The following is a 144179-nucleotide window of genomic DNA, read 5'->3' on the forward strand; positions in this document are numbered from 1 at the left end:
TGGCGTAGGGAAAGGAGCCGATTACCAGCCTCCTTACCCTGGACTGGGTGATCAAACACCTTCCGCATCTCTGTGACAAAGGAGTGATAAAATTGAATGACGGTGGAATTATTGGAGATGGCCAAAGCCCAAGAGGACGCCCGGTCAGACAACAAATTCATGACAAAGGCTATTTTAGACTTATCAGTAGCATAGGTCTGGAACTGCTGATCGAACACAAGAAAACACTGGTGCAGGAACCGGCTACATGTCCCTAGCTCACCCGAATATCTGACCGTAGTGGGGATGAAGGGTTCACGGGAAAAGCTGGGTGAAGGGGCTGAAGGAACTGCAGCGGCAGCTGAACAGGCTTGTGTATTCCCGTGAGGAGCCAGCTGGGTGACAATCGATCCAGAAGACTGCCGAGCTGGGACATATTGGCGGTGAGGTTCTGAACAGAGTCCATCACTTCGTGGATTTCCTTTTCTTGTTGGCCAACACGAGCACCTTGAAATGCCAGAGCCTGCCGAAAACGGTGTCTCTGTGGGGTCCATAGTTGGCCAGATTATTCTGTTACGCATCGGTTTTGTGTTTGGAACCCCAGAATGCAGAGACAGAGACAAAGTTAGTTTTAACGTGTTTATTGGTAAAACACAGTGTTTCCAAAAAATGGAGAACGACGCAGGTGAAGGTGGCGGAGGACAGGGCTGAGCACAGGCAGACGCTGAAGCACATGCAGAGAGTCACAGGAAATTAAAGCCACTGTCATACCAGTTGTGACGGAATAATCTGGCACAGGCTTGGTGTCTTGGCCAGGCTTTATAGATGTCTGGGATGAGAACCAGGTGTGCCTCGTTGAGCATGCCAGCCTGACCACGCCCTCTGCTGCTCATGCTGCCAGGAAGAGAGAAAGGGGTGGAGGGAAAAAGGAAAACAGAGCCTTCCAAAAACAAACAAAACATCAACAAAATGTAGCCATGACACCTTCTCCAAGTCCTCAAAGCATAAGTGAACTGGTGGGGTAAACGTCCAGGACGCCTCCAGGAACCCAGTGAGGGTATAGAGCTGGTCCAGTGTTGCCGAACAGGGAAGGAAACTAGGTCCTGGTCATCCAGGTCCTTCTTTCCTGATCTTCTGTCATGATTACTCCTCATTTGATTTTCTTAGTTGCACTTCAAATTAAAAGTATCCTGGATCTGTTTTGATAAGATAACCCTAACCCCTAAGCCTGAATCCTCCTTATCCAAATGTTCTTTAAGTGTTTTACCTTCTTTCCATCAAGGAATCGGTGCTTTTGATATTATATTGTTATAGTTTTTATTGTCATTTTTATTGGTCCAAATAGGTTCAGTTGGCAGTTAACACCGGGACCAGTAAAAGCCACTGACGATCAGCCGACTCACATTTCCGTTTTTATTTATTCAGAATATATGATTTTCTAAAATATGTCACCCTGTGAGTCAGTTTGCACTCTGTGGGCGTAACAAAGGCTCTGTCTGGCGTACTCCAGTTGTTGGCACAAAACAGGACTTGTAAGCGGTGTCGGCCGTGTTGTTTGTGGGTGCAGCTTTGTGGAGGTTCTGAGAAGTGTGGCGTCTGCTCTCTGCCCTCACTGTGAGACAGTGACTCTGTTTTGGGCTGTGTTGAAGCTCTCGTCTCTCGGTTGTCGGGGCCACAGTTTGTCCCTCCTCTCTTCCTCCTGCACTCTGTGTGAGGTTGCATGGTGTAGCCTGGTGACCTGAGCTGCCAGCTGGGCATCCTGAGAGACGGCTTTCCACGGCCTCCAGCCCCGGTGCAGTCGCTCCATCTTTTGCCGCTGCTCGTGACATTAATTGTACCCACGCTGATTAAAGTGCACACAGCAATTCTGCTGTGTGCCTACGCAGCTGGGAGTTCTTCACCCCACCACAATTTCTATTTTGATTAACTGGTTTAGTTGCTCTGGTTAATTATTTTTCTTTTGCTTATTTGGTTTAATATTCAGCTGCTGGGGTAAGTTACTGGTGTAACTACTACTCCTGGTCCCCGCCCACAGCTGAGTTTTGGGGTTAGGTTTGTTTTGTTCCATTATCCTTTTTGTTACTTTGTGTGTTCTTTGTTTGTATTGTAGTTGGTTTCAGTTATTTTAATTAGTTATTGGGCTTGTTTTCCTGTTTGTGTGTGAGTGCTGTGTGTTTTAGCATAGGCTTCCTATTTTAACTGTACAATCTATTGCATCTGCCTGAGTGCCCCGTCCAAACAAGCGGTATTATAATTTTGTTTCTTTCCTTTTTAGGATCGGAGCTGGCGAGGTGTGCGGCAGGCTTCCCCGGTGGTTGCTCCCCTCTCACTCCCTTTAATTTGGCGTGACACGAGGTGGTTTGGTTTGAGGTTTTCCCCCTCTCTTGGTTTTTGGTTGTTGTTGGATGTCTATTTCATATATCATCACGTGTTCTCATATGACTTATATAATTCTGCTGTCTTATAAAAACTTTGCAATAATCCCAGACTACAAGGACTATGATTCAGGAAAACAAAGGCAAGAACCAATGTTAAACAACGATGCATCTCAGTGACAGGAGTTAATCTGTGGAACAGTTTAGATACAGAAATGAAAATGTGTAGCACGTTATTACAATTCAAAAGCACCTATAAATACAAAATGATTAATACATATAAATCAAAGGTATAATACACATAGGCATGTACCTATGGACATGTGTATGTGTGTATATATACACACCAAAACATTATATATTTTTTGTATTACACTGACGATTTAAACCTGTACTTTGGGTTATTTGTGTTGTGGACATTGAAAGGACCAATAAACTAAACTAGAAAAACAAGGTGGCCTTGGAGAAGGAAGGGTCTGAACTGATAAGGTGCAGGTTTAAGTCTGTGGCCCCCATGCAGATCAGATCACTTTGGAGGCAGACAGAGTGCTCCAGGCTTGATCTCCCGAATGCATTCTGTATAACTATAACGCCGGGTGATTTTGCTTAAATAAAACTACTAAAACGTATATCTTGTCCTGGCTCTATTTAATCAAAAAACTTTATTTTTGTTGAATAAATAATAGTACGGTAAAAAAAAAAGATGAAACATGAAAGGCGTATTTATGTATCGGTGTGATTTATGTATCACACCGAGGAGGATAGAAAACAAGCTGAGAGAAAAGAAGAGGGTTGTTGAGATTAAACTGGCCTGCAGTCAGCGGAGCTGCAACGCCCCCCTGTGGCGACTCTGTGAACTGCAGACAGTTATCCTCCCAACAATTATAGCAGTTTCCGTCCGAGGCAGCTGTCCTCCTCCAGAGCTACACGTCACATGGACAGATGTGCTGACTCCCCGTCTTTCTGGTTCCTCTGTGCTCACCCAGCTCTCGTCGGAGGCCTGGAGCTGCTGTGACGGAGACCTGACCGTCTTCAGACCCCCCCCCCGGCCCCCCACAACTCATTCAGCATCCCCAGCCTCCAAGATGACGTCCAGCAGCAGCAGGTACCGGAGCCGCGCTGCTCGAGCAGGTGAGCTGCCGCAGGTGGACGGATGAAAACAGCTGGTTGACTACTAACCCTCTTCCTGCCATTTCTGCTTTTATTCCGGTTCTCCTCGCGCTGGAAACGGCCGGATGTGCCCCCCCACCCCAACCCCCTCCTGGTGAAACCTGAACTCTGCTTCATGGTGGATCAGAGGATGCGGAGGTAAGAAGCACGCGGCTGATGGAGCGTGTTTGGAGTTTGAAGCAGACAATAAAACCCTCCTGTTGGGACGGCCTCTCACAAAGACGGATGTAGCTTTTTTTTTTAGGTCCGGGCAGGATTCTGTCTGGATCCCTGATTTATCTATACTCCAGGGCATGGGTGCAGATCCCGGGGGGGACATGTCCCCTCCAATTTCTGAAAAACATGAATTGTCCCCCCATTATAAATACCCTAAATTATTCAAAATTGAACAAATGTATTTTCCGACTTAAAGGTTGAATATGTAGAATATTTATTAAAAATATATTTCTAAAAAAATAATACATCCACGGTGCGTTTTGAGGTATACAGACTGAAAGCAATGGGTCCTTTTTTTTTTAGAACTGTTTACCACCATAACTGTGTTAAAACATGATTTGGTTAGTTTAAACAACTTGTTTAGGGCTCCATATTTCATCCAAATATCAATTGATCGTGCATAAAGTAGTCCCATAGGATAAAAGGAAGATGGTGAGAAGAATTTGAGATGAGTAGACACTAAATGCCCAAAACCCTTAAAATTATGATTTACGAATATAACAGTTAAGTAAGCAGTGACACACACTGTTGGCTGTTTAGGACAAATAAACAAGAAAGGTAAGCACAATAAATGATTCCCTGTGCTGTGCAGTATTTTTTGGCGAGCCTCTACCAATAGATGGCATGGTATGAGTTGCATATTGGCAAACATTTTTTAATTAAAATCACGTTGGTGTCCCCCCCAATCCTGACATCGGATCTGCACCCCTGCTCCAGGGTGAGGAGCAGCAACAATGCTTAAAGATGATGTGGCTTTTATCTGTTCCACTTCAGATGAAAACACGATGGATGGATGGATGGATGGATGGATGGATGGATGGATGGATGGATGATGGTTTAATGGATGGATGGATCATAAAAGCAGCTGCAATTAGCTGAGCTAGCATGGGGAAGTTATTACGAGATTTCAGGGTTAAAAACACTGTGGCGGGGGTCGAATGCCTTACAATTACTTTATAAAGTTTGCATTTATGAGAAATATCAGGACGTTTCAGGAAGAAACTCCATATTTTAGTTTGAAGACCTGCATAGTTGCAAGAAAGAAAAACAGGAATTGTGACTTCACAAATGTATACATCTCAGAAGAATTATCAGATTTTCTGGATTTACAAACTGAAAATATCTGAATTGTTCAACTTGCAAATTTGCAACCCAAAAAAAGTAATTTCGTCCTCATTATTATTTCTATTATTATTTTTCTTTTCTAAATTTCTGACTTAAAGCAGCACTATGTAAATTTTCCACCTTAATATCATATTTCCAGAGTCATTGTGATGGTACATCAACTTACAACAGGTTTAATGACACCTCTGTCATGGTCTGAGAGGTCTGTATCACCTTCACTGGCACGACGTAACTTTGAGGTGCATGGTAGGAACCCTGCACCACTAAAAAACTACACATTTTTACGGCTTTGACTGCTTTACGGCATACGTTACTTCCCCCTCCTTCCCGATTCGTAGTCGAGACGAAAATGGACGGGGCGTGGAGCGCAGAGCTCAGGAGAAGCTGGTAACCCGTTGCTGTGTTGTAGCTGCAGCAGCTCCACACATAACAGACGTAGGGAAAAGATCGCTTATGGTTTAACTTTTCACCGCTTTCCTGCTTGGAGGCAGAACCACGGAGGCCGAGTATCTGAGATAAAGAGTCGTCGGCTCGGTTGGATCACGGCTGTAAGACGACCAAACATAACCTTCCACAGTAAACCAGAAACAAACACTCACACGGACCGTTTTCTTTTTTCTTCTTAAACTTCAAGCCTTCTATTTCATTTTGATATATAATTTACTGTCCTTAATTTGTAACTGCATTTTATAATAATAATAATAATACTACATTTTATTTGTCGGATCAAAACACAGGTTTTATTCCCCACTTCGCCAGCTAAACGCAGTTGCTGGCCAGCTCTCTGCGGTGCAATTAACCCCAATCTTCAGATAAAACTAGTTTGTTGAGGAAAAAATATTAACTCTATTTGTAGCTGCAGAGGAAAAAAATAATCTCACGAAGAAAATAAAAATATTGCTCACGCCTCGGAGCCTCTTCCGCATAATATAGCAGTCAAAAAAAAAGAAAAGAGAAGTAAGAGGGATACAAAACATGTACTGTATGTTGTACTATTATACAAATTTATTGAAACACATGGCGAGTAAAACATTTACCAAAGCAGCTGCCAAACACTCCTAAACAAGGTAGCCTAAGATGTGGGTTGTGCAGAACTGCGGCAGTAAGTCCTCGTCGGAGCTCCACTCTTTGATAGGGATTTCATATGAACCCAAACCGTTAATAATCATTATTTTCTCCATATACCGCTCCCTGGCTTCCTTGTTTAAGGTATCCCGGTAAATTCCATTTCCTTTCCAGCAGTTTAACATCTTTTTTTTTGCGTTTCACTTGGTGAAACAGAAACGTGCTTTTGAAAGTCCGTCCCGTCTTCATTCGCTATCAAAACAAATGCACGCAACGGGCACAGGATTTTTCCGGCAGTACGCGCTGGTGCTCATGGGAAACGTAGTGTTCTTTCTGGTAAAGCACTACCGCTTTTGTCCAAAGGAGCCGCCAAACTCAACAAAAGCTAAAAGTTACATTGTGCTGCTTTAACAGACCTGTGAATTTCAAAGAAAGACCATTCCAGAATTGTGACTTTACAAACTTGTAAATTTGTGAGAAAAAAAACCTCTGTAACATCACCAACAGGCTGCTGAGGGTTTTTGGAGCTTTTTCATCTCCTGACATAAGAACCATGCTGGTATAACTCACTCATGGTCCCCACCCCCTTATCCGGGTCGGGTTTTGGGGGCAGCAGTCTAAGCAGGGAAGCCCAGAATTCCGTCTCTCTGGGCACCTGGTCCAGCTCATCTGGGGGGGATCCAAGGCGTTCCCAAGCCAGCAGAGAGACATAGACCAATGTGTCTGGGTCTTCCCCGGGGTCTCCTCTCAGAGAATCAAAAAACACTGGACGAGATGTTAAATTGTCCCTTGTGCCAATAGGTGGTGAGCACTCATTAAAGATATGCCATGTTGTTGGGAGTGGTATGTAGTCAACAGGTCAGGGTTCTCCAAGTTGTGTGGGAGGTGAGTCTTGGCCAGGGTAGAATTTCATGACAGCCGGGCAAGAGACACATCTTCAGTAGTGTATGCCCTTGCATCATTGGGTGTTTCGGCCTTCCAACACTATACACCCTCCACAAGGGTGGCCCGCCGCAGGATGATCAGTCCTCAGCTTGTGTCCCATGCTCAGCCGCCACCGAAATCCATCCTGTTAATCTGATGTTGGGGCCCAGCACGAGTCCTTCCGCTTGAGCCAAATCCACTGGCTGCTTCTTTCAGCCGCCTCTGAGACTGCTCTGATGGTCCTCCGAAGAGCCTGGCCGTGGCTTCCAAGTTCCTTCAACAGTCTGATGGTAGACGATGCCACAAATCCTCTGCATCCCACTTCAACTGGATAGACTTTGGTTTTCCAGCCACGCTGCCTCGCATCTGCTGCTAGCTCTGAGTAGCGCAGCATCTTACGCTCATAGGCCTCCTCAACAGAGTTCTCCCACGGGACTGTGAGCTCTATGATGTACGCAGTCTTCAGTGAAGGGGACCAGAGCACCAGGTCTGGTCTGAGGTTGGTGGCGGCAATCTCAGGTGGGAAGATTAGTTTTTTGCCGATGTCTGCCAGCATCTTCCAGTCGCGGGCCATGTGTAGGTGTCCTGCTTCTGGCTTGGTGGAAGGATGTTTGGGTGTTTTCTGTCCCTCTCGGACAAACCTTGTTGTCTTCGGGGGATTGGTTGCTCTTGGTGGCAAGGCGTTGGTCACACTCCGCATGCTCTCCAGGGCTGATGCCAGGCTTTTGAGGACCTGATTGTGCCGCCAGGTGTATCTCCCTTGCGTGAGGCTAGTCTTGCAGCCTGTCATGATGTGTCTGAGGGTGGCTGGAGTTGGGCAGAGGGCGCAGGTTGGATCCTCGCCGTACCATTGATGGAGGTTCTTTGGTGATGGGAGCACGTCATAGGTTGCTCTGATGATAAAGCTGATCTTATTTGCTTCCATTTCCCAGAGGTCCCTCCAGCTGATCTTTCTCCTCTCCACACCTTCCCACTGCATCCATTGACCCTGTTTGGCAAGAGAGACAGCCTTCGCACTCCTCAAGACCTCCTCCTGTCGACGCACCTCCTCGACCACCAGTGCCCTCTGCTCTGATGTTGTAGCCTTTTTCCAGGTTGGTCCTCTTGTGGTCAGGCCTAAGCCTCCTCTCCCTTGCTGGACTTGTCCCACAATGTCTTTGTGCCTCAGGGCTGATGTAACCTGCTGCACTGCATCGGATGGTGTCCACTTCCGTCCAGTTGCTAGGGGCGGTGCAGCAGTACTGATGGTCTTGTCTCTGGAGTCCTTCAATGTCATCTGGAGTCTCACTTTAGAACACTTGTATTCCTCAGTTAGACTAGTGAGAGGTAGCTCCAGGATCCCTTTGCCATAGAGGCCGATGTTACTGAGACATCGTGGGACGCCAAGCCACTTTTTTGCATATGAAGTGATGGTTCGCTCCATCTTCTCCACAGTTGTTATTGGGACTTCATACATGGTGAGTGGCCACATTGTTCGGGGGAGGAGTCCAAACTGTAGGCACCAGAGCTTCAGTTTCCCGGGCAAAAGAGTCTTGTTGATGTTATCCAGGCCATTAGCGATCTCTTGCCTTAGTTGTTGCACCTGCTCTTTGTCCTTGAGGCTTGCGTTGTACCACCTGCCCAGGCTTTTGACAGGCTGTTCAGACACTGTTGGTATTGGGTCTTCATCAATGTAGAACCTTGTGTCTCTAAGCACCCCCTTGACTATGGAGATGCTTCGAGATTTGGTTGGTTTTATTTTCATTCGGGCCCACTTGATGTTCTCCTGAAGCTTTCCAAGTAGACGCTTGGTGCATGCTGCAGTAGTGGTCAATGTTGTCATGTCATCCATGTAAGCCCTGATAGGTGGAAGACGGAGCCCAGCCCTGGTTCGTTCACCGCCTACCACCCACTTTGAGGCCCTCATGATGACTTCCATGGCCATTGTGAAAACCAAGGGTGAGACTGTGCAGCCTGCCATGATCCCTACTTCCAAGCGCTGCCATGTTGTAGTGAAGTCGGCTGTTGTGAAGCACAGTTGCAGGTCTTGGAAGTAGTTCTTGACCAGTGTGGTGATGAGTTCTGGTACATGGAAGAAGCTGAAAGATTCCCAGAGAAGTTCATGGGGAACTGAGCCAAATGCATTGGCCAGGTCGAGGAAGATCACATGTAGGTCTCGCTTGTCCTTCTTGGCTGCTTGGATCTGATGCCAGATCATGCTTGTATGCTCCAAGCAACCAGAGAATCCTGGAATTCCAGCTTTCTGTACAGATGTATCGATGTACTTGTTTCTTTCCAGGTAGGTGGACAGCCTCTGTGCTACTATGCTAAAAAAGATTTTCCCCTCGACGTTGAGAAGGCAGATTGGCCGGAATTGGCTGATGTCTGATGCATCCTTTTCTTTTGGTATTAGCACGCCACCAGCCCTTCGCCAAGCCTTGGGTATTCCTTGCTTCTGCCACACTACCCTCATGAGTCTCCACAGAAAGCGTAGCACATCCGGTGCGTTTTTATAGAGCTTATATGGTACTCCGTTAGGTCCCGGAGCCGATGCTGCTCTTGCTCGCCGGACTGTGTTCTCCACTTCTTTCCATTTTGGAGGGCTAGTGTCCAGGTTGGATACAGGTGGATGAATTGGCGGGATGTCAGGCGGGATTGTTATCCGCTCATGCCTTTTTGAGTCATGGTGAACCTTTTCCAGGTGATCCTCCAGTTCCTGCTTTGATGTTTTCAAGGTTCCGCTTTTTTCCTTTGCAAAGAGATCTTTAACAAACTTGAAGGGATCTTTGTAGAAGCGTGTTCTAGTATGTTCTTTCTTCTTGCGAAGTTTCCTCAAGTTCTCTGCTCTTCGCAAAGTTGCCAGCCGACTCTTGATGTCTGCTTGGAGTAGCACGAGACCTTCCCTCTCAGTGTCGGAGGCTTTTTTCCATTGCTTTTTCAGCTGCCTCCTCTCTCTGATTAGTCTCTCGATCTCCTGCTGCCTCCTGGACTTGGCTGGTGTTGGTAGTTTCTTTCCACTTCTTCCTTTGCTCACTCCAAAACGTTCTTCTCCATAGTTGTAGATTATGTCACCCATCCTTTCAAGCTTTCCCTCTGCTGTGCCCGTTTGTTGCTCCAAGATTTGTGTCAGGTCACTGTTGATTGTTTCCCACTCTTTTTTGTCGACAGCTTTGGGCCACTTCACACAAGGTTTGTGCCCTTTGATCTTTCTCTCCATTGGAGGTCTCTGTGGTTGTGTGGGCTCCTCCACCGGCGTTTCTGTGTTTGTTTCACCCTCTTCAGTGACAGGGGTGCTGATGCTCTGCAAACTTTGGTTTGAGTCCTGTTGCTGTGCTTCACTCGACTGATTTGACTTGTTGCTTCGTAAAAAGTACTTGTCAATGCGAGGCCCTTGTCTCTGCTCTCTCAAACACCTTTTCCTCCCTTGGTGGATCCTCAAGCCCATTGCTGAGAGAGACATGTCCTGGAACACCTCCCCAGGGAGGCGTCCAGGAGGGACCCTCACCAGAAGCCAGAGCCACCTCATCTGGCTCCGCTGGATGTGGAGGAGTAGCATCTCTACTCTGAAATCCTGCCGGATGACTGATCTTAACACCCTGTCTCTGAGGGAGAACCCAGACGCCCTGCGGAGGAAACTCGTTTCCGCCGCTTGTATCCGTGCTCTCGTGTTTTCTGTCTTTACCCAAAGCTCATACCCCAGAGGTGAGGGTAGGAATATAGACTAACTATACCGGAGAGCGTTGCCCTTTGGTTCAGCTCCTTCTTCACCATGACAGATCAGATGCCATATCAATTCATATATCGATTTCCCGTTCCATTCTTCCCTCACTCATGAACAAGATCCCGAGATTCTTGAACTCCTCTGATTGGGGCAGGATCTGATTTCTGATTTCCCGAAGGTCAGCTACAATACCTTTAACAACCCAACTTCAGTTTAGCTACAGTTAGCCTCTTTATCTCGGTAGACTAAACTAATGCTAACATATGAAGCTAACTAATATTTTCTTTCACATTAATTCTGATCAAATCTGTCCAAACGTTCATTTCAAGTGTTTGAAACCAGGACTAGTAGAACTGAAATCAAGACTTATGGTGCTTTTATACTAGTACCTACTCAGCGCGACCCGACTCGTCTCGCCTCCACTCGCCTTGTCCTTGTTTGTTTCACTCAGATGAGAAGTAGGAGGGTTGGAGCAAAGCTGCGGTGACGTATTTGATTGTGTGATCTAAACGGGGAAGACACTAAAGATGTAGAACATGGAGGAGATGATATATGTGCTGCTGGGTCTGTGACTTGTGTTCGATATCAAGTTAAAAATGAGAGTGAAAGAAGTTTCAAGCGGCAACACTTTTTTTTTTTTGTTTGTTTGTGTCGGCGCTGATGAAAAGTCAGCTGGGAGACGCGAGCGGCTGAGAAGTGACGGAGCACCTGTTGATCTTGTCGTTCCTTATTGCCCGTCTAGATCCCTTTTTAATTCTCTCCTCAGCCACCAGGTTTATGAACATCTGCACCTCAGAGTTAGATCCCAAACAGACGTTTGCGCTGCCATTGTCTGTTGAATAAAATCGCCGCAAGCCGCTCTTGCGCTGATTGCCGCTTTCTAATTCAAACGTCTGACGACCCCGTTCCCCGACCAATCCGTGACGTGTAGTGTCATGACATCAGATGCAGGCCGACTCAGCACGCTTAGAACCTCGGCAGAATAGATACAGAAAAAGTATCTACTCGGCACGCCTCCACCCGCCTCCACCCGTAGTTTAAAAGCGCAAAACGGGGGCGTGGCGAGTCGAGTCGCGCTGAGTAGGTACTAGTGTAAAAGCGCCATTACAGAGCTCCACTGGGACCCTGGTCCTTGGGACTGGGTCAGTTCCAGTCTTCTTCCTCCTCACGTGTACAATTATATTCAAAAGTTACAACCACCTTTTTAATCCAATGTTTTTTTTTTTGTCCCTGATTGTATTAGTCTAAAATACCATGTGGGCAGCCCTAAGTACCTGGATAATCCAGTGTCTCTGGGATCTATTTTGGACTTTATCATTCTCTTGCATGGTTGTGGGAGAGTTCTTTAGGCTGCCTTGAATGAGTGATAATCTCTGTGTTTACATGGATAACAGCACTGCCACGTTAATCTGACAAAGATCTTACTGTGATCTAGGGACTACCTTGTCTTAACACATTTTCAGCATGGCGTTGCTGAGAGCTGAGCGTCTTCAGTCTGAGACTGGTACGGTCCATTCTGCCGTAACTATCTGTTGTCTGTGTCTGTTTCCAGGAGAAAGAGTATGTCGGTTTTGCGACATTGCCCAACCAGGTGCACAGGAAGTCCGTTAAAAAAGGCTTTGACTTCACGCTGATGGTGGCAGGTGAGACGAATACTTGTTTGTTTTAGTTCGGCAACGAAAAAGAAAACCAAAATGTTTTTTTTTTTCCAAAATTAGAGTTCTAAAAGTATTGTACATCCAATATTTGTTCTATTACTCAGCTTCTATGCATTTTGCACGTTTTCCTTGAAAAACAGTTAATATTTGTGGCTAAATAATCAGTTTATTAGCCCGTAGCTAATGAGCGCCCCAGTACCAATAATGATGACGCAGAGATTAATCACAATAATTTAATCACACAAAATCCAAAACAACACACGTGGGCAAAACACCAAACAAACAAGAGGAAGCTGACATTTGATCCGATGAAGTCTATTTTCTCTAAACAAAACACAAATCCAACAGCAAAGGAGAAGTCGACTGGTGGCTCAAACAGAGACCGCCGCGTCAACCGGCGGCTCCCAGCGGCTTAAAGCTCAGACTCCCCAACTACAACAAACTGCTTCAGGTTTTACAGCCCAACTCTGAGTTCAGTCTGATCTTTGGGGTTTCACCGGCAGAAACCAGATTCGAGAGGAAAGACTCCAGATTCATGGAATCACTGCTAGTCAAGATTGTGGAAAAGCTGGACCACAGACTGTCATCATGGGCCTGGACCTGTGTGTTCAGGTTCTGGGCCTGGACCTGAATGTTCAGGTTCTGGACATGGACCTACGTGTTCAGGATGATGAACCTGGACCTGCATGTTTGAGGGTCAGTGGCTCCTGAGGAACCACAAAACCCTTTTTGATCAGATTGTTCCATCCCCAGAGGGACATCGATTCATGAAGTGTCCATTGGTTCTATTGGCTGTGAAGATTCCAGAGATGCCAATCATCCAGATTCATCATCGTTCCTGAGATATGTCCTTGTACAAACCTCCACATGGAATCGTTTCATAAAATATTCTGCATTTAAATATTTACACATTTGTTCAAAGTTACAAAAACAGAAACTGGGCTGTAAAATCACAGAAATGTAAAAAAGAGAAAGAATGAAAAGTGTGTGTCTCACAGGTGAGTCCGGTCTTGGTAAATCCACCCTGGTCAACAGCCTCTTCCTTACAGACCTCTACAAGGAGAGGAAGCTGCTGAACGCTGAAGGTGAGCTACCTGTCGATCAATCACACATCAGATCCATCACCCTTCAGTCTGTAGACCTCTCTCTCTCACATCTGTCCAACATCTGTGTTGCTGTTTTTTCCCTGAAGAGCGCATCAGACAGACAGTGGAGATCACAAGGCGAACGGTGGACATCGAGGAGAAAGGGGTGAAGCTGAAGCTGACCATTGTGGACGCTCCAGGGTTTGGAGACGCTGTCAATAACACGGAGTGGTGAGACAGAGATCTGAGATTGGTTTCCACTAGGGCTGTTCGATTAATCGATTTTAAATCGTAATCGCGATTATGTAATTAGAACGATGTTAAAACGTGAAAATCGTAAAATCGATTTTTCACTTTTTTTTTTTTTTTTTTTACCTTGTCTGCACACATATTAATGATTGATACCATATTAATGATTGATGGAAATACCTCTCAATACCTGCGACAAGTGCCCCATCGGAGAGGCTCTTTAGTGTAGGAGAGGGCGTTGTAACATGCCACCGGGCATCCCTCAAGCCAGATGCGGTAGACCGGCTCGTGTTCCTTGCAAAAAACTTGCAAATGTGAATAGCAAATGTAATGACTGACATTACACACCTACCTCCTTCATGGGTTGCATTATTATTTAGCATGCAAAGACCCAGTTTAGTTTAATTAGAAAATGTCTTGTTTTATTTAATTGGAAATATAACTTACTGTATGTTTGCAAGTGCTGATTTGCTGATTTTTTTTTTCAGAGATAAAACTTTATATTTTATTATATTTTTTAAAACTTTTTTTCAACTTATTTTACAGAGTTTTGCACTTTATTCATTCATTTTTGGTTTAATAAGAGCAAAGTTTGCACTTAAAGCCCAATGGGGCAAATGTTCAATAAAAAACCGCATATTTGAAATCATTTCTTTGCCTTTTGTCAATTCACAAAATAATCGTAATCGAAATCGAAAATCGGATTTTGAGAGAAAAAAATCGAGATTTTATTTTTGGGCAAAATCGAACAGCCCTAGTTTCCACACTGAAGTATCAGAAGGAGAAAACCTTCTGTAGTATTCAGCTTCAGCCCCATGAAAGTATCCAACATGGGAGTTTGAGCAAGCTACGTATTCTTAACACTCATTCATGACAGCTGTACGTGGCTTCTTCCGTCTGTGTCCTGCCTGGCTTTCCGCCAACTTTTTGGACGTGGTCCAGGTGCTTACTAAGCGGTGACACTCTGACTCCAGGGTTGAAACCAACCAACCATTAGGGACTCTCATCAGAAAACCTTTTGTTGACGAGGAGGGTTGTCCAATAATTAAAGGGTCTTATGAATAAACAGACCAACACCAGCAGAAGTCATGGGGGCAGTATTGAGTCAGTCTTAAAACTAAATATGAGAAAACTACAAAGAAGCAAACTGGAAAAGATTCTAAAGTATTAAAAATTAACCCTCCCTCAACCCTGGTCTGGTTGAAGACTATCGGACGGCCTCACTGCCTCCCTTCCTCTCTGAGGTGATGGAACCAGCTGTTTCTAAGCAGGTCGTGGACTTCCTCACACAAAATAACCTTCTTGATATGAATTGGTCTGGTTTTCAAAAAGGTCCATCCCACTGAAACTTCTGTAGCCCTAAGAACAGCGAGAGCAGCGGGTCAGTCCTCTTGTTTATCCTTCTTCTGCTGCCGTCGATGCAGTTAACCACAACATGCTGCTATCTGTACTCTCAAACCTGGACCTCTCAAGATCAGTACATTCTTGGTTCTGTTTCGTTATAGTGTCACGGCAGGGGAAAACATCCTCATTACATCATCTCTTCACAGGAGTGCCCCAAGGCTCAGTACTTGGACCCATACTCTTTTCTATATACCTCACCTCTCTGGACCAGAGTATTCATTCACACGGCTTCTCACATCACTGCAGATGATACACAACTTGACCTTAATTCCCACCAGACGACCCCACAATCTCTGTACGGATTTCAGCTTGCTTCTCTGAGCCGTCTGGATGGAGGAAGGGTATTCACCTTTAACTTAACTCTTAAAGATTGAGGTCCTGGTTAAATCATTCATTCGATCATTCATTCAGCCTCCATATCAACATAAATATCGGCTCTACTACTGTCACTCATATGAAGGTCACAGAGAACCTGGGGGTCATGACCAATTATTGTCCTCTGACCACATTGCTTCTGTGTCCAGGTCGTGCCGCTTTTTCATGGTTATACCCCGCCTCCATTACTGCAACGTCTGTTCATTGAGCTTCTCTGGCTACCTGTAGCTGCTCCACTAAAGCACAAGTCTCTGTCACTCGTCTACAAGGAGGTCTCGGGGTCCACATAAAGGTTTACATGTCTCTATGAGCCCTGCGATCTTCACAAGAATGCAGACCGGCCTTGTCCTCTCCTCACACGAGATCTCAGTTCAGACTGTACTCCACGTGGTTCCTCAGTGAGGGAACAAGTTACCAATGGAGACGAGATCAGTTGTCTCTCTATGTACTAGAAGGTGTCCTCATCCAAGAACGACTTCTGTCGTGAAAACTTCTCGAGCACTTGAATATCGTCTTAGTTGCACTTATTGGAATAAAGTCTTGTCTGTAGCTACTTTGTGATCTGCTATGTCACTGTAGCCTGGGGGTATTCCTCTGTTGTAAGTCACTTTAAAGCCTCTGCTAAATAAAATGTAATGTAAAAGTCAACAAAAAAACAAAGGTATGTAAGTTGGTGAAGTAAAGAACATTCTGAAGGGACGGATGTGTTCTTGTATGAAAATGGAGCATAAACTAGACTTCGGACTAGATTTCTAGTGAGGTGTGGTTTTGTCTTTTATAGCTGGAGGCCGGTCACCGACTACATCGAGCAGCAGTTCGAGCACTATTTCAGGGACGAAAGCGGACTGAACCGGAAGAACATCCAGGACAACAGAGTCCACTGCTGCCTCTACTTCATCTCCCCATTTGGACAAGGGTACCACATTTACTACAACATGTATGCTTATATTTGTTCAAATACTCAGTGAGGTTAATGTCCCTCTACAGGCTTCGTCCGATCGATGTGGAGTTCATGAGGGCCCTGCAGGATAAAGTTAATGTGGTTCCTGTCATCGCTAAAGCCGACTGCCTCACTCTGCTGGAGATAAAAAAGCTCAAAGAGCGGGTAAGATAACTTACAAACACCAAGTGGAAATACAAGGTCTAAGTTCATGTTTCAGCTCTGTCCTGTACAAATGAACCTGTTAGTATCCAAGTCCTAGACCTGGACCTTTCCTGAGACCTGTAAGCATCCGAGTCCTAGACCTGGACCTTTCCTGGGACCTATTAGCATCCTAGTCATGGACCTGGGCCTGTCCTACGACCTTTTAGCTTTCTAGTCCTGGACCTATTATGGGCCTGTCAGCACCTGAGAAGACTGTTCATTCTTGTAGGAACCCCATCATCCTCTCAGGAGTGCACGTCCCATTAAATTAACTCCAAGGTCTGGCTGTGAAACCAAAACAAGACCAGCATCTCAGAGAGTAACCTCATGTAAAAGCTCGTCCTTGTGCTGACTTGTCTACCTGAAGACTACCTTGCTGTATCAACTCAGCTCAACTTGCTCAGACCTAAATTCTTCCACAAGCATAAGAGACTAAAAATGTTGTGCAGGAAATCTACAAACTGTTGAATGATGAAGGTGATTAAGGTGATTAAGGTGATGAAGATGATGAAGGCTCCCAGTAATGGCCACATATTTGCCTGATACGAGGACCCACTGTGATCAAGTAAAAGAAAGCAAAGACTGAGTGCTAACCTCCGGGTATGAGTGTATCTGGTGTACGTTGGCTTTTGCATTTTTTTACAATACCCATTCTTCCCACTAGGGGGTGTGGTTCACATATCTGCACTGAGAATGACTGATTCAGTAAAATTGGTAACACATGTGGTGGCAGTGAGGAAATCATTTCCAGCTCCTTGCAGATGACTCATTCATTCCTCCTCAGAGATCTCATCCGAGGTTGCTTTTTAAAGCTCTCAAACACCAAAGCAGTAAGCTGGTGCTGATGTTTATTTCTGTAAGAGGGTCTATGCAGCATATGTGAGGGTTTCAGCTGGCACCAGTCACATCTCAGATGTTCCTTGTCCTTCCAGCTCAGGGAAGAGACTGATAAGTATGGGATAAAGATCTATCAGTTCCCAGACTGCGACTCGGATGAAGACGAGGACTTCAAACAGCAAGATAGAGAGCTGAAGGTCAGCTTGGTCTAAAAGACGCGCCTGTTATTGGCCTCCCACTGAATCCCTCTGAATTCATTTTCTGCTACTTGTGTTGCAGGAGAGCATCCCCTTTGCCGTCATTGGCGGGAACACAGTGGTGGAGGCGCGAGGCCAGCGGGTGAGAGGGCGACTCTACCCGTGGGGCGTCGTGGAGGGTGAGACTCTAAACTGAAATCTGAAGCGGCTCAGAGTGTGTACTCATCTAGACCTGATCTGGATGTTTTCCTGTTCTCAGTGGAGAACCCGTCCCACTGTGACTTTGTGAAGCTCAGGAACATGCTAATAAGAACTCACATGCATGATCTGAAGGACACCACCAACGACTGTCACTATGAGAACTACAGGGCTCAGTGCATCCAGAGCATGACCAGGTAAGGGTGGAGACTTGCCGTTTTATGCCAGGAACAGAATAAAGGGTTCCTTTTGCTTTTTGATTGTGAGATCTTTGTCTACTTTCCAAGCTGCGGCCACTGCCAGTCAGGGTTTGCAATTGCATTCTGCATTTTAATATAATGAAATTTACACAGTAACATAGGCATATCTTCATCGGAAACACAGGTGCACGGATACACAGGTGTACTTGTGAGAGGAACCGCAGGTCTGCATCAGGACCCTGGTGGTCAGTAGAGGAACTCCTGTGGGGGGACTGTCATCTGTGGAGATGTTACCTGTTGACTGTAGTGGATTACTGCATCTATGACCTTAAAAAAGCTGAGCTGTCTTCGGTTCTCATCCTTCATTTGTTTCCTGCTGCAGCAAGATGAATGCAGATAAACGGGTGGAGAGTCCCATCCCTATCCTGTCGCTGCCCACACCAGACGTGGAGACGGAGAAGATCATCAAGATGAAGGATGAAGAAGTGAGTGAAAGCCTGAAACTGAATGATCCAGCTGCTGAGTAAACCAGATGTGGATTTATAACCCGTACATGTTCTGATGTCATCTCCCATCCTGCTCTCATTCCCTCTGATCCTGTCTTGATCTGGTTTTCATCTGCAGCTGAGAAGGATGCAGCAGATGCTTCAGAAAATGCAGCAGCAGATGCACGAGCAGGACCTGTGATGCCCAACCATCACCTAGAAATCCAAGTGAGGCAACAAGGAAGCGTTGCTCATGGATGAATGGGAGATAGAACGACAGCATGCTTTGTTTTTAACGCAGTCACTGGCCAAGTGAGTCTCTTAGATGACACAGAACAGCTAAACTTCAGACACAGTAGGTGAATGGCCGAGCTCTGAGCTTGAAGCACTGTTCCAGCTGCTGCATCGGTTATTTTAGCAGTCGAGGTTAAACCTGGTTGCACCAGTTACGATTAAGCACCAACAGTTAGTTTGACAGTGTTCACCGGTGTAATCAGTTTTGTTTCTCTGCACTAATAAAAAAGGTTATCTAGTCTTAGTGGGTTGTAATTTTAGACAAAGGAAGATGGACCACACATTTTCTTTTACTTATTGTGAAATTATCAATAATATAAGCAAACAGGGAAAACGTGGACAAGACCGAGTACCCCCAGGACTCTGCAGCTTTTAGATTCACCTCTAGCAGAAATAACTTGATGTAGATATTTCCTGCGTGACTTTACTTGTGGTTAAGGTATAGCCAACATTCTTAGCTACAACAAGCTAACCTTTTAACTTTAGCGCTCAAACTATAACATAATAGCCCATACGCAGGCAAGTTATAATATAGCTACCAGGGTTAGCTTTAAGCTACCCTCCTACTTACAGGTCAGAGTTAGCTCTAAAAGGTAATGCTATAGCTAGGTCATGCTATACATTAACCTTTATCTGGGTTAGCTACAGAAAAACTAACATGGTAACATTAGCTATAACAAGCTAAACATTCAGCTATTGATGAACTGATGAAGTTCTTACATGATGTTAGCTATAACAAGCTAACTTTTTATCGATGGATCAGCTAACAGCGTTAGTTATAACAAGCTAATATATAGCTAGGTTAATTGTAGTCTAGATAATATGTTTGCTATAATAAGCTAAACTTTTAGCTGTGGGTCAATTAGCAGGGTTAGCTATAACAGGAAAATATATATCAAGGTTAGCTAAAGGTTAGCTTGATAGGTGACCTATAGCTAATCTATTCATCTCCATGCTGTAGGCTAACATGTTCAAGATTGCATTGCAGAGGGGCCCTGGATAGCTCAGTGGGTTGAGCGGGTGCCATTTGGCTATAGTCCTTGTGCGGGCAGTGCAGGTTCGAGTCCCGACCTGTAAGATACTGCAATGTCTGTCCCCCTCTCTCTACCCGCTTCCTGTCTACCTACTTTCTAAATAAAGGCCATTACTGCCACAAAAACCTTTAAAAAAAGAAGATTGCATCATATGTCAAGCTTAAGGTAGTTAGTTGGTAGCTTTTCAAAATAAAAGGTTCAGCCTCCGCCCTAACCTCCACTAATGTTTTAGCTTGTTAGCCTAGTTACTGGTGCACTTTTACCTGGGTCAAACCGGATCACGTTGGTGTCAATTTTGTCTGAGATCAGTAAAAATCACAAAGTTTGATTTGTAAAGATGAAGTTGTGTCTGAAATGAGACAGTAAGACGTTCTTCCACCACGCAGGACTACGTGGCTTGTCTTTGGACACTTGTGTTATTTTTTTATTGGCACATTCATTAAAATGTGAATGACATATCATTTATTTCCGTGTATTTGTTTCATTTAACTGTTCATTTTGCTATGTGATGCATCTGCCGACACCTCAGTGTGTGTTTTTGTTTTTGTTTTTTCTTTTCGTGTTATTTTTCAGACTCAACACGGCCGCCAGTAAATCCAAGCGGTTAGCCTCTTAGCTCGTCTGCAAAACATCAGAACCACCTGGCCCGTGTGTTCACGTCAAGTGTCACCATTACAGATGTCTGTGGTGTAAAGAAGCAACATCTGTTTTTTTTATTTGAGTTTAAAACAGAATTAATAAAATGTGCAGTTCCTCTACTGACCACCAGGGTCTGGATCCAGACCTACAGGACTGTCTCAGAAAATTAGAATATTGTGATTTTCTGTAATGCAATTACAAAAACAAAAATGTCATACATTCTGGATTCATTACAAATCAACTGAAATATTGCAAGCCTTTTATTATTTTAATATTGCCGATCATGGCTTACAGTTTAAGAAAACTCAAATATCCTATCTCAAAAAATTTGACTCTTCTGGGAATCTTAATCTTAAACTGTAAACCGTAATCAGCAATATTAAAATAATAAAAGGCTTGCAATATTTCAGTTGATTTGTAATGATTCCATTTTTGTTTTTTTTAATTGCAGAAAATAAAGAACTTGGTCACAATATTCTAATTTTCTGAGACAGTCCTGTACATTTCCTCCAGTTGGGCGTGTAATCACCACCCCTGACAAAGTCCTGAGACTCCAAAGTCCGAGGTCAACTGGTGAAGACCCTGCTGGTGACTGATGGAGGCTCCCCCAGTCTTCATTTCAGACATTTCAGCAATGACACTTGATATGAGAGTTTTAGGACAGGTTTGATCAGGATGAATAAAACAGTGAAATATTATTGCATCATAGGTTAGCATAAGCTGAGTCACCCAAGCAAAAATGGCCAACTGTGATTGACATGGTAGATGTGTTTAGCTGGCACACAAGTCTGTTTGTTCTGCTGATCGTATTGGATTAATCCATGTTTGGCCCAGTTCTGCCAGAACGGTGACGTGCAATACAGTAAGATGATGAAGATGCTTCAAAAGAACTGTTAGGAAACCTGTGGATGACATTACAGGCCGTGTGTCCAGTTTGCTTTGTGCAGTCCATATGATGATCTCTGACCAGCCAGGTTTATCTTTAGTTCAACTTTAGACTAAACCTTAGATTCATAAATCTATCCTTTTTTCTTTTTTAATCATGGCAGATTAATGCATCACATAGCCTTTAAAGGCTATAGCTCCCAGTGCTTTACAAATATATTTTTGTATTAGCAGTGCGCCCTGTTATCACGTGTATTTTGCTGTATTTGTTGCAACCAGTGGTGGATTTAGCGAATTGGGGGCCCAAGGCGAAGGTATGTATGGGGCCCTCTTCATACGACTAAACAAATGAGGGAAGTAAACCTAAACCTTGTCGGAGAGGAGAAAAAACCTTGCCCTTTAAACCCAACATACACCCTTTACGCCAAAATGAAGATAGAAAACATAAAGTGTCTAGCACTAGACAAAGCATTGTGGAATCCAATACAGAATAAGAATTCAGATAACATTGTCTTTGCCAAAATGCAAAATGAAAACCAGCACTGTTTATTGAACTTTTTCCAAACTACAAACATACTGTGTGTACATGCCTGATGGTCCACAGACTCCGCAAAATAAGGTATTGCACAACAGACCCACCAGTAAGCCCTGCCCCTCAACAGGCTGCCCAGTGGCTGTTGAATATAATTTCCACTGGGACCAGAACTCAGACATCTGTAGTTGTCAGCTCCACAGAAAACCCCTGGAAGCCAGAAACAGCTGCTTTCGTCCTGTTACTGCGGGTTCTTTAAAGCTGCTAGGGGGTGGGGGTCGAGGGAACCCTCCCATATAGGGTTGCCAACCGTCCCTTGAAAAATGTAATCGTCCCATATAATCTAAAGTACGCGTCCCGTATTGAGCTGAAAAGGGACGCACTTTGTCCCGTATTACTGTGAGAGTCAAAAAATAGTCATAAAATGCCAATGGAAAATGGCATTGAGCTGTTCAGTTCATAAGTTATTTTTTTCTGTTTTACTACAACTGTAGCCTACAGTCAAGTTTTCTTCAGACTTTCTGTTTGCACTTTTGTTATTGTACTTGTCATGGTTAGGTTGTTTTAGGACCCAAGTGCAGGAGACAGAGGGAGGCTGGAGGCAGTAGTTCTCAAAAACAAGGGGTTTATTCCAAAAAGGCAAAACAAGGCGCTGCAAAGCAGGATGAACAAAAAACCAGGATCAAGGAAAAGGTACGAGGAGACATGGAGGAAGACACAGTACGGACCGACAGGGAACCAAGGAATGACAAGACAAGATATACTGAAGGGATAACGAGACATGACGAGACACAGGTGCAGACACAATCAGGGCAGATGGGACACAGGCGGGGCAAGACAGAAACTGAAAGTTACAAACACTGGGGGGAAGTGTCAAACCCTGACAGTACCCCCCCCTCAAGGGACAGATCCCAGATGTCCCCAGAGTCCTAACCCAGGGTGGGCGGAGGGGGCCTGGAGGAGGGCCCAGGCCACACACGGCCAAAGCTCCGGGGGCCGCCCTCGGGACCGAGCAGACCAGCGAGAGAGCTCGGGGGGGCGTCCCCGAGGCCTAGGCCTGGGTCTTGGCGGGGGGCGTGACGGGGATTCCTGGCGGGGCTCTGAGACTGGACGGGACTCGGGAACCTGACGGGGCTCGGGAACCTGACGGGGCTCGGGAACCTGACGGGGCTCGGGAACCTGACGGGGCTCGGGAACCTGACGGGGCTCGGGAACCTGACGGGGCTCTGGGACCGCCTCAGGAACAGAAGCTGCGGGACCGCCTCAGGAACAGAGGGCTGCGGGACCGCCTCAGGAACAGAGGGCTGCGGGACCGCCTCAGGAACAGAGGGCTGCGGGACCGCCTCAGGAACAGAGGGCTGCGGGACCGCCTCAGGAACAGAGGGCTGCGGGACCGCCTCAGGAACAGAGGGCTGCGGGACCGCCTCAGGAACAGAGGACTGCGGGACCGCCTCAGGAACAGAGGGCTGCGGGACCGCCTCAGGAACAGAGGGCTGCGGGACCGCCTCAGGAACAGAGGACTGCGACATCGCCTCAGGATCCGGAGTCGGGGCTGACAGGAGGTGGGGAGCCGGAACAGGGGCTGACAGGAGGCGGGGAGCCGGAACAGGGGCTGACAGGAGGCGGGGAGCCGGAACAGGAGCAGACAGCATGCGGGGAGCCGGAACAGGAGCAGACAGGATGCAGGGAGCCGGAACAGGAGCAGACAGGATGCGGGGAACCGGAACAGGAGCAGACAGGATGCGGGGCACCGGAACAGGAGCAGACAGGATGCGGGGCACCGGAACAGGAGCAGACAGGATGCGGGGCACCGGAACAGGAGCAGACAGGATGTGGGGCACCGGAACAGGAGCAGACAGGATGCGGGGAGCCGGAACAGGAGCAGACAGGATGCGGGGAGCCGGCGTCGGGGGGCACAGGATCCCCGGAGCTGCCCGAGTGGGAACCCGGGTCCGAGGCCCCGGCTGCGGGGGTACCCGGGTCCGAGGTGCCGGCTGCGGGGGTACCCGGGTCCGAGGTGCCGGCTGCGGGGGTACCCGGGTCCGGGGCGCTGGCCCCCCCTCAAGGGACAGATCCCAGATGTCCCCACAGTCCACATCCAGGGCGGGCTGGGGGGGAACACGGGTCCTCGGAGCTGGCTGAGGGGGGGCACGGGTCCTCAGAGCTGGCTTAGGGGGGGCACGGGTCCTCGGAGCTGGCTGAGGGGGGGCACGGGTCCTCGGAGCTGGCTGAGGGGGGTCCGGAACCATCACCGGAGGAGGAACTCCAGCAGGAGCTGAGGTGTCCAGAACCACCGCTGGAGCCAGAACAGGGGGCGATGCATCCAGGACCACCGCCGGAGCAGGAACAGGGAGCGATGCGTCCAGGACCACCGCCGGAGCAGGAACAGGGAGCGATGCGTCCAGGACCACCGCTGGAGCAGGAACAGGGAGCGATGCGTCCAGGACCACCGCTGGAGCAGGAACAGGGGGCGATGCGTCCAGGACCACCGCTGGAGCAGGAACAGGGGGCGATGCGTCCAGGACCACCGCTGGAGCAGGAACAGGGGGCGATGCGTCCAGGACCACCGCTGGAGCAGGAACAGGCTGGGGCTGGCGCTGGCGCCGGCGCCGTCGCTTCCCCTGGGGCTGAGAACCCCCGGGCCCGCCTCGAGCCAGGCGTGTTCCCCAGAAGGGGGGAACAGGCTGGGATGCGTCCAGGACCACCTCGGGAACAGGAAGAGGTGCGTCCAGGGCCCCCACCGGAACAGGCTGGGGCTGGCGCTGACGCCGTCGCTTCCCCTGGGGCTGAGAACCCCTGGGCCCGCCTCGAGCCTGGCAGGTTCCCAAAAAGGGGTCCCCATTTTTCTCTGCCTCTCGGCGGAAGAACTCAAAAAGAGTAATATACTCTCCCGCTGGGTCCATTTTGGTCGGTCCGTTCTGTCATGGTTAGGTTGTTTTAGGACCCAAGTGCAGGAGACAGAGGGAGGCTGGAGGCAGTAGTTCTCAAAAACAAGGGGTTTATTCCAAAAAGGCAAAACAAGGCGCTGCAAAGCAGGATGAACAAAAAACCAGGATCAAGGAAAAGGTACGAGGAGACATGGAGGAAGACACAGTACGGACCGACAGGGAACCAAGGAATGACAAGACAAGATATACTGAAGGGATAACGAGACATGACGAGACACAGGTGCAGACACAATCAGGGCAGATGGGACACAGGCGGGGCAAGACAGAAACTGAAAGTTACAAACACTGGGGGGAAGTGTCAAACCCTGACAGTACTAAAAATGTGCACTATTACAGAATGGATGTTCTGCTTTCTTTCTCTTGTTTTATATAAATGTATAGCCTACAATTTTAAGTTAAGCAGGACAGGTTTCTGTTTAAGAAAGATACTTATTTTATTCAGTTCATTTTGTTATTTTGTATCAAAGTGAATTGCTGGATAATAATTTGTTTTCCATGTGTTCATCGCATTCAAAAATATGCATCTAATTCAATTTAGGTTTGAGTCAAATAGTTAAAAAAAATCGTTTCACTCACAAAAAAGGGGCTACAAATTTTCACCATGCCAGGAAGGTAATCGGCAGAGGTGGACAGAGTACTTGACCCCAGTACTTGAGTAAGAGTACAAATACTACTGGTCAAAATTTACTCCGTTACAAGTAAAAGTAGCTCAGTCAAATATTACTCGAGTAAGAGTAGAAAAGTACTTGCTTTTAAAGGTACTTAAGTATCCAAAAGTAAATGCATTTAAATTTACTTTAAGTAAAAGTAAGAGTAAGAGTAAAAGTACATTTCAAAGCAGAGAGGTAGTTCTGCTTCGGCAGACAAAATAAACATTAGAAAATAAATGTCTGTGGTCTGTGGTTACTCGGTCGAACTCAAACATTGAGTTAAGATACGGCCAAGGATTTTGTGAAAGTCCCTGCTCCGAGTCCGGCTCATTATCAGACTCAGACGACTCAGCGGATTGTCTTTCTTCTCCTGACGCAGGCGTAGCCATTGTTGCGGCTCTGTCTTGACTTGTTGCGGCTCTGTCTTGCCAAACGCAGGCTACTTTGGCGGTATCGTTTTGAGGAGGCTTGACGTATTTCCGCTTTACGTACATCCCAGTGGAGAGCGTGCACTGTGATAGGTCTCCTCCTTTGACAAAAACAGCTTGTGTCCAATAAGATTTTAGGGAAGAAGAAAAAAGAGCAGACCTGAAAGTAACGAGTACTTTTCAGCCTTCCTAGAAATGTACTCGAGTAAAAGTAAAAATATTTGTCTTGGAAATGTATTCAAGTAAGAGTAATAAGTAGCCTACCAAAGAAATCTAATACTCAAGTAAAGTACAAATCCTCTGGATATGTACTTAAGTACAGTACTCAAGCAAATTTACTCCGTTACTGTCCACCACTGGTAATCGGGTGTGCCGGCCCTGCAGATGAGGTTTCCCTCATTTATTTTATCAGGGAGTTGGCAACCCTCCTCCCATATGAACCCATAGGAAGCTTCCCTCCTCCCTCTCTGGTGGTGGCTCCGGGTACTTCGCCTGTCAGAGGTCCAGGAGGAGCGGGATGGAGAACAGCGACAGCGGCGAGAGTGAGGGCGCCTCGTCCCAACAAAACTCGATGTGGAAGCAGTTTCAAGCCAAAACCAAGCCGCTTCTGAGCCCCAGGAAGGAGCGGGGCGGCGGGATGTTCAGGAAGATGAAGGGGAAGGACAACGCCGTGCTGGACAGGATCATCTCCTCGTCGCAGCCCGACCTGCTCTTCTCCGCTGCAGCGGAGCCGGAGCCGCGGGAGGCTGCGCTCTGCGACGCAGCGCCAGGGAGCGGCTCCGCCCTCGGCCGGCAGTCCTCCGGCGTGAAAAAGCCCACCGTGTTCCATCTGGTGCAGTCACATCACAAGAGCTCCTCCATGGGCTCTGCGTGCTTGGAGAGACTGGTCGAGTCAACGAGCGGCGAAGGCGAAGGCGAAGGCGACGCGGGGAGGAAACGCGATCAGCCGGTGAGTCGTTCCCATCAATCACGGGAGCCTGGTCCGCGTTTCAGGACCAGCTCAAGGCAAGTTTATTTATATAGCACAATTCAACACAAGGTAATTCAAAGTGCTTTACATCGACATTAAAAGCGGAAAGACATAATTAGACAGTAAATAACAAATAAAATGAAATAAAATTATGAGAAAAGGAGGTAAAATAATGAAAAGCACAAGTTGCTGAAAACTAATGTATACCGCAGGTATACATCTCATTCGCGGGTTTCAGAAAGTATTTAATTTAAGAGTACGCTTAAATAACAAATAAATGAAATAAATGATGAGAAAAGAGGTAAAATAATAAAAAGCACAAGTTGTTAAAAAGTAAGGGCAGTAGAGTACAGCAGGTAAGTATTTAATTTAAGAGTATAGGCTTCAGTAAACTTTTTTAACCCTGATTTTTTTTTTAATACTCTTTTTATTGGTTTTTCAAATTTATAGGTACAAACATTAGAACAGAACAAAATGAAATACAACAAAACATAAAAATAAAATTAAAAGAAAAAAAAAACCCCACCCCAAATCAACAGAAAGCGCTGCGCAGCACATATGCATAAAATTAATAAGTAAAATAGGAAAATTAAGAGACAGGTAAATGAAGAGCACATACATGGGATACGTGAAAGAAAGAATAGGCAGTCCTCATCCTTTAACCCTGATTTAAAGTAGCTGACAGTTGCAGCAGACCTCAGGTCTACAGGAAGTTTGTTCCACCGGTGAGGAGCAGAATAACTGAACGCTGCTTCACCTTGCTTGGTTCCCGTTCTTGGTAACTACAACAAACCAGATCCAGATGAACCTCAGGGGTCTGGGAGCTTCATAGGCAGAGGTGGAAAAAGTACTGAAAAATTGTAATTGAGTAAAAGTATCTTTACTTTGCTTAAATCCTACTCAAAGTAAAAGTAAAAGTACTCATCTAAAAATGTAATCAAGTAAAAGTACAAAAGTACTTCATTTAAAATGTAATTTGAGTAAAAGTTACTTTCAGTTATGTAATGCAAAAAAAGGATGAGTCACGAATCAAATCCAGCACAAGTTGTTTTAATCAACTTCGAGGCATTTTAAAGTACACATCCACACTTGTAAAAGCTCAGCTGAGCTCAGTAACATTATCCTTTTACTTCCGCAGAACAGGACAAAAAGGACAGTCACAACCTGTACTGTAAAGTGCAAACTATTTTCAGTCATATTGTCCAACCGGCAACACTAAAACCAGAATCAAAGTATTCAAACACAAAATAAAGTGCCCAATGCCCGCAGGATCCTGCTATTCACAATAAACCAAAATAAAATGCCCACAAGATTTTCACCATAAATGTTGTACTCAGTAACGTGAGGGGGTTCAAATGTAGCAAAGTAAAATACTTGGGTCAAAATGTACTCGAGTAAAAGTAAAAATTACATATTTCAAAAACTACTTAGAAAATTACAAATTACTCATAAAAAGTACTCAATTACAGTAACGTGAGTAAATGTAATTTGTTACTTTCCACCCCTGTTCATAGGGAACTAACAGATCAAGCATGTATTTTAGTCCAAGATCATTCAGGTCTTTGTAGACCAGCAGTAAGATTTTAAACTCTATCCTTTGACTCACTGGAAGCCAGTGTAGTGATTTCATGACTGTTGTAATATGGTCCAGTTTCCTGGTGTTTGTAAGGACTTTCAAGGTAGGTGCAGTTGTTAAGCGCATCATCTGTGAAAACTTTGGTTGAACAGAAAAGCCAATTAAACTACAACCAACCCAGCGAACCTTATGTGTTTCTTCAGAACCTCCAGGTACTTTTCATTGTGGTTTTTAACAATTATGTCTTATTTAAGTCAGACGTACTGTACATGAAGTACTGTCCACTCGGTGGTTTATTTGGTTGTTTTTGTGTTTTTTTTTTACTGATTTCTTATCGGATTTTCAGCAACAACATTTAGTTTTTACACTTTTCTTTATCCAGTTGTAGATGGCAACAATTATATCCAAATTAAGGTTACAAGCAAATGAGAAACAAACAAAAACAAAACAAATATCCACTCCCAATTTGTAGCTTACATTAAATATATTAAATCAAATATACACATTCAAACATTCATATAGCTGGTTCATCAGCTGGCCTCCGGCAGGAGGATCCCCCATATGATCCAGGTCCTACTCAAGGTTTCTTCTCTCCTAAAGGGGAGTTTTTCCTTGCCATTGTTTGGCTTAAGGTTTTTCTCCCACAGGGAGTTTTTACCTGCCATTGTTTATGTTATGTTTATGTAATAATTGCTCAGGGGTCATGTTCTGGGACTCTGGAAAGCACCTATAGACAACATCTGTTGTAATAGATGCTATATAAATAAAATTGAATTGAATTGAAAATTGACTATATACAAGCACACATACAAATAAGTTTGATTGATTGGTTGATTGATTGATTGATATGTTTATTTGGTCACGTTGTAGAAGTTAGCAGTCGATACAAAGTTTTTGCATGTAGTTCAAGCAAGGACCAAAAGGTGTAGACTGAAGCCAAAGCGTATTTTGTCTACCCTTTTAACATAATGTAACCACTACAGTGCAAGATTTAAAAAAAACGAAATAAAATAACATGGCCAGGATATACAGATATGATTAGCAGTATGTGCTCCACAATTCCTCCAGCAAGAGATGGAATGTGATTTTGGATACTATTTCTGGAGTCCAGAAAAATCTAACATTTATTTTCCACTTGAACTCCCTCCATGTATTTGAACTGTGACCAGGTGTGCCTCACTACATAGTTAGAGAAATAACAGGCAGAAAACAGGTGAATCGTTCAGTTGCGGCTACAAGCACCAAAATTGGCACACATACTCCTTAGAGGTTGCTCTTTTGATAAAACCATTGTGCCAAAAAAAAAAAAAGATGGCGGTCTTTTTTCAAGATGGCCACCATCGAATATACAGTAATATTGCATTTCGCAACAAAATCCAATAGACATATCCTATTTGAATGATCTTGGTGTCAAACCATAACCTTTCCACCATGTAGAATCTAAATTTGGACCCATGGACTTACACTTTGGCTTCCTTGTACCATCTATCAGTCCCAGAATCCTAATATTCTGCAAAATTTGAGTTTTTTTTGCTGTCAATGGAACTGGTGATCCTCTTGTTGATCCGATCTTTCAGAGAAGCCAACTTCTTCTTCTTCAGTCACTGGAAGAGCTGATACCGTACTTCTTTGCAAACAACAATGTTCACTATGCATGGTGGCTTCCGATCCATTACAGAGACATGGTGACCCTAGGACAGAAGCATCCTCAGCTGTCTCAGGAGTTCCAGAACGGAAACTTGTACATAAATCGAGCCGACGGTTCTCAGCAATGGCTATTGATCAAGCTCACGAGCAGGCCAATGCTGTCATCAAGGCAGATGGGGGTGCAATTGGCGTGACTGAAGATCCATCAGCACTGAGAAGATGGATGATAGCTGGTCCTGAAGTCAGCCAATTGGTTTCACAGTATGAGGCAGCATGTGGGGCCAAAGAGGGTACTAAACACACCAGCCATCATGAGGAGACAGAACGAGAACAAAGAAGGTTCCATGAGAATGTAGAAAAGCTCACACAAGCCATGACAAATATTGGAAATCCTTTCCAGGAGGAGAATCAGGATCTGCTTTTGCTTGATACAAAGGATATTGCTAACCCCACTGCCGCCAGGCTGATTGGCACACACCTTGAGAAAGGCAAGGTCCATTTCCAGAAGTTTGTGAAGGGACTGGAGGGGAAGGAAGAATCCAACTTCTATGAAACAATCAAGGAGATTAGGCTTGACTTCTTTCGACAGGTACCAGACACTGTTGATGTTTCAAAGCAAAAAGTGCTGAAGGCAGACTGTCAACTGTTCTCCAAGCTGTTCATATCATGCCAGAGCAGAGTGTGTGACTTGAATGAGTTCTTCAGTCATGAGAACCAGTCACATCCTGCTGCCCTCAGGGATGTTGGAAAGCTCCACACTTGTCAGAAATCCCACCTCACTACATTCTTGAGAGCCAAGTTACAATCCCGGAGGCAGAGCCATACGCCGACACCATCATCATTGATGGTGCAGCATTGGTGAACAGTCTGCCCCCTAGGAGTTCAAAGACGTTCGAAGAGTATGCAATGCTTGATGTTCTTCCTACAATAAAGGCATACTCTACCAAGTACAAGAGAACAGACATTGTGTTTGATGTTTACCGGCCATGTAGTCTGAAAGCTGAAACTAGATCAAAGCGAGGACATGGGGTGAGACGCAGGGTGACGGGTTTGGGCAAAACTTTCTGAGAGAAAATGACAACAAAGCCAAGCTATTCAACTTTCTAGCTGATAAGATAGCATGTGTGGCCACACCAAATGTGATAATTGTTACCAAGGAAGAAGATGCTATCAGTAACAGCTCTATCAATCTGGTTGGGGTGGCACCATGCAGTCACAAAGAAGCCGACACACGGATCTTTGTGCATGTCAGGCATGCCACAGAAGCAGGCAGCAAGGTCATCATGATCAAAGCCAACGACACAGATGTTGTCGTCATCCCAGTCAGTGTTCTGCAGGCACTTCAGGAGCTTGGTCTGCAGCAGTTGTGGGTTGCCTTTGGCCAAAGACAAGATCTGAAGTGGATTCCTGTTCATGACCTGTGTTGCACTCTTGCAGAAAAGAGCAAAGGGATGCTATTCTTCCATGCCTTCACTGGCTGCGATGTTGTTTCAGCATTCCGTGGCAAAGGGAAGAAGTCTGCTTGGCAAACCTGGAATGTTTGTGATGAGGCTTCCAGTGTCTTCAGTAAACTCAGCCATTACCCACTTGTAGTGGACGATGAAGATCTAAAAACTTTGGAGAAGTTCGTGGTCATGATGTATGACAGATCCAGCACAGCTGAAGGCTTCAATGATGCAAGGTTGGACATGTTTGCTCGGAAGCAGAGGCCGTACGAATCAGCACTGGAGCAACATGTGAAGCGTGCTTCCTACCAAGCGGCCTGCATCTGGAGTCAGTCAACATTATGTCAACCAGACACACAGACTCCTGAAAACCAAGAAAGGAGATCTGTGGCAGATTGTTTGGACAGAGCTTCCACCCATCGCAGAGAGTTGCCAGCAGCTGCCCAAATGTGGATGCAAGTTGGAATGCTGCAGTCGATGCAAATGCTACCGCTTTGGTCTGACCTGTACAGCATTGTGTAGCTGCAGGTGCGAGGTTTAAAAGAGGTTATCCTACTGCCTAAATGTATAAAAGACAAAAAAAAAAAATCCTGCCTCGAAGTGATCATCACCTTATCGTGGTGGGGCAGTTTGAGTGTCTCCATGACCCCTAGAGCTATGTCGGCACAAGTCTTGTACTCCTGGCAGGGTTACCCCAGTCGAACAGGTCAAAGGGTAGAGCCTAGACAAAGAGTGATCCCACGGCGCCATGAATCATGCATTTTAGTATGATACTTACATACTGAGTCATACGTACCGAGTCATACGTAATATGAACAATGAATGAATCTCTCCCCCCACCCCCCACCCCCCCCACACACGCAAACACGACCTCTAACAATACTAAGCTATACACTACCATCCATTTTACCGGGATCAAACATAACAAAAAACCTATATTTTGGCAGAATATTAGGATTCTGGGACTGATAGATGGTACAAGGAAGCCAATGAATAAGTCCATGGGTCCAAATTTAGATTCTACATAGTGAAAAGGTTATGATTTGACACCAAGATCATTCCAATAGGACAACTCTATTGGATTTTATTGCGAAATGCAATATTACTGTATATTCGATGGCGGCCATCTTGAAAAAAGGCCGCCATCTTTTTTTTTTTTTTGGCACAATGGTTTTATCAAAAGAGCAACCCCTAAGGAGTATGTGTGCCAATTTTGGTGCTTGTAACCGCAACTGAACGATTATTCCTGTTATTTCTCTAACTATTTCTCTAACACACCTCCCAGGCTTCCTGTGATATAACCACATTCATTTCTGCCTCCCATCTCTGCTTTATTTGTAGAGATTTTTGTGTATTCATGGATACAAATATATTGTAAAATCTACTTTCCATCTCTATTTCCTGTTTCTATTTCTATCAGGAACTGTTTGATACAGAACGTTTTTTTGAGTTTATCCCATTCCTTGTGCCCTATCAGAAATGTTCTAAGTTGTAGATACTGGTAGAAATCTGTTTTAGGAAGACCATAACCATTTCGCAACTGCTGAAAGGTTTTTAGATTACCAAAACTGAATAACTGTTGCAGATAAACCAGGCCGTACCTTGAACACCTTCTGAAGCCGATGTCCATACTATTATGTGCGAAGCTCCTCATAGATCCAATGCTGATTAATGACGATATTTGCGTTGGTAATCCAAAAGTTGACTGTACTTTAATCTAGATTTTAAGAGTGTTCTTAGTCCAAGTTATCTCCTTTATGGGAGCATCCAGAAGGGGCAGGTCCTGCAGAGATTTTAACGAGCATAAACTTTTTTCTATGTTAAGCCAACAGCGTGTTTATATTATTCTGAAGCCATGATATCATAGGCTTCATTTGTGCAGCTAATCAATACTTTTTTTTTTTTTACCTTGTCTGCATATATACTAATGGTTAATACCAAGTCTGGTAAAACCCGAAGCATATATATATATTTTAATCTTCTTAATCTCTTTAAAGTTTTATTTTAAACAGGCCTTGAATGTCTTAAAACCAATCAAAAGCTTGTTTTTTCTACATAAATGAAAAATTCAGCCTCTGGGCCATGTCTTTATTTTTACCGCTTCTAACCTCCTTCTCTATGAGGGATTCTGAGGGGAGGGGAGTTATGATAATGAGGCTCTGTGCTGATTGGCTGCCTGAATGACGTGTAGCAGGGGAGGGCACAAAGCCTCGCTCCGGGGAGAAGAACAGCCGGCTGCGTACACTATTAAACTGTGTTGCATGCGAGCGAGCGTCAGCGACAAAATCAATTCCATTGCTTTATTTTCTATTGGACTGTCCTAACTGGCCGCGAGTTTAACGGTTTCAGTGTGGACAGAGAGCGTCCGATGTCACGCAGCTCGACGCGATAGTTGGACGCTCGAATGCAGTTATGACACGGTGTAAACGACTCCCTGGGATCTTAAAGCCTGAGACCACTTTATATATGTTAAAGCAAGAAGAAACTTGTTTTTCATAATAGGTCCCCTTTAAACAAGGTTTACTAATTTTTACACATGCCTGTGGGTGGTGCAAATGGATGGTCCTCTTGTGGCCGGGTTGTCGGGTCCGGTCTTCCAGTATCAATAACCTCAGAACCGAAGTGCTGCTGAGTCAGCTGTTTCTCTGAATGGTGAGGAAATGTTTGACAGAGCCTAAAGTTGAGAAACGTTGCTTCAGAGAGTCTGAGCCTTGTTACCTCGGCCTGTTGTCGTGGTGATCAGTATCATCATCTGGCACAGTTGTTTTAAAACAAGCTCACCTCTGAAAGTTAGAATCCAAACATTTGAGTCTCTGTTTCTGACATGAACTCTGTGTTTGACCTGACAAGACACCTGGCTGTTCACCCTCTCAGTCAGGCTTAATCCACCAGGACGGGATTATGATCCAGCCAGCTCAGCTCCACCCATCCCTCCCCTCCCTCTGCTGCTTCATCCACCTCTCCTCGTTCCTCTCAGTTGCTGCGCCTGGACTTCGTTTCCTGAATCGTCCTCAATCTTCTGTGGAATGTCTCTCACAGAGTTGTCCTGGCTTTAAAGAGACAACCGGTCTCCTCTGTACACCTTTTACCACCTCGGCTGGTTCGTGGGTTCCCCTCGAACCCCTTCTGAACCTGGATCTTTTCCTGACTGTGGCGCCGGCGGCCCAGCCTCGTCTAGCGATCCGTGGGTTGTTTCGCTGCTCCTCCACAGATGAGTCCCACTCGCTGGCCTCCTCGTGTGGACGGCGGCTGTTGGTGAGCTCACTAATTCTGAGGTGCCGCCTCATTATGGGATATAGTTAGATCTGGAAGTCAGGACCCGCTTTGAATTGTGCTGTTTGGTGGAAAAATACAATATGAATGTAGTGTTTGTCAAATATCCTCATAGATGAACAATAATTGACTTTTTTGGTCATTAATTTTACTACAATTATGTAAACAAGACAACAAAATAATACGATGGGCAACTCTAAGTGCCCCCTCACAGCTGCCATAGGATTTAAGAGCTGCAGCCAGGGGCTGCCAATCACCATCATTGATGAACTGATCACTATCCTTGATGAACTGATCACCAGCAGGTGTAGAAGTCTTTGTTTGACATCTGCCCTGCAGCAAAATGCAACCTCAAACCCCAGACCAGTTTGTGCAGCAACACTTTCTTCTCTAAGCCCATTGCTGATGTCTGTCCCTCTTAGCATTGTGTTAGCATGCACAGGAATGCTGCAGCCAAACAAACAACATCTGCTTTTACTCAAGTCTGTACACCCACTGATGTTCATGGGTGGCACATTATATCTTGGTTTTATATATATAAATGTGTGTGTGTATATATATACTGTATATATATATATATATATATATGTATATATATACATACATATTTTTTTTTTTTTTTTTTATGCATCTGTCCATTTCCCCCAGTACAGAATGTACCGAGCTAGTCACAATGGGCCATGATGGTACCTCCACCATGTTTTTCTGTTGCTGTTACTTTTTCAAATAACCAATTTTGCAGTTAGGATTCACCAACGTGTTCCTTTTCTTGCCAGTCAAATGAGAGAGTGTGCTCCTTTACTCTGATCTTGTATACAAGAGTTGGACGCAGAAGAGTCAAAAAGGCTCTAACATGCCCTCCCTGGGATTAATGGATGAAATGATTAGTTAATTTAAATATCGGCAATGCTTGATGGTCAGGTATGGGTTTAACCGGAACCGCAGAGTTTTAAGATAGCCGTCCAGGGGTGTGTGTGACGGGATCTAAAGCTATTCTCAGCTCGCTGCTTCTGATTCCTGATTTACCTCCAAGCAACTGATCCTCTAATCAGCTTGTCAACGCTCGCGGCCCTGCCCACTCCTGACTCAGCCTCGTTGGTGGGTGTTTCACTCATCCTTCTTTCTCTTCATATCACCCCTCTTCACCCCTAAGGCGAGTAGACGTGGTGTGAGATGTAAACAGGTCTGGCTTCAGGGTCCCAAGTCCAGGTGAGGGACATTAAGCTCTAGATTGTTTTTAATGTCCAAATAAATGGAAGGAGTTAGTCCTGCTCTGATTCCAGTCCCAGACCAATCCGCCTGGGGAGAGCCTACCAGGGGCTGTTGTCCCTGACAACATAGCAGCTGGACACTTGGACACAAAAAAGAAAGGACCTTGTTCCCAAATAGGGATCCTGGAGGAGACGCAGACCATCAAACCTTTAGCTGAAGCTCAGTTAACACACGCTAGCTACACTTCCAGACCCTGGTGGTCACTAGAGGAACCACAGGTCCGGATCTAGGTCCTGATGGTTGGTAGAGTCCAATCATTATTGAGTTGTTATAGAAGTATTTTGTACTTCAAGTCCTAGGACGATTTAAAGTGTTCCGAACAATCCGAGCTGCTGAGGCGATAGCGGTCCAGATGGAGCGGTTGAAGGTGCGGTTCCTCCTCTGACTGGTGTTGAGAACACATCTGTTAATAGCTGCGGTGAAACGATCAGAAGTAACTGTAGCAGGGCGAGTGCTACGGGGGCCCGACCGACAGGATAGCGAGGACACAGAGTTTAGTGCAGAACCCTTTATTTGTCAAACTCCGCCACACGTGCACAAGCACCTTCTCCCAGTATCAGCAGCAGCTTCTCCGACCCTTTGCTGCTGTCCAGCCCTGCCTTATAAGGCAGGCAGGGTGGAGAGGTTGAAGGGTCACACCTGTGACCCACCACCTGAGTGGCTGCAGCTCCTCCACCCTGCCACAGTAACCTTCCTCTTTGTTGCATGATCACTGCTCTGTCCCTCGTTAGGGTTCATGTTTAGATGGAAGCTCTATGACTTTTGATCTGGAAACAGCAGTAGAGCTACATCTGATGACGGCTCCGAGTCATGTTCAGGAGTCTGGTTGTAGAAGTCATTATTTTCAGGACCTTTTTTCTGTGTGGAGGCCAAAGCTAAACGTTGACTAGCTGGGACTAGCTAGCTCCACAGAATTGCTCTTCAGGAAAGTTCTGGTGACGTCACAGAGTCAGTGATATCACCAGCTGTTTTTACACGTTCTCTTCATCAGTTCAATTCAATTCAGTTATATTTATAAAATGTCTATTACAAGTTGTCTCCAGGATCTTTCCAGAGACCAGAACATGACCCCCGATAATTTATTACATAAACATTAACAGGTTAAAACTCCCCTTCAGGAGGGAAGAAACCTGGATCAGGACCTGGACCATAAGGGGTGACCCTCCTGCTGAAGACCAGCCGGGTAGAGCAGGAAAAGAGAGATAGGAAAGAGAGGATGAAGAACAGAGAGGAGAGACAGATATATTGTCCAAGGTACAAAAGAGCAGATATATTAGTATTAATGATCCGTTAACTGGAGAACTAAGTTCTATGTACATATAACTGATACGTGGTTAGTTGGTGGACTACTGAGACCACTATATAAACAGGTGTAGACAGCAGACACTGAGATGGTCAGAGGGGGGGACTGCAGGGCAGGATGCAGCTTTGGAAGCTCTGGCCTGTAAACATGTATTGAAGAGAAAAGGAGGTGCCAGACCAGCACAGTGTGTCAAGTGTGGTCAAGGTTAACCCATCAGGGCGCTGCTACTGATCATCTCCTGCAGTTGAATCCTGTGGTCAGCTCCTTCAGACGTCCTCTCCTGACCCGACTTCTGCTCCTCCAGCTGAGAACCTACCCCAGAACAATCTGACTCGGTTCCCCTGGACGGGTTTCACCATTTGATCGCAGCGTTTTATTCTGCTGGAATTTTTGCAGCTTGTGAAACAACAGATCAGATCTTGGCACAGCTCTGAGGTTTCCAGCCTCAGGAAGTCGGGCTGCTTTCATAACGGTGTAACTGGTTCCCAGAACAGGAAGCAGAGAGGCTTGTCTATCCACATCTGTGACACTGTTTGTTGTAATAAGTATAAAACTATGAGAACCTCAGGGTTCTACAGTGAGAATGCTCATTAACAAGAGGGGAACTTTCAAGACCACTTTTAATCTTCCAGTCAACTTCCAGCTCTGGATCAGTGTCCTCTGGACACATGAGACCATGTTTGGTCTTTATGTCCAGAACCGTGTTTGGAGGAAATAAAACTCAGCACCCGGCCTTCTGTTGCTGTTTAAAGGAGCTTGAGGCCGGATTGAGGCAGGATTTATGAAAAAAATTCGTATATGTTTTAAGTTTTCTAGTAATAATGTCAGATGAGCCCTCTAGTATATCTCTCCGTTGCCTTGAACAGGCTGTGTGCTGCAACATGTGCTGCAATTCGGGCCCGAATTTCCCGCGCTGGGCTGCGGATGTGACGTCACATGACGCTGCATGCACGTTCTCCCCGTTCTCCCGTGCCGGCTTCACTGTTGGCTGCAGTACCCCCAACGGCCGTCGTGGTGAAGGGTGGCGCTAGAGAGTCTCATTTCTTAAAAGGAGCCTCATGCTCCTTTAAGTCTGCATGTGTACCTGCTAACCCACCGCCAGCGTGGTGGAGGAGATAAACGACCCTGATCGTGCAGATGTGAAGTCCGACCATCCAGACAGAAACATGATGCAGCATCAGTGCAGGACCACAAGTACTCACAGGCGGATGTTGCTGATGCTGGTGTGTTTAAAGAGCCGGTCGGCCTGGATGTAAGTAGCGGTGATAATCAAACGCTCTCCACACAGCTCTGTTGGGAGTACTGCATCCTGTCAACACGCCCACACTTAGAGACACTTGGATCAATACTCCACATAATGAACCAGGACTGTAGGGCTGCAGGTCCACTCTAGAGGAGGAGACCCGCAACAGGAGCCAAGTCTGCTCATATCTATCATTTAGTGGAGTCTTCAGGGACCAAAGGCTGAAAGCAAAGAGCATAAAAAGCTGCAGTTAACGGGGATCCCTAAGGGCCTGCTGGAGTCCAACCCCGCACCTTGTCCAGGTGTACCTGCCTTTGAGTGGCCTTACGGTCTGGTCAGTTCTGCTGGTCCTGGTGTCAGTTCTAGCTATTAAATCCTTTAGGCAGTAATGGGGTACTTAGTATTGACCACATCATTCCTTGTTTTTGCTCAATTTCTTTAAGTAGCTAGTTACCTGCTGAGGAAGTATCTTCATTTCATTTAATTTCATTTCAATTTTATTTATTCCGTATCATGGAAATGGTAGTTCACATACATGTTCCATTCCATGATCGAAAAGGGGCAAGAAGAAGAAAGCCTTATATTACAAGCCCCTTTCTAAAAAAAATAAAACAATACATATGAAGATGGTCTGTCCGTCTGTTCAATAGTCACTGCTTATATAATACCAACAAAATAATGAAAAAAAAAACAAAACAAAACCAAACAAAAAATAAGAAAACATACACAATAACTCACCAACAACACCAAAAACAAAAAAACAAAAGATATTTTACCCGTTAAATTCATATTGTCTGATTATGTTGTCTTTATACAATTTCTTGAACTGGTGAATATTTTTACAATCCTTAAATCAATTGTTAAGGAGTTCCATAATTTTACACCACATACTGAAATACACATTTGTTTTAAAGTAGTTTGTGTAAACGGATGTTTAAAATCAAATTTGCTCCTATGGTGCTTATTTTCTGAACTAAACACAAAAAAACGTATTTTCAGGCAATATTCTGCCTTTTGCCTTGAACATAACTAATAAAGTCTGTAACTCAACAATATCAACAATCTTCAGTGTCTTCACTACCTAGTTTGATGGTACGGACGAGGAAATGTGGTTGTACAAGAACTGTGGTGCAGTTGGTTGGAGAAAGCTTTTCTTGTGAAATTTCCTGTCGGTCGTCACAGTGCGAATATGTTGATACTGATGTTTTAGTCAGCGTTGGTGAGCAGGCGTGGATGCAGTGAGCTACAGATAAACCTGGATTTGTCTCACATGTTGCTGAGTTTGAAGGCTTGGCTGCTAGTGATCATTTGACGGGTTGGTATTAATGTCCGTCTCTGCCCTCAGGGAACAGGCTTCTCTGCTGAGCCGGCCGTCAGCAGCTCAGGGATGTACAAGCTGGAGATCGAGCTTAAGAGAGGACACAACCTGGCCATCCGGGACCGAGGAGGTGCGCACTCATCTGTCCGTCAGGGTCTCTTCTTCTTCTTCTGCATCTGTAACAAGTACATCTTCCTTTTCAGGCACCAGTGATCCATACGTCAAGTTCAAGCTGGGTGGTAAGGAGATGTTCAGGAGCAAAACCATCCACAAAAACCTTAACCCAGTGTGGGACGAGAAGACCACTTTAATCGTGGACAGTCTGAGCGAACCTCTCTACGTGAAGGTGAGTACTTTAACTGCCAATAATAAACCTTTCCATGTGGATTTTTAACGAGTGTATGTTAGTACGTGTCAGTTGAGATGTTTGTCGCTCTCCTGCAGGTGTTTGATTATGACTTTTGCCTTCAAGATGACTTCATGGGCTCAGCTTTTCTTTACCTGGAGTCTCTAGAGCAGCAGAGGTGTGTTAGATGTTCACACCATTGTTGAGTGTTGCTGCCATGTCTTTTTGATGGACCAAACTAACAAACCTGATGTGTGCTGATGTTTTCATGGTAATGCATCAGAATGCTCATGTTTATTTTTGTCTCCTATTTCTTTCTTCGTTTACGTTTTGTGTCGTCAAATATCTCTTAGAGAATTCGTTTTTTTTTCTTTTCACATCTTTGAAGTCTTTGCTGTGGGTCAATTGCACTGTTATTGGGTTAGCTGAAGCCATGTGACCTCTGAAATCCCATTGCTTCATCAATAGCCTTGTATTTAGCTTGTGGTTAGCCCAAGTTTCACAGTGACATCAACAGTAGTCATTTGTAACTCCAGGAGACATCTACGTCACCCTACATGCTGATGCGCTTCATATCAATCCCTCAGACTGTTTAAAAAGAGCTGGACACACCTCCTGTGATGTCACCCACAGGTCAGAAACTTTGTTGTTGTTATGTTTGTTTTTTAAAAGGACGTGAGTGCGTAAGTAAATCCAGCTGGGACCCCAATAATCTGGCAGGTTTAGCTTACCGTATTTTCACGACCATACGGTGCACCGTGTGAAAAGGCACACCCTCAGTTTTGTGTGTCATTTTTGGTTTTAAAACGCACATACGGCGCACCGACCCAAAAGGCGCAGTCTACAGACACGGAGCTGCACACACGCGCTGCAGAACACACACACAAGAGTGCTTATTTAAAAGTAGAGCAGGAGCAAAACTTAGTTTGATATTTTATTTCACTTTTCACATCAATCAAACCCTTCAAAGGTTCATATTCTGTTTCCGCATTAAAGAATTAAAAAAAAAACACTGGGTCGCCGCGCATAAACCTGTCTCAGCCACCAGTCCTTTTCATTTCACTCTGGCTGGAAAAGTCTGTTTAAGCAACGCTTTTCTTTTAAAAATCACCATAGCCGGCAGTTTCTGTCCATCAGCGTGGCAGGCAAGCACAAGAGTAAATAAACTTTTCATACACCGTCCCGGGTCCCGCTCCGCTCCCCCGCGCTGGTCCCGCGTCCCAGGTCCCGGGTCCCGGGTCCCGCGTCCCGCGTCCCGGGTCCCGGGTCCCGGGTCCCGCTCCGCTCCCCCGCGCTGGTCCCGCTCACACACACGCGCACCACGGGGATCTGGTACCGGGTTTGTATCCGACAGGAGCTCCGCTCCGCTAATTCAGCTGCGCCAGTCAGCGCGGCAGGCAAGCACCACATAAACGAGAATGTGTGTGTTTCGCGCCGCGAACACACACACGCGTCGGGGATCCGGTACCGGGTTTATAACCGACAGATTTGGCTGAAAATCTCGGACGGTGAAGCTGATCAGACCTGAGACGTACCCCAGAAATCCCTGCTCCCAAAGCGGCCGGGAACCAGGTCGATCGGACCCCGCTTGGGGAACCAGGAAGTCGGGCTGGAGCAGCGCGCATCACCGCGGCTTCAACCGGGGAAAGTGACCGGTTCCGACCGGCCGGGACCGGAGGAACCCACATGGACTGGTAGCAGGGGCTCCCGGGGAAAGAGCACCGGCATTTCAGCCGGATCTGCCCCGGGGATGCGGCAATCGGACCCCGCAACCCCACGGCAGGTGCATCCTCGGTTCCCGACATGCAAAACACATGCGCTGCAGAACACGCACACAAGTGTGCTTATTTAAAAATATAGCTGGAGCAAAACTTAGTTTGATTGTATTTTATTTCACTTTACACATCAAGCAAATCCTTAAAAGTCTTCATCTTCTGTTTCCTCATTAAAAAGCTCAGTGGATGGTCTCATTCAAACCGCAACTCAAGGCTTCACCCGCCCCCTTCTCTTTTTACCGTTCTCATGGTGGCCGGCCTTACATTACCGTAATTCAGGTAATAGACACGGCGCACTGTTTCATAAGGCGCCCGGCACATTAAAAAAAAAATAAATAAAATTTATGTGCGCCTTATGGTCGCGAAAATACGGTATGCTAACAGACGATGCAACCCGTTCCAGTCCAAACATCCTCATTTAAGTGTTGCTATCAAACATCTGAAACAAGGAATGGTGGGCCTAGACTATGCGTTGACTGACCCAGCAGCCCAAGTGACCGATCAACGGGTAGCTCTATGCTAGCTGTTGCATAGCAGTCCAGTTGGAAGGTCCTGAAATGGTCCAAGACGAAGGTCACCTGACCGGAGGATCGAGCTGCTACAAGAAGATGATGATCTAGACACAGTCCTGCTGGTGTTCTCTGGCTAGTCCTGACAGGCTGCTGTACAAAGCTCCTCTCCCAAACCCTTCAAAATTCCTTCACCTGGAAGGTCCTGTTGGGATTATATAATTTTACTTGATGTGGTACATAAAATATCAAATCTAACCATGAAGACCAAAACTATTATTTGTAAGACTGGAGACTTACTCACAATTTAATCCAGACCCTGATGGTCGGTAGAGGAACCCCAGCGCTCTCTGACGGTGCAGTTGGCCTGGTTTGTCTCACGGTGGTTGTTGTATGTATGTATGTTGTCTGTATTTGAACATTTTCTCTCTTTTGTCATTAAATGTTGTTTTCTTCTTTAGTAAATGTCATTTGGTAGTTCCGTCTTGGTGGTTCTTGTCTTTGTAGTTGGTGTTTGTCTCTAAGACGTCCTTTGTTGTGTCCCGCTGGCCTGGTGTGTGTATTGTGGACATGTCTTTATCATCATCTTTCTTAATGTTGTTTGTGTTTTTGTGGTGAACATCTGACTAACAACACATGTTCACTTGGTCACATGAGGCGTCCATTAGCTTCAGTTGTGCTGGCGCTGGCCGGTAGACATCACAGAGACAGCATTACAGTGCTGTTCATGAGCGAAAATAGGCTACTGACCCGTCCACCGTTCTCAGCGTTAGCTCGGCGTGTTAGCATGCTAACAACAGTGGGCACAACTGAAGCTAAGGTAAATGTCACGTGACCATGTAACAGTTTGGTCTGTTGGTCAACATTTTCAGCTTTCCTTCTTCGTTTAGTCTTAAAATGACAGCCTGAAGTCTGGATTCATGACAGTCGGAACACGCAGGAAATGTCCTCATAGGGAGCTGAAACTGTCGGTGTGTTACAGGACCATACCCGTGACTTTGGTTCTGAAGGACCCTCAGCTCCCAGATCACGACTTGGGTTCTCTGGAGCTGTCTGTCAACCTCACACCTAAAAGCAGTCCCATCGAGGAGCACCGAGACACAACGGTAGGTAATTCAAGATTACATTTTACGATTAAGGTGGAGTCACATCAATCTGGCCTGAAATAATCACAAATGATTATGAGAGACAGGACGTAACTAGACTTGATTAGATCAAGACCTTTGGTCACTCTACGGACCACTGCGGTCCTGCGGTTTCTTTATTGGTCTATGGACCAGTGAGGTCTGGGTCCAACAGTGAGTCAGTCTTGATTGATCTGGGTTCCAGATGTTCCATATACCCACATCCCCAGATGCAGCGTCACATATCGGCGGAGCAGCTAATGGCCTCGGTAGTATCGGTGGATCTTTGTCCGGGTCCAGCAGCCTCCTACGTTACTTCTTTCATCCCTAGTTGTTTTTATCACCTGAATTATCACCTCGCTCAGACAGGTGACATCTGGATCAAGCTTGACACCTGGATCATGTTTGACACCTGCTTAACACAAAAAAACGGGACATATTTCACTTTAATCCATTTGTACAAAACAAAGTCCCTGCACAGAGCAGCTACAGGAACCCGTCACCATAGCAACCTGTGCTCTATGCTACCTACACCAGCCTGTATATACTTGCAGGTAACCACGCCTATGTGTTCGCATCATGGCTGACATGCGTATTCTGCGCTTGTTTGGCATGTCCATCGTGCACGTCCCCAAAAAGTATGCCATGCGTACGTGACCTGCAATGTACCGCTGACCGCCGATGACCACTCGTTCGCGGCAAACAAGCTTTCATCTGCGGTCAGCAGCTCTATGATCTGCTGCTCCGGCATAGTCGGTCAGGTCGATCGATCCGATGCAATGGTCCTCAGAGTTAAGCATCTACTTATACAGACCTCACGGGTCGGTGTCTGTGTTTCACGTTGTTAGTTTTTCGGTAGAACAGACAACCGTCTCCAATGCGCCACTGGTTTCTCTGCCGCGACAAAACCAGTTCAATCAGTTGAATCCTTTATTCTCCGCCCGCTAAAGAAAAGCAATTGTTGCTAATTTCCTACTTTTTATTTCCTCAATTTTCAAAATAATTTCGTCTTCCAACAGTTTTGTTGTTGTATATTTTCCGGTTGTATTTTCTGAACTGAGGTTACACTCCGCCCCCTGGTGGAGGCAGCCGGTATTATGCACACAGGCAGCGTAGCGCTGAACCAAAAATGCTCACAACAGAGCTGGTTGAACACACACAAACGGACCGAACCAACGCGTGGCAGGCGAGCGCTCAGACATTCAAAGCTCAGACTATAAAGACTGTAACATTTAAAGTACAAGGTGTGGATCCAGCGTGTCACTTGTCCTTTTACATTGACCAACCCGGGGTGGCGTATCGAGCTGCCCCAGGAATAACTCACCTCCGAGGGAAGTCTTCACCGCGGGTCAGGTCAGAACTAATGCAGGGTGGCGGGTCGTGGGAGGGGTTTGTCACCTGAGTACAACCCACCAGGGGAGTTTTTTTATTTAGTATTATTATTATTTTACAAAACAAGGAAACAGCTGATGAGAATGACAACAGCAGCAGGACGTCACAGGTCGGTATAGCAGGTAAATCTGATTCCAGATGAAAACTCCTCTAATTCATAGAATCACATGACGGAGACACATTAGGATCAGGTTGTTTTTGTTCGTTTTTTTGCTACTAGATGTACTAGTACTGGTCCACTGGTCCTGATAGATGCTCACAAAGCAGGACCACCAAGTCCCCCACCTTGTTTCGTAGACTGATTGCGTTTGTGTCCTGCAGCATGGAGAAGTGAAGGCGTACCGCTGGAAGGGTTACGTGAACAAAGTGAGTGCAGAGCATAGAATTAGGTTAGTTGTGACTTCCTGTAGATGATTGGGCCGGACGTGCCCTACCTCTGACGCTGATGGAACGCTTTTCCCTTGTCAGTCATCTACTGTGTGTTTAGAAAGCCACTTTGTTCTGTGTTCTCTGGTTTCACTGAGCCATTATTTCTTCAACAAAAAAAACTACAGGGAAAAAAACCAAACCACACAGGCAATCCTAAGTACCCCCTTACTGCTTTCACAGGATTTAAGAGGGTAAGCTGCAGCCAGGTTGCTGTCTATTAGTCTTGTAGTTCTCGAGACCGGTCTTGGTCCCAAGACAGGTCTCAAGGCCACTTTTTTGTGGTCTTGGTCTTGTCTTGGTCTCGGGTCTCTCTGTCTCGCCATGTCTCGGACTCGGATCATTGCGGGGGCGGCAGTAGCTCAGGTGGCAGAGCGGGTCGTCCAATGATCGGAAGGTCGGCGGTTCGAATCCCGCTCTCTCCCAGTTTGTCCTTGGACAAGACACCTTACCCACCTTGCCCTGTGTGAATGTGTTTGAATGTGTATGAATGTTGGTGGTGGTCGGAGGGGCTGTTTGGCGCGATATGGCAGCCACGCTTCCGTCAGTCTGCCCCAGGGCAGCTGTGGCTACAAATTGTAGCTTACAGGAGGTGTATGAATGAATAACACATCAAGGTGACAGAATCCTGTGATCACCAGTTCTTCTTCTTGTTAATGTACAGTTTTGTAAACTATTTTTATTGTGCATTTGATTTTATGCATGCTTTGGTGCATCGGCATGTGTGTTTGTATTTAATTACAGTATTGTGTTTATAATGGCCTTGTTTGAATAACTATATGGCATCATTGGCTTTTGAATAATATTTGCATATCGTTGGGATTGATTAAGCATTAGGTCTATGCCATTTCAGTGATGCTGATATACAGTGTAATTTGGCTACTATAATGGTAAATAATGCAATTTAAAGTCAATAATTGTGTGTATCTTTATTATTCAAAATTCACGTTTCATCTTAAAATTAAGTACAGTTGAAATTAGTAACATTTTCTATTTGTTAGACTTTTCGGATGTGGATGGTGGTGTTGGAGGCTTGTTATTTTGTTAGATGACTTTGGGACTAGTTAATAGTCATGTCAATCCTTAAAAGCACTTGAGTCAACCCTCAAATAGTGTAGAAATAGCGGTAGTTCACATATTTGATCTCAGCTAATTGATTGATTATAGTGAGTTCATAACACATCCACTGTGTTATTGTGCTGCAGTTGAATACAACCTCATAAGCAGCTGAACCAGGATGGTGCTGATGCTCTACAACTCACGCAAGATGACTAAATAACTCGATTTCTTTTTTTGGTCTTGGTCTTGGTCTTGTCTTGGTCTTGATACTCTCCGGTCTTGGTAGTGTGTTGGTCTCGGTTTAGGCGGTCTTGACTACAAGTCTACTGTCTATCATCAGTCTTTGATGATCTGATCATTAATAGGTGTACACACCTCTATAAAAATGCACTGCCAAGAGGGAAAGACATCTGCAAGATCTTAGAACTGTTTCTATCAATGTGGAAAGGATTATAAAATCTTTTATAAAACCAATTTGAAGTTCAGACTTCTACAGTAAGAAATATTATTCACAAGTGGAAGACATTCAAGATGGTTGTCAGTGTTCATAAGAGTGAACGTCCGAGCAGATTTACCCCCACAGCAGAACAGCAGATTTCTGGGACAATGTCCTCTAGGCACGTGAGACCAACGTGGACATGTTTGGTCTTCATGTCCAGAACCATGTTTGTAGGAAACCAGCAGAACCACCTCCTACCCACTGTCAAACACGGTGGTGGAGGATGATGGTCTGGACCTGGACACCTGTCAGGCTCTGAGTGCACCATGAAGTCCTCTGTAGATCAGAGTCTAGTATAGGTGTGTGGGACGCGTGTGTGTGGGAGACATGTGGTAGACGTGCCTGCTGGAGTCCCTCAGATGTCCTCATGAATAAAATGCTTGTGAATATGAATTATAGAAACCCAACGGATGAAGATGGGTCAGAGCTGATGACATCATCACTCCAGCTGAAGATCCTGCAGAAATAAACCTGTGATTTCTCCAAGATCATTAACCTGATCCAAACACGGATTGCGTATGTAAACTACGCCGCTGCAGCGGCGCTCCAATGAGAATCGAGCTTCCTCGGTTCTGCAGGGATTTTTATCACTCGATTCACAGTGCATGATATCAGATTGAGCCACTTGCTTATTCCACATGTTGTTTAAGATCATAAAGAAAAGCAATAGAAACGCTGATCGTGAGATGCTGCTGACACCAGCACCACCGGAAGAACCCGAAGCAACCTCAGCCTTCGTTCATGATGTAAAACCCTGGAAACGTGCAGCGGCCAGTGCTCATACGGCCCAACAACACGCACAACCCACAAAAGTTCATGAGATGTGATGTACGTCCACCGGACGAGCTGAAACCATGATGAGGGTTTGTGTTGCTGTACTTGGTTCAGGTTCAGCTCCTGGTGCGGGTCAGAGGAGCAGCTGTTTCCTCGTTGGTGTTTTATTCAACACGTAAATGAATCGTAGCCCTTGTCACAGTGGACCCGCAACAACGCGGAGACAGATGGAGAACAGTTTCAGTGAACCTACTGAGGCTAAAATGATGGAAATTTCAGAGGTAGTGTTTCAGTGAAAGCAGGACACTAGAACTGTGTCTAGAAGTGTCTAGAAGTAAAGCTGTCCTCCAGCCCCCCCTAGTGGCTGCAAATAAAAGCTTTTCCTTTCAAATGGATGTTGAACGTGTGAAGCGGCAGCTCAGGTTTCAATTAATCTGTTTTCATGTGCGTTCAGACCGTGCTGCTCAGGAGGTCCTGGAAACGGTCCACCAAGGTAACCAGCATCATCATCGTCATAGTCATAGTCTGTGTTTGCAATCGCAGCTTTCCACCAACCTTCACCAGCTTCCTGTCCGTGTTTACTTCGTCTGTTTCGTGTCTGTTTTATTTTTTCAGTAACTTCCAGATAAGCCATGATTAGTTTGCAGGACTGGATCTAGCTGTTTAGGGCCTGTGCAAGATTCTTTTTGGGAACCCCTGTTTAGTAAAACTCTGGTGTGACAATGAGCTAAAACCCTTGAAGATGAGCTGTGGTGAAGAAAGAGGTGAGATTTGAGAATCTCACATTGAGGTAAACTCATCAGTTTAAAAAAATATAAATTTCTGTCTTTATAAAGTCTTCAAGGAAAAACTCTGAAATTAATTTCTCATTCTGAGAAAAGTCTGGAATTAAGTGGACTTAAAAAGTTATGATCTTCAGACTTTATAAAATAGCAAATTTCCAATAATAAAAGAAATCTCAATATCTGTAGCCTTAAACGTAAAAAAAAAAAAAAAACCCACACACAGATGCACCCAGTTAGGACTTTAGAAACTGTTTATTCTTTATAAATCTGCAAGAAAAAATAGAAAGGTTCCTGAAAATTAAAAAACGCAACCTGACTTTAAAAATGTCCAACATTTAAAGTAGCACTATGTAACTTTTCCACCTTAATATCATATTTCCAGAGTCATTGTGATGGTACATCAACTTCCAACAGGTTTAATGACACCTCTGTCATGGTCTGAGGGGTCTGTATCGCCTTCACTGGCACTATGTAACTTTGAGGAGCATGGTAGGAACCCTGCTACACTAAAAAACTACACATTTTTACGGCTTTGACTGCTTTACGGCATACGTCACTTACCCCTCCTTCCTGATTCGTAGTCGAGACGAAAATGGGCGGGGCGTGGAGCGCAGAGCTCAGCAGAAGCTGGTAACCCGTTGCTGCTGCAGCAGCTCCACACAACAGACGTGGGGAAAAGATCGCTAATGGTTTAACTTTTCACCGCTTTCCTGCTCGGAGGCAGAACCACGGAGGCCGGCCAAGTATCTGAGATAACAGAGTAAAAGAGTAAAAGAGTCGTCGGCTCGGTTGGATTTCGGCTGTAACGACCAAACATACATTCAGACGGGTTTTATTCCCCACTTCTCCAGCTAAACGCAGTTGCTGGCCAGCTCTCTGCGGTGCAATTAACCCCAATCTTCAGATAAAACTATTTTGTTGAGGAAAATATATTAACTCTATTTGTAGCTGCAGAGGAAAAAAATAATCTCACGAGGAAAACAAAAATATTGCTCACGCCTCGGAGTCTCTTCAGCATAATATAGGAGTCAAAAAAAAGAAAAGAGAAGTAATAGTGATACAAAACATGTACTGTATGTTGTACTATTATACAAATTTATGGAAACACATGGCGAGTCAAACATTTACCAAAGCAGCTGCCAAACACTCCTAAACAAGGTAACCTAAGACGTGGGTTGTGCAGAACTGCGGCAGTAAGTCCCTACTAAAGAGTGGAGCTCCGCTCTTTGATAGGGATTTCATATGAACCCAAATCGTTAATAATCATTATTTTCTCCATATACCGCTCCCTGGCTTCCTTGTTTAAGTCCAGTTCCTTTCCAGCAGTTTAACATCTTTTTTTTTTGCGTTCCATCTGTTCACTTGGTGAAACAGAAAAGTAGTTTTGAAAATCCGTCCCGTCTTCATTCGCTATCAAAACAAATGCACGCGACGGGGACAGGATCTTTCCGGCAGTACGCGCTTGTGCTCATGGGAAACATAGTGTTCTTTCTGGTAAAGCACTACCGCTTTTGTCCAAAGGAGCCGCCAAACTCAACAAAAGCTGAAAGTTACATTGTGCTGCTTTAAAGAACAAAAAGAAAAGATTAAACTTTAGAAGTTTTCAAGAAAAATAATCTGAGATTTTGATGTTTTTCCGATTCAGAAAAATGTCTGTAATTAATTAATAATAAACTCTCTAGTTACATGATTAACAACTTTATAAACTTGTACATTTGTAACAAAAACATTCAGAAATTCTGACTATATTTGCAAAACGTAAAATAATATTGAGCAAAAATGAAATTGTGACTTTAAATTCCACAACTTTTCAAAATTAAAGAATTCCAGCCTGGGAGGTGACGCTACGTGCCCTCCCGCCTGGGAGACATTGTGGCGCTCCCTCCCGCCTAGGAGGTGTCGTGGCACCCCCTTCCCACCTAGGAGGGGTTGCCATGCACCCTCCTGCCTGGGAGAAGTCGCTACGCCCCCTCCCACCTAGGAGATGTGTCTGTGGTTTCGTGGCGTCGCTGCTCTCATTTCCATCCCCGGCTCTGCTCTTCATCGTGTAAATATGCAGTTATAAATCCAGCTGATCCAGAGCAGTTTATGTGGCTGTTTTTTCATCTACAGTCTGATCAGAAGTGACTCATAAATATACTACAAGTTCTTCTATAAGTATGATCACCCTAGATTGTTCTGTGGACCTCTGAGGAACAGAGACCACCATCCGATGAAGATCAGAGTTCTTCCCGGTGTCCTTCGTCCTTCCTTCTAACAAACACATTTCAGCGTTTTGTCTGTGTGGACCAGCAGCAGCAGTCCATGCGTCTCTCTGACCTCCATCGGAAGTCTCAGCTGTGGCGAGGGATCGTCAGCATCGCTCTGATCGAAGGTCGGAACCTGACACCCATGGACCCCAACGGCCTGAGCGACCCGTACGTCAAGTTCAGACTGGGACCGCAGAAGTACAAGAGCAAGGTCGGTGAGACGAGTGTTGTGGACGGCATGAGAGATGAGCCTCGGTTGATCGATGGGTGTGTTTTTGTGCAGACGGTGCCGAAGACGCTGTGTCCTCAGTGGAGGGAGCAGTTCGACCTGCATGTGTACGAGGAGACGGGTGGCGTGTTGGAGATCACGGTGTGGGACAAAGACACCGGGCGGAGAGACGACTTCATTGGACGGTCAGTTTACGAGTGTGAGGTTCCTACAGTTTATCTGGTAAATGTTGGTAGCTCACTCGCTTCTCTAATCAAACTGTAAACGGTATCTTTTATTTTAAAGTTCAGCAGGAACCTACCAGGAGCTGGTGATAGAATGTTTCAGGACACTGTAGCCCATGATTCAACTTGAGCTTTACGTTTTAATACAACATCTTCAGTTCTGCAGGAGGATATTTATCACCTTTTTGTCGCTGATCTGTTTTTGGTGCTCCAGCTGCCAGTTGGATCTCTCCATTCTGATCAAGGAGCAGACCCACCACCTGGAGCTGCCGCTGGAGGAGTCCCGGGGCTTCGTGGTGCTACTAGTGACGCTCACTGCCTCGGCTGCTGTCTCAATCGCCGACCTGTCTATCACACCGCTGGACGACCCAGAGGAGCGCAGGGAGATCCTCGGGAGATATGTACGCTGCCCCTCTGAGGGAGACTCAGATGTGACATCCACTAGACTCAGAGATTTATATGTCAATCTGAATTTTTATGCCGCAGGCTGCTAGGAGGTCCTTCTCCAACCTCAAAGACGTGGGCGTGGTACAGGTGAAGGTGCTGAGAGCAGAGGGACTCATGGCTGCGGACGTAACCGGTAATAACATCGGCTGTAAAACGTCATGAATGAACTCAAGTTATACAAGTGTTAACGTGACTGATATTGCAGGTAAAAGTGATCCTTTCTGTGTTCTGGAGCTGAACAACGACCGACTGCAGACTCACACGGTCTACAAAAACCTCAGCCCTGAGTGGAACAAGGTCTTCACCTTGTAAGTTCACCATCATCTGCGTATTTGTGCATCTGTTCCTTTATTTTGGAGTTCATCATGTTGTCGTGGCACTGCTGCTGCTAGCACTGCCAGTGCTGCTACTGGCGCTGCTGCTAGCACTGCTGCTAGCGCTGCTGCTAGCGCTGCTGCTAGCGCTGCTGCTAGCGCTGCTGCTAGCGCTGCTGGCGTTGCTAGTTTTGCTAATGCTGTTAATGCTGCTGCAGGTGCTGCTACTAGCGCTGCTATTACCGCTGCCATAGACATATATACGTAGACGCCTCACGACATGCTGGAACGTAATCCAGCGTCGCCGCCATATTGGATGGGTCTCCTCACTCCAGGCTAAATTAACTACACTGGAGTTACAGAGTGCCAGTACACGCAAGAAGCTGCAAAACAGTTCTTTTTCAAGGGTTTTAGCTCTCCAGCCCCAGTTGCAAGCCTAACAGGGTAGTATAAGACCCTGGAATGACCTGGATTTATTTTTATTTTTAATTTTTTTATAGATATATTTATTGAGGGCAATAAGAGAGAAAAAAAAAGATTTATAATAACAATAGAAATATCAATATTTTCCCCTTTTTCAAATTTTCATAACAATAATTAAACAAAAAGAAATACATAATTTTAATAAGAAAGAAAGAAAAAAAATATAAATAAATAAATCCCTTCCCTCCCTCATATGGTCAGTAGACTACATCATTCAAAATCATTTAGCTTCTTTTCACATATGGATAACAATACTGGAGCAAATGCATAATAAAGTAAATAATCAAGTCCTGAAAAAACACATTCATTAATGCAGTAGATGATTCAGATCATTAGCTAGTCCAAATAAAGGCAAACAATTCAAAAAAGGGTCCCCAAAAAAGGTCAAAGTTTTTTTCTAACAGAATACAGTATTTTTTCTGGAGAGCTATATGATGCAAGTTCATTGATCCACTGTTTGGTTGCTGGGGTTTTTCTGATTTCCAGTTTTTTAAAATACAATTTTTTGCCGCAGTACGACCTGGATTTATAATGCTTACTTTTCCAGGCCTTTAAAAAAAATTACTGAGCTGGTATAGCTTGTATGTATGTGTTACTGAATGAAATGACATGTATAAAAACTTTCACTTAATGGCCTAATGACAGCTCATGACTCATAAATTCAAATGAACAATCAAACTTGTTTCTTTATTAAAATATCAAATTAATTAATTTATACATTTGTCAATATGCCATACCATATGTCTTTGTTAAAGAGCATAATACAAAGTATTTCAGCATAAAAGTACGTATTTTTAATGTGTGACAGCGACCTGTATCATAACTAAATCTCTGCCGTTTGTAACAAACCAAACCGTGTGAAAATCAGGTAAAAATTCTGGGAATTATGGATTATTGTAGTCGGTGATAAAACCTTCCTCAGTAGAAATAAATGCACTGGGGCCGCATTGGAGACCCATCCAAGATGGCGGCCGCGCTGAACGTCAGCTCCAATAGGCAGCGTCAGTCTATGAGGCGTCTATGTATTATGTCTATGACCGCTGCAGTACCACTGCTTTTACTGCTGCTAGTGCTACTGCTAGTACTGCTGCAGATGAGATCAGTTCTGTTAGCATGATTTAACAGCACGTTAAATCAGAGCAGCTAACTGACGCTTGTAAAAGCTAACTTAGCTGGCTGCTCACTGTTGTTAAAGCATTTAACAGAACAAAATGGAAAACTGCTCATGCAGCCGTTTAGCGATGGGAGCTTCAACTCCAGCAAAGGCGGGGGTTTACCCATATGTGTTGGGTGTGCCACACGCTACACCTGTACCTGGCTTTAAAGTTGTTAGCAGGATCTGACTCCTACTCCAAAACCACTTGCACTTGCTGGCATGCAGACCTTCAGACGCCGCCTCCCCGAGTGTTTTCTGTTCCTGAGTCGCTTTCATTGTGTTTGGACAAATAAAGTTGGATTGTTTTTGTCTTCTTGCGATAAACGTTTCTGTTCAGCTGAAAATCTTCCCACAAGCAGAAGAAGTCTTCGAGAAGCTGCTGTTTTAAAAAAAAAAAATTTGTATCCCAATTTTTTCCCCATTTTATCACCCAGTGCTCCTACCTAAGTGACAGTCCTGGGCAGAAGCTGCTGTTTTTAATCTGTTTGTTTCAGACTGTGTGTGTTGTCTGATTGTAAATTACATCTTTGGAAGCAAGTCTCTACAAAACAATGTAGAGGCTGCAGCTCCTCATCTCTTCTGTCTCCTCAGTAACGTGAAGGACGTCCACTCGGTTCTGGAGGTGACGGTGTTTGATGAAGACCGAGACAGGAGTGCAGACTTCCTGGGAAAAGTGGCCATTCCTCTGTTAAGCGTGAGTCTCAGACCATAGAAAGGATTCTTAATGGTGGTCCTGAGTCTGCTTCCTTTTCCTTCCTTTCCTTGAAGCTGTACCCCCTCTGACCATGTAGTGGTAGCAGAAAAGTTCACGTGTCAGCTCCTGATGTAAGACACAACAAAATCCATGTCAAGTGGGCAAAATGGAGACGTGCTGGACTGTTTTTCTTGCTTTAACATATATAAAATGGTCTCCCCTCACCCTGCCAACTCAGAGAAGGAGGAAAGCAACCACATTCTGCAGGGTCTGTTCACCCCGTTTTTAAGACATTCAAGGCCTGTTTAAAATATACATTAAATGCCATAATAGGTCTCCTTTAACACATCGTTGTTAGTGGCTCTTCAGTCAGCACAACAGATCTGCATGCCTCTTGTGGTCAGAGGAGGTACTGGTACGTTACAGAATGGAGGCTTGAGGGTTAGATATGAGGTTGCATCTCAAAAACAATGAACTTCTCTGAAACTTTGATTTGGACATGTTTTGATGTCTAATTGATCACATGTGACATCAGAAGGAAAGACTGCATTTCTATGTGTCAGGATCGTTCAGTTTTGCTTATTTGAATTGATTGGAGGCACCTGTGGAAATATTTTGGGATTCACTTTCAGATACAGGGGTCTTGTTGCATGGCATCATGGGAAAATTCACAGCAATAACACTCCATGATTGAATAACATCCAACAGGTACCAAATACACTGTAAGCAACCGAATCCTTGTAGAAGTAGACCCGATTTCAGGTTTTTATCTCAATCTGCTGTTTATGTACTTTTTATGGACAGCTGTACCAGAGAGTTCACATATCAAGGTCAGGAGCACCAATCGTCGAGTCATACGTCTAGGGCTGGGCGATATATCGAGTATATTCGATGTATCTCGGCTTCTCCTCTGTGCAATATACAAAATGACTATATCGTGAATATTCGAGTATACATTGTCATGCATTTGCTTTTAGCCGCGGGCATTAAATTACAGGCTTTTCTCACTCTCGTCTCTCCTTCACTTCAATTTTTATATTTGTGCCGCTCACTGCTTAGTAACTGTTTAATAAATACAGTTTTGGTAAATTTGACTTAGTTTTGATTTCCCCTTTTTTGCATGAAAGTTTAAAATGAGCATATATTAATGCAGTATGAACAAGAATGTTTTAATGTAGACATATAGAATTATCATACTGGTGTGATTGTATGCATCAAAGTGTTAATTCAAGGCTAAGGCAAAATATCGAGATATATATCGTGTATCGTGACATGGCCTAAAAATATCAAGATATTAATAAAAGACCGTATCGTCCATTTATAGCACTGACTTGTCAGCCTGAGACAAAGCTAAACACTTTCCAGCTGATGAACACCAGTCGAGATTATTTGAACCATCCAGAATTAACAGACTGGGCCCATTCGGAGCTATTTCTATGTATACACAATACTCAGGCTACACAGAGGCAGTTCCTCCTGCAGCCACCAGGAGGCTCTGGACTACAAGATCAACTTTGATATCCAGAATTAGTGGGGAAATAAAAACAGCTGTCTTCATCTGCAGACGCCTAAATCAGAATATTCATGATATTCACACATTTGTGAGTTCATGGAGTCGTAGATCATGAGATTTCTCTTTTTGCAAAGTTTTACATTTGATTACATATTTGACTGTAAGGATCTGACACATGAGCAAAGCCATTGATAAAAACTGACCTCAGACAGGAAACGTTTCCACGTTATGATCGAACACGGAGAGAGGTACGAACCTCTGACCACAACTGTAAACTAAAAAGTGACGTTCTCGTTGTTAGATCCGAAACGGTCAGCAGAGGGCGTACGTGCTGAAGAACAAGGAGCTGACGGGTCCATCCAAAGGAGTCATCTACTTGGAGGAGGAGATCATCTTCAACATGGTGATGAATCCATCATGGACTTGATAAATTTGGTCTCCCTGATGATGAAATGATGATGACAAAAATTATTTTTTGTTTGTCTGCTTTTTATCTTCAGGTTAAAGCTGCTATGAGGACCCTGGTCCCTGCAGAGCAGAAATACATTGAGGAAGAGCCAAAAGTCTCCAAACAGGTGCGTTATTGTTGTTTACAACATGTTAAACTCTTACGCTGGACGGCACACATCGTAACACAGATGTATGCAAAAGTTACTTGGGATCATCAGTTCAATTCAGTTTTATTTATATAGCGTCTATTCCAACACATGTTGTCTCGCGGATCTTTCCAGAGACCAGAACATGACCCCCGAGCATCATCAGTGATGATGATTAGAAGAGCCTGACATCTCAATCCTATGGAAGTAGTAAAGGGAGTATTTAAGTTTGCTCACAAGCCTTTTCTTTTTTCTTTTTGGCTCCTTTTTCTATGGATCAGTTATGTGGAAATAGTACAGTATTGTGTTTAGTCGGAGGTTTTATTTGGCTGATGTTGAAGCCCGTCTACTAGACGCCCTGCTGAGTCTGACGATGGAACGTGCAACCTTCTGACTGGGAGATAACAATCCCCTGTCCTAGATCAACTGTGGAACATACCTATTTCCCTTTCCCACTTACGATTTCTAGTCAACATTGATTGAAATCCCCAACTTTGTCTTCCAGCTGCTGCAGCAGAACTTTAACCGGGTAAAGAGGTGCATCATGGTCCTCATCAGCTACGGCACGTACATCAACAGCTGCTTCGAGTGGGAGTCTCCGCAGAGGAGCGTCATTTCTTTCGTGGTATGAAGACACCCGTGAGCGCTCGGTTCCGGTTTCCGTTTCTAGCCTGTGGTGACTCTTGTCTTCCTACCAGCTGTTCGTGGTGGCGGTGTGGAACTTTGAGCTCTACATGCTTCCACTGGCCTTGTTGCTGCTGCTGGTCTGGAACTACGTCTTCTCCTGCAGCAGAGAAACGGCTGACGTGGTGAGGAAGCAGGACTTTTCTTCTGTGTCAGTGTCTCTCTGTCGTACAGTTTGATGGACGCTGCTTTCTTCTGTGCTGCAGTCCATGGAGGCCGTGTTTGAGTGGGAGGATGAAGAGGACGACAAAGAAGACAAGGTATTCCCCTTGTTGTTTTTTGCCTGCAAGATGTTCAGAGTGGAGAGATGTTTATCTGGGTCATAAGGACAACAGCCGGAGCAGAGATCTCCAGATCCGTCTCTGTTCACACAGAACTCTGAGCTCTCTGTGGGAACCTCAACATGGCTTTACTGGACGAGGTGGATCAGGAACAGCAGATCCAACCGGACTCGGGTTCTTCTTGGTCTCATCCAGAACTGGCCAGTGTGCCAGTGTCTGACTGATTTATCACTGTATTCTGTTTTGTAATGTTCTAACATTCTGAATTAAGTTGTTTTATCACATTTAATTATTATTTCATCCAGAAATGTATCATCCGGGACTTGCGTCCTGCTCTAACTTTAGCACATGTCACAGCCCGGCTCAAAAGCCATGACAAAACAAAGTGAGCTATGCAGGTTGTTGGCCAACACTTAGATGTTTCATCTAACCAAAACAAACGCCAGAACTATGTGTGATAATCAGTAGGATCAGTAGTGAAGATGTCCATGTGTGCGTGATTGGACATTAACATGTTGGGTGGCATGAAATAAACCAAAGATACATGGGAGAAGAGCCCCACTCCACCCTGGGAAGGATGGAGATGAATAGAGGAAGCAACACAAGGGCCAGATGTTCCTAATCAGTCCTCAGGGTTGATAATGATGCTGCAGCACTGGAGGAGAGCATGTTAACACCAGCAGACCATCATAGCCCCGCCCACAATTTCAGTTTAGTTTTATTTATAAAGGTTACAGAGTTAAAGGGTTACAAGGTTAAAGGTTTGATGGGACATATTTCGCCACCTCTTGACCGACATAGGTCACAGTCGCTCTGGCAAACTTGCATAATTGCAAAATTAACAATTACTTTATACGGACCAAATGAGACTCCCAGAAGTCAGAATAGGTGACCACATGATCCCAGGGATTAAAGTTCTCCGTCTCTAGACGGATTTCCGTCAATTCGAAAATTAGGAAAAAAAAAAGAAAAGAACAAAAAAACATTTGCACGTGCGTTATCATGTTAAGCCTGAATTATGGTTCTGCGTTAAATCGACGCAACGTACGGTGCGCCACTCCGCGTAACCTACGCCGTAAGCTCTGCGTTGGAGTAACGCTGAACCATAAATCAGCTTTTAGGCATTAAACTGGCGCTATTGTAAACCAATTAAGCGAGCCAGAGCCTTGGTATTAGCCAATCAGGAACAGAGGGGGGCGTGTTGGATCAAGGGGGGAGTCTGGGGGAGCAGTCGCCCCGTCGCCCTCCTCTCCCCGCCGCCGGAGGTGCGGCGTTCAGCCCGCCTCGCGGGGCCTTCGTCCAGCCGCGGTCGCGTTTCGTCGGGCGGGGGTTTTCGCGGGGCGGTGTCCGGCAACGCGCAGAAGGCGGACCGGCGGGGGGGATCGGGTACGGCGGTCGGCGGCGGCGACTCTGGACGCGCGCCGGGCCCTTCTCGCGGATCTCCCCAGCTGCGACGCCCGGCGGGTCTCCTCTAGGGTTACCACCTTTTAGAAATAGAAATAAGGAACGCCTGATTTCAGCAGCGCAGGCGCCAAAAAAGGGACATTCGACAACTGCATAGAAATGTATTTATTTTATATAAAAAAAACTAAATGCTTTGATTTAAAGTGCTTTAATAGCATTGAACTTGCGTGACTGTACAGACAGCCATACATACCAGTAACTGAAATAGCCTATTCTCCTATGCTACTGTACGTCCACATCAGCCCAGATGTATAATATAGCCACAGGCAGTACTGGAGTTGAGGGGTGATGAGGGGTTGTGGCATCCCCCCTGTAAAACTGCCATCCCCCCTTTCCATCACTTATGTCATTTCATCAATTAATGTGGTTTTACTGCTATTTCAACATTTAGAGTTATCACCAGAAAAATAACACCAGAAAAATAACTTATTTGACCATTTTCACCTGTTTCAAGTAAATTTTCACTTGAAATAAGTAGAAAAATCTGCCAGTGGAACAAGATTTATCTTCTTATTACAAGCAGAAAAATCTTGTTTTTTCTACTTATTTCAAGTGAAAATCTACTTGAAAAAGGTGAAAATTGTTGTTTTTTCCAGTGTTGAGTCTTGTTTTAAGTGTAATGACATTTTTTTTACTAAAATGAGACATTTTAACTAGAAATAAGACAAATATTCTTGTTAAGATTTTGAGTTTTTGCAGTGATCCATTTTACTTATCCTGTGAAGGACAGAGTCATATTGATAAGTTCAGAAAACTGCAGAATTTGGTTGCTTTCCTCCTTCTCTGGAGTTGGCAGGCTGAGGGGAGACCACTTTATATATGTTAAAGACAGAAAAAACCTGGTTTTCACAATAGGTGCAGTGCATAGATGAAGGGGGAATATGAACTGGCCTGAAAAAAAAAATTTCAGTCAAAAATATTTTTTTTGCTTTAATCCCTGCATGATCCAAATACACCGCACAGCCCCCCATGTCACCAATAACCCGGTTCATAAGGCGCTGAAAGGTGGTGTGTTACGCATCCCAAAGGGCATCACAGCGGAGGAATATAAGCCTTGCGGTGACCTGTTAGTACCCCTCACTGACTAACAAACTTAGCAGAACCCACCTGATCGATACAGTCTTCCATCCGAGGACATCTACGAAAGTCCCTATAAAAAGGAAAGAGCCCTTGGTCTTGGCTTTAGAGGTTTGCCGTAATAACTGTAGCCTTGTCATGCTAACTGCTGACAATGTACTATTAGCTTTAGCATGCTAAAAATCCTGTCGTAAAATTTTCATTTTGAAATATTTTTTTTGGTTGCTCACGTTTTTAAGGTGTTATGGTTCCTTCTGCTTCTGTCTCTCTCTGAGGACTCGGAGCACAAGGGCTTCATGGACAAGCTGTACGCCATCCAGGACGTGTTCATCAGCGTACAGAGCGCTCTGGATGAGGCGGCTTCGTTTGGAGAGAGGATGAAGAAGTAGGTGTCACGTCACAGACCAGTTTCTAGGTTTTTCTTCTTTTTCTTCTTTCAAACAACCACCTTACCCGCGTCAAGACGCGGTTAGATGTTCACGTCCTCGTATTATGGTATTAGAAGTTCCACATACTTTCATACGGTTCAGCAGCTGCAGCTCATGTCCTAACTTTCATTCATTTCCATGCTAAGATTAATAAGGCTGCAGGATTGCAGGTGGGGGGAGGAGCCTATTGCACCCATTGTCAGGTGAAAGGCAGAGTAGCAAGCTTCACATGTTCCTATTTTCATGCACATTTAAAGAAAAGGGTTAAAGAAACCATTACTGATATATAAATCAAATCAAATCCAACTTTATTTATGTAGCACTTTTCATATACCAGTAACGCAAAGTGCTTTACATAAAAAAAAATCAACATTTAACAAAGAAAAACTGACACACTCATGGTTAAAAATACACATCTGGTCATTTTCACACACATCCTCATATTGATACCCACACAGCACACATACCACAAAAAAAAAGTTAATATGAAAGAGTACATTTAAAAAAAGAATTGAAAAATAACTAGTTAAAATAACAAGAAATAACTACATAACAATAAATTAAACCACACTATTAAAATAAATAAAATTCAGTTATAAGCTAAACTAAAAAGGAAGGTCATAAAAATGTCAACAGTCTCTCTGTGGCCCTGAGGTTCTCTGGTAGGCTGTTCCACAGATGAGGACCGTAGTGGTCGTGTTGGAGACAGCAGCCTCTGCAGCATCCTGATGAACTTCCCTTTTGTTCTTCTTCCATGTTTCCAGCACATTCAACTGGACTGTGCCTTTTCTCAGCTGGTTGGCAATCGCTGCCTTGCTTCTGGCCATGCTCCTTCTCTACCTCATACCACTACGGTACCTGGTCCTCGCCTGGGGTGAGTCCGGATGTCCAGATGATGGCTTGGACGCCGCCGATTTATTGATTGCACGAAGAATACCAGATTTATTGATGACAGATGAGTCATGAATCTGTGTTGGACAGAGAGACGATGCTGGAGAATTGAGGTCCAGTTATCCACTTTCGTACGTCTGTACATCCGTCCGTTCTAAACATTGTTTCCGTCTCTGTCCTTCATACTTCTGTAAGTCATTCACATTCGTATGGTTGTTTAGCAGCATCTCCCAAAGGGAGCAGTGAGGAGTCAATCACTAATTAACAAACAGCGATTGTGTGCTGTTAATTTCAGCAAAAACCTTTTCAATAAACAAATTATCTCTCTCTCACTTATTAGACTTCTGTGCTAGTTACAGTTTGTCCATAACGAACACCATGTTTACTCGGGTAAAGAGAAGGGCTGAGCTGTCAACTGATCACCACCTGGTGGTGAGTTGGATAGGCTGGCGGAGGAGGAAGTTGGACAGACCGGGCAGGCCCAAACGTATTGTGGGGGTCTGTTGGGAACGTCTGGCTGAGCCCTCTGTCAGGGACATCTTCAACTCTCATCTCCGAGAGAAGTTTTCACAGATTCCGAGGGAGGCGGGGGACATTGAGTCCGAGTGGACCATGTTCTCTGCCTCCATTGTCAACGCGGCGGCTCGAAGGTGTGGACGCAAAGTTTCTGGTGCCTATCGTGGCAGGCACCTGAGACTGTGGACTGGGATTTGCTCGTCCATCTCCCAAGCCGAGGTCACTGAGGTGGTTCGTAAACTCCTCAGTGGCAGGGCACCGGGGGTGGATGAGATTCGCCCTGAGTACCTCAAGTCTCTGGATGTCGTAGGGCTGTCTTGGTTGACACGCCTTTGCGACATTGCATGGAGGAAGGGGACAGTACCGCTGGAGTGGCAAACCGGGGTGGTGGTCCCTCTTTTTAAAAAAGGGCACCGGAGAGTGTGTTCCAACTACAGGGGGATCACACTTCTCAGCCTCCCCGGGAAAGTCTACGCCAAGGTACTGGAGAGGAGAATACGGCCGATAGTTGAACCGAAATTCAAGACGAACAATGCGGTTTTCGTCCCGGTCGTGGAACACTGGACCAGCTCTACACCCTCCGCAGGGTGCTCGAGGGTTCATGGGAATTTGCCCAACCAGTCTACATGTGTTTTGTGGATCTGGAGAAGGCATTTGACCGTGTCCCTCGTGCCATTCTGTGGGGGGTCAGTGAGTATGGAGTCCGGGGCCCCCTACTAAGGGCTGTCCGGTCTCTGTATGATCGGAGCAGGAGTCTGGTTCGCATTGCCAGCAGTAGGTCAGACTTGTTCCCAGTGCATGTTGGACTCCGGCAGGGCTGCCCTTTGTCACCAGTTCTGTTCATAATTTTTATGGACAGGATTTCTAGGCGTAGCCAGGGGCCGGAGGGGATCCTGTTTGGGAACCACAAGATTTCATCTCTGCTTTTTGCAGATGATGTTGTGCTCTTGGCTTCATCAAGCCGGGACCTTCAGCATATGCTGGGGCGGTTTGAAGCCGTGGGCAACGCGGCGGGGATGAGAATCAGCACTTCCAAAACCAGGCCATGGTTCTCCACCGGGGAAAGGGTGGCGTGCCTTCTCCGGGTGGGTGAAGAAGTCCTGCCTCAGGTGGAGGAGTTCAAGTATCTCGGGGTCTTGTTCACAAGTGAGGGAACGATGGAGCGTGAGATTGACAGACGGATCGGTGCAGCATCCGCAGTTATGCGGTCGGTGTATCGGACCGTCCTGGTGAAGAAGGAGCTGAGTCGAAAGGCGAAGCTCTCAATTTACCGGTCAATCTACGCACCTACCCTCACCTATGGTCATGAACTTTGGGTAATGACCGAAAGGATAAGATCGCGGATACAAGCGGCCGAGATGAGTTTCCTCCGCAGGGTGGCTGGACGCTCCCTTAGAGATAGGGTGAGGAGTTCGGTCACTTGGAAGGCTGCTCGGAGTATATATATATATATATATATATATATATATATATATATATATATATATATATATATATATATATATATATATATATATATATATATATATATAGATGAGTTGAGTGCAGAGGCCATTGAAGAACTATGAACTCGTTCATGTTCAATGTTTTGTTTGTGTGACGTTAGAAGACAAAAAAACAGCGGTGTGAATGGCAGTGTTGTATGAGACAACTGAACCAAAGAACAGAAATGTTGAATTATTTTATTTATTTTTACCCAAATTGATGATGAAACGTCATGACTAGGAAACCAGATGGTACCCCTGAATACAACCTTTTTATCTAAACAAGCACATTTACTGACGCGTTCAGGTTCAGGTCCAGGTCCAGGTCCATGTTCATGTTGGGTATAGTGCAGTAGCTAAAACCATGAATGTTTCTGAACGCTGGTGTTTTGCTCTGCAGGTGTGAATAAATTCACCAAGAAGCTGCGTGACCCGTACATGATCGACAACAACGAGCTTCTTGACTTCTTGTCCAGAGTTCCATCTGACGTTCAAGTGGTAAGTAACAAGGTCTTGCAAAGACCTAAATAAATTTGCCTTGCAGAGAGGAACGCGGTCCGGAAACTTTCTGAACATAGATGAAAACAAAACATCCTCCGACGAGTACTGAGTCCTAAAAATAAAGAAACATTACTTCTAAATTTAGACTCACACACAGTTCATTTAGGCACTTCAGCTGTTAAATAATGTGCTTAGATGGAGTAATGGATGTCCAGGAGGATGGGTGGAGCATGAAGGTCCAGGACAGTGAAGAACGGGAGCAAACAGAAACTGTTGCAGAGTTCAGACAGGGCTGGTCTGGTTGTTAAAACTCCAGCGTGAAGGCGGAGCTCAGCCTTCAGATGACCTGCTGAGACGCGTTAACCAGGTTCTCTTCAGAAACAAACAGGCTAGATTAATAAAGGCTGGACTTAATAAAGCAAGCTAACACACTTTCTGCTGTGGCTAACTGAGCTAGCATGACGATGCTAAACATTTCTGACTCAACGTGAATTCGTAAACTTGCGAGAAAAAAAATAAGTCAGAAATGATGAATTCATGAAACATTTTTAGATTTGAGACTCTGAACTTCAAATTCAGGTTTAGCTAGTGTAGTTAGCCTAGCATGCTAACACTGGTTTAGCTGCAGTAGCAGGGCGTGATGGGTCCTCCAGGTCCACCCATCACCTGTACCTGGAGGTTCATCTTGACCGCTCAGCAGGACTTCACGTAGACATACATCCGTCATCCAGACATGTTTCTGGTCCTGATGGCTTCATGGGTCAGAACTTCTGCCAGTATCTGCTGATGGTCAGCTGATGCACGGCAGAACTACATGGATGCCCGTGGAGGTAATTATCCACAACAGATAAGTCAAGAACCAAAATAATGGTGTCTCTGGTGATGGCAGACGTAGAGGTGGAAAAGCACAGAACCCTGAAGAAAACCAGGAAACGTGGGTCAGCATCTCTGAACAAGTCGGTTCTGTTTAAAGAGTTAAGAGTAGAAGAAGTGATGAGGCGACAGCGGGAACGGGGGACTGACGTCAGTGCTGGGGTTTTGCGTGACCAACTGTGTTTGTCTTGACGTACAGATGCAGTATCGGGAGCTGAAGGTGGACCCCGGACAAAGCCCAAACAAGCGCCGGAGGACCATCCCCAGCTAGCTGGACCCATTCAACTGTCAGCTTTGTACATTTTGTCATTTCTGTACCAAACTTGTACATTTTCATTATTGTAAAGAGTTGTAACTGTTGAGTTTTTTTACTGTGAGTTATTTTCTAAATCTTTTAAAGGAGAAAACAAAGCTGTAATGATTTGTTTTATTTTTCATACATTCGTGTGCAGATGTCCGCGTCCTTCTGTAAACAGAACTCCTCTGATGGAGTTATGACATAAACTCCTCTAGAATACTACACACCAGTTCACTGTGAACTCAGACTGCGAGGAGTCCAGAACATGACTCCTTCACCCCCCATCCGGACCCTGGCGCTGAGTGGAGGACCTGCGGGTCCGCACTTGGGAGCCTGGTGGAGGACCTGTGTGTCTGGTCTTCATGGCTCCCCACGGTGCTGGACGGAGGGTACAAGTCTTATGTTCATCTGAGCTCGTGGCTCTGTTGGGTCGACTCATATCAGATGCTTTTTATTGCATTTTTACAAAAAGCAGCAGTCAGGAACTCTGAGGTTGAGTTTTCTCTGAAAATTTCCCGTCATGACTAAGCTACTGAATCACAGCGTCTGTTGTTGATCAGGAGGATTTCAGAAGCCAGCAGTGATGTTCTGGTCCTGCCCGTCAAAGTTCTGACCTGCTTTGCTCCTCCAGCTGTGAGCGTTATCCCAACGAAGCTGGTGCTCTGCTGTTAAAGACGCTGTTGCTCTTACAGAGATGCGGTTCTTTAACAGGATCTGCTTGTGTTCTGGGTTTCAGCTGTTTTAAGGGTTTCAGATTCTGCACGGACCATCATGTGTGAAACGATCCCAAACAAAAACGTCATATAATTTTGGTATATTTCTGTTGACTTTGACGTGTTGAACTTCCAGAAGATGTTCTGCAACCCCAGCACCAGAAGTGTTGGGCCGCTGTATAAAAGCCAGATAAAAAATAATGAATGACCCACCAGTGTTGACCCTGCCTCAGGGTTCTACTTTAATCTAGCGTTAAGTAGTAACGTTCTACTTTAGTCTAACGTTAGGGAGTAAAGTTTCCCTTTAGTCCAGCGTAGGGCTGTTCGATTTTGCCCAAAAATAAAATCTCGATTTTTTTCTCTCAAAATATGATTTTCGATTACGATTATTTTGTGAATTGACAAAAGGCAAAGAAAATGATTTCAAATATGCTGTTTTTTTATTGAACATTTGCCCCATTGGACTTTAAGTGCAAACTTTGCTCTTATTAAACCAAAAAGGAATGAATAAAGTGCAAAACTCTGTAAAATATGTTGAAAAAAAGTTTTAAAAAATATAATAAAATATAAAGTTTTATCTCTGAAAAAAAAAATCAAGGAACACGAGCCGGTCTACCCGGTGGCATGTTCCAACGCCCCCTCCTACACTAAAGAGCCTCTCCCATGGGGCACTTGTCGCAGGTATCAAGAGGTATTTCCATCAATCATTAATATGGTATCAATCATTAATATGTGTGCAGACAAGGTAAAAAAAAAAAGTAAAAAATCGATTTTACGATTTTCACGTTTTAACATCGTTCTAATTACATAATCGCGATTACGATTTAAAATCGATTAATCGAACAGCCCTCGTCCAGCGTTGATAGATTGAGTTAGAAACAGTAACTAAGGGGTGGGTCTTACTGATAGGTCAACTGGTGGGGATCTGTTATTGGGCTGAATCTGGTCTGTGGGGGCTGGGCCTGACTCCAGGTGGACAATTGATTTCAACTTTTGTGGGTCTGGGGTTGTATTCAACTATTTTTCTGAAGTTTTTCTGTTTTTTGTTGGGTTTTGTCCTGAATGTGTCCTCGTGTCTCAGACGTCTCTGCATGTCTCTGGAACAATTTTGCATGTCTGAACATAAACTACAACCTGAAGCTGATCTGTTGTCCTGATGATGTGGGATCTGGTTCTGTCCGGATCAGGACTGTGCAGATAAATACGTGTCACAAGACCATCGTCTCCATGTGACTAAATCATGTCTGTTTGGATTCAGGTGTTTAAAACCTAAACACGGGGGCACAGGGGCACGGTGGCACAGCTGGTAGTGCAGCCGCCTCACAGCAAGAAGGTCCTGGGTTCAATTCTCGCTGGAGACGCTGTGGGTGCTGAGGGCGTGTTAAGTTCCCCCATGACTTCAGCACCCACACCCTGGATGAAGTTGGCGGAAGGGTCTTTCTGTGTGGAGTTTGCATGTTCTCCCCGTGTTCCCTTGGGTAGCTAATGTGAGCTACTCTCACAAATACATGCAGCAGTCCTGGGCTCTACATGCCCCCTCTGGCCAGCCGGGGCACCAGATGGGGTGGGAGGATCTGGCCGGAATAACGTGATCCTTCCACACACTACATCCAGCCAGAGAAGTAGTGTTGCCACCCATCCTGTAAAACATGGGATCGTCCTTTAATTGACAATGAAATGTTGAGGCCTGTATTGAATACAGGATGCCATTTGTTCCATATTTTTATTAATATCCAAATACAGATGTCTATTACACCCATATAAACTAAACCAACCAATGCCACGACTGAGTCTGACTGATGATATAAATATATATATTTATTTATCCATATATCAACTCTCTGTGAAGACATCGTCATCTTTCCAGAACAACGTCTTGAAAGAACTCTACAAGAAGAAAAAACCTTCAATTATTGAAGTCAGAACAAAAACAACTGAAAGTCCAGATCAGATGCAACAAGGAGGAAGATGTTTTCTCATGTTCAGGAGGAAGATGAAGAACAAGGTCCAGCAGAACAAGCAAGAGCAGATAGGTCAGGGATGAAGATCACAGGCTTCAAGAAAAAGGAGGACCAGATACATGGAGAAGATTGAGAGCAGGGAGGAGGGAAAACCCAGACCAACATGACCAACACAAGAACGCCCCCCCATTTTTGTTAATAAATGACATCACACTGAAACTAGTTCTATGTTTGTACTCATTTCAGGTTGTATTTGTCTAAAAGAGACAACCTATTACATCTGATGGTATCTATTATTCCTAGTTTTACACTTGACTGTACTTTCAGAAGTATTGGCAGAATCCACTGTTCTAGAAATGTTCTTGTGCTCAGAAAAGACCAGCTCACTTTCTGTATTTTATGTTCTCACACTGATAGAGATGGACACGCCTCATCCTGTGTCTGCTCACAAAAATAGCATCTGCCTCTTGTCCTGAACTTTTCAGAAAGTCTCTGAAACAAGTCCCGTGTTAGACGTTACAGTTCCATGTGTTACTGGACATTGTAGAGCTTCTACTTTCTTATGTTAAAAGACATTTTGCGCTCATGAAGAGGTTTCAATTACACTTCAGTTTCAACTTCAATTATGTCTTTTTCTCAGGAATGATAGGATGAAGCTGACATCCTCCAAACCTCCAGACACAGAGACAGTATCTTCCCCCAAGTTGTTGCTCTGATGAACTCTCATCACTCATAGAGTCTCAGAGAAATCAACCACTGTGCAATAATAATAATAACCACAATCATATGCTGTAACACTGCACCTTTCAATAACCATGTCTACCTCATACTGCTGCACCTTTCACTTTAAAAAAAAAGTATATATGTTAATAACAGCTGTCATTTGCCTATTTACTGTACAGTGAGTGGAAATAACCAAGTCAAATTCTCTGTCTTGTTTGAACTGACTTGGCCAATAAACATGATTCTGATTCTAATTCTAACATCCGGCCTCACCAAAAATCACTTTATGTAGCAATACCAGGTCTGACAACATGAGGGCAGAACAAGACCTCTCCACATGTAAGAACTTCAACTGTGAAAAAACAATTGGATACTCGCCCTGTGGTGTCATCCACAGGTTTCTGAACAACCAGCAGGTGGAGGGCTGGTTGCATTTCCTCGGCTGGCGACCAGAGGCTCTGGGTCACAATGTCCAACTTAAGAGCAGAAATAAACATATTTACAGTCCGGTCTCAATCGTTCGATTTCACACCCATGACGACTCTGAGGGGTGAATGTTTCTGTGGGGGCCTGTGAGGATCTGTTGGGGCCTATGGGAAACTGTGCAGGCTTGCGATGACCTGGGGGGCATGTGAGGGTCTGTGGGGGCCAGTTGAGACATGGTGTGTGCAGCCTCATGTATGTCAAGCCACCAGGGTCACAAAATCTCATCTTGATAACGTGTTTAGCAATAAAACTGACAGAAAACAAAACATTTAAAATTTCATGATGTAGAAAATCCAAATTTTTTTCTTTGCTATTAGAGTTCAGCTGGAGAGGATGGGATCATTGAGAAGTTTAATTGATTGAGAAGTTTATAGTATTGCTTTTCTTTTGTATTCATGCAAATATACATATTTATAAAGTTGTAAATTCTGGGGTTTATGTCACAAATAAGTTAATATATTATTGCAATTCTATATTTTTCTTGCAGTTACTTGTTAATGCAACACAGTCTCACTCCCAGCTCGTCAAAAACCGACGCTTGGTCAGGGCCCTTCGGCGTCAGTTTCTGACGCACAAGGTCGCCCTCAGCGTCAAGCACCGACGCAGCGGGCTCTCAACAGATTCTAATGTAACCCGGCTGCGTCGTTTTTAGCTGCTGAGAGCATCAGTCCCATTGGATAACGGAGGATCGGACACACGGAAGTATTCTAATTACTGTCCGTTTTGACCTTAACGGCGATTTTCACAATGATATCTGCAACATTTCTTAAGGCAGAAAAACCACTGTATCCTTGTTAATTACACAACATTAGTGGGTTAATTTCCTGCACATCAATTTTCATGTTTTTCCCTTCGATTCTGAGAAAGAATGAGTTGTTTTATCAGCATAACTGTAGGCAATACACTACCCATAATCCTCAGCTACTGTTGCTATAGAGACGATGCCCCGTTTACACATAGCCGGGTATTTACAAAAACGGATATTTCCCCCTCTACGTTTTGAAAAATTCCCTCGTTTACACGAGATCGTTTTCAAAATCTCTTCGTTTACACGAATCTGCATAAATAGGCTGTTAACGTCATGCCAGCCAATCAGAATCCTGGAAAAAACATCAACAAATGACACGTGTAACTTCCAGTTAAGGCTGATTTATGGTTCCGCGTTACACCAACGCAGAGCCTATGGCGTAGGGTACGCGGCGACGCACACCGTACGGCACGCATCGCCGCGTACCCTACGCCGTAGGCTCTGCGTCGATTTAACGCAGGGCCGTAATTCAGGCTTTACTTCCAAGACGGAACGAGTCTTTCGTGTGGAGTGACAGAGAAGTGGAGTTACTTTTAAGTGTGACTTTAGAATATTAAACAGGTAAAATACAAGAAAATATTGACAGTGGCCAAACTAATTGTAAACACAGGTCGCACACATGACGCTGGTGACGTTTCTGTTGCATAATGTGACGTTCTGAAGCCTAAATCTCTGTTTTCCTCTGTTTAGACGCAAACGTGAAAACTGAGTTTTTGAAAATCTCCACTTTGGCCGGAGTTTTCAGAAATTATTGTTTTTGGTGACTTTGAGCTCCGTTTTCGTGTAAACGAACGGCCAAAACGCATGAAAACGCCTCCGTTTTTGCTCCGTGTAAACGGGGCTGGATAACGGAGGATCGGACACACGGAAGTATTCTAATTACTGTCCGTTTTGACGTTAACGGCGATTTTCACAATGATATCTGCAACATTTCTTAAGGCAGAAACACCACTGTATCCTTATTAATTACACAACATTAGTAATCCTAATCCCCATAATCCTCAGCTACCGTTGCTATAGAGACGACGCCAGTCCCCTTTGCTTGACAAAATCGTTTTAACTATTTATATTTATTATTTATTATTATTATTATTATTATTATTATTATTATTATTATTATTATTATTATTATTATTATTATTATTATTTATTATTATTTATATTTATATTTATATATAACTATTTTAACATTTCTAAACACAAAAACACGAAAGTGTCCTTGATAATTCAATAATACAATAGGTTCATGTTAAAGACATCCGTTTTAATTAGTTCTCCTTCGATTATGACATGTTATTAATGCTCAGTAGGTACAGGAGGTTTGTTATGTATTGTTATGAGGCCTATTTCGTGTCTATTTTTTAATAGTTCACTAACGCTTTGGGCTAGGAGGCTGAAATTCTAGACTCTGTATCAGGAGGTGACTTTTCATCCACTGTGCGGATTTTCAGATCTGTGTGACCTTCGGAAGTGCCAAAGGTCACCGTGTGTGGTGCCTTTTTCGGGCCTTTTTTGTGTGTTTTTTGAATAATTCAACGCTTTGAGCTGGGAGGCTGATTTTTGACTATGTTGAAATGCAGAAGGCCCTTTGCTAGGATCCTTTGGTCCCGTGGCTGTACGACTTCCACAGAGCTAGTTGGCATTGCAGAGTTGAGACTTGGCAAGCCCAATCTAGGCCCTATATGGAGGCCACAGGTCAAGTTTTACTTGGTTTGGTCAAATATTGTGGCAACGGTGTCCTTTCGGATGTTGGAAAAGCTGCACCAAACTAACGTCTGTCTGATCAGGGGATGCCCCCAAACAACATATAAAAAATTCAGATTTCTATGACTTCTGCAACAGTGTTTCCTCCAAAACGTTCTGGCTGGTTAGGAGGGTGTAGAAACCTCTAGCTCTGAGAGCCTCCTGACTAATGGAACAGGGCCTATTTTGTGACTTTTTTTGCATAGTCCACTAACGCCTTTAGCTAGGAGTCTGAATTTTTTATATGTTGTTTATATGTTGCTAAAGGCGTTAGTGAACTATGCCATTTTCTACAGTTTCTACAGTAGGAGCTCCTCACGCTGCTGCTTTTCCATAAAGTCTATTCTTGGTAGGTTTTGGACCATTTGACGGGAACAAATGCACCATGTTCTGTTATTTTCTGCATCATTAGATAGCTGTTTCCTCTTGATTTTAATGGCGCTTCTGAACTTTAAAGAACCTGGTCCCATCAGACGTCAACACAGGAAACCAGCCTCCACCAGTCCTAAAAATGGAAGTAGTTCCATGGAATTGGTTTTGTTTTTGTCAGGTTATTGATATAAATAAATATTTCACCTTTAATACATGAGAGTTGATCAATAGTTTATGTTGTAGTACTGACATCCACTGCTAGTCCAAGATGCGAAAAAACACATGGAAGTGCACAACGAGCACTGGAAATCTGCAAGAGAAAAAACAAACAGACACCGGAACAGGCAGAGACACGAGCAGCTACTATCCCAGGTCCCCGGGACCCAATCACAGCTAGGCTACTGCCCAAAACTGCAGAGCGAGCATGCAGATGAACGAGCAGATGTGTATGCCTGTGTGTGTGTGTGTGTGTGTGTGTGTGTGTGTGTGTGTGTGTGTGTGTGTGTGCGTGCGTGTGTGTGTGTGTGTGTGTGTGTGTGTGTGTGTGTGTGTGTGTGTGTGTGTGTGTGTAACAGTCCAATGCTCCACATGAACTGTATCTATAGTGGGGGAGGGGGGGCGCAACCCCGCCATCCGAGAGACCAGAGGCCGACAAGAAGAACCCGGAACCCAGGCCACTAGCAACCCCACAGAGGGCGAGAAAAGGGCGGGAGGAAACCCCCCGCCAGCGGGGCCCGCCCCCTCCCAGCGGCAGCCGAGGGGGCCCCCGGGCGGGGCCCCCACGACCACGGGAAGAGGCAGTCAGGGAACCCACGATGATGGACCGGGACCCAGGCGAACCCCGACCACCCAGCATGGGCCGGACATGCGGCCAGGAGGCCCTCACCCCCCAGGCCAACGACCCCCACCCGGTGAGAGGCCAGCCTGCCCGGAGAGACAGGGCCACCCCGACCGCCAACGCGGGCAGGTGCACCCGCCCCTACGAAAGCGACCCTCCAGGACCAAAGGAGCGCCCCGCCGCACGGGCAGCGGGGGGGACCGGAGACGGGCCCGGGGACGGGCCCGGAGAGAGGGAAACCCCCAACAGGGCGACACCCGCGCGGGTCCGGACAACGGAGGGCCCCAGACCCAGGCATCCCATTCATCCATCCATATTCTATAATAATAATAACATAGTATAATAATAATAACCATCCTTGTTATAATAATAATAATAATAATAATAATAATAATAATAATAATAATAACAATAATAATAATAATAATAATAATAAGAATAATAATAATAATAAGAATAATAAGAATAATAAATTATTAAAAAAAATTGTGCATCTTCCATCGCAGGACCCTTTCATACCACACACTCACCGACAAAGACAAGGACACTCATTCACTCACCATTTCCCCTTCCCCGGGGGGTCCAGCACCGCCAGGTAGCCCCCCCAGGCAGCATGGCGAGCCCCGCCAGGACCCGGGCACCGACGAGAGAATGCGGGTGAAGTAGGCCCCACTCCCGCCCCTGGTGTTGAGAGAGGGGGAGGTCAGGGTATCATATTTGACAATGACCTCCCCCTCCAAGACGCTAAGTATTCTTGTTAAGTGTATCTATTAAATGTTGAGTGTGCAGTGTCTAAAATGTTATTAAAATCGTGGGGCGGGGAGCACCGGGGCACGTGGGACGGTGTCCCCCGCGCCCCGGACCCCCCGACCCCTCGGACCTATGTATGTTTGAGTCGTGTAGGGGGGGCAGGAGGGGGAGCGGAGGCCAAAGCCAGTAGGCAGGGCCAGTGGTACTGGTCCCGGTAGGCGCCCACGCTACGCCCACCGAGCCGGGTCAGGGCCGCACCGCACCTTCAGGAGCGCACCCCCCGGTCGGGGGAGGCCCGCACCCCAGACCAGTTCGGCTGAATTATGTTTAGTGGAGGCAGACATTATCTCATTATTAATATAATCTGACAGAAGATTCCTAAATTGATTAACACATAGATGGGACTTTTGTTTCCAATTCATTAGGTTTTCTTTGCGATATATAAGGCAGTGAGGACCAAGTGAACCAGGTTAGATTCCATGTGGATGTCTCCCACGTGACCTAGTATACACAGTGTGGGGCACACTGGAATTCTGGAATTGAGCCATGTGGATAAATATTTACATATCTCCATCCAGAACTTCCGTACCGGTGCACAAAACCATAAAACATGCATATAATTATCGGGGGTGTTCTCTGTGCACTGTTAGAATATATTAGAGCATGGCAAACCCCATCTGGAACATCCTTTGTCCTGTATAATGTATTCTATGAAGAAAATTTGTACTGTATAAATTGTAAGTTTGGGTTCTTGGTCACAGTGAAAGTATTTACACATATTTGTGACCAAGAGATCTGGTCGGTGTTGAGAGAGAGGTCCGCCTCCCATTTTGAGATCGGAAGAGAGGCTGAGTTATCTATTTTGGACATTAACCTGTAGAGTTTCGATAGCAATTTTGAGGTGTTTAGATTAAATAACTCTATTATCTTAGCGGGAAGTTGCAGATCCAGTTGGTTGAATTTAAATTTTGTATTTATTATGGACTTAAGTTGTTGGTATTTTAAAAATTTGTGATTGCTAATTCCATACTGAACAGTGAGTGTATTGAAAGGTACAAAATGTCCACTTATGATTACATGTTGTAGATACCGTATTCCTTGGTCTCTCCATTGAGTAAAATTCACCATCTTTTTATAATTTTTCAGGATGTCTGGGTTGTTCCAGATGGGTGTGCGGTCACATGGAAAAAGTGAGACTTTGGCTATTTTAAGGAATTCCCACCAGGGGATTGAGCTAATATTAATGCTTTTTAAACATTTATGATGTTTAATGTTTTGACTAATAAATGGTAAATCTGAGATTTCCAGATCATTGCAAAACACTTTCTGGATTCCGTTCTGAATCCAGTCATTGACTATCTAGAGAATGATTTTTACACCATTTTACGATATACTGCAATTTATTAACTAAGAAATAATACTGTAAGTTAGGTAAGTCTAAGCCTCCACATTCTTTGGATTTTTGTAATGTCTTTAAGCTAATACGTGGTGTTTTATTCTTCCACAAGAATTTTGACACATATGAGAAAAGATAATTTATTTTTGGTAAAACCATCATTATGATGGTGACAATTCTTCCCATGAGTGAAATGGGAAGAGAGTTCCTTCTGGTAAGATCATCTTCTATTTTTCTTAAAAGCTGAACATAATTTAGTTTTATTAACTTTGACAGCCTAGGGGAGATATTTATGCCTAGATATCTAATGTTTCCTGATTGTAATTTAGTAGTGGCTGTATTCTGGAAATTGCAGTTAATACACAAAACTGTGGATTTCGATCAGTTAATAGAATAGTCAGACAGAGATGAAAATCCATCTATAAGTGCAATTGTCTGTGATAGTGAGGTTTGTGAGTTCTGGAGGAAGAGTAGTACATCTTCTGCATAAAGACCTATTTTGTGGTCTAATGTTTTGCATTGTATACCTTTAATATTTTTATTTTGCCTAATAGCAGCTGCTAAGGGCTCAAAAAATATTGCAAATAGTGAGGGAGAGAGAGGGCAACCCTGTCTGGTACTTCTTTGCAAGTTAAAGCTTGTTGTGATTTGATCGTTTGTCCTTACACATGCCTTGGGAGAGCTATATAATATCTTTATCCAGTCGATAAAAGATTTGCCAAATCCAAATTTGTGTAAAGTTGCTGGTTTTAAACCAGAACTAGCATTGTTCCGTCCTGAAATAAGCATCAATACAACCAGAAACAGAGACAAAACACAGAGCTTGTAGATTTTATTATTTCTGCAAAATACAAATACCACATTTCTGAGATTTCTGTCCATGAAACAGAGGTGCACTTGATTTATTCATCTCCAGGTGGCGACAGAAGGCCTGCTTATGCCGCTAACGATCTCTGAGAACATTTAAATTAAACATTTAAATTGAATCAAAGAGAGCATCCCCGAGCACAGGTTTCCAGTAAACAGACATTCACTCGTGTCGCTGTGTGGAAATTAAATTAAATACAATCATTTTAACATACCGAGTTAACCTAGTTCCACCCTCCTGTCTCAGACTCGTCTCCCGCCGCCACCCGGAGTCTGAGGACGAGTTCCCGCTTCCCCACGCAGACGCTGCACGGCAGGCGGACACGCTCGGGCTCAGCCCGTGTGGCGTTTCTTTGCCATGGAGATGGCGGCTGAGGGTTCGAGCTCCAAATATACATTTTAAAACCAAAATATTCAAATATGAACAACGCTCAGCCGCTGGAGTCTCGTCAACGGTTGAAACCTAAATGTGGACGTCGTTTTGCAGCCTGCTGCCGCAGGTCATCACGGAACAAACGTGGCGGCTGTTTTTCCATGATCACGTGCAGTTTTACCGTCCAAGTCCGAGGTCCCCTACTTTCTACTCTCCATGGTACCGACTCTTTACTGGTACCAGCAGGACGGACCAGCCGGTTCGCCAGTTAGATGACAGACTTAGCTACTGGCTTAGTGGCTAATGTAGCAGTGTTAGCTAAGTTAGTCTCATACACATATTTCTCATCTCTACTTAAAATGAGTCTTTTTTTATCTGTGGAGATTGTTTCTGTCACAGCAGCAAAGATGAGTTATCAAAAATATGCAAAAAATTATCTATTTTACTAATATTTTAGATGACTTGTGGGTAATGTCTTGCTCATTTGTTTTATAAATTTTTCAAATCTGATTACTGTTCCAGCTGCAAACTTTGAACGTCCCCTTCGTGATAGTAATAAATAACTTATTCTTGCGCTATGAAGCTAATCTGAGTTAAATTAGCAACCATTAGCCACATGCTAACAGCTGCACAAACGACGCCCAGCTTTGGGAAAAAGATCCAGAAAACAACTGGATAAACAAAAGTTTTTGACATCTCAACTTAACCTCTGGTTTTGGTTTGAGGAAGTTCAGCAAGTTAAATTGCTGTAAAACGACCAGACTACCGCCAACAGCAACGAGCAGCCATGTTGGCGCTCTGATCCTTCGCTCAGGTGCAGGTTGAGTTTCTTTCAACCTCCAAATCTCCCTCAACTTGAACATTTATTTACGTTGATCGTCCTGATGCTGATTCTTCACATCCAAAAACATCCGTTTGGTGTCACAAACACATTGTCTTGAGTCATTTGCGTGCAACAAAGCTTCTCTGTCTTGTTAACGTTTTTAGGATTCTGCTTCTAAGCGTTAAATCTGCAATGCTGTCGTTACACCAGATTAATCTTTTTGAAGCATAAAATGGCATGAAGCGCTTTACTGTCGCAGGTTGAGAACAAAAAAATACTGTAAAACAACCACATACATCGTTGAAATATTACAATTAACTAGGGATAATGTCAATTTGTGTGACTTAATTAGCATTTCTGGAATTACAGATTCAATTTGGCCAATATTTGCAGCTGTGACTTTCACTTGACAAGAACACGCTCAAGACAAAGTGTGGTCACCTCCAACCATCCGGCGACGGAAAGGCCTGTAGTGTCTCACTCCAACCGAGGCGTTTCATCAACAGAAAACAATTCTACAAATGAAACTGAAAAATGTCAATTTTGAAGGAAATAATTAGAAAATTTTGACTGAGTTGGAGATTTTGGAGTAAACATCTTTGGTTCCATGTGGAAAGAATCAAATACTTGTTAAAATGGCATTTCAGTAAATCTGCTCACACGCCACAAACGTAGTTTAAATGCTAATAAATACATGTTTTACTCATTTAAGGGAAAATGCAGTACCGGTAATTTAACATTTATCCACATTTGACACGCTGGACGTTGGAGTCCAATTCATGACATTTTGACGGTTTCCTTGAGTTTGGCTCGAACTGTTCGATGTTCGACAGGAAGAACCGAAGAACATAAAAAAAACATGTATTTGGTGGTGGTTCAGTTTCACTGGTTAACTTTGAGGTTAAGTTTTTCGGGAAATTCTCAGTTTGTCTGGATTGTTTTCGCCACGTTGCTCTGAAAACTGTCAAAGAAAAATGTAAATCTTTATGTCAAGAGTCTCTTTCCAACACAACCTGTTCCATTTCCTTTCAGTCCTCCTAAAAAAGGGCTAAGTAGTCCCGGTCCTCTGGGGCCGCTGTCCTGCAGGTTCTAGATGTCCCCTACATGTGTTAGATGTCCCCTACATGTGCAAGATGTCCCCTGCATGTTCTAGATGGGTTCTACGTGACAGGAAACTTCTAAAAGCCGCAGGGGACCAGTCCTCCAGGACTGGAATTACTGACCCTGGTCTAAAACATCTGCGGTGACCATCTCCAGCTCTTCCCCTTCCAACTTCTGGCCAAGAGAACCAGTGCAAATCAGTTCTTTTGGTCACAAAGCCCCTCCCCTTCACTTCCTCCTGCACTCTCTTTCCCCGGTTTCATTGGCACTCTTCACTTCCGTTAATTCACGATTAACTGCTGCTTTTTTTCCACGCGTGCGTGTTGAACCTGCAACGCGGCATGTAGCTGTGGACCGTGCACGCCCGCAGGTGTCCTTAAGACGTCCTAGAGGACGCCTCGAGACATCCTCGGGGCATCCTTGAGACGTCAAGTATCTTCACTGCTGCGAGTACCAGACATCTTCACTCTTACCATGTTGGTTTACATACGTGGTATTAACTTATATCCCCACAACTCAACACACTTAGAACAAGCCATACATGTACTCTGAGGAACCCTCCACGATGACCCTGTCACAGAAATGCTTCTAGAGAACTTCCAGAACAATTTTAAAGTTTCACTTGAGTGTCAAAATTTAGAAGAAAATTAACAGAGAAATTACAGCTGAAATAGAGATCTAGAAACAATGAACTAACACCAGTTCACTCTTCAGTATTCAACTACTTATCTGAAAACTTTGTAATCAACTTTGAAATCAACAAAGTTCTATTTTTTTTTTGGCAGTCTGTATTTGAGTTGGTCAAACTATATGATAAAGGAAACATTAACTCTAACCCTAACCCATCTAGAATGATCAGCCACAGGAGCTGACCAACCAGATATGTAGAGAGCCCCTGCAGCCACCAGGGGGCTTTGAGCCTAAATATCCAGGATTAGAGGAGACATAAATGCCAGATGTATTTTTGTGCCAAGGGACAAATGTTTTGAAGGGAGGATGGATTTTTATATTTATTTTTTTCCCCGGTTTTCAGAAAAACTGTCAAATTTGTCATTGGAAAGAATGAACTGTTCATTTTGAGGTTTGGATGTTCCAGATTCAACCCAGTCTGCTCTTTATCATACTAACTGCTTCCCTTCATTAGTTTTCATGTTTTTGAAAAGCTCAAAAAACGGATTAGATTCTTTAGACACACAAGTCAAACTTCAGAACCGCTGTCTTCCAGGTGTGAACTGATCCTGACCTGCAAGGGATTTACCCACAGTCCACCTCACTGTTTCCTATCATGTACATGTTACCATTATACATTTAGCACACACACTCAAGGATAATAATAATAACACTAGAAGGTAACTTTACTGCCCTCCTCCTGTATGACTGCACGCAGGCAGCCATCATGTCGCCCACCCTTCTGTTAGCCTCATTCGTTTGACCGACGGGCTCTCTTCCTGACTCTGCAGAGGTTGGAGCAGGAAGCTGTCGTTGCCATGGTGATCCTCGCGCTCCTCGCTGCCTTCATACGAACTCCCACAGCTGGACGCGCTGTCACCAGGGGAACGGCCCAATTCATGCGGTCCCCGGCCGGCGATGGAGTATCCGGCGGCGGTCATGCCTCCTCCGAGGCAGGCCCCGCCCATCCCGACGGACCGGTCTTGGGGAGGAGACTCTGGCTCACACTTGATGTGGAGGTTCTGGTGAGCCAAGGGGAGGTTCAGGCTCAGGCTTGAGTTCTGACATAAGTTCCTGTGAGAGGGGGAGGAGGAGGAAGAGGACGAATGTTGAGTTAGACTTTCCAAATTCTTCAGGGAGTTCTAGCGCCCCCATGTGGAACAGCTGCTGAGCTGGGGTGTTTGTACAACGACATATCTCGGGAATGATGATGGACCTGGATGACTGACACTAATAAATCCACATCACCTCAGGAATGACCCAGTCAGAACAACAAAGGTTTTATGGTTCCTCAGGAGCCTCTGACCTGCATGTCTGAGATGTTTCTCTTCTGGGCATGGCAACGTCTAAACTACGACATCTTTATTGTCGCGTGAGGCCAAAATTCTTTTTGCGTCCCGTCTCAGTCTTGTGATTCCATGAGTCTGGAGGTTGATTTCTGAAGGTGAAACACCACAGACAGGAAGTGAAGTTTTGTTTCTATCTGTGAATTTGTGAACTGTCTGTTGATTTAATCAGCTGTGAAGATTCCATAGAGGTGATCCATCATCGTTCCTCAGAAACGCCCTTGTCCAAACACCCACAGCTCAGCAGCTGCTCCACATGGAGGCACTAGAACCTGTTGAAGACATCACTGATGCAAATAAACCCTGAACTCTTCTGTTTGAAAGGAATCAATCCAAAAACCTCAATGACACAGGTATGACTAAATGTACCAAAGGTTTGTCAAAACTCTTCAAAAAATCTCTAAAGGTATTTAAGGAAAGTCAGTCTTCTGCACTCTGTCAGACAAGGTTCGTGAGCGCTGAACCCAGAAAACCTGGAAATGTCACTGTTGCTGGATCTTCTGATGTCTTCTCCTTCAGCCGCACAAATCCAGTCAGAGATCATTTATCATTGTTGTGTATGTGCAAGCTTCTAGGCCATTTAATGATCATGATGAACAAATCCATATTTTTCTATGGGTCTTTCAAAAATAAACCTTAGCTAGGCATGTGTCGGTCCAATTGATTCCATAAATCTACCAGCCAACTGCTGTGACTCACCCCATGTGTCCAAGTGCCGACTCCTGAAGGTTTTGGATCTGTTGCTGCTGCCAACTTGTCACTGATCCCAGACCAGAACCCCCGAATCCTGACAGTGAGGACAGGTCACCCCCGAGTGAAAACTCTGAGGAGAGAAGACAAAAACCCCAGGTCAATACTGTCGTAGACGAGGGGCCCTTCAGCGGGGGGGTGGAGCAGTGCTCACCTGAGCCGTAGGAGGAGGATAGCGCTGACGGGTACCCGCCCATGCCCTGACCTGGGAGAGCTGGAGCGGCGATGGAGACTGCAGGGCTGGACAGTGTCTGGGCCGACTGGGAGTGATTAATTCTCTGGTTCTGTCAAGAAAAATGTCAAGACTCAGTTACCCAAAGCTGAAGCTGCAGAGTTGCGCAATATAAGATCGCTCAGTGAAGGACATGTCATTTTGAGAGAAATTACTTCTGAATCAAGGTTTGAGGTGGGACACAGAGCACAGCTGACCCAAAAGGGAACATCCAGTTTTTAAAAATGTTGAAGTTATATATGTATAGCTCCTCTACTGACCACTAGGGTCGGAATCCACACTCTGGTGGATTCAGACCCGGGTGGTAATGATTTTTCTTGTTGCAGCAAATTCCTTTTGAAGCTTCAGAAGTACTTACCAACATGAGGTCAAAGTCCTCACACTGGAGGGCAGCGTTAAAACACAGACTGGAGTAAGTTTCTGAGCACAAACGACTAAGGACATCACATGAAAAGAGAGATGAAAAACTCACAATGGTTGGCATGTTGGTGCACTTGTTGGAGGGGGGCATCAGTGTTCGCAGGTCTGGTTTGCGGCTCATGCTCATCGGGGGAGGGGGGCTCCTGTCCTGCAGGTTCTTGGAGATGCTGCCTGGAGACATGAGATCAGGGGAGGAGCAGCTGAAGCTGCTGTTTCCTGTGAGAGACGGAGCAGTTGTCAGTTAGCTTAGCTGAGCTGACCAAGCTGCAAACCTCACTGAGCATGTTAGATCTTGAAGTCCTGACACCACAATTACAAGAACAAGTTTGGTTTGTTTGGAAGGGTTTCCAGGATAAAGCTGAGCTTGTTCCAGGGCCTGTGGAGTCCCTCAGGGATCGATTCTTGGACCACTGTTATTCCACCTCTACATGCTTCCCCTAGGTCGGACCACACATGACTAGAATGCTGCTCACCACAGCTCTGCAGATGACACAGATTTACTTGGTTCTTTCCCCACATGACTCATGTCCATCAGACTCTGGCCCTTTTCCCTTTTCCACCAAACCAGCTCTACGGTTGGTTCTGGGCCAGTGCCGAGTTTGGAACCGGGCTTTCTGTTCCCACTGACAAAGAACTGGCTGCAGGCTGGAATAACCAGTTCCTAGGTAACACCAACTCTTTGCTGGGCTAGAGGAAAGAAGCGCTAACGTAAGTGGAGGGGGCGGAGTTATTCAGACGGCAATAGCAAGACTAAGAGAAGGCGTCATTTTCAAATAAGCAACAAATTAATATGGTTGCAGCAAAGCAGCAGTAGTCTGTGGAGGAGACAACCTGTCTTTTAACAATATAGTCCACGGAGGGTGCTACGTGGACCAAGTATTTAGAGCAAATACGTTGTTGTTGCTTCAATTTTCGCGCCAATGCAAACGCAGCAATGTAACTGACGTTTGCAGTGATGGAATGACGTGGCTTCCCTTAGTACCCGAGCTATGAAAAAACAAACCGGTTCTCAGCTGGTTCCCAAGTTGAACGAGTTGTGAACCAGCAACAGCACTGGCCTAGAACCAGCTCTGGAACTGGTTTGGTGGAAAAGGGTCAGTGTTTGCAGCATGACAGAAATAGTCTTATTTGGTAACAAAATAGAATAAAAGCTGCTGCTCAGCTGGAGTCCAGAGGGTTCAAGATAAAAACCCAGGTTAGAAATCTTGGACTTTTACACTCTTCTGTTAGGTCTTCCCCAAAAAACAATGAGACAACTTCAACTCATCCCGAACACTGCTGCTGGAGTTCTAACAACCTGGAAAACCGAGCACATTACTCCTGTTCTGAGACCCTTCCACTGACTACCAGATATCTACAGAATATACTTTAAAGTGCTAGTTAACAAATCAATTAATAATATGAGGCCAGAACACATCTCTGACCTTCTCGTAGAACGTAGACCAAGCAGGGCTCTGAAATCTTTAGGAGGCAGTCAGCTGGTAGAACCGCGAGTTAGAACCAAACGTTTAGTTGCGACGCTACACACAGATGGAATAAACTTCCTGTTTTACTGATCTAATTGAACCCCTTTATTGCCTTTTTTTTGTCCAAACATATTTTTTGTGATTTTATTATGTATTTCATTTGCATTCTTTTGTTCTTTTTTCTTCTTTCTTTCTTCAATGTCTTTTAAAGCTTTTTGAGCTGCTCTTGAGTATGAAATCTGACATAAAGATAAAAATAAAACGGCCCTTGACTTTCCAGAAAACCTTTTCAGTCTAAAAAAGCTGGAAGCAGGACTGAGGTTCACAAACCTGCATCTGAACAAACCATCAGACTTCTGGGACAATGTCGTCTGGCCACATGAGACCAACGTGGACAAGTTTGGTCTTCATGTCCAGAACCATTTTTGGGGGAAACCAGCAGAACCACCTCAGACCCACATTCAAGCAAGGAGGTGGAGGGATGATGGTCTGACTGTTTTTGGTTTCAACTCGTCTCTCAAATGGTAAAAAACGACCCTGTAAATGAGCGTGTCTTCCTGATCTAAATGTTACGATTGTCGTCCTCCACTTTGACAATAAACCCCACGTGGCATCTTTTATATCATTTTTGTAATAATGAAGAAAGTGCAGGATTTTTCTGAAGGATGATTATAAAAACAGACTCACCCACACTGGAGACCACGGTACTGGTCAGCTCTGAGGCCATCAGTCCTACAAAACACACAAGTTCACGGCTTAAACACCAGTATGGAGGGGACCTCTACAGCTTCACATATTCATGTCCATTATTCAGCACGTCTGAACTGAGACAACAATCCAGCTAAACTAATCAAACTCTTTACAGGAAAGGAAAACTTACTATTCTTAAACATATTTTTCAAATACAAAAACTTCAATGATGTATCCTCAAATTTGTAAATGTAAAAAAGTTGCATAAAATCCTTCAAACCTCGGGACATTTATTTAGAGGTAAAAACCAAACAACCAGAAAAAATAAAATAAAATGTACAATGGATAATTTGCAAAAAGAGATTAAAATAAACTGTTTACATTTGTGTAACAAAATGTAAAAACACCAATAAAAAAATTTACTTTACTGGTGGTAAAGTCAGTACAGATTTGTGTGTGTGTGTGTGTGTGTGTGTGTGTGTGTGTGTGTGTGTGTGTGTGTGTGTGTGTGTGTGTGTGTGTGTGTGTGTGTGTGTGTGTGTGTGTGTGTGTGTGTGTGTGTGTGTGTGTGTGTATAACACCCCTAATTAGGTAACAGATTTCATCCAGTCTTCGGGGTGTGAATAAATGTTTCCAAGATGTTAGACTAATTTTACATTAAGTATTTGGCCCAATCTGAAGATATGAAGATATGAATCTGAAGATGTGTATGAATCTGAAGGTGTGTAGTAATAAAGCTCCCTTCATATGACAGAAATAGCCAGATAAAGGCATTGGCACTTTAGGAGACCTCATTGTAAGACCTACCACAACGATACGGGTGAGCTAGAAATTACTTCTGGAGATATTTGCAAACTGGGCATGCTTTGAAGGGGGTCTTTGGTTTATGTGGTCAGGCCCCAGATAAGGTCAATGTGATCTTTGTGACACTTGGAGGAGGAAAGGAGGCTTAGAAAGGAAAGTATGGCTTCTTTAAAAAAGATGGGGAAAAGATTTGGGGAGAAATCTTGCAGTTCAAAATACTCCTCGGGTTCTACTGGACACCAAGCAGATTCTTCAGAACCGGGCTGTTAGGTGCAAATGTAATCTGGTTCATGGTCCCTTCAGTCCCGTGCTGTTGACTGGTTCTAGATAAAGATACAGAACTACACTGACGGAGGAGGGATCTTTCAGGTTAAAGCTCATTGACTGTTTATGTGAAATTGTAATTTGAAATGAAGAATAATAAACCACACATGCTGGTCTAAATAGAACTGCTGATGGGAACTTCCTGATCGGACCGTTGGCGAAGGATTGGTGATTATTGTGATTAACATGACACATTTGAAATTCATAACGGTTTAACACTCAAAGGTAACAGATTTATTGGGTTTTACAGTTGTTGTTTCTCTACAGTCGACCCGTTTGTTGATGTCAGCAGTTGACTCTTCGCTGCCCCCTGCTGAACGTGTTGCTAAGCAATAGGGGTGTAACGATACACTAATCTCAAGATACGGTACGATACACGATATTGAGGTCACGATAACGATACGATACGATATTATAGCAGTATTTTTTAACAACCTTGATAGAGGAATATATGACTGGAAAAAATTGTCTTTTATTTGAAAGACACATAATACAAAACAATGCTATGCGTTTGCGCTATTGTTTCAGTTTGTAATGCTTTATAACTGTTTAAGTTTTAAAGAGAAAGCCAGGTCAACCATTTTCCACAAACTGAACTAAAAGTAAATGTCAGGTTTGCATTATGCATCTTCAGTTTCATACAAGTACAAATATTTTGCCACAAACTGAATAGTTTCTCTCATGTATGATTTGACTTTTTTCTTTTCCAGAAATTTAACAACTAAAATTGAATAAATAAATACAAGTAAATAAATACATAAAATTTTACATCATAAAAAAGATTGATTCATGCTCACCTTATAAGTGTAAGAGGAGATTTATTTTTGTTAAGAAGGTTATTTTGGTAATTCAGGGTTCATTATTTTATAAATATATCCTTTATATTCTGTAAATCAGGGACTATAATTACACTAGTCAGTTTATCTGTAGTTGTTGTTAGTATGTTTTAGATTGGGCGGAGTGATACAGCACTAGATGTTGTGTTGATGTTCTGAAATCCTACGCTGTTGAGCGGACATTGAAGTACACGCAAACTCACGCAGAAGTTGTCCCGTGTTTATCCTACTCACGACCCCAAAAAGGTTTAATTTAATAAGGTAAGGCTTAACTCTACACCAGACTTAAATAAGTAAAGGTTCAGAGCTCAAAACAGGACCGCAAAATGGGACTACTTTCTTCTGAGCGGAGTAAGATTTTGGTCCGCGCGGTCGCGGCTGCGGCCGCGGTCGTGGTCGAATGCGCGTTACTAGTCAACACAATAGATTAATATTAATAACCCAATATCGCGATACAGGTTGTCACCTCCACGACACGTATCGTGACGTTTTTGTATCGCGAAATTTCGTGGCACGATATATTGTTACACCCCTACTAAGCAACCACATGAACAGAAATAATACATGGAGGGGAGTAGGATCATGATGGAAACCGGGTTTGTAAGGGGCCGATGTAGGAAAGTGTGAAAATGAGCATAAACCAGGTGGAAGAGCTCCTCTGATGGGCAGCTTCTCTGAAGTGATCCGTGCACAATTTCTGTAGAAATGTTGAGCTGAGTTTTTTTTGTGCTGCAGGTTCAGCTGCAGCAGTGAATGTTGAGTTGATTGAGCTTTACCAGATATCAAACATGGTCCGGTCAGAACCGACTTCTGGACGCTGCAGTGATCAGCAGCGGCGACTAACCTTAACTGACCACAAATTCACCTGTGTTTCCTGCGCTGGGCGGTCTCTGAGGAGACATGCTGTTCCTCTGCAGGGACGTGTGAGAGATGGGCAGCAGGCCGTGGTTGCCCAGGGCGCCCCCTATGGCCTGGTGGGGGTACAGCAGCCCGCTGGAGTTACTGCCTGGGATGGACACCCCCATGTCGTAGCCGGAGGGAGGCAGACCCTGCTGGAGGAGGAGAAAACCAGTCATAAAGGCACTGCAACAAGAACATCCGTCACTGGAGCATGTGAGAACTTACACAGATCCTCTGTCTGCTGATCATCAGGTCGATGTCCTCCGTGATTTTACGGTATTTGTCGTCCGACTCCGGGCTCTGGCCAGCAGAGTCGTCAGCCTCGATGTCGGGGCTGTCGCAGCCGTTTAAACCCTTCTTACGCAACGTCTGTTCACAGAAAACAGAGAAAATGCCAAAACGTCACTTTTTCTGACTGTAACAATTCACAAACGGAGACATTTGGGCCTTATCGAAGCTACTCTTGGTGCTTATGTCAGCAGTGTTAAGTATGTGGGCCAGTTTGGGCCCAGACATCAGGTCACGGGTCTGACTTAGGTAACAACAGATGTTTTACGGGCCTGATGTGGCCCCAATACAACCAAAGCAAATGGATGTTATGGAGCATGTCAGGTAGATTCTCACCATACACACCCTGATTCAAGGTCAAACGTGGCCAAAAAGACCTGCAGAGGAAGAAACCTCTACCACGCCCCCGGAAACTGATGCCGGGCCATTACAGTTGTCAACAACCCGTCTGGACCATTCCAGCCTACACTTCCCCCTGGTGTCCTGTGACACACCTCCTGCCCCCGCACCGCTCAGGTGTGCCTCATCAAGCTGACTGGCCTGCGGGTACGCATAAACCCAGAGTAGGGCTGTTCGATTTTGGACAAAAATAAAAACCGATTTTCGATTTCGATTTCGATTTTTTTGGTAAAACTACAAAAGACAATGGAATAAATTGTTTCAAATATTTTATCTTTATTTTTAAAGAAAAATAGCAAACAAATTTCCCTACTGGGAATGAAGTGCAATTGAAAGATACTGTAAATCCTCCCTGAGTTTAGTAAAGTGACAACATTTACATTTTCTTCACCAAACAAAGATGACTAGACGGGCTCTGTCTGTAATGCAGCCAGCTGCAAAAAAGGAAAATCGATTTTCCGATTTTCCTTTTTTTAACATTGATTGTGATTAATAAATCCGATTTAGATTTAAAATCGATTAATCGCACAGCCCTAACCCAGAGTCTTCATCGAATCATGCTAGATGTTTTCTTTGGGTCGGTCCAGCTTGGAATCAGCCCGCCTGACTCAACCCCACCCTTTTTAGTTTTTGGTTCCTGTACACCTGACCAGCCTTTTGGATATCAGTTCTGATCCCTCAGCTGCGTTTTTGGATGTTATTTTCTGGACAACTCATGAACTTTGAACCTCTGCTGGATTTGTTCCAGGATTCCTGGCTGTTGGACCCAGTTTGTGAAATATTCTGATGCTGCTCTTGTTCCAACCCAGAAGACCTGTGGAACATTCTCCATAAACTGCTGCTGGTGTCCTCACCTCTTTAACTTTCCAAGCACAGCGACACACTTGGCTTTGTCCTCCTGGTTTCTGGACTGTTGTGGACCGTCCAGCTGACTTTTCTGAGACTGTACTTTGTTGATTCAAAGGACCAAAACAGTATGCGGTTTGGCCATCAGCAGCCTGCTTCAGCCTATCAGTCTGGTCTGTAACTGGACGACTGCTGTGTCACACCCACTGGTAGACCAGTTATCCCACCCATCCCAACTATGTCCACCTGTTTGACTCTTGGTGGGGGTGAGGGGCACCAATACCAGCGTAGCTGCTGCTGCTGGGACAACCGTACAAGGCTATTTTTTATTCCATCCCACCTGATGATATAATATACCCCTCGTCATGGCAACCCACCAGTAAAGAAAAGAAGAAGAAAGCAACAAAGACGAAGCAAAAAAAAAAGAAAAACTAAATGAGAAATCAGTGTTGAAGGAGATGATTTGGTTTTCGATTTCTGTGTCCTGTTTGCTACACGATTGACAAAAGACCACTCCTTAAAAAATAGTTACATGACACTAAACATCATCACACAACCGCTTTCATCGGCTGGATTAGTTGTCTTTTTAAATCCTGGTAATATTTTTGTCAATCAAACTTTCTCACAAATGAAGCAGAACAGGAGCTGCTGATCAGACTCAGGAATGGACATTTTTTAGTTAAGTTAATTTACTTGGTTCTACTTTGGAACATTTGTGAAACAAGAAAGAAAAGCTGAGTACATTTGACCCAGTTTCAGTATCTCTCTCTCTCTCTCTCTCTCTCTCACACACACACACACATGCACACGTGCATAGGTTAGCCCACCCTAAACAGCCGAACCCAAGCCCTCACTTCGCCATAACTATTCCCAGTTTATCAAACAACTTGAACCAGTCTTAGTATCCCAGTTTATTGTCATACTGACCAGGGGTCCGTTTCACAAAGCAGGTTTAGTGAAAACTCGGAGTCTGTTAACCCTGAAATGAGGGAAACTCTGAGTTTTCCGTTTCACAAAGGGAGGTAACTCAAACCAGAGAAAGAGGAGTAACTCTAGCCTGTTTCACAAAGAGAGGTAACTTAAGCTCTCGGTCAGTTACCGTAGTAACAGACGCTCTGAATCTAACCTGGTCGGGACCAGGTTTATACGAATGAACCTGGAGTTTCTCTGCGTCTCCGCCTCTTTCAGAGACACACGCACATTTGATTTCCTCATTCATTCAGTCAGAAGGCGAGTTTTGGCGAAGTTCTGCCATCTGTCATTAAAAACAGAGTCAGTATAAATATTAGAAGTCCATTGTCACGAACATGGCATGTCCTTTTGATGAAGACACAATTGATGAAGGTGCAGAATTAATGCGCAGAGGATTTTGTAAATTGAAATGATAAATAAAGTTTAAAATAAAAAAAATAAAAAGTATGTCGCTCTTTTGTTGTCGCCGGTTGCCATGGTGAATCCTTGTATCAGCGCTCTACTGATGATGGCTTTCTATTTCCCTCACGCACAAGCTTAACTCCAGGTGAAACTACTTAGAGTTGAGTAAATTACCTCAAATCTGCTGTTCTGGAACCGAAAACTCAGAGTTTCCGAACTCAGAGTAGATCAACTAAGAGTTCAGGATTAGACTCAGAGTTAGTTGAACCTGCTTTGTGAAACGGACCCCAGAACACCTCCAGAACCAGGAGACACTGATGAAGTCAAACAGGAACGATCTGATGATGTTAAATCATGAGGTACTAAAGATTATTTTTACTCCTAGTGCTCCAATGAGAAGCTCTCCACTGTTGTTCATCTGAGGTTGGTTTTCAAACACTGCGACAATCAGATGATTTTTACACAAACAGGATTAGAAGAATATCTGCGATCAGAGAAGGACAGCGGGATGAGAGGGGGAGGCTGTAGGATCTCTGAAGCTTCCCTTCCTGTTCTACATTTTTCCTAAAACGTACACACACACACACACACACACACGCGTACACCGCAGACCGCAGTCACACACACCCACCGCCGTCACGGCTATTCTTAGCCCTGTCCCGGTCTATTTTTAGACCACTACCGGGATCTGAGCCAACACAAAGGAACTGGAGCAACTCGGCCGGCAGCGTCGGTCTCATCTGTTTCTAATCTGGAAGCAGCAGAGTGACGCTGCGCAGCGAGGTTTTAAACGAGTAACAGCCAGGAATGCAGAGTAAAAATAGAAGCATGGTTCCCCGCCGAAGCCACACAGAACAACAGTCTGACCGCCGAGCGGCCCGTTCACTCAAGACTACGAGCGTCCCAACAAAGGAGGCTCTCTTCTCGGAGCTCCCGTCCGGCTGACTTCTCATCCCTGCAAACTCTCACAGCTTTAATGAGGCCTGTGTTTGAGGTTCCTGGTCTAATGTGATGTTTGATCTAAGCAACTGCCAGATGTATGTGAATAAAACTGGTTTCATGATAGAGGACACATGTCAGGTTCCGGTCTTGGAGTCTCTTGATTCATTGAATCCTCAGGAACTTCTGATGCAGCTCTGTCAACTGCTGCTCCCGGATGGTTCTTCATCTGCTTTGGAGAACTTCTAAAATAAATCCCACAAACGAGCACCGACGAAGCCCTGGGAACCAGCTCCCTGTCAGATATCAACATATAAAGTACTCAAGTATCATTCAAGACCTGCACCTGAACCTTGATCCTGATCTCCAAAATCACTGGCCCACCACGGTCCTTATTTCACGAGTCTACATCTAGCTAATCTGACTGCAACCCTGTGGTTCCTCCACCAACCACCAGGGTCTGGATCCATTGACCTCCAGGGGGTGGATCCGTTGAATAACCACGGTCCGGATCCACTAGGGCTGTGCGATTAATCGATTTTAAATCTAAATCGGATTTATTAATCACAATCGATGTTAAAAAAAGGAAATCGGAAAATCGATTTTCCTTTTTTGCAGCTGGCTGCATTACAGACAGAGCTCGTCTAGTCATCTTTGTTTGGTCAAGAATATTGTAAATGTTGTCACTTTACTAAACTCAAGGAGGATTTACAGTATCTTTCAGTTGCACTTCATTCCCAATAGGGAAATTTGTTTGCTATTTTTCTTTAAAAATAAAGATAAAATATTTGAAACAATTTTTTCCATTGTCTTTTGTAGTTTTACCAAAAAAAATTGGGTTTTCAGAGAAAAAAATCGGGATTTTATTTGCCCTAGGATCCACCAACCACCAGGGTTTGGATCCACCAACCACCAGGGTCTGGATCTGTTGACATCCAGGTTAAAATGTCCAACTTTACAGCAGAAATAAACATCTTTACAGTCTGGTAAAGTTTTGGTCTCCATGGTTACATTTCACATCCATGACGACTTTATGGGGAATTTCATGAATATGATCAAATAAAATTCTATAGACAAGCAATGTACGTGTAATCAGGGGTGTGGTCTTTGGAGCGGTAGCTGTCATCACATCTCTGTATCGCGCATTGACGTCTGAGCTGTGAATGAACATCTAACATGTCTCAGAGACCACTTGGACTAAGTTGGTCTGGAAGGTTCTGGGATGATCTAGAACAGGGGTCGGCAACCCGCGGCTCCAGAGCCGCATGCGGCTCTTTAGCGCCTCCCTAGTGGCTCCTGGAGCTTTTTCAAAAATGTTTGACCTTTTTTTTTTTTCCTTTCTTCTTTTTTCTTTTTTTTCCTTTTTTCTTTTTTCCTCTTTTTCTTCCTTTTTCCTTTCCTTTTTAATCTTGACATTTCGACTTTTTTCTCAACATTTCGATGTTTTTTTCAACATTTAGAATTTTTCATGAAATTTTGACTATTTCCTTGACATTTCAACTTTTTTTCTCAATATTTCGACTTTTTTCTCGAAATTTTTGACTTTTTTCTCAACATTTCGACTTGTTTCTCAAGATTGTACTTCAACATTAATCTTGACATTTCTACTTTTTTCTCAACATTTCGATTTTTTTCTCAACATTTAGACTTTTTTCTCGAAATTTTGACTTTTCTCTCAACATTTGTACTTTTTTCTCGACATTTCGACTTTTTTCTCGAAGTGCATAATAAAAAAAAAAAATCTTCCCCCACTAATATAGAAACATGCAGCATGTGTCTTCATTCTAAGGCTTATACAAGACTTTTCATTTTTTGCGGCTCCGGACATATTTGTTTTTTGTGTTTTTGGTCCAATACGGCTCTTTCAACATTTTGGGTTGCAGACCCCTGATCTAGAAGGTTCTAGGTTTGTCTGGAGGGGTTCAGGGGTTGAAGTCTGGCGCCAGGAAGACCTGCCTCTAGATCTTCAGCTTCTACCTCTGGCAGCAGCTGGATCATCCAGTCCACAGACCTCCACCTTGATCATCTCAAGACTTTCCAAGTTCACTCACCAGACCAAGAACATCTGAGACAAGCGCTGCCAGAGCTGAGACGAGGACTAGCGGGGCACTGCTCGGGCCAGTCTAGACCCTTGTGTGCAGGACCTTCTGGACCTGGTTTCAGAAGACGTTTAGTAGCAACTCTTGATATGACGATTACTAACTAATTAGCGTCATAGATTAGCACGAGCTAAGGTAACCGAGTTAAAGTATCTAACCGGCTTCTGGGTCTGCTAGCTCAGCTCATTCACTTAACAGTGGTGGGCGGAGTCTGTTTCCACCAACATGGCACTGTGCAGGAAGATGAAAGAGGATTCAAAAGTTGTGGATGACATGACAGAGGGTGTGTCTAGCTGTTCCTCTCCAGTCTCTGGATAGAACATGGCTGCAGTTGGACGTGGTGGACAACCATTTAGGACAAAGACATGTTGCTGGGCGTCATTAAACAAACACTTGGAGCAAAAAAATCTAGTTTCCTGATTATTTCATGAGCTTCCTTGACCTCAATGGTGTCAACTTCCAGCAGCCCGTTTGGAATATTTAGGAGACAGCGATGTTCAGTCTGACTGATGTGATAAGTCAGTAGATGTTGGATGGCATGTCGGAGCATCTGTGACCTTAGAAACAGCAGCTTTCTGAGCCGTGAAAGATGTGTGGCAGCAGCTGCAGCGTTGTGTCACGTAACAGATCACGAACGCTGAGTGTGTGTTCTGGAAACCAGAAACCCTGGAGAGTCCACCCGCATGTTTTCAGACTGACGTTTGCTGGCAGCTCTGACACCCGGCCAGCTCGACCCGATTAAACCTGCTGCTCTCTGACTGGACGATGACTCAGAGGATCGACGACAAAGCGATATAGAGGTCGCTCCCGCTGAGCTCAGTTGGCATGCCGGAGATCCGCACGGTCATGTGGAAACTAAAGGTTGAATTATGTTTTAGGTGTTTGTTAACACAAGGCCAAGAGGGAAAGACATCAGCAACAGTATTAAGAGACAAAATCGTTGCTGCACACATCAGTCTGGGAAGGGTTATCCAATTACTTCTAAATGATGTGAGACTTCTGGGACAGATGAGACCAACGTGGAGTTGTTTGGCCTTCAAGGAGACGAGAGCAAAAAGGCTTGAAGGCGATGTTTGGGTGTGTTACAACCAAAAATGTAATAACGGCCAATAACGTAATAACTGCCAATAATGTAATAATTTTGGCCATTTCAAATGTAATAAAGCCAATAGTGTAATAATGTGCCAATAATGTAATAAAACTTTTGAGTCAATAACGTAATAACTTTTTGCCGATAATGTAATAAGGCATTACATTATGAAAGGTTTTTTTTAATATCAGGCCAATAACGTAATAACCAGCCAATAATGTAATGCCTTATTACATTATCGGCAAAAAGTTATTACGTTATTGGCTCAAAAGTTTTATTACATTATTGGCACATTATTACACTATTGGCCTTATTACATTTGAAATGGCCAAAATTATTACATTATTGGCAGTTATTACGTTAGTGGCCGTTATTACGTTTTTGGTTGTAACAGGGTGTCTCAAGTTGCTAGCAACTACAACTCTGACTGTGAAGAAACTAGTCAATCCAAGTATAATCATAACCTTGGCTAAGACGAACCCCTACAACACGTTAAAGATCCCAAACACAGCAACAGATCCCTGCAGCTGCTCCTGTTGTTCATGACCTCTTGTGGTACGTTTGGGTCAGAGGTCAACCTGGTCTACAGGTCAAAGGGCAAATTCTTCATGATGTTCAAAGTTCCAACATTGTCTAACCACCTATCGGCAGTTATTTGTTCTGACAGGAGCTTTTACTGCAGGTGTACCTGTCATTTACCTGCACGCTGTTACTACGGCAACCAGTGAGTGGGAGGAGGAAATGCGCTGGTCCAGACGGCGAAGATGAAGAGGACAGATTACACTAACGAGCTCATGACAGCAGATTACAACACTCGTTAACGAGGTCATGTGGTTGACCATGAGGACGGAGAATCTGAATGTGTGTGTACGTGTGTGTAAATCTGTGTACGTGTGTACACGTGTGTGTATATGTGTGTACGTCCCTGATAGCAAAATATGAATGAATCAATGTTGAAATATGGCAGAAACACTAAATCCATGTTGAAGCCATGTCCACGAAAAACAGAATACGTTGATTCAACATTGATTACACGTTGGCATTAGAATTGGAAGATTGATTGATGGTTGGTCCACTATCAATCTTCGACCTTAACCAAAAATCAACCTTTTTGACCATAATTCAACATTGACATATCTTGCTATCCGGGGTGTGTGTATGTGTGTGTATGTGTGTCTACATGTATGTAGAAGTGTGTACGTGTGTAAATGTGTGTATGTGTGTGTAGATGTATGTAATTGTGTGTGTACGTGTGTACATGTATGTAAATGTGTATGTGTGTGTAGATGTGTGCACACGTGAACATGTGCGTGGTGGAGGATGCTGGTAATCAGGGGCGATCCCTCGCACCTCCTCTAAAGAGCAGCTTTAGCAGCAGACTCATTCAACCAGCTGCTGTAAGGAAACCTGCAGGGAACCGTTCCTACCTACTGACATAAGACTCTACACACCCACCTCTGTCAGAGCCACTGTCAGACAACTGGACCAAATCTACTTTTTTTGCACTGTACAAATACTGGAACATATACTTAATGTTTTAATACTAATCGTATTGATGTTATATATCATATTCATACAATATTTCTATTTTCTATTTTTAATCTCCTATTTTTTCCACTTAAGTATTTCATGCTATTGTATTGTTGTTGTATTCATAACAAACTACGATGACATTTTAATGTCCCTTCGGGGATGAATAAAGCTAGCTAGCCCTAACAACCAGCCTATGACCACCCTAACAACTACCCTAACGATGACCATCTCAACCACCTTAATGACTACTCCTTCCAACTCCAGAGTTTCTTGGGGAATTTAAAGTAATCTTGTTTTAATCTAAGTAACCAAATTAAAGTTCTGTGTGCTTTCATTTATTTTATTTGTTTATTTGATAGGGACAGATTATATATTATTTTAAAAGTAAAGGAACACTTGTAAATAAGGTCTAGCGATCATCTGTTGTCCTGACAAGGACTTACAAAGACTCCCTGCATTTTTCACCGGGAGGTCCTGCGGGTCTTTCCGGGTCCCCTCAAAGATGACCCACACCGGCTACAGAAGTATTCCTTTAATCAGACCAGAGGTGTCTTATTTTGTCATTAGTACCAGATACTCTCTAGATGCACTTCTAACTTCTTCTTAACAGCCCCGGTCTTAAACGTGACCTCTGTGTCGTCTGTGATTAGTGAACATGGACAGTGTTGGCGTGTTGCCTCAATGCTCTAACACGGTTACATAATCCAGAACAGGCTCCGGTCTGGTACACGCTGTACTATGGTCTGCTGGATCAGCGGTCCTCACTGATCCAGCTACAGGCTCCTCCCAGGACTCATCTGCCCCACCTCCAAACTTCAACCTGCTCCGGAACCAGAACCTCAGAACTCCAGTCTGGATCCCTCAGGTTTGGTCTCGTTGTGATCGTTTATAATCAATCCATACTTATGTGCTTTTGGCTGCAGTCCTGAAGTCCTGAACCTCCACAAACTTTACCTTTATTTCTCGTAATCAGGAGGTTTACTGGGATGTTACCACTGCTTGAGATCACAGACTGTAGAAGAAGACCTGGACTATGATGTCTTCCACAGGTCTCTAAAGAGTGCCCGTACACAGTACTCGAGTTGTAAAAAAGAATCAGGGGGGATGGTGGATTTTATCATATGGGGACAGATAATTTGTGCTGATTACAAATAATATAATATATTACAAATAATAGCACTGAACAAAACACCTGCAGAAATACTGCAGGAATGACATAGCAGCAGTTAAATGCAGCCTTCTGTAAGATTTAAATATCCACTGGGCTTACATCAAATACATCAAAACACAACAATAAAAAACAGTTTTCTGAACTTATCAATATGCCTCTGTCCTTCACAGGATAAGTAACATGGATCACTGCAAAAACTCAAAATCTTAACGATTATTTCTCTTATTTCTAGTTAAAATGTCTCATTTTAGTAAAAAAATCTCATTACACTTAAAACAAGACTCATCACTGGAAAAAACAACAATTTTCTCCTGTTTCAAGTAGATTTTCACTTAAAATAAGTAGAAAAATCGCATGTAGAACAAGATTTTATTGCTTGTAATGAGAAGATAAATTGTGTCCCATTGGCAGATTTTCCTACTTATTTCAAGTGAAAATTTACTTGAAACGGGTGAAAATTGTCAAATAAGTTATTTTTCTGGTGTTATTTTTCTGGTGATGACTCTAAATGTTGAAATAGCAGTAAAGCCACATTCATTGATGAAATGACATAAGGGATGGAAAGGGGGGATGGCAGTTTTACAGGGGGGATGATTTTGACCGTTTTTATTTCAGGGGGGATGCCATCCCCCCTCATCCCCCCCTCAACTCGAGTACTGCCCGTACAGCAAGAAACCATATTGTAAATGAAAGGAACAAACAGACCTGGAAGCTTGGAACACGCCCACCTTAGCTTAGCTGTCATTTAGCTTAGCTGCTTTAGCTCATGCTAACCTGTGATGCTAACTCTGACCTGGATAAGACAGTCCATACCAGTTTTTCTGACTCCACCCCCTAAATCCATCAGCTGAGAACCGAGCTGCACAGATATGGATGTTCTGGGTCAGACAGGTCCAGGGTTCAGCTTTTGGGACAAACAGGTTTCATGCACCAAAGTTCCAAAAGGGTGTTCTACTCACGTCCACGATGTCCGAGTTGGTCCTGCTCTCGTGCGGCTCGTTGTATTCGGTGTACTTGAGCAGGACCTTGTCCATGTCGGTGCTGGCGTACTGGAACAGCTTGTTGGTGCTGTTGAAGATGATGAGGGCGATCTCGCAGTCACAGAGCACGCTCAGCTCGTACGCCTTCTTCATCAGACCAAACTTACGCTTGGTGAACGTCACCTGGGCAGAAGGAGGTGAAGACTTTCATTTGTGACACCTAAGCAGCTGTCAAAAATGGCCACTGAAGACGGTCCTCACTGTTCTCAGACATTTAAAGAGTTTTGTCTCATTTGACCATCTCCCATTGTTATTATATTGTAATATACAATATAAACAATATAATATAATATTGTAGAAGTCATGTATAAAAGTCAAACCCCCTCTTACAGCAAAGACCAAAAACACGTCAAGCCATGATTCATTTAAATGAAAATGAAGCCACAATTGATTGATGATTCAATAACGTCTGCAAAGCAACCCCAGACCACCAACCCTCCACCACCATGCTTGACAGTGGGTTCAAACATGGTTCTACCCACAGGCCTCATAAGTGAGCTCTGCAGTTTTGATAGAACGATATATTCCATCATGAGTCAGGCAGCCTTGAAAGAGCAGGATAGCTGCTGTATTCTGAATTTGTCGATACGCCAGGTAACCGCCAACTCCAAAAGGCAGAAATCCTGTTATCATAAATCAAATTATGTAGACATCTTCAACATCCCTGACTAACAGTATGGACAGACACACAACCCTCCATGTCTTCCAGGAGTCCATCGTGTAGCCAGCAGTAAACGTCCCATCGGGGAAAGAGGGCTCCCCTATGCTCTGTCTTCTTTTCGGGAATATTTGGTCAATTACATTGAGAGACCAGCTGTACGGATCCATGATTTGAGAATTCAGAAAATATGCAGAGAGAGGCTCCAAAATAGATTAACAAGACAGCTCAAGACAGAGAGCAGCAGCAGGGCAGATACGGAAGGAGCGGGAGAAGAAAAGCATCGACCTTCACCGAGAGCAGGAAACATAACAACTGTCTTGAATGTAGAGTGTTGAAATACATATCGCTTTTAAATAGTTTTTTAACCAGCAATAACTTCAACTAGCTGTTACCTGTGCTAGCTATCATTGGAAATATTAATTCATAACAACACATTCACTGATTAAACCCTAACAGAACCATGTGCCCAGGAGGCCAATATACCACAACAAAGAGGAACTGGTTCTCTTGATGATAATTTGGGAGTGGCACTGGGAATGTTTGGGATACTTTGTCACATGACAAGTGTGAGTTATTTAAGTTTAAAATATTACTGCAAAACCAACAATGTGTGTTCCAACATATGTAACGTAACCTTCCAAGTGGTGGAAATGCACACGCCTTGAGATGTGGGAAGAATCATCTCATCTTGACTATGGACAAGACAAAGGAGATGATTATGGATTTGAGGAGAGCCAGGATTAAGTTAGAGTTTTTCTGTTGTGGAGAGTTCAGTCACATCTACAATCATTTGGGCAGCAGCATCAGAACCAGAGACTTAAAGAAACTGAACAAAAAGCCAAACAAAAAGCCTGGTTCTGTTCTGGAGCCTCTGGAGATAATTGAAGGAGGATATTTCATAAAATGAAGAAGTTCATGGACAATCCTGAACATCTTCTTCATATGTTGAATAAATCAAATATGTTGTTCTTCACCTGTGGTTGTATTCGTCTAATACAGAGACCAACTACAATCCGATTACATTTAACAAGTTCTTAATTGATCTGATTATCCGTCTTTGGAAAAATGTTTCGTCTCAACCCAATAAACTCCAGCCGCAGACAGCATCAGCCCCGTCTGCAGAGTCCCATCGTTCAGTCTGGGGAGGAGCAGTGAGGTCAGCCTGTGACGGGTCAGGAAGCACATGTGCCCGCACTTCCTGTCATAACAGGAAGAAAGGAACTGCTCCTCCCCCCTCCTTCACATGTGTGCACTTAAGATGATCAAAGCCCCATTACTCAGCCGTCATGTTGCTCTTAGCCAGCGTGCCGTGGTGAACGTCGACTCACGCTCAGCCGGCGCTCATGAGCATCACATGTTGTGACATCAGCAGCTGCAGCAAGTCTGTTCACTCTGTTTGTTTAAAACAAACAAAAACAAACCTGAAGACGCCAAACTGACGCAATGGCGCCAACGGGGTCCATACTTCAAAACAGAGACGCAAATCTTGTTCGTTATTTAACAAGAATTAAGTCAAAAGGAAGAAAAATTATAATGACAAAGGCAATCCTCAGCAACTCCAGATGCTGTTAATCATCAGTTCAGAGCAGAGCAGTCTGGAGGATTCAGGTGTGCGTCAACACAATGCAACGAGAGACATACATCAGCAATGGCCTTAGAGAAGCAACTGTTGTTGCTCATCAGTTTTTATTTTAAGAGGCGTTTAATTTCTTTTTTGAGCACAAAAATCACAGAAGGGTGCTTTAAAAAGGCTTAAATTCTAGCAGCAACATCAGCACTGAGACCAAATCAAGCACAGGTCTGAAGGATGTGAGTCAATTACAAATGTAAAACTAATTATCAACGTATCGGAATCCTGAATTTGGAACCAAACTTTCCAGCAAGTGAGTAAATACCCAAAACTTTCAACTATAATTGAAAACGTCTGCATCATAGTAAACTGTAGGACTAAACAGTTTTGTGTGACACATGTTTAGAACAAAAGTAAAATGAGCGAAACAATTCACCAGCTAACTAATTGGTACGAAATGCATGAACTATTTTCATTATCGAATAAAATTTTTTTTTTTTCTCCTCTTTGAAAAGAGACCTGCAATCAGTTATGGTCTGTCCAAACAGAAAAGCAAATCCGAAAATATCCCGATGCCAGGAATCAACCTGAGTAAAGCAGGAGGAAGCTATTACCTGGCTAACCAGAGACTCTAGCCCAGTGGCGACTAGCTGGCTAACCGGTGGGGCTTGGTGGCTGCCAGCCATGGCAGCAGCTGGAACAGGTGGCATAACTTGTGGACATGACAGTAAGTTTTAAAGCCTTATAGGACATGTTGTAAAGTAGAGGGGAACCAGTAAAGAACCTTGTGGTACTCCAGAGGAGAAGGAAACTGTCGTGTCTTTGTCTGCTTACGTGTCTGTTCCGTTCATCCATGATTCGTGCTATCTGAATCTTTTTTCTTCCCATCTTTGCTGTCTTTCCCGTCACTCTTCCTCTTTATTCTTCTTCGAATTGCCTCTAATGTTTTCACTTCTTAAACTTCTGTCTGGCACCTACAAAGAAACAGCAACAAAACAGCTTTAATTCAAAAATAAAGATTGTTCAAGTGCTTTAGACTCAGATTTTAATAACATGTCAGCTGCATCAAAGATAAATCAATAATAATCTTTATTGAAGCTTTCATTGTTCAGATCTATGACATAAAAATGAGAGGTGTCAGTCTCACACACACACACACACACACACACACACACACACACACACACACACACACACACACACACACACACACACACACACACACACACACACACACAAACACTTATTTTTGGATTTGTACAACAATAAAAATGAGACATTAAACAAACCTCCAACAAAATATGTATGAGCGTCAGCACCATGTGGCTGCCATGACACGCTTTATGCAGAGCAGAACCACTGAGCTCACTCAGACAGGCTGCTGGAGCCCAAACCGCCCTGAAACCTGCCGGTTTGTGTGTGCGCGTGTGTTGTGAGCGCCCAGAAGGAAGTGAAACAAGCCAGCATGTCAAAATGCAAATAATTCAGAGCGAAGGGTCTGGATATGCCCCAAAAAAACATCTGTAGTTTTTAGAAAAACCACCCTGGAGGTGGCCAGAGAAGTTCTCTGAGCGGATCAGCGAGACGGAACCACCCCGGCAAAGCTATAAAAAAAACACCAAAATATGGTGGGCAAAGATCGAAACAAACACCTGGAAGAACCACCTCACCATAATCGCCTCCAAACACTTTATTTTATTGCTTATATGGTTAAACTCAGAATTACTTCCCATAAAAACAGACTTTGATCTAATGAATTTACATTTGATCGGCCTGAAGGACAAAAAAACATTTCAAGACCTAAGAAGCATATAAATGAAAATATGATATTAATATCAGACGGAACAGCTGGATTGGATATCAGATATCAGATATTGGGATGCTTACGTGAAGCTGATCTAAGTTACTTTTTTTTCCTCATTCATTTATTAAATGTGATCTGATCTTTATCTAAATGTCTGAAACTGAAAAACACAATTTCTGTATTGTATTCTGTATTTTATTGTACACACCAATACATTTACATGTACTCATCAATAAGTAGTAGTAATATTTGTGTCTCCTCCCTCATCAACAATATCGGATCAGTATCAGATCAGTATCAGATCAGTATCGGATCAGTATCACGGATCGCTCAGGTTTTAGATCTAAACTTAAAGACTTGTCTTCATCCTGCTCCTTTTCGGTCATCATGGGTGTGTAGATTGACCACCATGCATGAAATAAATAAATAAATAATAATAAATAATAAAACTGAAAAAACTTGGATTGGTGCATCTCTCATCTTTAAATAAAATCTCTTGACATTTACATTCACATGCAGGTACATTTATTGATAAAGCTATTCAAAAGCATTTTGGATAATGTTGTATTCAGACTTGAAGCATCTGTTGAGATTCACAGAGTTCTTCAAATATACAATTTTCTATATAAACTTTACAAAAATAATTACAATAAAAGTCTCAATGTCTTTCTGGAAAGAAAATCCAACCTGGTTCCATATTCTGCGGCTCAACCTGAATATTCCAATATTCAGATGTTGGACGTGCGATTATAATTTTTTGTAACTGACGTTGCACTATTAGTACAGTCAAACCACAAAACACATTTCTCACCGTGTTATCATGTTTATTGTCCCGTAAAGGGACATGTTGCCGTTTGTTCCAAGTGAAAATGCCAGATTATATCTAATTTGTAGGAATGTTTGATTATTTTTAAGTGGAATCGCCCAGCTTTCCCATCCCTCAACAAAAAGCACCTGAAGCATCTTTGGACTCCTGTTCTGGTCATCTCTCACGACATTTGTTGGTTCAAGGTACAAAGCCACACATAATTGGACAGCAATGGAGCATGTTGAGGAATTTACCAAACCATTTCAGAAGTCCGCTTTGTGGTTTATGAGGTTTTATTAAGCCAGCGGTGAGCACGTCGACACAGACCAGGGGTCTGGTTGAAATGCTGACCCAGATTGATTTGGCTACAGGGTTTTTATACAAAAGTTCAATCAACAATGAGAGGAATAAACCAGCCTAGTGAGAGCCAGTCAGAGGTGTGACCCTTCAGCTTTGGGACCACCCCTGAGGGATCAGGAAGTCCATATATGTTCTTGTCTCTGCAGGGGCTGGAATTCGGATCCACTCCCCCGGTGCCTGTCTCAGCAGGGATGCAAGACGCAGGAGCTTGCATGACAATGCGCTGCCTAAAAGTCCTCGTCCTGGCAGGGGTCCTCAGGAACTGGAACTTGCATGTCAAATGTCTTGAGGGGGATATGAGGCTGGAGTCATCTGCAAGGCGTCGTTGTGTCCCTGCAGGGGGTTACGTGCTGTTGGGATGCTTCATCAAGCAACAACTGCCATCATGGTAGAGGAAACTACCAAACCCAAGGAAGTACTTGGAAGAGAAAACGGGCCGAGCAGCAGGCCTTAAGAGTAAGGCTTGGTTCCAGATGAATGATGCTCTGATAAGATGTTTCCTTTTCCCGTACAGGTTCCAATGTCATGACTTTGGCCATCCGCCAACACCGAGGATGGATTTGACGTGAGATGTAAGACACTGAGCTGCAACAAATGACAACCGTGAACTTTCTTCTCCAGCTACTGCTATGGTAACCCAGCTGCTGACGTCTTTCCCTCTTGGTGTTGTGTTACCACACACGTGAATTCTCCAGGCCAGCCAAGTGCCAAAAGATTAGCTGATGCTAAGTTAATCAATGATGCTGATCAGTTCATCAATGGCTGCTGGGCTACTCCATTTTATCCCCCATTTTTTGTCTTTTTTTTTTTTGGCGACTCAAACAACAACAAACAACAGACTATCTGTGCACGAGGCGTGTGCATGTGCCCCATGTGACCCGTGGCGCCTCATGAAGAGGAGATTAAGTGCTCAGATCGGCAGGTTAAATGGATGTTCACACACGCCAAGACAGACGCTGGAAAACACCAAACACAACTTAGCAGGGTTTTCTTGGCATTGTTCCACCTCCGTCATGCCAACCCAACACACTCACGGGAGGCGTGGCGGTTGTCAGGAGGAGGAGGAGCCCTGAAGCAGGAAATAGAGAATGACATGAGGGTAAGTGAAGACGAGGGGCGATGAAGATATGTCTTCTCTGAACGGAGGAGGAGAAACGTATCCGTACAATCCTGACCAATCACACATCTGCTTTATCATGAAAACACAACAGCATGTAGCAATCCAACAGCACAAAGCTCAACTTTAATCCTGTAAAGACTTTTCACTTCAAATACTCAAATAGGGCACAAATCCAACACAATGCGACATCAACGCTTCGTAAAAAGACAAAAGAAGGTGTCACCAGTGGCGACCAACACCAGGCTGTTTAACTGTAGACTGTATACAACAATGGATGAAGCCACATGACCTGCTGCTTTAGCCGACGCTGGCTAGTGCAGACGGGTGGGTGCTTTGCTAAGCGCAGAAGCATGACGACTACGGACGAGGAAGAGATAAAGGCTAGCCAATGGCTGAGCCGATCAATCACATTAGATATAGATTCATGGCTTTATATAAACTCTCCTGGTGTTGTACAAAAACATTCACCCCCTCAGCATTGTCATGGATGGGAAATCAAACTATTGAGACCAAAACAGGGTTTTGAACCAGACTGTAAATATTAGGGATGTAACAATATATCATGCCACGAAATTTTGCGATACAAAAACGTCACGATACGTGTCGTGGAGGTGACAAACTGTATCGCGATATTGGGTTATTAATATTAATATATTGTTTTTACTAGTAACGTGCATCCTATTGGTGCAGCGGGATCACGAGACGGTCGCGCCTCTACCCGCGGACGAAAATCTTACTACGCTCAGAAGAAACTAGTACCGTTTTGCAGTCCCGATCACGGGACTCTGGTGGGGTTTTGAGATCTGAACTTTTACTTATAAGGTGAGCATGAATCAATCTTTTTTATGATGTAAAGATTGTGTCGTCCCCAAAGGTGGGAGCAGATGAAACGATAACGGGGTTCACCTTACGGCCTAAGGCTGGGAGCTGGGTGGCTGAAGCTCTTAGCTCTGTCATAAACTAAATAACAGTCATGTTGCATTTTGGGTTTGGGACTTTTCATAGTTTATTTATTTACTTTTATTTATTTATTTAATTTTAGTTGTTAAATTTCTGGAAAAGAAAAAAGTCAAGTCATACATGAGAGAAACTATTCAGTTTGTGGCATTGTATTTTGTGTCTTTCAAATAAAAGACAATTTTTTTCCAGTCATATGTTCCTCATTCAAGGTTGTTAAAAAAATACTGCTATAATGTCGCATCGTATCGTTATCGTGACCTCAATATCGTGTATCGTACCGTATCGTGAGATTAGTGTATGGTTACACCCCTAGTAAATAAGTTCATTTTTGCTCTAAAGTTTAAACACAGAGGTCAACAGAGATCAATTCACTGTTGGATACAAACCCAACAGAAAGATCATTCTTACTCTGATGAAGAGAACACGTCACTACAAGTGGTACTTAAGGAGGTACCTAAGGAGGTACCTACAGAGGTACTTAGGGAGGTACCTAAGGAGGTACCTAAGGAAGTACTTAGGGAGGTACTTAAGGTTTACTTAAGGAGGTACTTAGGGAGTTACTTAAGGAGGTATATAAGATACCTAGGGAGGTATTTAGGGGGGTGCTTAAGGAGGGACCTACGGAGGTACTTAGGGAATGCTTAGGGAAGGACCTAAGGAGGTACTTAAGGAGGGACCTAAGGAGGTACTTAGGGAGCAGACCCGGCGGCATAGGCGGCGTTGGGGGGCCGTGACGGCCCACGGAGTCAGCCGTGCCCGCCCTGGAGTAAAAGCAACAAAGCTCTCAAGTCTCACGCATTGAGCGTGAGACACACGCATTTCAACCAGTTCACACGCTCACACGCCACACCTGACATTTCTCACGCTGAAAAGTGATAAAGTCGAGCGCCCAGAAATTAATACTGAACGGGCGGGGCGGAGGAGGATTTCTCTGCTGAGTTTACAGAGGTCAGCGACCTACCAGCCAATCAGAAAATAGTATGTCTTGTTGCTGGGCAGTTTTTTTTTCCCGCTGCGCGCTTGTTCCGTGGATGCGCGTGCACGCACAGGTTGCAGACGAGTTGGAACTGGAAAAGCAAAGCAAGGCATACGGTAGGTAACTACTTCATTTATTATCATTCACTAGGTTAGCCATTGGCAAACTGTAAGTCTTCACTTATTGGGTCTCCTAATGTTGGTTTTATTAATTCAGCGGCGGTTTTGTAGTCTGGCCTTCACTGATGCTTCGTTTATTGACCAAAAAAAGAATAGCGTGGGAAGCTAGTGCACCTGTTTTGTATGGAAACCTAATGATGCAAATCAAATTAAAATGAGTCACACTACCAAATAAACCACAATTTATGTGTGTTCTATTTGAAATAAATCCAAAAGTTGAGTTCATAAAGTAACTTTCTTTGCATTCATTTGATTCCCAATCAACATACACTGGTAAGAGTTGCTTTACATTGTTAATATGGTCTTAAAAACGGTTGTGAAATGCAAAATAATAGAATTTTATACATGCAAATATGTGATTAATTACTGAAATTCAGCCATTAATCACGATTAAAGAAAAATTCATCGCTTGACAGCCCTATAAAAAAGTAATCATGTATTCTTCCAATCCTCATATGTGAGTTTGTCTACCCAAATAGCCCACAATTGTGTATAACGTTATTTGAGCTTGGAGAGCAGCTCTCCCCTATTCTAAGCCAGTGCTTTCTCCACAAACCATAACGAAACAGAGTTACATGTCTGTGGATTAAGCCACAGCCACACAGTCAACTCAATGTAAAGTAAATAAACAGGTGCTTATACTTGTTCTAATGCAAGCCGGCAATATGTATAAACTCAGATAAGTCTAACAATAGGTAAACTAAAGTATTATTAAAGACACCATATTTTTTCATTATTTTGATAATAGTTAGGCCTTCAGAGAAGGTGAGATTGTAAGTGAGACTTTAACCAATAATACTGTAACTGTGATAATGCAACCTAGACTGTAAATGAGCTGTAACTGTGAGACTGTAACTCAGACTTTAACCAAGGCTGTAACTGTGAGATTGTAACTGAGGCTGTAACTGAGACTGTATCTAACTGAGAATGTAACTGAGACTGTAAAAGACCTGGACAAAAATTCGGCCCTGGATTTTTTTATCCAGACTGGCCCACCACAATCCGCTTGCAGATACTGTCCGTTGATGTACTGTACAGTATATATAATCACACAAGACCTTAATAACTACTATACTACTACTATATACTACTACTATACTGAATAATATCCCTTGATATTATGGAGCATTGGATATAATAAATGATAACTACACAGTATGTTGCTCACAAAAGTCAATTTTTCCTGATTGATTTTTGTGATTGGATTTGACAAATGTCATGCAAACGAAGTAAAACAGTGCGTGGCGTCCCTGACTGTATGAACGCCACTTTTGAACTGTGCCATCCTCGCAGTGGAAAACGTTCTGCCATTTGGGGTTACTTGTAGTTTGTTGAGGGGGATGGTTAAAAAAAATAGCTAAAGGGTGTCTGGGTTGTGATTGGTGAAATAATCCATGGGTGGGCTTGGGGTCTCTGGTGAGAGAGATGATGTACTGGGCACAAACCTGGATGCTTAAAGTAGAGAAATAGTGTTTGAACACCCTTAATATTTATACAGATGTTTAATTGTAACAGTAGTCAATCAGTGTTTCATTAATTTAAACTGTATAATGTGAAATGGGTCATTGTCTCCTTATCTCGTATTTGATGTAATTTAATCTGAAAATTTCCATAAATAAGTGTTTAAAAAAAGCAAGGGCAATAAACTATAAACATTGGCAGAAAAAAATAGGTAAAGCAGGAACAAATTGGACAGTGGGCTTGAAGAAAGTGAATTGATACTTAAAACAGTTTAACTCTGGTGATCTGATTTGTAATTATAAACATTGTGAAAAAGCAGACCTGCTTGCCCAAACCACACCACCATACAATATTGGTTAATTAATCCGGATAGTATATAATTTTCCTACACTTTAGAACTAGATTTACACCACAAGCTATCTGTTATGTCAAGTAAAGTTCACAGACAACGTTTCTGAACATTTAGTGAATGAGTTTTTATCCACAACATGTTAGCTGGCACACCTGGACCACCAGCCTCACTTTCCCTGTCCGACCCCTCCTAACCCTAACCCTGCTGAGGGACCCGCTGCGTCCAGCGCAGCCAAAGCCCCGGAGCCGGAGGCTGCGTCAGCACCGCCCCCCGCAGCAGCAAACATGTTTATTATATTTCTGCTCTTAGCAGCATCAGTTGTGAGTGTTTATCAGTGGCGTCAATTCAGTCAAAGCTAAGATATGGCAAGGTTACGAGTCCCAGAACTTAACTAGAGTATCAATCAACACGTCCAGCAAATACTCATCACAGAAGTCTGATATGTAGCTTATCTGTGTGGTCAAGAAAATTGGAACTTTTTCAAATGCAGTCTCGCTCACTGCAAAAACTCAAAATCTTACCAGGAATATTTGTCTTATTTCTAGTTAAAATGTCTCATTTTTAGTCAAAAAATCTCATTACACTTAAAACAAGAGTCATCACCAGAAAAATAACTTGTTATTTGACCATTTTCACCCGTTTCAAGTAAATTTTCACTTGAAATAAGTAGAAAAATCTGCCAGTGGGACAAGATTTATCTTCTCATTACAAGCAAAAAAATCTTGTCCCACTGGCAGATTTTTCTACTTATTTTAAGTGAAAATGTACTTGAAACAGGTGAAAATGGTTGTTTTTGAGTCTTGTCTTAAATGTAATGAGATTTTTTTTTACAAAAAAATTGACATTTTAACTAGAAATAAGACAAATCTTCTTGTTAAGATTTTGAGTTTTTGCAGTGTATAATAAATAGTGAAATCAATCATGTTGTTCTGATTTGCATTTGTAGTTATTCTATATGTATTAAGTAATAGAATAATCAATACAAATAGACACAGACTAATTCCATAAATGTATTTATAAAACAAACATTTACATTTTCCCTTGAAGCCAAAGTGTGGCGGCTGCCATACCTTGCCATACCCAATTGACGCCCCTGGTGTTTATTTCTCTTTTCCCTCAGTTTCTCTGCACTTCCTTTTGGAAAACTCCCGGTACTCCCTATGGCCAATCCACCCCTGGACTGTAACTGAGACTGTAAATTTGACTAACTGTAAAACTGTAACCGAGACTGTAACTCCGTGTCTTACCCTCAGCAGCTGCAGAAAACTCGTGCTTCATTCCGTATTTCATTCTACCGTCGTGAATCAGTGAGGGAGAAAATCTCCCTAGTTTTTCCACCACTTTAAGTCAGCCAAATTCCCCCCGAGAGCCCGTGCTGGAGCTCAGGGCTCTGAACTTGAACACCCGGTCCGCTCCGGTCTGCGAGGAAACCAGGACGTCTTCCTCCGTGTTTATCTGTCCAACCCGCTACACACACACACACACACACACACACACACACACACACACACACACACACACACACACACACACACACACACACACACACACACACGAACACACACACACACACACACACACACACACACACACACACACACACACACACACACACACACACACACACACACACACACACACACACACAGCTTACCTGTCGCTCAGTCCTGCATGTCGTGACGTCCACCGACCCGCGGTCCTCCTGCGCTCACACACCTGAACGGACGCCTGGAGGCGGCACTGTATGACGCACAAACGCGCAGAAACAAGAAAAGAGAGATCCATGAAAAAAAAAATCAAGAAAGAAAAGTGAAATATTCAGTATAACTAGAGATATATTATCTTTTAAAAGCTTTTTATGTTTTAATTTACATTTTGAACCGTTTTCAACAGGTTCTAAAACTATGAGAAAGTTGGGTTTAATGGCTGAGGTCTGCTGCCCCCCACTGGAAGCACTGGGCAGCTTTTTTTTTTTTTTTTTTTTTGATCTTTTTAGAAGAAACAACATACAATGATAACATGGAAACATGTAATCAAAGATACGCATTATACATTATACATTGTCCCCTTTTTTTTTTTTTTTTTAACACACAAAACCTAACTAAGGAACAGTCTCTGTAGCGTTAAATAATAAATAAACAGATGAGCAAGAAATGATCAAAGGAGGAATGAATGAGCAAAAGTGCATACAAAAAACAAATGCAGTGGTAAATGCAAATGCCCATCGCTGATATCCCATTAAATGGAAATAAATAAAACATAAAATGCAACATAAATAATAATAATAAAAAAACAAATAAAGGAAATGAAAAGAAAATTAAGGGAGGGAGGGTCAGTCGGTGGGTAGAGTCTTCAACGCGATAAAGTGATCTATGAAGGATTGCCATTTATGAACAAATTTAGCTGAGTTGCCTTTTACGGAGTATCTCACCTTTTCCAATTTGAGAAAAAACATAACATCACTAAGCCAAAGAGAAATAGACGGAAGCACTGGGCAGCTTTATCACGAAAGCTGCGAAGATTCAGCAACGTTTTCCTTTAATAAAACCAGAAATAATCTCCAATTGTGTGACTTCTCATAATTTACAGTTTCAACAACCACCCATCAAATCATTTGATATCCATTTCATAGTAATACAGGTAAAGTAGAAGGATGTATAGTCTCATTTAATCAGAATAAAAACCCTTTGATGTCACTGGTCTCAGTATAAGAAAGTACAGTTTCAGATAAGCAACAGCACATCTCTCTACCTGACTACCTCAGGAATGCACCTTCTGTGGAGTCCTTTAAAACGGGCCTTAAAACACTCTTCTATAAGCAGGCTTTCCCCTGAACTCTTCCCTTGACCCCTTTTATTCAAATATTTTTTTATTCATTTTTTTATCTTTTTGCTGCCCACAACTTTGTATCTTAGTTAGTAGCTAGGTTTTATCTTAGTTTCTTAGTCTTGTTTTTAGTTTTTAGTCTTCTTTGTAAAGCGCTCTGAGATCTGTCGTTTCAGATGAAAAGCGCTATATAAATTGAAATTATTATTATTATTATTATTATTTATTTTACCACCTCACGTTTTTCAAAGAGACTGGTCTACAGAGGAGTTCATGGTCCACTTAATGACTGAAAGGTGTCCAGGTCCAGACCATCATCCCTCCACCACCGTGCTTGACAGCAGGTCTGCGGTGGTTCTGCTGGTTTCCTCCAAACATGGTTCTGGACATGAAGACCAAACATGTCCAGGTTGGTCTCATGTGTCCAGAGGACATTGATCAGAAGTTTACTGGTTGGTTCAGATGCAGGTTTGTGGACCTCAGTCCTGCTTCCAGAAACTTCCTGGAAACTTCCTCCCGTTCAGTTTTAACGTGCAGCAACTATGGCTCCTCTATGGACCACATCCGATGTCTTTCTCTCTTAGCATTGTATTAACACACACCTTAATGTTGAAGTCGAGAGTCAGAATAAATTGTTCAGACGTATATCATTCAGCTGCATTTTAACATCACAACTCTCTTCTTTTATAATGAGCTTTAAACTTTCCTTTTATTTCTCAATTTTGAATCAGTCTCAGATACTTGTAGTAGAAAAACAGGGACATTAAAACAAAACATCTTGTACTTAAACCCAGGACTGTTTGTACCACTGACAGGCTTGTTTCACATAAAATAAAACCAACCTTGTTGCTTTTCATTGACAGTTAAAGCTCTTATTTTAACTGTTAACCTCCGAAGACCAGGGTACACATATGTGGAGCAGGTGTCATGCGACTCCAGTCATTTCCCTCCATCCAGTTCCATCACCAGACTTGCCAACATGTCCCAAACATTTCTAGCACCTGTTCCAATCCAGATAAATGGAAATCTACTTCTCAACTCTGATGCGTGATCCATGGTAAATTTGCTAAAACTAAAATAAAGTCAGATATGCTTTCCTGAATCCAGCTGTGAATAATCATCTTCAGTCATGAGCGCTGTGTTGTTGAAAGACATCAAAATGGGTTTCATTTGGACTCTGAATACAGAACTTTCAGAACAGTCAGTTGGAATTCCAACTTTCAATTTGGAATTCCAAGTTCAGGATCCAACATGGCTGCTGCTAGTTTCACTAACACAAAGGGTCAGTTTACTTTTATAACGTTCTCTTTTATTTTGTTTATTTAGTTTACGTTTATAACATTCTTTTTGTTTTGTTTATTTAGTTTACATTTACAACATCCTTTTTGTTTTGTTTATTTAGTTTACGTTAATACCATTCTTTTTATTTTGTTTACGTTTATAACTTTCTTTTTGTCTTTATTTATTTTACATGTATAACATACTTTTTGTTTATTTAGTTTAAGTTCATAATGTTCTTTTTGTTTTTGTTTATTTTGTTTACATTTATAACATTGTCTTTGTTTTGATTTTACTTTTATAACGTTCTTTTTGTTTTTGTTTATTTAGTTTATGTTTATAACATTCTTTTTATTTTTGTTTACATTTATAACTTTCTTTTTGATTTTGTTTATTTAGTTTACGTGTATTCTTATTGTTAATTTAATTTACGTTTAATACGTACTTTTCGTTTTTATTTGTATTTATTTTACGTTTATAACATTTGTTTTTGTTTTTTTTGTTTTTTTTTTCTTTTCTATTTATATAGCGTCTAATACAACAAAAGTTGTCTCTAGACGCTTTCCAGAGACTCAGAACATGAACATAAACATAAACATAAACCCCGAGCAGTTATTACATAAACAATGGCAGGTAAAAACGACCCTAGTGGGAGAAAAACATAAGTCAAACAGTGGCAAGAAAAAACTCCCCTTTAGGAGGGAAGAAACCTTGAGCAGGACCAGGCTCATAAGGGGGGACCCTCCTGCCGAGGGCCAGACTGGTGGGTCAGGGACAGCAACAGCACAGCAGGCAGGTGGAAGCAGCAACGGGATGACCAGGGGCGGGGACCACAGGCCAGCACGCAGCTCCCGAAGCTCCGGCCCAATCAGCAAGTCCCAGGTTGGGGTGCAGGGTCGGGGAAAGGTTGAGAAGGGGCAGGGCCAGGCCCAGGCCATAATATTCTTTTTGTTTTTGTTTATTTTGTTTACATTTATAACATTGTCTTTGTTTTGATTTTACATTTATAACGTTTTTTTTTGTTTTTGTTTATTTAGTTTATGTTTATAACATTCTTTTTATTTTTGTTTACATTTATAACTTTCTTTTTGTTTTTATGTATTTTACATTTATAATGTTCTTTTTGTTATTATTTAGTTTACATTTATAACGTTCTTTTTTATTTTGTTTATTTAGTTTACGTTTATAACGTTCTTATTGTTAATTTAATTTAAGTTTAATACATAGTTTTTGTTTTTATTTTTATTTATCTTACGTTTATAACATTCGTTTTGTTGTATTCTCATTTTAAAGCCAAGTGCAGCAGCCAGTATCTGAATGTCAGCTCTTCTCCTCCAGCAAGGAAATCACAGGAACCACTCGTCTTTGTTGTGGTGGATTGGCCTCCAGTTCACATGGTTCTATTGGGTTTTATCAGTGGACGTGTTGCTGTGCTGTTTGAACGTGATAAATAATACTCAGCGGTTATTGATTAATGTTGCTACGTGATGGCTAGCATCGGGAACAGAAAGGTGTGTGGTCTATGAGCATCAGCTGGAAGAAGATCTGCTAAGGTGTGACATCCTAACTAACTGACTTCCAACTTCTGGGGTAAATAAAAGGCAATAAAATACACAATGCCAAGAGGGAAAGACATCCTTACACTTAACATAGTGTCATGTGGACTATATCTGGGCCAAATGCATCCCAAAGTTCCCGAAATGGATCAAATTCGGGTTCTAGCATGTGTCTTAGGAGGCAGGTGTGGGTCAGAGTTCATAAACTAGTTTTTACATGAGATATGGAATTAAATGTAAGGGTAGGGTTGCCACCTTTCAGAAATAGAAATAAGGGACGCCCTGATTTCAGCAGTGCAGGAGCCAAAAGAAAAAAGCCCCCAAACTTCTAAACTGAATAAAAATGTGTTTATTTTTATATAAAATTTTTATATAAAAAAACAAAATGCTTTGATTTAAAGTTTAAAGTGCTTTAATAGCATTGAACTTGCATAACTGTACAGACAGCCAACCATACTAGCAACTGCAATAGCCTCCTATGCTACTGTATGTCCACAAATGTCCCAAATGTATAATATAGCCTACAGGTGAAGAATATGGTGTAAAAGTTAATTTATTTCAATAATCCAACTAGAATATGGTGTAAAAGTTAATTTATTTCAATAATTCAACTAGAATATGGTGTAAAAGTTAATTTATTTCAATAATTCAACTAGAATATGGTGTAAAAGTTAACTTATTTCAATAATTCAACTAGAATATGGTGTAAAAGTTAATTTATTTCAATAATTCAACTAGAATATGGTGTAAAAGTTAATTTATTTCAATAATTCAACTAGAATATGGTGTAAAAGTTAACTTATTTCAATAATTCAACTAGAATATGGTGTAAAAGTTAATTTATTTCAATAATTCAACTAGAATATGGTGTAAAAGTTAACTTATTTCAATAATTCAACTAGAATATGGTGTAAAAGTTAACTTATTTCAATAATTCAACTAGAATATGGTGTAAAAGTTAATTTATTTCAATAATTCAACTAGAATATGGTGTAAAAGTTAACTTATTTCAATAATTCAACTAGAATATGGTGTAAAAGTTAATTTATTTCAATAATTCAACTAGAATATGGTGTAAAAGTTAACTTATTTCAATAATTCAACTAGAATAATGTGTAAAAGTTAATTTATTTCAATAATTCAACTAGATTATGGTGTAAAAGTTAATTTATTTCAATAATTCAACTAGAATATGGTGTAAAAGTTAATGAAAATACGGTACAAATCACGTCCCGTATTAGTTCAATACGGGACGCAACATTTTTTTCTCAAATAAAGGACAATTCCGTATTTTACGGGACGGGTGGCAACCCTATGTAAGGGCCAGGTGTAGCCCACAGGCCTAAAGGAAATTAAAAACTGGTCCATGTCTGGAAGATCTGTCACTGTGTTTAGGGAGCTACACTCACCGCCAGTCGAATCCAAATGTGGGCCAAATAAAGTTGCAGATGTGGGCCGAACTTAGGCTGAGCATTCTCTATGTGGGTAACAACACTCAGCTGAAACGCCATTCACACCAACACCTCTGGTCCCAGCTCACTCACCAGTGTTTCCTGCTCAGTCTTCACCTGGAAGGACCCCAACAGCTCCAGCTGTGGCTCGACGCCAGTTCCTTGTATCAAACAAGAAAAATAAAAACAAAAAAAGAGACAAAAACGAAGTAAATGAAACAATGTTAAGCCAGACCAGCTGGCTTAAAGAAGAAAGGGCACCCAGAGCTGGGCAGCGTTCGGATCTGAGCTCTCAGTGGACCGAGCAGCTGTTAGTCCAGACGGCCAGGCTCCGCCCCCCTCCAGCCCGTCACACACCCGCTGACCTCTGAGTTCACGTCTGTGGGGGAGCATGCTCACCTGTCACTGCCGCTCTCTGTATTTTTAGCTGTGAGGTGTCAGTGATGCTGTCGGGCTGTGTGTTTCTGATGGGGGGGTCTCGGGAGCCTCTGTGGGTCCTGGTCTGATAGTCCAGGTCCTTTCTCTCTCTCTCAAATACACACCACCATGTCCCAGAGCATCTGCATGGCGGTGGCTCAGCTGTCCCCTCCTGTCAGCTCCGAGCAGACGAAGAGAATCATCTGATCCTGGACGGTCTCAGTCTCAGACAAACCCACTTCAGGTGGCAACAAAGAACTTGAATCAACATTTAATTACCCGTCCAAGAAAAATCAAGCAAAGAGCATGACACGAAGCCACTCGGGCAATCCTAATTACCCCCACAGTTCCATAGCATGTAGATCCTCCTTCAGCCGCAGCAGGAACCCTCAGTAGATGGTTCCGGTCTGAGTTCATCATCTCAGTGAGTCCTGCAGACTCTGACATGGAGCCCCCTGGTTTGAGGAGGGTACGGTAGTCTGGTTGTCTAGAATGTTCCCACTAATCGCTTTTGAAGATCGATGAAATTTGGAAATGGTTTTGGTAGCATAACGTGTTCCTGTACATGTCTGGATTTAGCAGCTTTATGGTTTAAAGTAAAACTAAATGTGGTTCCTGTGATTGGCTGAGCTTTACTGTTGGTGTAGGACAGGGGACGGCAACCCGCGGCTCTAGAGCCGCATGCGGCTCTTTAGCGCCGCCCTAGTGGCTCCCTGGAGCTTTTTCAAAAATGTTTGACCTTTTTTTCTTCTTTTTTTTTTCTTTTTTTCCGTTTTTTCTTCTTTTCCTTTTTTTCTCTTATTTTTTTCCTTTTTCTCTTCTTTTTTTCCTTTTTTTTTCTCTTTTTTTTCTTCCTTTTTCCTTTCCTTTTTAATCACGACATTTTGACTTTTTTCTCAAAATTTCGACTTTTATCACGAAATTCTGACTTTTTTCTCGACATTTCGACTTTTTTCTCAAGATTGTACTTCAACATTAATCTCGACATTTCGACTTTTTTCTCGAAATTTTGACTTTTTTCTCGACATTTCAACTTTTTTCTCGAAGTGCATAATGAAAAAAAAATCTTCCCCCAGTTATAACTAATATAGATACATGCAGCATATGTTGCCTTCATTCTAAGGCTGATACATACAATACTTTTCATTTTTTGTGACTCCAGACATATTTGTTTTTTGTGTTTTTGGTCCAATATGGCTCTTTCAACATTTTGGGTTGCCGACCCCTGGTGTAGGAGGAGGACGAGGAGGATGAGGAGGATGAAGAAGACAGACAGAAGCAGAGAACAAGACATGTGCAGAGATAATATTATTACTGGAAGTACCGACAACGGCCTTGTCCAGCTCCTCTAACCCCATCTGCATGATTTAACTCAACCCCCACAACCGGGCCTCCATTATCTCTGGTTGCATGAAACCTGAAGGTGGAGGAGTGGCATGTGTTTCAGAGCTCTGTGTTTGTTGAGAAGGGCCGCTGCTCGTTGGCGAGGGCTGGGTGAAGCTGGGATGTCCGACAGATAAGGTTACTGTGAAAGCCATGAGCGGGTGTAAACCGATCCGTCCTCACCCAGCTGCCAGGCATAGTCCACAATCCAGGCCCTCAGCTGCCCCCCAGACCTCCGACATGTTTACCAGGATGGGTCTGACACAGAACACAGCTCAGAGACCTTTACTCTGCACAAATGATAGAACAGAATCTAACGAACACCAAAATACACCACAAAGGTAAATATGTGAGTTACTTTCAGAATATTCCTGAAGTCTCAATACCGGGCTCTAAAAACCCATCAAATATGAAAGTACAGAACCCTACAGTTCCTCTATCAACGGTGCGGGATCCAGACCTGCGGTTCCTCTATACAGCTCTCCTGTGACTGGTTTCTCTGAATGCATCACTCTGTTCCTTGTTCTGATTGGTTGTAGCGTTAATCAACTGTTTGATAAGTAACCACTGGCCCCACCCCATGGATGGGGAGGAGCTATGGATCACCACCTCTACCGCCAGAGCGGTCCTGGTTCGCCCACTGGAGCAGATGAAACAAGGACGAGATCAGAACTAATGTAACACGTCGTTAATTGGCATCACAGTTTTGGATGAGCGAAGTTTGAGCTCACTGGGGTTAGATGGGCGTACTCCAACCAACTTCCAGGTGTTCGTTCCGCCCATTGGCCATTTCTGACGGAGGGCTGGTCCGTATCCGCATCGCGTCAGTTATTAGTCAACTTTATTCTCTTGCAGAATCCCACCACACAGCGTACGCCTGGGCGGGTCAGAGGGTCACATGGTTGGCATAACTTCTCCTGATGATTGACAGGTGGACACATAAACTCGTTCGTTGTGACGAAACCTCGGAAACATATGGACGAGTATGTTGAACAAATGTATGTTAAACCGCACACACGTACATACATGTACTTACACCTATGTACATGTACGTACGTGTAAGTATACGTATGTACGTGTAAGTACACGCACTTTCACGTACGTATGTTAGGGTTGCCACCTTTCAGACATAGAAATAAGGGACGCCCTGATTTCAGCAGCGCAGGAGCCAAAAAAAAAAGCCCTAAAACTTCTAAACTGAATAAAAATGTGTTTATTTTATATGAAAAACAAAATGCTTTGATTTAAAGTTTAAAGTGCTTTAATAGCATTGAACTTTCATGACTGTAGAGACAGACAACCATACTAGCAACTGAAATATCCTCCTATGCTACGTATGTCCACATCAGCCCAGATGTATAATATAGCTACAGGTGAAGAATATGGTGTAAAAGTTAATTTATTTCAATAATTCAACTAGAATAAGGTGTAAAAGTTAATTTATTTCAATAATTCAACTAGAATATGGTGTAAAAGTTAATTTATTTCAATAATTCAACTAGAATATGGTGTAAAAGTTAATTTATTTCAATAATTCAACTAGAATATGGTGTAAAAGTTAATTTATTTCAATAATTCAACTAGAATATGGTGTAAAAATTAATGAAAATACGGGACAAATCGCGTCCCATTAGTTCAATACGGGACGCAACATTTTTTTCTCAAATAAAGGACAATTCCGTATTTTACGGGACGGGTAGCAACCCTAACGTATGTATAAGTACATGTTGAGACAAAGTACTTCCTGTTCTCTAAGTATGTTTTGAACCAGTTTAGTACAGTTCAGTAAAGACCCTGCCCAGTTCTCCAGTGGTTTAAGTAAAATAATTTGGTCAACTGTATCAAATGCAGCACTGAGATCCAATAAAACTAAGACTGACATGTTTCCAACGTCTGTATTCAGGCATATGTCATTAAACACCTTGGTCAGCGCAGTCTCAGTGCTGCGCTGCTGTCTAAAACCTTACTGGAAGACATCATAGCAGTTGTTTTGGGTTAAAAAGTAAATAAGCTGTTGAAAGATGACTTTTTCAATGATCTACCTTAAAAATGGGAGATTTGAGATTGATCTGAGTTGTTCATTTGTGTCTTATCAAGATTTTCTTTTTTTATCAGAGGTTTAATTACAGTTGTTTTTAGCAGGACAAGTTCACAATCAGTAACAGGTCAGACTCCAAAATCTTTGAGATCTTTTTTAAAAAGTGTGTAGGCAGGATGTCTTAAGGAAAAGGAGGAGTTAGGTTGACGTCAGATGTCCTCCATGTCTTTGCTGTTACTGGGTTGACACTGTGTCATCGTGGTTGAACCGGTTTTCGGTGGACACGGTACATATACTGAAGCTGCTTCTAATGTACCAACTGCTGGTCTAATATTTGGGATTTTGTCTGTGAAAAATTGGACAAAGTCATTGCAGGCCACAGGTGGGAGGAAGTTCAGTTGCAAATGATGATTTGTTAGCCTTCAACTGTAGCAAATAAGGCCCGAACTGTATGACTGTTTTTAGTGAGGATGTCTGAGAAGTAGGACTTCCTTGCTTTCCTCAGTTGTAAGTTATAAGAGTGAACCTGGTGGTTTGTTATTGTTATCTCATTGACCGAACCCCCAGACAGGCCAGGTGTTAGAGAAAAGACTTGGTTGAAGGTCTCACTACTTTTTTCAGTTATACACTGTTTTGAGATCACTGCTGTTGAGACCTTTGTGTGCATTGAAATCGTCCTCTCGTAGAAAACACAGGAGTGATCAGACAGGCCCACATCAGACACAGTAACCTCTGAGATGATCAGACCCTTAGGGATCAGTAAGTGTAGAGCAGTGGTCTTCAACCCTGGTCCTCAGGACCCCCTGGTACACCCTGATACAAATGACTGTGTCATTAACACACTTGTGCAGACCTGGATAACAAGCTGATGACGACCATAAATTAGAATCAGGTGTAATGATGCAAGGAGACATTTAAAACATGCAGGACGGGGGGCCACGAGGACCAGGGTTGCCGACCCCTGGTCTAGAGTGTGCCCCCTATAGTGCGTGGCGTCCGTTACATGCTGAGTCAGACCAAATTTGTCCAGAGTGTTACTAAAATCTTTAGTTCATTGGTCCTGAGGGTTGTCCATATAGATGTTAAAATCACAGACAATAATTACATGGTCAAAATCAACACAGATCAAAGACAGCAGTTCACTGAGGTCAACAAAAAAGTCTGCATAGTATTGGGGGGGGGGGGGGCTGTACTTATTCAGAAACAGGACTCTGCATGAGGCCTTCAGCTGTACAGCCACATATTAAAAAGACATCCAGGAGTTAATGGCTTACATTGAAATGATTCATTGTTATTTTGGTCTAACCAAATTCCAGTTAAAAACATAAAATCCAGGGTGTGCTCGGTGATAAAATCATAAATTAAAACTATTTTCCCAGCTAAAGACCTAACATTTTACAAAGCCAAATCAAGTGTTTTAGAAATATTATTATTTGCCCCCTTGTGTCTGGGAGCAGTCTGTGGGACAGAAGGTATATTTACTTTATTTCAAGATATTACTCTCTGTGTTTTGACTGGGCAACATTTTTCCAGAACAGACATTTTAAAACCTTTCTAATAAACAGGGTCGCAGCTTGTCTTGGGAAAAGTTTCGACTCCAATAATCCTTGCAGCCCGGAACGCCACCTATGAGACATCAGACCGTTGAGACAGAACATGATGGAGGTGTCGAGGGCCGCTCTGGTGGGGGATTTATGGGGGACAAAAAGGGATTGGGCTGGGGGGTATATCTTTTTTTATTTATTTATTTATTTGCACAATGACAACAGTAAAAAAAAAAATTTTATCATACAAGGACAAATAATTTGTGCAGGAGAGGAAAAGAAGCCCGAAGGGCTTATAAAAAATCCTCCCCCTCAATACAAAATCACCAAAACAAATCAATCAATAGAAAAAGAATAGAAAGGAAAAGAAAAGGTAAAATAAAAACAAAGAAAAATACAATAAACATCCAAACAAAAATATCCATGAAATGGCAATTTCATTTCAGTACGAATAGCCTGTTAATTTTGTCTATATAAAAGATACCCCATTAAGCTGGTCCTAAACATTTTTAAGGATGACACTAACTTAAGAGATCTATCTAAACAGTTCCAGAGTTGAGGGCCATGGAATTTGATAAAGGATTGGTGACTGGAGGTACGACAAAGAGGTAAATGAAAGTTCTTCCCACCTCTAACTGAATAAGAATTAATATCTGATGATAACAGAAAAAAATTATGAAATATCTGAGCTCAGCATTGACCGCTCCATCATTTGATCAGTGAATTTTCAGATGAGGGGATGAGGGAGAAGGGGAGGGGGAGGAGCAAGATGACCTGTCAGGGGTTTGGGGGGGGTGGGCTCTTGGTCCCTGGTACTGCTCATTGGTGCTGTTGAGAGGGTTGAGGGCAAACAAGAACCCCTCTTCTTGCCTTTGGTGTCTCTCCTTTCCAAAGCTCTCTCCCGGTGGGGGCAGATGGAGTTCCCCCTCAAGGTTTCTGCTTGGCCTTGTTTGTTCCTCTCTTTGAAATAAATCCTTGTTTTTCTCAGCCTTGGCACCAAGCACAGGTGGTTGGCATATGAGACAAAATACGTATGAGACAAAATAAGAGGTACAATGAAATACATTTGCCTTAAACAGATGTTCCCAAAAATAATGTTAATAAAATCACTGAGCAGTCAGAACATGTTGATACAAGCTACAGTACTTATTCAGTCTCAACAACCTGCTGAATCTTTCCTCTCCTCTTCTGACGGGTGGTAGCGGTCCACTGATGAATACAGCTGCATTCAGAGATCTCACTGTCTTTAATAGTCTGATGAAGTCCTCCAATTGTTGCTTGGACACATCATTTGACCCTATATGCAGAATTATGTTGTCTTTGGCTCCTTCAGCCAAAGACTGCTCCACCCGCGCTGCAAGAAGGAACGCTACCGCAGGTCCTTCATCCCCACAGCCATCACACTCTACAATAAGCAACTCTAGTAATTCAAGTGCAATAACCTGTTTTTCTGCAATAATCGTCTCCCTCTTAATACCTCACTGACATTTTTGCACATATTTTTTTGCACACATGTATATATTTTTTGTTTTTTCGGGTTTAGTATTTCTGCTTAGTATTTCTTTTGTGCATTGCTCTTTTTTTATATTGCTCTTTTTTTAATTATTTAGCTATTTATTGGTTATTTTAAATGTTTCTTCTTTTTAGGATATACTTTTTTATATACCTTTCATACTTGGTGTGTATATGTAAATTTGTTGAGAGTGTGTATCTTTATCTTTGCTACTGCACAAGCAAATTTCTCCTCTGTGGGATTAATACAGTTCTATTCTATTCTTCTTCTATTCTTGTCACAGTTGGATATTCATCTATATTCTTCTATTGATTAATATCTTTTAAAATTTTATGAATGATGATTTGTCATTTAGAGGGAACAAAGTGAAGGTTGAAATATAATTATAGATATAAGGTGAAAAGTGGTCAAATAATTCTAGATAAGGTCATTCCAGGCAGGTATTGGTTATAAAGGTGTTTTATTTGATTTCATTTCTATGTATGTATGTCTGAGAATGATGGTGATTTGGTTCCTCTGTATAGATTGTGATTAAGGGAGTTGTGTCTATTATTGTTTTGTCATGTGTAATGTGTAATGTGTAATGTATAATGTGTAATGTCTTGTGTAATGTATGTCTGTATGTGTTAATTTGTGTGTTGTGTGTATGTCGGACCCCAGGAAGAATAGCTAATGCTGTGGCTAATGCTAATGGGGATCCTAAATAAAACAAACAAACAAACAAATCTGCAATCTTAATAATTTTCTCCTTCAGATCATTGGCCATATCCATAGGAAAGCAGAGGACTTTAGTTTTCTTACAGCACATCCTTTGTACATCATTTACAGCTTTAGTTTTTCCTGTGGCTTTTTACTTATTGTCAGGTTTTCAGTCCTTGTCTTGCTGCTTTGGGATGGATGGTCATCTGATAGAGATCCAGGTCCTTCCAGGGTCCTTTGATAGGGCAGCAAATCTGTTCTGCAGTTTCATACTTCATTTATTTTTCATATGTGTAAGTACATGTACTTACACATACATACATGTAAGTGTACGTATGTACATGCACTTATACGTATGTACATGCACTTACACGTACGTATGGGGGGGGTCGCCTCTGAGGCTGTAACTAGGGAGGAACTGGGTGGGGTTATTTCTGGACCGTATGTCACTCCGGTCCAGAACCAACAGCTGAGCATGTGCCAGAGTCCGGGTAAGTCGCCGTCCCTGTGGTAGGGACCAGGTCCTGATGAGCAGCCGTGGTGCTGACCTTCAGTCTGAGAGACCCTCACATACACCATTAGGTTTTCAATCTGCTTCTATCTCAGCCTTACTGCTCTTCTTCAGTCCTCCACCCTGTCACTGTCTGACTGGTCCAAGTTACAACCACATCCACCCAGCTCAGGGAACCTCACCCCAGACAGCTGGCAAGCTGGGGCAGCTGAGCTCACCAGGGGCTTTGATCTGAAGCTCGCGGGGAAGGCCGATGACATGGAGCCCGAGGAAAGGCCTGGAAGACCTTCATCACTCCTGCATCTGGTTTATACGCCTGAGAAACCTTCACAAACATCCTCCATTACTTCTCTGAAGGTGTTTTGGTAGTTTACTGCTGCAGCGTTCATGGTCTTAGAGTAGAGTTTGTAGTAGATGAAAGTACTAGTAGAAGATGAAGATGAAGATGGTGATGATGATGATAATGATGAAGAAGACAATGGTGATGATGATGATGATGATGAAGAAGACAATGGTGATGATGATGATGATGATGATGATGAAGACAATGATGAACTCCTGCAGTTGAGTGTTTTGACTCCAGTAGATGTGTTACGTTTTAAATTAATTTGTTAAACCAATAAATGAAATTAGTTTTCATTATTTTAAACATTTGTCTTTGAAAATTTTCTGATTGGAACACCTTACAAAAAATCCTTAAACTTTCTGTTCTCACTTCCATCTCCACCTTCAAACTACATCTTTTATTAAGTACAACCGACTCCTGCACTTGCCTTTAGTCCTCATTCATGCATACTGACTGTTTTACTTGATTAATTGTTTTATCTTTTGTATTGTGTTTTAATATATTTTTGTGTATTTATATAACTTTGTTTTTTTTTCATCTTAGCTCCCTCCCTTTACCCCCCTAGGCTGCACTTGTAAATAAGAAATTTGTTCTTAAATTGCTTGCCTGGTTAAATAAAGGTTAAATAAAAATAAAAATAAATAAATAAATTTGAACTATTTTGGCATAAAATTATCATTTGAATTAAACATACATGTATCATGTAATCATTTGAACTCTGAACATCTGATTTTATTGATTGTTTTATAAAAATAAATAATTGTGTCATGAATGATTTTGCTGCATAAGAAAAATTTAAAAAACAAAAACATGTTTGTGAGTTGATGTAATTTAAAGTTACTCTAAGATAATCACATTTTTAAAATAAAGCCAGTGTCATATTCGCAGTTGTAATTTTAACTTTTTAGAATGAAAAAGTATAAGATAACAAAATGAATAAATTCTCTCTTCTACCATTTAATAAAATGATGTCTTTTATTGCTGTTCTTCATTTCTGTAAATAGTTCTGACCTTTTGATTCAGCTGAAACTTCAACTGAATGAAGGAATGGATGAATTAAAAAAATGGGTGAATGAATGGATAAATTAATGAACAGCTCTATCTACAGGCCAATTCATGTTCTACAGGATGACCAGCAAAAAATATCAAATTGACAGTACAGCTTGTGGTTGTCAGTGTTAAACGTTCTTAAATGTTCTTAAACTTTCTCAAACATTCGTAAATGTTCTCAAACGTTCCAACTATGACATTATTATCAGGATTTTGGCTTTCACACTCATCGCCTCATGAATTTTGTGTTCAGGTATAAAAGTATAATAAAAGTCATGTGATCATAGTGGCTGTTACTATTAGATAAATACAACCACAGATGAACGACTTAGAACCTTTTTCACTTAGCCATCTTTTTTTTTTTTTTTAAATCAAAAAATAAAACTTCTACTAAAAATGATAACAGTCTTAAAATGACAAAATAAGTCAAGTTACTGACATGAAGGAAGAGAAAAGGTTTCTAACGCTGACTCAAGATAATCAGCGGTCCGGAAAGAGCAGCGGGTCTCTGACAGGACCATGGATGTTTAAAAGGTCCGATACTGTAGGTCAGGTGGAGCCGGTGTGAACACGTCTGTGTGCTCATCAATCTGCAGGACTCCAGGTCACCGGAGAACAACAGAGTATTCAAAGAACATGCATTCTTGTCTTGATCCACTGTTTACAAGAGTACGTAAATGTAAATATAAATATATATATTTCTTTGTGGCTTTTTTAAAATTAAAACAACAATGGAATAGTGACTGTGGCCTGATGATATTTTGAATGACAGCTGCATTAGATCTTGGCGGAGAACTCTTCAGACATGAACTCAAACAAACTTGCTGTCAAAACAAATCTTTATTCAGTAAAAAATAAATAGAAAATCCTAACATGAGACATCAAAACACAGACAGTGAAAAGGTTGGGAATCAGTGTTTTTTTTCTGAGTTCTGGTTCAGGAATGAATGTCGGAGAACCTGCGGCATGAAGCCTGTTCTCCTCATGAGGTCCACCAGCATCTGGTCAAGCGGCAGCGCTCCGATGACCTCACACCCTCAGCTGATAAAGAGTCGAGTTAAAAAAAGAAAAGTGTGCAGGTGGATGATGCGGATGCAGTCCCCTCCACAGCCTCTAGAGACAGCGGCGCCACGCAGTCCAGAGTCCTCCAGCCGGCAGAGGTGGTTCCTCAGGAGTCTGCGGTCATGATGGCGAGGAACTCCTCTTGGTTTACTGAGGGAAAAAGCAGCCAGTCAGATTCTGACCAGAAACAAGTCGAGCACTTTCGAGGTTCTTTCTCAAATACTTCCAGAACTTTACTCCAGCTGTGGCATCTTGTATTTAAGGGAATGAAGAGCCCAAATTATTTCATTTTTAATCTCTTCACTGTAAAGAGATGTTATGTTGTGCTGCGTGTCATCAGCAGAAGATTCAGGTACAAATCTATGCTGCTATGTGAATTCACTTTATCTTCCACCCATCATCCTCCAGGTCCAGCTTATGGAGACAGCTGTCTGACCAGGGAGGTCCAGACCTCCTCCAGGGCCTCCAGGAGGACTCAGAGGAGGGGTGATAGTAAAAAAAAATCCTGAGCCTGAACTTTTTTTCCCTGGGAGGTAAGCAAGCCCCTAAGCCAAGATATATGCCCCAATCAACACAATTGTCATTTTTTGTCCTCTTAAAGTGTAAGTCTGGTGTAAATTGACCCATGGTCTTGTTGTTCAAGCTCACCACATGTAGCCCATAGAAAACAGAATGAGTAAATTGAACAACATAGGTGAACACATTTATTTTGGTGATTTCGGTTAACAGCCTGGAGCCTGGTGACGCGAGGCTAGAATCAATCTGATTGGCCAAAACCCAAGACCACCCCCTACACTATTACCGATTGGCTTAAGTATGGCTACTGGTGTGGTTTTGAGTGAAAGCGTCTCTCGGATCTAACGTACTGCTGGGCGGTATGACCAAAAATTTATATCACAGTATTTTTCAAAATTATATCGGTTTCACGGTATATCACGTTTTTTTTTTTTTCATGCACAACTGGGTGTTAACCACATTTTCTAATGATTTGGAAAGGAATTGCTGCAGTAAATTGGCTTAGAATGGCCTATTTTACTGTCATGAGGAGGAAATATTGTAGAAAAACATTAATGTCCACACTAGTATAAATACAGGTTTGCATGGCCTCACAAAATGATGCAGTTTACAATGAGGTGGCAGCACTTATGATTCTAATGTAGGGCTGAACGATTTTTGAAAATAATCTAATTGCGATTTTTTTCCTCAATATTACGATTGCAATTTAATATGTGATTATTTTTTTTCAAGGTCCTGTTCTCATGTATTTTTCAACTACACAAGCAATAAATCAGTCTGTTTCAAGTAGATTTTCACTTGAAATAAGTAGAAAAATCTGCCAGTGGAACAACATTTTTTTGCTTGTAATGAGAAGATAAATCTTGTCCCACTGGCAGATTTTCCTACTTATTTCACGTGAAAATTTACCTGAAACAGGTGAAAATTGTCAAATAAGTTATTTTTCTGGTGATGACTCTAAATGTTGAAATAGCAGTAAAACCACATTCATTGATGAAATGACATAAGGGATGGAAAGGGGGGATGGCAGTTTTACAGGGGGGATGATTTGGACCGTTTTTATTTCAGGGGGGATGATTTGGACCGTTTTTATTTTGGGGGGGGGGGGGTGATTTGGACCGTTTTAATTTCAGGGGGGGGGGGGTGCCATCACATCACCGTAAGTTCTGCGTTGGTGTAACGCGGAACCATAAATCAGCCTACATTCATAAAGACTGCACCGGGCTCGTCGAGCATTTTAAATGTGCACGCCGCCCGCTGGTGAAATGAGAAGGATTATTCCGTAATAATTGGACCTAAACACTGAAGCTGCAACTCACATAATCAGTTCAAATTCCAGTTCATGATCTGCAGAATGAACAAGTTCACGTTCTAGTTCTTTATGTGTAAATATGTTGCGTTCAGTTCAACGTTCTCACAGAAATGAACGTGTTCAATGAACGCGTTCATGCACAACACTGTTTAGGTTACACGCGGACACGCAGCACTGTTGACTTTTCCCTGCCGGCTCTGCTCACTGGCTAAACAGTCCCCTCACAAACAGTGTCCAGCGGCGCTACGTTCCTCCGCGCCACGCGGCGTTCCCAACGTTGTGTGCGCTACTCACCAGTATTACGGTATATGAAAAATTAATATCATAAGAAAAATAAACGGCAAACCTGATTTTATTTTTATTTTTTTTCTCGCAAACACCTCGGTATGCCGGAAATCCGGCGTGACGCCGGAGCGCTATCACCCCTGAGTCTCCACACCAGCTGAGACATGAAGGAAATGTCAGAAACCGCTCCCCAATCACCCTATAATCCCAACTGTCCGTTATTGCTGTCCCAACAACAACAGTAATGGATTACATTTATTGTCGTGCTTTTGTCGACACTCAAAATGCTCACAATGGTTCTATTATTCACTCAGTCCTCATTCATACCTGGTGATGGTAAACTACAGGTGTAGCCGCAGCTGCCCTGGAGCAGACTGACGAAGACAGGGCAGCCATTCCTAACGGCATCTCCGACCACCACCGGAACATTCACACACATTAACACACCAGCGATGCCTCACTGGGCAAGGAGGGGGAAGTGTCCTGCCCAAGGACACAACGATAGATGACGAGGGGCGGGGTTCGAACCGCCAATGCTTCGATCATTGGACGACCCACTCTACCACCTGAGCCACTGCCAATGAAAATTATCCTCATAAACACAACACTCAATATATCCAACGATGCATCAACGATGGATCGTTGGATATATGGTTCAAGCCCCTGGATTGCAATCAAAAGTCAACCACCTTGGGCCCCTGAGCAAGGCCCTTAACCCTTACTGCTCCCCGGGCGCCGTGCCATTGCATGGCAGACCACTGCTACTAGTTCAACTAGGAAATGGGTTAAATGCAGAGAAAGAATTTCCCCATTGTGGGAGTACTAAGGGAAGCTTTCTTTCTTTCTTCTTTCTTAATCACAGACTGGGGAGGAGGGCTGGGGGGTCAGATTGGCCTGGACCAGGGGACTAGGTAGCTCCACAGAACACTAAAGATCCTGAACTCTCATCAGTTTTATGGAGTTGATGACACATTAATACATTTCATTGACGTGTCTGTAGTACTTGTGCAGTACTTATACTCCGGATTCCAGGTATCAGAGAGGATGGACAATAGATTATTTTATTTCCTAAATCCAAATTTAGAGTTAATATAAAACGTCCGTCTTGGGTTAAACTGCCAATTAATCGTTCAACGTTTTTTTTTTTTACCTTGTCTGCACACATATTCATGGTTATTACCATGCTGGTAAAAACCTAAGGCATATGTGCATTGTTACTATATTTAATATATATACATATATACACGCATTACACATACATATACACATGTGGACAAAATTGTTGGTACCCCTCAGTTAAAGAAGGAAAAACCCACAACTCTCACTGAAATCACTTGAAACTTACAAAAGTAACAATAAATAAAAATGTATTGAAAATTAAATCAAAATCAGCCATTACTTTTGAATTGTTGATTAACATAATTATTAAAAAAAACAAACTAATGAAATAGGGCTGGACAAAAATGATGGTACCCATAACTTAATATTTTGTTGCACAACCTTTTGAGGCAATCAATGCAATTAAACGATTTCTGTATTTGTCAATGAGCGTTCTGCAGCTGTCAACAGGTATTTTGGCCCACTCTTCATGAGCAAACTGCTCCAGTTGTCTCAGGTTTGATGGGTGTCTTCTCCAAATGGCATGTTTCAGCTCCTTCCACAGATGTTCAATGGGATTCAGATCTGGGCTCATGGAAGGCCACTTTAGAATAGTCCAACGCTTTTCTCTCAGCCATTCTTGGGTGTTTTTGGCTGTGTGTTTTGGATCGTTGTCCTGTTGGAAGATCCATGACCTGCGACTGAGACCAAGCTTTCTGACACTAGGCAGCACATTTCTCTCCAGAATGCCTTGATAGTCTTGTGGCAGATGCAGCAAAGCAGCCCCAAAACATTACTGAGCCTCCTCCATGTTTCACCGTAGGGACAGTGTTCTTTTCTTCGTATGCTTGGTTTTTGAGTCTATGAACATAGAGTTGATGTGCCTTACCAAAAAGCTCCAGTTTGGTCTCATCTGTCCAAAGGACATTCTCCCAGAACCTTTGTGGCTTGTCAACATGCATTTTTGCAAATTCCAGTCTCGCTTTTTTAATGGTATGATTTTAGCTCTTCAACATTACCTGAATTTATCAACCACAGTCGTTGTCTCTGATGATTTAGTTAATCTGCACTATTGTCGACTTTATCTCAGATTAGTGATCTACTCGGAATCAGGCCTAAAGAACAGGTATGTGTCTGCGAGTATGGGCTCACCCTCCTGGGGGCTGACAACCTGTAGGACGGGTCATACGGGTCGGATGCTCTGTGCTGGGGGTCACAGCCTCCAAACACTATCTGCATCATCCAATAGATGATGTTGTGTTGCTGACAGATGTTGGGCAGCAGTAACTTACTCTCTCCATCTCCGTCGGCGTCAAACTCATCGATCATGCTGCGCAGCTCCTCATCACTCACGTTCTCCCCAAGTTCTCGAGCGACTCGTCTCAGATTCCTCAGGCTGATCTTCCCTGACTCGTCGTCGTCAAACAGCTTGAAGGCCTTCAGGATTTCCTCCTTCGGGTCTCGCTCCAAGATGCGGTCTGCCACTGCGGACAAAAGCCGAATGAGTTTAGCTTGTCCTTGCGGAGGCCTGTTTGGTCTGAGGAAAAGCTGACAAACTCACCCACTTTGCTGAAATCTTCAAAAGTAATTTTTCCATTTCCTTCTCTGTCGTAATCCTTGAGGATCTTCAGAACGTCCACCTTCTTTACCTCAAAGCCCAGCGCACGCATCGCCACCTGGTGGACATTCAGAAGGAGATTCAGGTGTTGATAGGATTCAGAAAAACTGCTCAGACAAGAAATAGTCGAAAAGCAACTGGACACAAACCCCACAGGTTAGCAGTTTTAGCTTAGCCGATGCTAACCTATGATGTTAACAGTAGCTTGCATTCATTCTGATCAGGAGTGATTCTGATGAGGAGTGCTAAGCAGCAATGGGAGCCCCTTCCAGCTGGCCAGCTGGGACCCTCCTCCACCAGGCTAGCTGCAGGTGGACCCTGAGGTCATGGCAGAGCTAAAGCAGCTAGCCAACATCAACCTGGAAGGTAACAGGGACTTGGGGACTGCTGCTCCCAGAGCTGGAGGACAACAACCGGGCTATTGTTTGAGTAAGAAAATAAACAAATCTATTGGCATTATAAGGAAAGTTAGACACCTTGTCTCTAAGCAGTGTCTACTTACTCTTTATTACAGTTTAATCTATCCTCACCTTTCATATTGCAATATTGTTTGGGGGAGTACATTTACAACTACTCTCCATAAAATCTTAATTCTCCAGAACCGTTTTGTAAGACTTGCATCTCGATCTGTCTGGGATGCTACTGCTGCTCCCTTATTTAAAAATCTAAAGATTCTTACTATTTATGACATCAACAGTTACCAAATATGCATTTTTCTTTACAAAATATTTTCCTCAGAAGGAAATGTTCCTGAGCACTTTAGTTCATACTTTGCCACTAACTCTCAAATTCATTCCTACTCAACTCGGCAGGCCCTAGCCCTACATCCGCCTAAATGTCTGGAATCAAGAAGCCAATTTTTGTTTAGATTTAGAGGTGTCAAAGTCTGGAATAGTTGGTACCATATTGCAAAACATTGTAGGTCCCTATCCATGTTCAAAAGTCGCTCAAGAGAGCATTTAATTCAAAAATGTAGTCAAGAAAGCTCTTAATGTTCTTTTGCACTTCATATTCTGTGTTGCCATTTGTTCAGCTTAATACTCATATTTTCATGATCACGTGTACAGTAATTTTTTATTATTATTATTTTTTTATTATTTTATTTTCATTCATGTTCTACATGCAATTTTTATGATTTATTTTTATTTTTATGATTTTATATCCTCATAAGGATTTTGTTAAATGTTATTAGGTGGGGGCTCCTCATAAGCCTACTGGCTTGCTCGCTCCTCCCTGCACAGTTTCTTTTAACTGAACTTACTTGTGTAATGTTCTTTTTTTTTATGTTATGTGCTAAATAAACTAAACTAAACTTAAACTAAGCTTCTAGCCCATCTCGAATGGTTCAATGTGACTGAGCGTCTGCCAGAGCTAGCGACTGTCAGACGGCCAGCTGGACCAGTCCCCCCCCCGGTCATATCCTGGTCATCCTCCGGTCAACCTTCGGTCATCCTCCAGTGATCCTCTGGCAAACAGCTTTCAGACGGAGGTGAAGTTTCTGCTGCTACCTCGCTGAGCCTCGTCTAAAGACCCATCCAGACTAACCAAGAGCTGATTACAGAGGGTCTGTTAGTCGAATTAACAGCACAACAAAATGTATTACCGTATCTATAAAATAAGAATGATTGTGTTTGTTATTATTCAGGACAGTAGCTTAAGATTGGCCGTTAATTGCAGCTAACAACAACATCTGGGAATTACTTTATTTACTTTGCTGTGTTTTTATGTGCTTTCCTTTTAAAGTTGTTAAATATTTGCCTGAAAAGCACTTTGTTCAGAACTAGTTGTTGTTAAATATGTTATAAAAATAAATCTGACTTGAATTGATGATAGCTTGCAACTAGACTGCACTGCAACAGTCACATTATTTTACCTGAGGTCAAATGTTTCAAGAATCAAATCAATCGTAACACATTTAACTGATGATTAATCCACCGATCGGCTACTGGCAGACACCGTTCCCACCTTGAGCTCGTGGTAGTCGATCTCTTTATCCTTGTCGGTGTCAAACAAGTCGAAAGCTTCTTTGATTTCATGTTTCTGGTCCTCGGTGAGCTCTCTCCTCTTCTTACGTTTGGTTTTGTCACTGTTGAGTTCAGTTCTGAAGAGACAATAAATGTAGGTTAACTCTATCTTCACAATGCCTCTGTTTCTGTTTTAAAATCACAAACTTAATCTAAAATGACTATCTGAGTAACCAGCAGATGTATGTGAATAAATATAGTAAATAAACTATAATAGAGCGGTCACATGTGAGATTCTAAAGTGTAAAATTAAGGAGGAGCAACAATCTCTCAGATTTACAAGTCATTTCTAGATAAAATCTCACTTCTAACGGTTTTCAGTATCTGACTTGACTTGTTGTGGTTTATCGTCCAGCTGGTCCTAATCGAGGTGTTCTCCTGCTCTACAGCTACATGTCTGATATAAAACTGGTACATCTCAGCAACTACAAGGTGGACTAACTAAAGCTGGGACCTCTCTCCTGAGGCTGATGCCCCACCACCTGAACCTGCATAACAGGACAATTATGGATGATGGATAGATGGGTGGGTGATGGATAGATGAATAGATGGATTAGGGCTGGGCGATATGGACCAAAAGTCATATCTCGATATTTTCTAGCTGAATGACGATACTCGATATTTTTTCTGTGCCATAATTGGGGTTTCCCCCAAAGCATTATAGCATAGCATCTCTGTTAGCTTCATTTTTTTCTGAGGCAAACCCTTAAAAAAACAGTCAGTTTTAATACAAAGCCTCGTGCCGAATGTCACACAGGTACCTTTATTAACAGAGGTCTGCACAATATCAAAATGTATAAAACAAATGAAATAAAAATAAACTGCCTGCATATATAGAATAAAAATGCTTCTTGAATAAAATAAAACAAATATCCCTTTCCTGCACAACAATTAAATTAAAATACACTGTGCAATTAATACAATGTAGACAGTAACAGGCAGACTTTTCCACTGAGGTTGACAGTTGTGCAAATAACAAAACATTTGTGCAAATCTCAAATAAAACATTCAAGTCAATTTGTCACAAAATAAGCTATATCAAAATCATTAAAAAAGAAATAAATTTTTTTTTTAAATCGTTATAAACGATATTTTCTCGTACCATATCGCGTTTGAAAATATATCAATATATATTAAAATCTCGATATATCGCCCAGCCCTAAGATGGATGGATGATAGACAGATGAGCAGCTAGATACATGGATGGATTCTTCCCTCCACGTGTCTCTCTCCTCTATCCAAAAATGCTCATTGATCCATTGACAGATAATAAATTCTGTTCAACACTTCATATTTTATTTATTTATTGCATTAAAACAATTCTATAATCACAAAATGTTTTTTTAGGAAAAAAGTAAATAAATATACACTGATTTAATAAAGTATGTTTACTGATCTTCTGACAGAATTAACAATTATTGCAATGTTGCACACTTCTAATGATATTCTAAGACAGGCAGTTTGTTAATAGCAGCTGACATGTGGACATTCAGGTGATCTGCTGCCACCACGTGGTCAGAGGTGGTACTGCTACATATGGTGGCTTTAGTCCTTACTGGTTCCATGTACCTGTATAAATTCATGATATTTAAAATGTAATTATGCGCCTTTGTTCCCGTTTGTTTTGTCTGAAGATGTTATTTTTAAGACAGTCTGTGATTATATAGCCTAATGCAAATTAATGTTGGCAGTTACACTGAAATTCCTTCAAAATGTCAATGAATTTGGTTAAACAGTTTGATTTTACTCCAGCTCTACCCATAATTAACCGGACATCAACACTGACATAAATTACAGCGAAAACGGTTTTCTGTGCATCAGCAGGTTTTAGAGTCTGAAAACCGGAACGCTGCAGTGAAGTCACAACACCGGCAAACCGCGTTGAAGTCCGCTTCAGGTTGGATGTTCAACTCAGGTTCAGATGACACGTACCACGTGATGAAATGTAGCTCAACTAATGACAGAAGACCCACTTTTTTATCTCATTGAATTTTGCATATTGATTTAATAAAGTTCATTTTGTCCATGGCTTTACACTTTAAGTTGTTGATTCTTTTCGTCGGACAAGAATATTTAGGTTTTTAAATACCTAACATGTTTTGGAGATTTCTTTCGCCTTCATCAGTCACCAAGTAGTGGTGTAGTAGTGAATATCAAAAATCAATAGTACAAGAGAAGTTTATCTGTCTATTCCATGTACGAGACAATTCCAAGTGCTTAACATAAAAACTCCATCAAAAAGTTTAAAAGTAGAATGAAAAAAATGAAATACAGGCGGACTTAAGTTAAAAAAAGAATAAAACATGAGATGCAAGAAAGAAATGTTTTAGAGCATTGTGGGAGATTACGGAAATGCAAAAGTAAATAAAAAGGTTTGTATTTAATTAGTTAACCTTTGCTCACCCCACAAGGGAAAATAGATAAGTAAGTAGTAGTAGTTAACATAAATTAAAAAAGGCTCAAGTGCAATACAGGCAGGTGAATCTCACTGTTGGTCTCGTTAGAGTTGAGTTATTTTAGAAAAGTATGAACCTTACAAGTATGATCCATACAAAATAATTTATAGAAAATAAAACCCTTTAGATACAACACGACCATACCTGTCAAGTCTCCCATTTTGGCCGGGAAACTACCGTATTTTACCCCTCTTTCCTGCCGTCCTGTATTAGTATTTTCCCGTAAATTTCCGTTTTATAATATAATAACAGCATTCCTGTCTGTGTCTCCTCAAACTGAATTGCCACTAACCTCGCGAGAGTTCTCGCGAGGTTAGTGGCAACAACGGGAGCAAACTCAGAACAACTAATCAGATGGATGGATGAAACAAGAGAGGAGGCATTTTTGCCAAAAAAGTGAAGACTTCATGTAAATATATGTAAAAATGGGATACCAAATGTACTTTCCTAAAGAGGAGCAGGACAGGCCACAGAAACATCAGTCATAAGTCAGTGAATGCCAGAGAGTTACATGAGTGAAAATGACTAATTAAAAGAACATGTAAATGTTTCACTTGAAGACAATCAATGTGCATATAAACTGAAAATATTTAAAATAAATAAGTGTGCTTTAATTCCCTTTTGTGTTTTCATTTAGACTCTATTATAGGAATTACATACATAGGAAGTACACAGCATTTCAGTGTCAACAAAGGTAGAACTATCAGATTCTGAGTACCTAGTTGTAGTTTGTAAGTGGTTGACAGGTAGATATTTTAGATTTCTCCTAAATCTGTCTTAAAATCAGTACTCGAGTTGAGGGGGGATGAGGGGGGATGGCACACCCCCTGAAATAAAAACGGTCAAAATCATCCCCCCTGTAAAACTGCCATCCCCCCTTTCCATCCCTTATGTCATTTCATCAATTAATGTGGTATTACTGCTATTTCAACATTTAGAGTCATCACCAGAAAAATAACACCAGAAAAATAACTTATTTGACAATTTTCACCCGTTTCAAGTAAATTTTCACTTGAAATAAGTAGGAAAATCTGCCAGTGGGACAAGATTTATCTTCTCATTACAAGCAAAAAAATCTTGTTCCACTGGCAGATTTTTCTACTTATTTCAAGTGAAAATCTACTTGAAACAGGTGAAAATTGTTGTTTTTTCCAGTGATGAGTCTTGTTTTAAGTGTAATGAGATTTTTTTTACTAAAATCAGACATTTTAACAAGAAATAAGACAAATATTCTAGTTAAGATTTTGAGTTTTTGCAGTGATGCATTTTACTTATCCTGTGAAGGACAGAGTCATATTGATAAGTTCAGAAAACAGTTTTTTATTGTTGTGTTTTGATGTATTTGATGTAAGCCCAGTGGATATTTAAAGCTTACAGAAGGCTGCATTTAACTGCTGCTATGTCATTCCTGCAGTATTTCTGCAGGGGTTTTGGTCAGTGCTATTATTTGTAATATATTATAATATTTGTATTCAGCACAAATTATCTGTCCCCATATGATAAAATCCACCATTCCCCCTGATTCTTTTTGACAACTCGAGTACTGGTTAAAATGTAGGATACTGGACCTCGGTTGGGCTGGTGGGACAGCAGTGGGAAAATGTCCCGTATTTTTTAATCCAAAACTTGACAGGTATGCAACACGACCCGGAGGGATTATTATTATTATTATAGTCTGGGTTTTGGTTAGGCGGCTCCAGGTCACGTGACGCGGGTACTGTCATGACGTCACATCCAACCTGAGACCAGCTTCATCGCCCCCCGGCTGCTGAGCTACCGCCGCTAACGAAACGGCTCCGAGGTTCGGCGGGTCCGAACGGGTGTGTTCAGACCAGAACCCCGAGTATAGTGGCGGCGGGGCGGCTTACCTCAGAGACAGGCTCATTGCGGGCGGATTCGGTTATCTAAAACCCGGACTTTATCGTGTAAATGCACGGATGTCGCTACTCAGTCAAGACAACAACAAATCCGTTTATGCGCGCTCATACCGGGCACTCTGATTGGTCGACAGGCAGCAGTAAAGCGCTCACTGATTGGATGACATAATTTGGAATTCTTCTTTTAATGCTGTTGAAGCGGAACTTAGCACTGCTGCCATCTGCTGTCCAGGTGCTGTCATGACATGTTATGCGTTGTTCCTTTCGGATAGAAAGATGTTTGCAAGATTTTCTGCGAATCTTTATTTAGCATAGTATGGAGCTAGAACAATCCCAATAGTCACAAATGCAAAGGGCAGTGCTTGGATTGTTAATAAAACCCTACTTGCAGAATTTTAATAAAGTTTTGAGTTGACAGGCTCCGCCTGTCAAAGGAGTCAGCTGTCTCGGTCTGAATGAAGCAGTGAAGCGCTTCAGTGACTTCATTGACGTAACATGCAGATAGCTCCGCCCCACTGCTTCAACACAACCACCCCGTGGAGCTTGATTAGTGCTTCAAAGCACGCCCGCCGATAGGGGGGGACAAACGGGTCTGTTGCCCCGGGCCCAGGGTAGGGGGGGGCCCAGAACTGAAAAAAAAAAAAAATACATACGTTTTTTAAATTTTTTTATTCTCAATAAATTATGGAATCATTTTTCAAAATGTTTCAAAATATGCCTATTTGTGGAAAAAATATGTAGTATTTGAGTTACATAAAAGGTTGTTATTTGTTTTCTTCCTAATTGTCCTTGTGGTCAAGTGTGGGATTGGAGTTTTTATTGATTTATCAAAGGCGTTTGATACCATCAATTTTAAAATCCTTTTAGGAAAATTGCAGCATTATGGTGTCAGGGGAACTGCACTCAGTTGGTTCAGAAGCTATTTATATGAAAGGGAGCAATACGTAAATGTAAATAATAGTAAATCACAATGTAAAACCATTAAACATGGAGTCCCACAAGGTTCAATACTAGGTCCGCTTCTTTTCATCTTATATGTAAATGACTTTGACAACTCTTCTAACATCCTACATAAAGTTATTTTTGCGGATGACACAAATTTATTTCTCTCACATAAGAAGCTGGAATATCTCCAAAACCTTATGAATGAAGAATTGACCAAGGTGGACTCCTGGTTTAAATGCAATAAATTATCTTTAAATATGAATAAAACTAACTATGTTTTGTTTCGCTCAAATAGAAACCGAAGTAATATTGAAAATATACAAATAGTGATAAATGGTAGAGCTATCGAGAGGGTAGAATTTATAAAATTTTTAGGAATATATTTGGATGAATTTTTAAACTTTAGGAAACATATTGATGAATTAACAAAGAAATTATCAAAATATGTCGGCTTATTTTATAGACTGAGACATTTTCTTCCTCTTGAAGCACTCCTAACTCTGTACCGGTCTCTATTTGAGCCTCATTTAAATTATTGTAATGTTTTATGGTGTAATACATATCCAAGTTATGTGGACAAACTACAGATTTTACAAAAGAAAGTGTTTCGCGTTATGTCATGGAGCAAATTTAATGCTCCCTCTGATCCTCTTTTTTATGGTTTTAAGCTTCTGAAACTTACTGAGTGTAACATTTTCCACAATGCCTGTGTAATGTATACTGTAGTTTTTAGACTCAATGATAGACTCTGTCATCTCATCCCCATTTCTGTTCCCACTCATGAACACACCACAAGGGGAAAACAACTTTTAAAGGGAAAGAAAAGGAAACTAAAATGTACAAGTTTTAGTGTAACCTGCAAAGGTCCAAAAATTTGGAATGAGCTTGGTAGTACTATAAAAGAGTCTGGATCTCTCTCAATTTTTAAAAAAAGATTAAAACAAAAATTATTATTAAATTATGTTTCTTGTTAAATTTTTTATGTACTAATACCTGATGTATTATTTTTATAAGAATATAATTGTATCTAGGAGATCTTTTTTTTTTTTTTTTTCTTATTTAGGTTATAGGGATATAAGGTTATTATACTGTATGTATATGTATTATATGTGTAATTTATAGTCGTTCTGCTGTGTGTGACTGGGCCCCTATTCATAAGCTACAGTAGCTTCTGGGGAGTCCCATTTTACAAACCTCGATTATTATCTGTATTTGTGTTTTTTAATTATTTGTAAATAAACTCAATTCAATTCAATTCAATTCAATTCAAGAACCCGCAACACAAAAATGGTTTGGCCGCTGATCAAAATTTGAAGTTATCATTTAATTCAACCATTAGAATGGTCAAAATGTCCAGTCAGCACAAGTCCGGTGCTCAGAAAATAGAGACCTCAGAGATTCTCTACACATATATTTTAAAAAGGGTGGTGATGGTGAAGCTGGAATTAATAAAGTCAGCGTAGAGCAAGGTAAGAAACAGCGCAGCCAACGTTTACCAACCTTGTAACTTAACCTAACTGGCTAGCTCTAATGTTAACGTCCATTAGCTTGTATAAAAACCTGAAGAGCAGAGGGAGAGGAGAGGAAGAGGAGAAGGAGAGATCCGGGCGCAGGGGGGCCCATCTTAGATTATTTGTCCGGGGCCCAGACAAGACTGTCAGCTGTTCTGCTTCAAAGCATCGGTGTTGGAGGAAGCTTCACTACTGTATTCTCTCCGCCTGTCAACTCAAAACTTTATTAAAACCCTGCAAGTCAGATTTTATTTGCAACTAAAGCAACAGCAACACAGATCATTAGCTGCTACACTCATGTCACTCAACATCACCTGAGAAAACTATCGCAACTGGGAGACCAAACAAAAATAATTAAAAAGACACTGGGACACTCTGAGCCGAGGAGGACCTGTGGGAAATGGACACGGGGGCTGGAAGCAGAGTGCGCGCATGGGACGGAGGGGGGCGTGGGCGGGACTTAAAATGAAGGCATCTGATTGGTTCTTTCCCCCCTGCCAAGCCTCTGGTCCTCTGACCAATCCGTTTCATTCGGACCGCAAAAAACCGATTGGTTAGAGTTTTTATAGGATTAAAGCTGTCAGAGAGGTCGGATTTTTTTCTTTCCTTTTTCTGAACACATTATTCACTGGCTACTCTCAGGATGAAAGGACCATTTCACCCAGTATAACAATAAATGTTTTTGAATACGATCACACGACTATACCTTTAATTCTAGCAATGTTTTTCAGGTGGTAATAGGCAGATTTAGTGATAAACTTTAGATGGCTGTTGAAATTCAGGTCTGAGTCAATATTACACCAAGATTTCTGGTTTGATTTGTAGCTGTTAATGACATGGAGCCAAGGTGAGTGCTGATCTTTTCCCTTTCATTTTTAGGGCCAAAAATTATCACCTCTGTCTTTTCTGCATTTAGCTGGAGAAAATTCTGGCACATCCACTTATTGATTTGATGAATACAGTTACTCAATGAGAGTAGGGGACTGCAGTCACGTGATGACACTGAAATATAGAGTTGTGTGTCATCGGCATAAGTAAGGAAATGTTGTGATGTTCCATAATCTGAGCTAGGGGTAGCATATACTGTAGATGTTGAATAGAAGCGGTCCAAGAATGGACCCTTGAGGAACCCCACATGTGATCTTAGTTCTCTCAGACTCATGGTTTCCAATTTACACAAAAAAGGCCCTATCTTGCAAGTAAGATTTGAACCATTGAAGCAGAGTGCGGGTAAGTCCCACCCACTTTTCCAATCTGCTGAGTAGTATGTTATGAGCAACTGTGTCAAATGCAGCACTGAGATCCAGTAATACCAGAACAGAGGATATGCATGCATCATTATTCAGATGAATATCATTTAAGACTTTGATGAGTACAGTTTCAGTGCTGTGGTGTGGCCGAAATCCAGACTGAAATGTGTTAAAAAGATTGTTTTGTATCATAATAGCATGAATTTGCTGGAAAACAACATTTTCAATGATTTTCCCCAAAAATGGCAGATTTGATATTGGCCTATAGTTACTAAGTATTGTAGCATCCAGATTAGATTTTTTTAGAAGAGGTTTTATTACTGCAGTTTTCAAGGCCTGGGGAAACTGGCCTGCTTGAAGAGAAGTATTTATTATCTGCAATACTGCAGTTAAAAACTTTTTTTAAAAGTTTGAAGGTAGAATATCAAGTGAGCATGTTGTGGGCTTTAATTTTGAAACCGTTTCCGTTAGGGATGTATAACCTAAGAGGCTAAAATGTCCCAGATTGACTAGAGGATGGGAAGGCAAAAGTGTTATCATTGTATCATTGTTATTATCTTGATCTGGAGTTGCACATTGCCTGTCTGATCTGTAATATTCTGTTTGTGAAAATGGTAAATGGCTTACACTTGTATAGCGCTTTCCAGCTGTACTCCTATAGCCCCAAAGCCCCATATAGTGCAGTTTGAATGGCTTAATGTGATTGGCTTATGAGTAAATTGTCCCTCACTTGGGGTGCGTTCTTATGATTGGCGGAAACAAGGAAGATATCTGTTTGGTTGCAGATCATTCCGTGTTTAGAAAAAGACATTTGTGGATTGAGGCAAGTCAGGGGAGTCTGAAAATTCACACACAAATGCAGCGAAGTCCACAGACCAAAAACTGTTTGTAAATCCGGTTATATTTGTGTGTGCATCAGAAATACATTTGTGTATCTTGTCCTACGCACGTGTGAATGGTCCTGTGCATTTGCAAATCTTCCCATGCATTTGTGACTCTTTCCCTGTGCATTTGTGAATCGGCTTGTGTATTTGTTACTATTGACACTGTTCTAGCTCCATAACTCCATAGCCTAGTGGTTACAGAGGTTGGGCTGGAGGGACCGAGGTTCAACTCCCCGGGTGGAGAGCCGGGAGGAGAGCCCATGTGGGCTACTAAGCAAGGCCCTTAACACCCCAACTGCTCCCCGGGCGCCGGAAGATTGGCAGCCCACTGCTCCTAGTACTGGACTGAATTAAAATGGATGGATTACGAGCAGAGGACTAATTTTGGTGTGTTTCGTGAGATATATATGGACAAATAAAGATTAATTTATACTCTCAAACTATAGAGATGCATTGAGGTGCTGCAGCCACCAGGGGGCCACCAGGGGCCTCAATATCCAGATTTAGTGGAGGAATGTCCCTTCAGGGATAGATAAAGTGTATTTGAACTGCGTTATACTGAATTACCACTGCTTGCAGTCCTGCCTCCTGCAGAAGTTCTCAGGTGATTGTGCATTTTGAGCGGTACCAGCAGAGGTCATGAGACTGAGTACGGGAGGGTGGTGGACAAAACTATAGATATATGTAGATGCCTCACAGAGTGGGTTGGCCAGTTGCTGTGATACATCACCGCGTCCACCATATTGGATGTGGCAAATTTGCCAGTAAACTAATTAATTGAAATGGACCGATCTTCATAAAGTGTTTTACAAAAGGTGTTTTAAACTAATGTCCATCATTGATCCATTCACACACAAACACTAATCTATTTGGAAATCAAACAAGCACCAAAGACAACATTTCTATTAATTATTTTATGAAATATGATTATTCTTTTTGTTTTGCCCCTCCTTTTTTCTTCTGAGTCTTATTTCTCCTTCTTTCTGTATTATTCTTTCTCATATTCTCTCTCATACCATGTAATTCCTGTATATAATCTGACTAACTCTATTTAGTATAACAAACTTTTTAACTTTATTAATTGATCCATTGTATGTTTATATTCAACTACCTCTTACAGATAACTCATTGATTTATTATCACTATTATTACTTGATTGTTGTTCTTTTAATTTCTTTACACGCTGATAATGTCAGTGTTAATTTATTCAGTTTACCATCATTGCTTACACTCTCACTAATGTAATGTACTGTTGCTGTGGATCTTGTACTATAATGTATAATAATAATTATTAAAAAGACAACATTTCTATCTTTTTAATCTATTATAATTGTTTGGGGGTTTCCAAATAAAGAGCAAAAATATTTACATATAATACAACTGATCCTGATAAATTGTTTTTATATTGACATTGATAAACATTTACAATGTGAACATATGAACACACACACACACACACACACACACACACACACACACACACACACACACACACACACACACACACACACACACAGCAGAAGTTAAGAACAGCCTTGCAGAGCTTTTTCTGTGTCTTGCTACTCTGCAACTGGTGCAGCCTCAGTTTGTGGAAGACAGACACGACTTGTGACATCAACACAAAAATCTTGGTGGTCAATTCCAAACTGTGTTTCTTGAATGTTCCCCTCTAGAAAAACACATCCTCAGACCTGATCTGGATTTTGTTTCTGATATAAGGCAGTTGGTACAATTCCACACAGAACATGAATGAGGCTTCTTCTCCTGTCGCGCCATTTTTTGCAACATCCAAGATGGCGGCAGCGTTGATGTGTGATTTATTGATCTTTCAAAGGCATTTGACACTGTTGATCATACAATTCTTTTACAGAAACTCCGTAACATCAGTTTTGATGATGTTGCCTATAATTGGTTTAAGAGCTATCTCATGGACAGAGAGCAGTGCGTAGCAATAGGAACTGAGAAGTCGGACTATGGGAAAAATAGAAAAGGTGTTCCACAGGGTTCAGTCCTTGGACCCGTTTTGTTCACTATTTACATAAATGATCCTGTTTCCGCTGTAGCTGGCTGTAGCATTCATCTGTATGCAGATGACACTATTCTTTACTGCATCTAAGATACCCCAGAATCTGCTATAACCTCTCTCCAGCACTCTTTTTCTGATCTTGAAGTTGCACTCAATAATCTTAAATTGGTTTTAAATGCAGATAAATCTAAATTTATGTTTTTCTCCAGATCCAAAAATAAATATTTGAGTAATTGCACCATTACTACTAAAAATGGAAGTTTTATTGAAAGAGTTATTGTTTATAAATACCTTGGTATTAATATTGATGAAAATGTATCTTTTAAATATCATATTTCAAATCTGGCAAGTAAACTGAGGCAAAAGATTGGCTTTTTCTACAGGAATAAATCCTGCTTCCCCTTGCACTGCAGAAAAACCCTTATTGAGGCAACCTTTTTTATCAGTTTTAGATTATGGTGACATACTGTACTCTGCACTCAGGTTTATTACTGGTGACTCATATAACACTCATCATTGCATCCTGTACAGTAAGGTTGGATGGTCCTCCCTCTCTGAGAGGCGAGATTTTCACTTTTATTTATTTATCTATAAGGCTATTATTGGCTTGCTGCCGACTTATGTTTCCTCCCTCCTTGCTTGGCCTGCTAGTCTACACGACACTCGATCCACAGACTGGCTTACACTACAAGTTCCCCGAGTCTATACTGAGCTTGGTAGATCTTCTTTTAGCTTTTCTGCACCTTCCACCTGGAACTCATTACAAAACACTCTAAAAATTAATTCACTAGTGTCTTTTGGTCATTTTAAATCCCTGATCTTAAATCTTTTAAGCACTGCTTGTATCTGTTTTAATTGATTTTATTGTTACATTATTTATTAATTGTAACTTCATATTTGTTTAATTGACTGCTCTTTTGTTGTTCTATTTTTGTCCCTGTCTTTTGTTCTTTTACTTTTGTATTGCTCGACGTCATTGTAAATGAGGGCTCGCCCTCAATGATTTTCGAGTTTAAATAAATATATATATATATCAACGGACAAAACTACATCCACCTGTGGTGAACTTTAGGGAGTAGAGGACACCCCCTAACCCGATCAAATCAAGGGCAGGGGTCTAGGGTCTAGAGGTTTTAGTTATTGGTCCTGAAGGCCAGAGAGAGAAACTTTTACCAAAACTACAAGATTTTAAACCTTCGCAATGTGTAAAGAACCTGGGTGTTATTTTTGACTCTGAGCTCACTTTTATTCCACACAATATTACGAAGATAGGTTTTTACCATCTTAAGAATATAGCCAGAGTCCGCCCGTTTCTCTCTCAGGCCAGCACGGAGGTGCTGATGCATGC

The 144179-nt window shown here is 42.7% G+C and overlaps 4 protein-coding genes across 13 annotated transcripts; 2 read left to right on the top strand and 2 right to left on the bottom strand.

The window, feature by feature from the left end:
- The first annotated feature begins 3256 nt into the window (after positions 1 to 3256).
- On the top strand, positions 3257 to 20164 carry septin5b (septin 5b). Of its 2 annotated transcripts, none has more exons than XM_061734056.1 (11): positions 3257 to 3662; positions 12107 to 12197; positions 13211 to 13297; positions 13405 to 13528; positions 16107 to 16241; positions 16313 to 16430; positions 17402 to 17503; positions 17586 to 17682; positions 17763 to 17898; positions 18284 to 18386; positions 18526 to 20164. In XM_061734056.1, exons 2-11 carry the CDS (start codon positions 12188 to 12190, stop codon positions 18586 to 18588), a joined length of 975 nt encoding a protein of 324 aa, XP_061590040.1. In that variant the 5' UTR covers positions 3257 to 3662; positions 12107 to 12187; the 3' UTR covers positions 18589 to 20164. The 2 variants fall into 2 exon arrangements, with proteins under 2 accessions (XP_061590040.1, XP_061590041.1); XM_061734057.1 differs by having other exon boundaries at positions 13262 to 13297.
- A 6142-nt stretch (positions 20165 to 26306) lies between these two features.
- On the top strand, positions 26307 to 67060 carry mctp1b (multiple C2 domains, transmembrane 1b). 5 transcript variants are annotated; one of them, XM_061734058.1, is made up of 22 exons: positions 26307 to 26745; positions 39871 to 39973; positions 40047 to 40189; positions 40288 to 40367; positions 43456 to 43579; positions 45311 to 45355; positions 48202 to 48240; positions 50804 to 50992; positions 51065 to 51195; positions 51449 to 51635; positions 51721 to 51814; positions 51887 to 51989; positions 54226 to 54328; positions 56143 to 56244; positions 56342 to 56416; positions 56943 to 57062; positions 57136 to 57246; positions 57328 to 57381; positions 60219 to 60328; positions 61136 to 61245; positions 63663 to 63760; positions 64836 to 67060. In XM_061734058.1, the coding sequence occupies exons 1-22, from the start codon at positions 26314 to 26316 to the stop codon at positions 64905 to 64907; spliced, it is 2625 nt and encodes an 874-aa protein (XP_061590042.1). In that variant the 5' UTR covers positions 26307 to 26313; the 3' UTR covers positions 64908 to 67060. The 5 variants fall into 5 exon arrangements, with proteins under 5 accessions (XP_061590042.1, XP_061590043.1, XP_061590044.1 ...); XM_061734059.1 differs by having other exon boundaries at positions 50825 to 50992; positions 64836 to 67059; XM_061734060.1 differs by having other exon boundaries at positions 50828 to 50992; positions 64836 to 67059.
- Positions 67061 to 75539: 8479 nt separating this feature from the next.
- On the bottom strand, positions 75540 to 114748 carry LOC133455162 (myocyte-specific enhancer factor 2C-like). Of its 5 annotated transcripts, none has more exons than XM_061734065.1 (12): positions 114560 to 114748; positions 109010 to 109095; positions 100170 to 100309; positions 97024 to 97227; positions 86551 to 86694; positions 86291 to 86474; positions 83459 to 83503; positions 81358 to 81521; positions 81244 to 81267; positions 80808 to 80937; positions 80603 to 80726; positions 75540 to 79631 (listed from the first exon to the last, which is right to left on the bottom strand). In XM_061734065.1, the coding sequence occupies exons 3-12, from the start codon at positions 100221 to 100223 to the stop codon at positions 79283 to 79285; spliced, it is 1422 nt and encodes a 473-aa protein (XP_061590049.1). In that variant the 5' UTR covers positions 100224 to 100309; positions 109010 to 109095; positions 114560 to 114748; the 3' UTR covers positions 75540 to 79282. The 5 variants fall into 5 exon arrangements, with proteins under 5 accessions (XP_061590049.1, XP_061590047.1, XP_061590051.1 ...); XM_061734063.1 differs by having other exon boundaries at positions 86291 to 86477; XM_061734067.1 differs by lacking the exon at positions 81244 to 81267.
- Positions 114749 to 124788: 10040 nt separating this feature from the next.
- On the bottom strand, positions 124789 to 136342 carry cetn3 (centrin 3). The gene is made up of 5 exons (XM_061734068.1): positions 136207 to 136342; positions 131824 to 131959; positions 129802 to 129916; positions 129533 to 129724; positions 124789 to 125179 (listed from the first exon to the last, which is right to left on the bottom strand). Exons 1-5 carry the CDS (start codon positions 136221 to 136223, stop codon positions 125136 to 125138), a joined length of 504 nt encoding a protein of 167 aa, XP_061590052.1. The 5' UTR covers positions 136224 to 136342; the 3' UTR covers positions 124789 to 125135.
- Positions 136343 to 144179: the final 7837 nt, after the last annotated feature.

This window comes from Cololabis saira, chromosome 11 (genome assembly GCF_033807715.1).
Source record: "Cololabis saira isolate AMF1-May2022 chromosome 11, fColSai1.1, whole genome shotgun sequence".
Taxonomy (NCBI): Eukaryota; Metazoa; Chordata; class Actinopteri; order Beloniformes; family Belonidae; genus Cololabis; species Cololabis saira.

What these genes read in the sequence shown, in the direction of transcription:
- septin5b (XM_061734056.1), top strand. An exon ending in ATCTCCCCATTTGGACAAGG is followed by an intron (nt 16,242 to 16,312) that starts GTACCACATTTA and finishes GTCCCTCTACAG; the next exon opens with GCTTCGTCCGATCGATGTGG. An exon ending in TGCATCCAGAGCATGACCAG is followed by an intron (nt 17,899 to 18,283) that starts GTAAGGGTGGAG and finishes TTCCTGCTGCAG; the next exon opens with CAAGATGAATGCAGATAAAC.
- mctp1b (XM_061734058.1), top strand. Translation starts at nt 26,314, where the DNA reads ATGGAGAACAGCGACAGCGGCGAGAGTGAGGGCGCCTCGTCCCAACAA. An exon ending in GAGTCTCTAGAGCAGCAGAG is followed by an intron (nt 40,368 to 43,455) that starts GTGTGTTAGATG and finishes GGTGTGTTACAG; the next exon opens with GACCATACCCGTGACTTTGG. An exon ending in AGGAGCACCGAGACACAACG is followed by an intron (nt 43,580 to 45,310) that starts GTAGGTAATTCA and finishes TGTGTCCTGCAG; the next exon opens with CATGGAGAAGTGAAGGCGTA.
- LOC133455162 (XM_061734063.1), bottom strand. Translation starts at nt 100,223, where the DNA reads ATGGGAAGAAAAAAGATTCAGATAGCACGAATCATGGATGAACGGAAC. An exon ending in TCAGCAGACAGAGGATCTGT is followed by an intron (nt 86,478 to 86,550) that starts GTAAGTTCTCAC and finishes CTCCTCCTCCAG; the next exon opens with CAGGGTCTGCCTCCCTCCGG. An exon ending in TACCGTGGTCTCCAGTGTGG is followed by an intron (nt 81,522 to 83,458) that starts GTGAGTCTGTTT and finishes CGTCTCTCACAG; the next exon opens with GAAACAGCAGCTTCAGCTGC.
- cetn3 (XM_061734068.1), bottom strand. An exon ending in TGAAGATTTCAGCAAAGTGG is followed by an intron (nt 129,725 to 129,801) that starts GTGAGTTTGTCA and finishes TTTTGTCCGCAG; the next exon opens with TGGCAGACCGCATCTTGGAG. An exon ending in CGCCGACGGAGATGGAGAGA is followed by an intron (nt 125,180 to 129,532) that starts GTAAGTTACTGC and finishes TTTTTCCCTCAG; the next exon opens with TAAACCAAGAGGAGTTCCTC.